Genomic DNA, 144,179 nt, shown 5'->3' with positions numbered 1-144,179 from the left:
ACCAGCGGCTGCTGAAGTACCCAAAGCCAGTGGTGAAATTGTTCGCGCAGAGGATCATATTGCAGATTCAGTGGTGGACGTGCGAAGTTCCGGTATCGTACGCAGAGCTAGTGCGCTCGCAACTGGCAACACAGGAGCAATATGTACAAGGTTGCAGGCACATTCCACTGCCCCTGAATATGGTGGTCATGAAAGCCGCGAGACTGAGATCACGTCGAGCATGAATGTGGATTACCGCGAAAAGGCTGTGGTGCCGAAGTACAGCCATCGCGAAAACAACGATACGAGTGATATCGCGATCACCATCTCGCAGTCTCGGCCAGGTACGGCAGTGTCGAGATCAAGCGGTGAAATAAGGTTTTCGGACGAGAGTAAAACAGAAGCAACCCTGGAATTTCAAGAAACAAGCATCACACGAAAATCATCTGATGTTGGTACCAGCGTAGCTCATAAGTCCCATTCAATTTTGCAATCTTTGGCAGCTGTTGTATCTCTATGTCCCTTAAGTGAATGTGTCAGAACAGAAAATAAGTCAACTACGCTTGTCGCAATGCCGGAAATGAGCGTTGTGAGGCGGCCAAGCTTTCCGGCAAGCATCGTGCAATACACGGCATCAGGAAGCTTGACGCCAACAGAGGATGTTTCGCACGTTGTGGACGCCATCGAAGAAATCAGCACACTGAGACCACCTAGCAATCGTTATAGCGCATCAGTACCACCTGTTATCGAAGCGGCAACAGATACCAACGTTTTGCGCATATTGGAAGCAAAGCCTGTACTTACAGGAGTCCCTTCATCCCAAATATCAATCGTGAAGAGAAAAGAGTCTGAACAAAGGGCACTTGTTCCACTGAGCATTTTATCTAATCATTTGGTCGAACGAAGAAGAGAAACTCTACTAAACGATCCTGTACAGATATTGGAACGTGCTACTATAGCCGGAAGAGAAGCTCAAGGTGCGGTCGAAGCACTGAACAGAAATATTGATAGAACTGGCTCAGAGGCTTCGTTGTCGCTTGTGGCAGCTCCTGCATCAGATTCCCTCGTACACAAAGTGTCTGAAACTGAGACCGCGGCTTCCGACGGCTTGGTGTATGGTGATGCAAAAGAGCGCTCTATTCATGACATATCACAAGAATTGGCTGTTGACGTAGTAAAGAAGAAGCTAAGGTCCGTAGTCGATGTCTCGGCTACACAGGACAAACTATTATCCGAGCATAATTTAAAATCTCATGAGCAGCCCTTTTTAGAAAGAAACGTCCATCCACAACAGGAATATGTTGTGGCAGAAGTTCAAGTTTACGAACTTGAACGTGCAGCCCACACAGTATCGAAAACCAGTTGTGAATTGAGCCACGCTAATGACAGCACATCAACGACAACCGGGAAGTTAATAGAAAATACTGGTGCACGTATAGCCAGTGACGCTGTCGGCACCGCAACTGACAACCAATCCAGCACTACTTTTAATCTTCAAGGAGTCATGCTACCAAGCTCAGGGGACGCAACAAACCTTGCAGCTGAAAAAAGATTAATCGCTACGATAGAGACTCCAGCAGCTGCGCTTACGGCTAATGCTCAGGCAAGCTCCAAAGCTGACGCTGTGGCAACCGGCAGCAAACCTGAGAGCAAAGTGGCACCAGCAAGTGAACGGAGCGTTGTGACCAAATCGGCGTCAAAAGCCCTATCAATTGGTCGTTCTCTCGCTGACGTATCACCTGCATTAGAAAAACAGAAAGTCATTGCTGATCTTTCATTGCCCGCACGACAGCTAGACGTCAACATTGCGAGGCAAACAACTGCAGTCCATGAAAAGGTATCTACGGCGTTTGCACTTCAGCAGACAAACTCTTTCAAAGCTGAAACTATAGCTGACACAACCGAGGCGCTAAGCATACGTAGAACTGACGACATGGCTACAGCACATTCGTCTTCGCTTGTCACCGCCAATGCCTCCCCATCTGTGGATGCTACAGGAGACTTGGTTGAACTTATCAGCCCTGAAGTCACCGAAGCTTTCGAACAGCTGCAGTATGCTTTCGGTGTGCGTCTCGAAGACGCCAGTTATCAGTCGCCGTCGGCTGACGTACACCCAATGCAAGACCCGCCAGAAGTTCCGCTCTCCCTTGAAGTTCTTGGTAGGCCACTCCCCGCAAAGCACATTGATATAAGGCGCCAGGAACCCGCACAAATTGGTACTTCGCCTTCGCCATATTCCGCAGTAGGCTATGCCTCCCCTGACGTTCCATCCGGAGAGATCATTGAAAGAAAGGTCTCGGTTGATGCTGAATCTACACAAACAGGCAGACCTAAAACAATGAAAGACCTAACGGCGTTGTTCGAAGCACCCAGGTCTATAGAGCAACCCTCTTCTAGAATGACTACTGGGGACGAGTCTGAACGACGAAGAATTAATTATAAGCCGCTCAACAGGTTCCAAGAGGAAAGAGCGGGAATGTTTGCGACTTGCAGGCAGGACACTACTTCAATCATGCTGTCACCAGGTACCTTCGGACCACTGGTGCCAGGTCCTCAGAAGCAAGAGACACGCTCTGTTCCAGAAAGCACCTTACCTTCTGCCTGTTCTGCGGATGTGCAGAGTGCCGATGGTAAACACGGAGACGTGACCCACACGGTTAGGGACCGAACCGACGCACTTTTGTCCAGTCCTTTTGCATCGCCCGCGGGCACGATGACAGGTGGTTCATCAATATTCGCGGCCAGCGAGAAGCTCGCAAGCATGTCAGAGACAGAGACTTTCAGGTCATTTAACACAGACCGAGACGAAAACAAAGTTGTCGCTGTTTTTCAGGGGACAGAACCATCGGCCCCGGAAGTGAGAACGCCGGCACAGTTGCGCAATGAAAGGGATCCTCGTGGCTTTATAGAGTGGATGCCAGTGGCGAAAGAGCAAATAATGACCATCACGGATGACGAAGATGTAGTGAGAACAGCTTCTCGGATGTACAGTGCTACTCAGCAACAGCTTCTCACAAAGGGTACTTCTCAGAAACCATCTTCAAATGCTGCGGATCTTACTAGCGAGCCATCTACCAGCAAGGACTCCACGGAATGGTCACCGTCTTCGCTCAAACGCAAAAGCGCGAGTTACAATGCTCCTGACATTGAAGAAAATGTCCTTCACCATTCCTCACACATCCCTCATAGCACTTACATACGGCGAGAAAGCGCAATGTCCGCAGCATCTGAATCGGCGGACAATGAACCACAAATAGCCGATGTCCGTGGTTTCATTCAGTTAGATACGATGTCCGCAGATGAAACTTTCGCTGCCCACAGCGAAAGGAGAAAATCCTCCCTATCGCCCATTGCAGATATTCGTGGCTTTGTTCCAGTCAAAAAGGTATCTGCAGATTATACCACGAGTGAAAGCGAGAAAATAAAAATGTCGTTAGCACCAAAGGCTTCCGAAGACACAGTCGGCGAAAAATCGTCGGAGACAACTGTAGAGCCGGCAGTTGATGATATCTGCTGTTCTTTACCAGTCTCTGACGTAGATTCTGCTGCTGAGGCGCCGTCATCCACAAAACCTCAGAAAAAAGGGACCTCAGAGGAAACACTAAAGGAATGTGATGACGAGCTGCCAGAGCTACCGATTATCGGCGCACATGCAGCCTACGATTTAGGTAGCCGCCCACCTCCGACGACCCGGCGCGAAACGTATTCAGCTCTGGACTCGAGCGAACCAGAGAGAAAAGTGTCTACCTCAGTAGTGCTGAAAGCAGCCCGCGAGAAGGTTGAAGCACTCTCCCAGTTCAGAAACGAGGATTCAGACAAAGTAGAGCAACATGCATTGCCGGCCGATGTCCCGATCAGCGTCCGTGCTTTGATTCGGCAGATGAATTCACAAAATCAGCCGCGCATAATTACTCCTGCTCCGAAGGATTTGTTGATTGCTCGTCAAAGGGAAGAAGTTTCGCAGTTTGTGGCTCCCGAATCTAGCCAAGAGACACTTACGTACGTCGAAGCGCCGCCGGTGCCACCAGATGCGCAAGCGGAAGCATTGCCAGCGGAGACGCCAGTAGAGACCACAACCATACCTGTTCCACCCCCAGAACCTAATTTTCCGACCTACGCAGTACCTCGATTTAAGCCGCTCGTAAAAGTGCCACAAGCTGACGTTGCTGATTTGGAAGGCTTGAAGAGTTCTGAGGACGCAAAGCCAGACGCAGGGCCTGCCATGGCTAGTAAAAGAATAGAACATTTCCCAATGGTCGACGAGAAGTGGAAACTGATCGGCCTTCTCGCGTCTGAGGAGGCGAAAAAGAACGCGGGCGTGCGCAGGGCTTCAGATGGCGCCGGCAGCGTGGCACCCTCCGAGACAGCTGATGCAAAGGACTCCGAAGGAATGCGCTCTCCATGGAAGCTCAAGCCTGCCCCCAAGAAGGGTTCAGAAGACGAGTATTTTGAGAGTCTCAAGACAAACAAAAAAGAGGCCATTCCATGGAGCACAAAGCCTTCCGAGAACAAAGCAAAGCAAAAGAAAGCACGGACAGCGGACCAAGCGTTGGCTCCGCCGGAACACCTCCCCAAACCAGAAGACCACAAACAAGAAGAAATAACATTGAAACCTGCGGTTAGCGAACAGCAAGCACACTATCAGGTGATGGAAGAGCCGAAACAGTCCGATAAAATACAGCTTGCGGCACTAGAAGCAATGCCTAGAGAATCTTTACTAAAAGGAGCTGCGCTTCATGTGCCGTTGCTGCAGGACGCAAGAATACCCGGTTCATCATTACAACAGCAGCCAATGTCGCTTCACACAGAAGTTCGGCACTCAATGTTGAAACAGCCTTTGATGCGATCATTGCTCCAGGAATCAGTTGCAACACCACCTAAAGTACCCTTGATTGCACCGCAACCCTTGCACAAAGAGGAAGTTCCGACCAGGAAGGGCCTCGAAGCGTCCGTGTCCGATGTGAAACCTCCTACAGAAGTAACTAATGTTATGCCACCAAGGAATGCTACAATTGACAGCTCAGTTAGCGCTAAGGAATTTGCAGATGAAGACAGTCTTGAAGGTTCTGTGAAATCTGTAAAGAGATTGATAAAAGCTAAAGACCGTCAGCTTATGATAATGAGGTCCAGCCAGGGACAAAGTGTAGGCCCCGACGACAGCTTCAAGGTTGTTTTAAACATTGATACTCCGAAGTCGGAACGCATTGTTTTCAAACATGAAATACCGCACAATTTCGGGAGTACTTCGACGCAGTCAGGTGCTCACAAGGTAGACTACTTTTGGGAAGCAACACCAAAACCCACTCCAGGTCCTTTTGTAGATTCTGACGATTACGATCTCACAAAAGAAGGAAGCGGTAAGCTATCCAGAGAACCCAGCAATGCCGAGACTGTGGTTGCTCATTGGAGCTACTCGCGAAAGCTGTCAAAATCAAGAAGTGCCTGCGAAGTGGACAAATCGAATACGTCGCTATTTTCTTTCGTAGCACCGAAACAGCAAAAACCCAAGACTGCAGCATCTGCAGAGGCTAACCAACAAATGCACTTTTCTCATTACGAACATTTGCCGTGCGCTTCATTCAACGACAAGGCGATGAAGACAGAAAGTCAGTCGTATAGCGTGGTTTCAAAGGCAAATACCGCTGTAAAGACAATTCCTGGAAGCGGGGTGGGGTGGTCTAATGAAGACGGCACACCGCAAGGACAAGACCAGCCTGGTGGTCAAGAACATGGTAATGTCGGTAACGACAACGCGGACGCCAGTGCGGACTGCAACGCGGACGGCGAAATGGTCACAAAAGAAGAGTTGGAGCGCTATATGAAGATAGCAAGAGACCTCAAGCTCAGACGTGGGTCACTAATGCCACCCTCGGGGACACTGCAGTCGTCGGAACCAGTAGGCGTGGGAACAAAGAAAAAGCCCAGTCTCGTGATGGAAACAAGGATAGAGCTGTACGGCAAAGGCCACGTCACCTTCTCTTTCGACGCGGTGGCAGAAGAGGGAACTGTCACGGGTAGCATGTACCAGGATGACTCGCAAGGCAGTCTCGTCCGGCGCGGTGCACCCTCGATGACTCACACACCGAAAAGGATGAGCATCGACGTGCGTGCTCCACCGGCCACACCAGCACCTTCGATGGAAGCCATCTCGAAGCGCTCTAAGTCGGTCGATTTCGGCTACAACAACGACGACGAGAGCATGCAGTACGAGCCTCAGGAGCCGCCGAACGCCGTCAGCCAGGCTGCCAGAAGGCGACACTCTGAGCACATCAAGGCTCAACCTGGAGAAGAGCTCAAAAAGCGGAGGCACTCGGAACCTGGTACTTTATCCATGTCCAAAGATACGGGAGAGGACACGTCTAAGGCCTTGTCTGCCACCGACTACCAGTCGGAGCCCACTGTGGTTGCTGAGGACTACCAGGCGCCTCATGCACCATGCGCACCATGCGCGCCCTGCGAAGTACTGCAAGAAGCGGAAGATATGGCCACCGCGGCAGTAGCACTGGCGGCTTTCGAATCTCAGATGCGCAAGGCACCGCTTGCCAGCGAAGAAACCATTTCGGTGCACTCTCTTCTCGCCGAAGCGCCTGCGCAAACTGCATCTGAAATGAGTGCAGCGGCAAAAGAGCCAGCGCCGCCTGCCAGTGAAGAAACCATTTCAGCGCTGTCTCTTCCCACCGAAGTACCCGCGAAACCTGAACTGACTGCAGCGCCAAAACAGCCAGTGCCTCTTGAAGAAAAGGTTTCCATGCAGTCTTTTCCCACAGAACCACCCGCAAAAACTGCGGCTATGCCGGAAGCAGTGTCAAGGCAGCAGCCTCTTGAGCTGGTGGAAAAAGCAGAAGAGAGGCCCGGCTCAGCGCTTTCCATGAGAACTACGTCACCAGGAGTGGTGAGCGACGAAGATCTGTCCGGCTACGCAACCTGCGAATCGCGCATGGGCGCAAAGTCTTCCGAGGCGCAGAGCACGGAAGACGTGCTGACGCAGGAGCGCAAGATTGCAGAGTTTCCTGTGAAAGTTCAGATGGCGCCACCACAACCTTTAGCGACAGGGTTCCCCGAGGAAGCTGAGCAAAAATACGAAGTGGAACGGGTACCTGCTGTAGAGGCTCCGATTCCAGTTGCGTTGGACACTCCAGTGGGACGTGAAGAAACTAAACACGAGATGGCAGAACCACCAGCTATGGAAGAAATTAAGCAGGTGTCAGAAGTTCCTGTCTTTGAGGAGCCGAAAGAAGCGGAGCAGGATGTAACTGTAGCCCTGGCTGCAAAAAAACAGGAATCTGATGTACCAGAAAGGTTACCTATTGAAGTAAAACCACCAGTAGAAGCAGCACCGATGACTGAAGCAGCGCAGATATTACAAGCTCCTACTGTAGAGACCTTTGAACATAAAACAACAGATTCGGCTATTCTAGAAGCTAAACCAGCCAGTCAAATAACCGCAGAAGAGGAGACAAAACAGGTACTTGAAGTTCCCCCCAAGGAGGAGCCATTCACAGAGCGAGAAAGAGTTGAAATGTCAAAAGAGACAGCGGAATCAAAGGTGAATTTAGAAATACCGGAATTAGAATTTCAACCAACATCAGAAGCATCGACTGCAGAAGAAAAATCATTGTCGCACGCACTGGTTATGGAAGAAACGGCAGCAATTCCTGAACTGCTAACTGCAGAAGGAGCAAGACAGGCATCGGAAGCAGCAGCAGAAGGCGAACAGAAAATAGTAGGGCCATCGACAGCGGAAGAAAAGAAAACGTTATCAGAGATAGTGGCTCCGGAGGGAACAAAAGCGTTGTTGCAAGCATCACTCTCTGAAGGACTCAATGTGGTATCAGAGGTTCCTTTTGCACCAGTCACGGAAAAAGTTACGCCTAAGATAGAGCCACCTGCTGCAGCTGCAGAGGAACAGATGTCAGATTCACAGATTAGCGTTATCACAGAGTGGAAAGTGAAGCCGGTTGAAGCTCATCACTCTGAACAGCCCCAAGCAATGCCAAAGGCGACTACAGCAGATGAACGAAAACTCGTGGAGACCCCAGCCGTGGAAACTGCCGCGGAGGAAACGCACGTAATAATGGAGGCACCAGTCATGGAACAGCCGGTACACATATTACAAGAGTTGAAACCTGCTCTGGAAAAAACAGAAGAGATAGCAGAGCCACCAGTAGCTGTAGAATTGATGCATATATCAGAAGCAGCGGCACAGGCTGTGCAAGAGACAAAAGAGATAACAGAGGAACCAGTCTCTGAAGAATTGATGCCTGCATCTGAAGCGCTCCAACTGGTTGCGGAAGAAACGAGAGAGTTAGACACAAGACCGGTCACGAGAGACTTGGAACCAGTGTTAGAAGCAGCGGTGACGGCCGCGGAAGAAACAAAAAAGACTACAAAGGAAGCAGTCACGGGTCAATCGAAGCCCACATCTAAAACGCTGAAATTGGCTGCAGAAGAAACAAAGGAGTTCGAGGCAGCACTGGTTGGAAATGACTTTGCACCTGTGTCAGAAGGAGCCGTACCAGCTGTGGAACAAACCAAAGAGATAACGGAGGTACCAATGGAAGAAGAATCGAAATTCACATTAGAAGCGCCCACACAAGCTGCGGAAGAAGCAAAAGAGTTAGAAGCAGCACAGGTCATTAAAAGCTTGGAACCAGGGCTAGAAACAGCGGTGCCGGCTGTGCAAGAAACAAAAGAAATAACAGAGGCACCAGATGCGGGAGAATTAATGCCCACATCAGAAGCACTCGTGTCGGCTCTCGAAGAAACGAAAACGATAGCAGAGGCACCTGCTCCAGATGAGCTGACACATTTGTCTAGCTTACCGGGTGTACAATTGCAAGATGTAAAACCACCAGCTATATTAGAGCCATCAGCCACAGAAGAAACGAAAGCAAAAGTTGCCGTAACATCTCAACTAGAGGGGGAAGGTGTACCAGAAGTACCAGTTATGGGTGAAGCCACGCGCGAACTAACAGAAGCAGCCGCTGCAGAGATTAAGCCTTTGTTGGAGGCACCGACTGCGGAGCTTCAGCATACCGAAGAATCAGTGTCAGAAAAGCCAGTCGTAAAAGAAACACGACTGCTGACAGAGGTGCCAAAGCTAGAAGCAACACAGGTACCAGAGCAACCAATCGCTGAGCCAGAACAGCGAGAAACTGCTAGAAAACTGGTGACGGAAGTGGCCAGAGATGAGCCTGGAGCAGTAGTCGAGCTAATGGAGACACAAGTTGGCATACCTGATACTACTACACTACAGCAATCACCGCCAAATGATATTGTTGACCATAAACCGTGGTCTGAAGAACTGGAAATACCAGAAGAGCAGATACCTGGTATGGATGCTGTCGAGCCTACTGAGAGTATGCAAGATATCAGGGCAAGTCATAAAGCAGACTCTTACACCGAACCAGAAGAACAAGGACCAAGACGTCGTTCGTATTCATACCTTGGCAGGTTCCCTCCACCAACTTGTGTCCTTGAAGACCTTCGCGAGAAAGTACAGAAAAGTGGAGAGCAGGAAGAGCTTCGTCCAATAGTAGACACCACGGTGGCCACCGCAGTAGAATTGGGGCATCCCAACGAAGTTAGCCCGCTTACTACCGCAAGGGAACTACAGGAATCCAAACCTGAAGTTCCTGCCGTAGAGAAGCAACTAGAGCAAGCTGCTCCAAAAGACATGCTTGAGAAGACAGAGGAGGTGCTGAAAAAGCCGTCGGTGTATACATCATTCCCGAATTACACGAAACTTACATCATCAGGCATAACGGAAGCTGTAAAGACGCACGAAGTAGCACACAAAACCACGAAGTCAGAGGAAAAACTGGAAGCTACCGTGCCCTCAACGGCATCCTTACCGATTCTGGAGACAAGACTGTTGCCCGAAATTTCACGAGATACTTTTGTAATGCCAGCAGTTTCACAGCCAACCACAGAACGCCACGTAAGCGAAACGGTACCAAAAGATGATGAGCTTACATCTACTATCGAAGCAACTAAAGCTGATATTGAACCACCATCAGGAAGAGCGGGAATTATCAAAGCAGTAGGAAAGCTAGAAGGGGCGGCTTCAAAAAATGCATTGGAAGAACCTTCAACACCTCCCTCGCCAATTTTGGATACAAGACTTGTCCCTAAAGATTCGCAAGAAGGTTTTGTAATGCCAGAACTGTTACAGCAATACATAAAACTCCAAGTAAGCGAAAAGGCATTGAAAGATGAAGAAAAGGTTGATGAGGTTGTTCCCGAAATTGAAACAACAAAAGCTCAAGTGGAAGAGCTATCAGAAAAAGCAGTAACTACAAAACAAGAAGAAAAGCTGGAAGAGGCCACTCCAACAAAGGGCCTCGAAGAACCAAAAGGCCACGGCTTAAAGTCTACAGAAACGGGATTGCAAGTAGCAGCTGCGGATACTGCACCAACATCTGATTTGGCGCCTACAGAAACATTAAAGGAGCTTGAAGAACCAGCTGCGAAAAAACCGGCAGAGGAACGAATACCCGTACAAGAAGAAAATCTCGCAGAGACAGCACCGACAGAGGCAACTGAAGAGCCAGAAGATCATGCTGTAATTCCTGTGGAAACAAAGCTTACAAAAGAGAAAGAGACTGTGCCTGTTTCAGCTTTGCTTGAATCTGCACCTAAAGAACCGTTAGCAGAGCCGGAAGAATCAGCGGCGAAGATAGAGACACTGTCCGAGGAAGCAATACCCGCACAAGAAGAAAAGCTCGCAGAGACAGCACCGACAAAGGCAACGGAAGAACCAGAAGTTCATGCTGTAATTCCTGTGGAAACAAAGCTTACAGAAGAGAAAGAGACTGTGCCTGTTTCAGCTTTGCTTGAATCTGCACCTAAAGAACCGTTAGTAGAGCCGGAAGAATCAGCGGCGAAGATAGAGACACTGTCCGAGGAAGCAATACCCGCACAAGAAGAAAAGCTCGCAGAGACAGCACCGACAAAGGCAACGGAAGAATCAGAAGTTCATGCTGTAATTCCTGTGGAAACAAAGCTTACAGAAGAGAAAGAGACTGTGCCTGTTTCAGCTTTGCTTGAATCTGCACCTAAAGAACCGTTAGTAGAGCCGGAAGAATCAGCGGCGAAGATAGAGACACTTTCCGAGGAAGCAATACCCGCACAAGAAGAAAAGCTCGCAGAGACAGCACCGACAAAGGCAGCGGAAGAACCAGAACTTCACGCTCTAATTCCTGAGAAAACAAAGCCAACAGAGGAAGAAGAGGCTGGTGCTGTTTCACCTATGCTTAAATCTGCGCCTAAAGAACCATCAATAGAGCTGGAAGCACCAACGGCGAAGGTAGAGACACTGGTTGAAGAAACAGTACCCGTACAAGAAGAAAAGCTAGCAGCGACAGCACCGGCAAAGGCAACGGAAGAGCCGGAAGTTCGTCCTATAATTCCTGTGGAAACAAAGACTACAGAGGAAGTAGAGGTTGGGGCTGTTTCACCTTTGATTCAACCTGCGCCTAAAGAACCATCAATAGAGCCTGAAGAACCAGCGGCGAAGGTAGAGACGCTGGTTCAAGAAGCAATACCCGTACGAGAAGAAAAGCTCGCAGAGACAGCTCCGACAAAAGCAACGGAAGAGCCGGAAGTTCATGCTCTGATTCCTGCGGAACCTACAGCAGAAAAAGAGACTGGGCCTGTTTCATCTTTACTTGAATCGGCGGCTAAAGAACCTTCAATAGAAGCGGAAGAAGAAAAAGCGGTGAAGGTAGAGAAACTGGCTGAGGAAGCAATACCTGTACAAGAAAAAAAGCTCGCAGAGACACCTCCGACAAAAGCAACGGAAGAGCCGGAAGTTCATGCTCTAATTCCTGCGGAACCTACAGCAGAAAAAGAGACTGGGCCTATTTCATCTTTACTTGAATCGGAGGCTAAAGAACCTTCAATAGAAGCGGAAGAAGAATCAGCGGTGAAGGTAGAGAAACTGGCTGAGGAAGCAATACCTGTACAAGAAAAAAAGCTCGCAGAGACACCTCCGACAAAAGCAACGGAAGAGCCGGAAGTTCATGCTCTAATTCCTGCGGAACCTACAGCAGAAAAAGAGACTGGGCCTATTTCATCTTTACTTGAATCGGAGGCTAAAGAACCTTCAATAGAAGCGGAAGAAGAATCAGCGGTGAAGGTAGAGAAACTGGCTGAGGAAGCAATACCTGTACAAGAAAAAAAGCTCGCAGAGACAGCTCCGACAAAAGCAACGGAAGAGCCGGAAGTTCATGCTCTAATTCCTGCGGAACCTACAGCAGAAAAAGAGACTGGGCCTGTTTCATCTTTACTTGAATCGGCGGCTAAAGAACCTTCAATAGAAGCGGAAGAAGAATCAGCGGTGAAGGTAGAGAAACTGGCTGAGGAAGCAATACCTGTACAAGAAAAAAAGCTCGCAGAGGCAGCTCCGACAAAGGCAACGGAAGAGCCGGAAGTTCATGCTCTAATTCCTGCGGAACCTACAGCAGAAAAAGAGACTGGGCCTGTTTCATCTTTACTTGAATCGGCGGCTAAAGAACCTTCAATAGAAGCGGAAGAAGAATCAGCGGTGAAGGTAGAGAAACTGGCTGAGGAAGCAATACCTGTACAAGAAAAAAAGCTCGCAGAGACAGCTCCCACAAAAGCAACGGAAGAGCCGGAAGTTCATGCTCTAATTCCTGCGGAACCTACAGCAGAAAATGAGACTAGGCCTGTTTCATCTTTACTTGAATCGGCGGCTAAAGAACCTTCAATAGAAGCGGAAGAAGAATCAGCGGTGAAAGCAGAGAAACTGGCTGAGGAAGCAATACCTGTACAAGAAGAAAAACTCGCAGAGACAGTAACGACAATGCCAACGGGAGGGCCAGAAGTTCATGTTCCGGAGTCTGTGCAAATAAAAGATTCAGCAGAGACAGAGACAGAGGCTGTTGCGCCAGTTCTGGAACTGGAGCCTAAAGAAACAACAAAGCAAACCGAAAGACAGGTTCCAAGTAAAGAAAAAACAACCGACGAAAAGGAACAACTACCACAAACACTCGAGGTAGTTCCAGAAGTGCCCAAGGAAGAGGTCATCGCTGCATCTGTGCCATCTGAGCCAGTTGCGGGCGAAGAAAAGTCATCGGCTCCACCACCCCCGCAGGAGCCCGTAGCTTCTGTAAGTGGGGAAGGCGTGTCAGCAGAGCCAGACAAGAAATCACCAGATTCCAGCCTGGAAGCCGTTGCAGCTCCCAAGATTAAAGAAACAGAAATTTCTGAAGAGCCTGCTCAAGAAATGCTTCAGCTGAATGTGATGATCGAAATAAGTCCAGCTTCATTGCAGGAGCCTGAAAAGAAAGAAGAGGGTGAGGGTGAAAAGCCAACTGCCGCCGCAGCATCCGAGATCGAAGAGCACGCAACAAAGGAGGGCGAAAGTGCTGAGACAGCGCAAGCGAAAACTGAAGCGCCAGAAACACCCGAAGTTGTTCTCGACGAAGAAAAACGGGTTCGCGAGATACTGGAGTTTGAAATGAACCTCTGCAGAGCACGCAACCTCGGTAGCGCACTGCCGAAAGCCGAAGAGCTCTTGCACGTTGGTACGCCAGTTAGTGAGCCTGCGGAGTCTGCGGAGCTGGCGCTCCTTGAGGAAAAGCTTTCTCAGCCTCCAGGAACGTCGGCGGTCCCCACGGAATCTCCTAAAGCTGACACGCTGGCACCGTCTACACAAGAAGGTGGCCAAGCAGACACAGAACCGGCAGAGCCGATTCTCGACGCTTCAGATTTCAACAAAGGACCTATGTCGGACTGGGAAACGGAGCTGCAGCAACTCAGGGACTCCAGGCTTCATGGTGCGCCGTACAGGGCAGGCGAGCAAGGAAAAGCACTACCGGCTGACGCGGCCGTGGGTGCTCGAAAGTTCATTTTTCCGGAAGGCGAGGGCAAGAAAGGTCCTGAGGAAAAGCAAGTTACCATTCCACCAGAGGCTGAGAGTGGCAGCCCAGGACCTGCCGCGCCATCCCAGAGTGGCTTAACCCAGCGCGAGTCTGTCGTCATTGTCTACGAGAGCGACACGCTCGGAATGATTACGCCCGACTATGAAATTCGGCTGAAGAACGAGCGCGAGATTCGTATTAGACCACCCGAACAGCCTGACACATCTGCGCAGCCACATGAAGGACCACCGAGATCATTCCTTCGACTGGACGCGGATACTGAGGGAGGGTACCCCAAGTCCCCAGTTATCCACCACGTGAGTTTCACGAGAGAAGAGGGCGCTCCTCTTGGTGAAAAACCAGAGCATGTGAAAGAAAAAGAAGTCAAACCTTCTATGCTAAGCCTTCCCGAAGGAACGCTGGATACAGAACAAGTTGCAGAACCTGTGCCGTCAGCTTCATCCTTCGCTTCGGCAGCAGGTGCCGGGCCCGATGAAAAAAGGAAATTTCTTGGTGCAAAAGAACAGTCTGCTGACGAAGCGCACCCCCAAGACGACGGCCTTTCGAAGGTACCCATTAGTGCTGCTGAAAAAGAAAGTGAAGTCATGCCAGAGCATCGTGGTGTCGAAACTCCAGAAGAAAAAGGGAGTGCTGAGCCAAAACCAGAAGCCGATATTTCTTCACGTGTCTTTCTTCCAGCCCACAAGGCCTCGACGGAAGGCGAATCTGGGCCGACAGCAGAAGGCGAGGCTCCGGCACCTGACAAGGTGAAAGGAGAGGAAGCTCCCCGCACTTTCCTGTCAGCCAAGGAGCAATTGCCGCCGGAAGCCGGAATACAGCCGAACGTGGAAGACAATATTGCTCAGGAAGCATGCGAAGCCATGGTTTTATCAGAGCAGCAGCCCGAGGAGAAGGCGGAAACACCCAAAGATCAAGACACACTGCTCTTACCAAAAGATGAGCTCCATCTCATGGTGGAGCGACAACCTGAGAAAGAAATCGAACCTTCGAAGACAGATGAAACAATGATCATTGTACCTAGAGAGGAGCTCCCCAGTGGTGCGCGAGCGACACCGCCAAGCGACGTCGAGGCACCCCAGCGTGTGGCAGCCGAGGTAAAAACCGCAAAAGTAGCTGGAGAGGATGAAGGGAAAGCACCGAGCGGAGACCTCGTTGAGCTTACCGAGGTCAGACAAATAGCACTGCCAACAGACGAGAGCCAAGCGTCCGTTTCGAGGGCTCCTGTCGTAGAGCAAGTCGTGATTCCGGTGCACAAGAGACCCTCGGACACCGAAAAGCCCGACGCCTCGGTCATCTCCGCCATAGAGCGGGACCTGGTATCGGCAGCGGGCCCACCTGTGGAAGAGCCCAAAAGAAGCATCCCTATGTCCAAGGACGACTTGCACCATGCCGTCAGCTCTGACTGGGACGTCATGTCTAGGGAATCGCTGCAGGGAAGGCCCGGCACCAGGACGGCCGACACACAGACTGAGCTGTCCACTGATGTCAGGAGCAAGGACGTGCGCGAGGCCTCGACGTACGCATTCCTTTCTGAAGAGACTGAGGAGGTCAGAAGGGCGCCAGACGACTACCTGCCGCTCTACTTGCACCGGGTGACGCTTAACGACAAGGTGAGCCGGCGCGCTGCGTGTGCCTCCACGTGCATTTAGCCAGCGCCATGTAAATGCGCAAGCTCTGTCCGCCATCAGCCGCGAGGTCACACACCGCAGCGTTTGCGATCGTATGGTAACAGCAGTAAGCGTGAAGCGGTGATTATCGTGTCTGTGTTCTGTCACGCCAGGCTTAGCGATGAGTGAACGTAGCGGCTCCAAGCGCTCAGGCCCCGGGCTGTGCGTGTGGGGTCAGTTTGCTGCGGCTGTGCGCTTGAGTATGCAGTACTGTTGATCCGTCAGAAGCAGGAGAGCGAACATTTGGTAGACACTTTAGCATGCCCTAAATAGGATGAAGGCAAAAGCCTGCGCACTCACGATACATTCATTAAATTAATTTGACATCCTCATTCGAATGCATTGTTACTTCTTATTACTCGTTTTCTCTCTACTTTTTTTCTCTTGTTCTCTTTTTCGGTCACCTAGACATCGCCGCTGGTTCTGCTTGGTTAATGACACAGTATAACGGTCGTGGGCAAGTCTATAAAGACATAGACACATACGCAGGTTCACTAAATGTTTTTTTTATTATTATTGTAGCACTGTATTCAACGAGGGAAGCTACGTGGGATTGTATATACGGTGTCTTCTACTTTCTAGTAGGGCAGGCAAAATGAGAGCGACGCGAGGAGGCAAATTATACAAACACGCAGTGCTAACTTTCAGTAACAGATTTATTTCCAGTTCTGGCAGGCGCACTTATACTCCTCAAAACGTCATGTGTACATTCCTCGGCAAAGAACAAAACCGGAACAAACCACACGCAGACACTTTTTTGGTCGCACTGGTCCACAAAGGTGTCCGTTCAATGCGAACAGAAATAATCGAGCTCTTTTTCATTATTATTGACAAAGAAATACCGGCGCATGCGCTTGAATTTCGGTGCCATGACGCCGGACGGTCAAATTTCCGACCCATGAGCAACTCAAGCCTTTCGCCTTAATAAAGGAAAGGCTGAGACACTAGCCACGCACTTTCCCGCACATGCCCACTTTCCTAAGCTACACAGAGATAAGGTTAAAGGAGAGAAGCAAACGCATAGAAGGAAAAGCAGGTGCGCAGACTGCGTAGATCGAAATGTCACTGAATGGTCACGGAAGCCTATGAAATCCAACAAATTTTATGCTGCCTTGTGTGCCAGTGACACAGTGGCGATGGTCGAAGAGCTTTTACCACTGGAAGTTGTATTGAAATAAGCAAACTTAGCCCGACCGGGCGATGCCGAACCCCCCCCCCCCCCACACACACACCCACACACACACACATACACACACACATACCTAAACTGCCATTACCAGAGATTTGTCGCCCACATCATTTTTTTTACGTTCATCGACCTTGCAGTTTTACTGGCGCTCATAGCTTACTGCATCATTGATGGCGCGGACGTGCACGGCTCTTAATTCATACTTTCGCTTTATTTCTGCAAATCCTGACAATATGAGGACAAGCGCATTAGAAGCACTAGCGGCGGCTGCCTCATCCGTATTTTCTCACTTCAACATTGTTTCAAATTTCCACTGTAAACACCATCTACATACACAATGCGCGTATATTTAAATATACACACACGATAGAGTTCATTACGTTTTTAAAAGAGATGTAGGTAGCCAGGTAAAAATTATTTCGAAAGGTATCAATAGCATATGCCTAGAGAATTAATATGTCGCTGTATGTTCACCTCGCTTCAGATTGCATTGCGTGCTTTTTTGACCATGAAAAATCCTACAGACTTCAGGGACCCTTCGGCAGAGACCTTTATCAATGGCGCATAATATGCACGTGAATGTTCTGGGTCTCAGTATTGCTACTCTTTCCAATAAACAATGCTAACGACTCATGAAAATAATAAACTTCTAATTATTTACAACATTTAGAGAAGATGGAAACATCGTCAGTTGCATGCAAAGGTAATAAATATATACAAGGTCTCCCAATTAACTGCCATGCGCCCAGATTTAAGATAGAGCAGTTGCGTTACTCGAAGAAAACCTAGTGCATATTGTTTACAGTACAGTGGAGTAGCTGCCAGTAAATTTTTCGTTACTGAGATTAAATTAGGTAATTGTAATTATCTAACTCGAGACGTACTATCATAATTATCAAGTTGTCAATGAGCATTTGAAGCCACAGCCAAGAGACATCTAACTGCGGTATTTTTTAGCGATGTGCTAATTGCGAACTAATTTTTTCCCACTGATAAGTAAACCCAGCGAAATATGGAGAATACCACGTGACTGCGCTGCCACACGAATCATAAAGCAGCGCCCTCGAACAGGCTGCGCCTGAGTTATCCAGAACGAAATAAAGGAAATAAAGAAAATCATCGTGATCGAGCAAGTGCCTTGTCTGCCGTGCCACGGCCGAAGTACCCGGCCACGGCGGCCGCATTTCGATGGGGGCGAAATGCGAAAACACCCCTGTGCTTAGATTTAGGAGCAGGTTAAAGAACCCCAGGTGGTCGCGGAGTCCTCCACTACGGCGTGCCTCATAATCAGAAAGTGGTTTTGGCACGTAAAAACCCATAACTTAATAATTTTAACGGCCGAAGTAATGAGTCGCATTTGGTGTTAGAAACAAGCTGTGATAGCTGTTGTCTTAGCGTAGATAAAGTGCACGGATGTCTTTGTTTTTTTTTTCCACAACACCTATCACCACAAAAGCGAATTGACAACGTCAGCGCAAAGGTTTAAATGTGCGTTTTGTTTCGTCCCTGTTGCCATGTGTTTCTCGAATGAGCAGAAGGTACACATGATCCTCGCCTTGGGGTCTCCAAATGGCAACGAAAGGAAGGCCGCAAATATATATATCAGTCATGGATGTGTGGCGCTAGACCAAGCGCATCGACTATAATCAGAAATTACGAAAACCTGAGACAAACCGGCAGCTTCAAGAAACAGCGGCGGAGGACTCCATCTTTGAGTCCTAGCCTACGCGCGGATGTTCGAGCATTTATGGCCTCAAACCCTCATGCTAGCGTGCGGGATGTGGCCGCCCAGGTACGAATTCCCAAGCCATCAGTTTGGAGGATTCCAAATGACGGCCTTTCACCCGTACCGCCTTAACCAACACCAGTGCTTCTCCAATTGGGTCCTCACAGAAGCCGATGAGTCACCGGATTTTTTTTAGCATTATCATGTGCACAGATGAAGTCAATTTTCGCAGAAACGCCTAGGTATAAAGCATAATGCACACTATTGGAGGGACTCCAATCTACACTGGGTAAAGCGTAATCGGCACTAGTACCAGTGGTCGCTCAATGTGCGATTCGGAATTTACGCCGGTGCTATAATCGGTCCCATCTTCGATCACACACTGGCTGGACAGCGTTACGTGGACGAAATCCTTGGAGGAGTGGTGAATGAGTTTCTCAGCGAAGTCCCACTGCCACGTCTTCCACTTCTGTGGTATCAGCAAGATGGGGCACCCGGACACAGCAGTTGTCGAGGACGAAACTGGCTGGATATGAGTTTTCATGCGCAATAGATTGGAAGGCGTGGGCCTGTAAATTGGCCGGCTGGGTCACCTGACCTCTCTCCACTCGGTTTCTTTCTTTGGGGTTATGTGAAAGATCGTGCTTACATTATCGAGACGGACGTCAGATTAGTTCAAGGCAAGGATAACGGATGTCTGCCCTAGAATTCAAGCGTCGGTCACCAAGAAAGCCACTGAAGATGCGACAAAACAGACACAGTACTGCGTAGTTGTTAAAAGGAGACCTATTTCAACATGTTCTCTAGGCTGGCGTTCAATGGAGCTTACAAATTCCTAAATAATAAGGGCGCACTAAAATCTAACGGCGTCTTTTTTATTCTTTTTTTTTTTTTTGCAGACATCGTGATGGCCAATTCGGCACATTTCGAAGTGGTATATTTACTTTCTTGAGGGCATCGCGTTTGCCTTTTCTCTACACGTTGGTCGCTTCCCGGCCTGTTTATTTCGTTTTATTTCTTGACGCGAACCTTTTTTGCAGCACGTGTGCACTTTCATGAAAAATAAAACGGTCACTTTAATTTGGCTTAGGTCCAAAGCAAGCTTCTGGCGCGAAATGCAGCTGCGCGGGCACTCTATCGACGCGGTGGGAGCAAAGCCGGGATTTTGAAACATGCTATGCCTACTACATTGCTTTTCGTGTTTCGTGCGTGGTTGAAGCGGCGCTTAGGCCTCATTATCAAGGGGCTTCTGTTGTCAGTGTGATCAGTTGGCCTTTAAAGACCGATAATGGGTGTGATGTAGAAATGAGAGGAAGGAATAGATGCAAAGCCGCGAACCTGCTGTTGCTGCTCCTTCCACACCATTATTAAGGTGATGCGCTGTCTCTTCGGGCTTGCGACAGGCAACGTAGTAGCTTTCAATCAGCTTATTTGAGGGTGGCGCTTTATGATGCAGGTGGGAGCGCACTCACGGGGTATTTTTCATACTTCGTGAGGTTTCTTTGCCAGTCTGGAAAAAATGTACACAATTAGTACGTCGATGAAAAGACCGCAGTTAGATGTCATCTTGGGATGCTTTCAAATGCCTCAGTCACACTTGGAAAATTGGTACAGTACTTCTCGAGATAGATAATTAATTGCAATTACCGAATTAAACCTCGGTAACGAAAGCATTACTGGCGGCTGCTAAACTGTACTGGAAACAATATGCACTAGGTTTTCTTCGAGTAACGCAACTACTCCTTTTTTAAGTCTTGGTGCATCATAGCTGGGGAACACTGCATAGTTCACTCAGTAACCGAAATGAGGCCGGATTCGCTTGAAATCAGAATCAACGGCTGTCATGCGCAGCAGACTCACAGAAAAAGAAAAGAACGAGAGAGAGAGAGAGAGAGAGAGAGAGAGAGAGAGGCTGCAGCTTCTTCGGAAAGGCGAAGCAGTATTAGTGATAGCCAAATATGCGACAATTACACGAAGGAAGATTACACCACCGAGATGACTCCGGCTGTAAAACTGAACTGTCTCAGACTATGACGTCTTGTATATACTCGTATAACGCCGTCACTTCAGCGCTCAATTTTTCGACGTATATATATATATATATATATATATATATATATATATATTGTTACGCAGGAATCGTTTACTTAAAAATACAAAGCAGATCAAGGGACCACGGTTGGCGTTTCTTCGGGAGCGGTCCAAAGGTAGCCCGCCGAACGTCGTCGTCCTCTTTCTCCACCCTCCGTCTTTGTTGGCATTCGCGCTCCTTCTGCCCTTTTTGACGAGTGCTGGAGACAACACACACACACTATATATATATATATATATATATATATATGTATATATATTGGTCCAGCCCCAGCCTCCCCCCCCCCCCCCCCCGGATAAATCAAACTTTTCCACCTATGGGCATTGCCGTGATCTAACATGGCTAACGAATCTTTTGGCTATGGTCATCCCAGCAGACTGGCATCCACGGATGTCAATCACTGCAGCTAGGCATCGTTACGTCGCTGGCTATCATAAACCTGCTCAGCTCTCCACGTAGAATGCGGGACTCAATTCAAGTTTTCCAGCGCTTAGTGCGGAAAGCAAGAAGCAGGCCAAAGGGATAAAAAGCAACAGGAGAAAATTAAATTATGCGGTGTTGCGGGCCAAAACCACCATCTGATTATGAGGCACGCCGTAGTGGGGTACTCCGGAAATTTGGACCACCTGGAGTTCTTTAACGTGCATCTAAATCTAAGTACACGGGTGTTTTCGCATTCCGCCCCCATCGAAATGCGGCATCCGCGGCCGGGATTCGATCACGCGACCTCGTGTTTCGTAGCCCGATACCATAGCCATAAGCTACCACGGTGGGTCTAGCGCAGAAGTAGCGCCGGCCTTCCTTCTCAATCCAGCGTTCATTCTGTGCGGTTGCTTTCTACCCTTCTGCCTCATTCCCTCTTTTCCTCTAAGCGCTGGAAGTATTTCAATAATGTCACAGTTCCAACAAGCTTCTCTATTTGCTAGAGAGCGCGCGATGCTCTGGAAGAATGCCCACATAAAAAAGTCGGAGGACGCTGCTTTCGAATTGTTGTTCTTTCTTCCGTTGTTGCTTCAGGTTGGGTGATGCGAGGAAATTCTCTATCACATTCTAGTCCAATAACGAGCCTCTACAAGAAACTGAATGTCTGATATTGAAGACCCAGCGAACGCGTCCACACAATGCCCAGAATCGCATGCGCGGCGCACGCGTCGCGTGTTTGCCACGCACCCCTGAGGAAGGTTCTTCTCTGCGCAGCCTTCGATAGCGGAGATGATGCGCAAGCTGACGCCGGCGAGCGAGGAGTGGGAGGAAGCGGTGCCCATGAACTGGAAGGTCAACCCGGCCAAGGATCTCGAGAAGTGGCCGTCGCACTGCATGCAAGACGTGCGCGCTCCCACCATCGTCCTGCTCGGGGGCATCAACCTGTCGGCGCTGGGCGAAGTGCTCACGGGTGAGTCGTCGTGCCGGCGACGCCTTGGGTTGCGCAACGTGCAGTTGTGTACAATGCCGCCAACGAACGTATTTCTTTTAATCACAAACAAAGCACTCACTACGTCATTAACAATCCCTGTTAATTCAAAGCAAGAATATGTTCCCTATATGGGGTATATGAGGAGTGCTTGTTTCGCATTTGCGTCCGCAGCAGAAAGACAAACTGTTGGCAGAAGAGGCGACAAGCATCGCCTGAAACGTGTGCGTCCCTTCTTTCTGTAATCCGTTTCCTTTACGCAGCGGATATGAAGAGTTTCTAGCATTTGGATAGTCGTTGTGCCAAGTTTTATTCCTTCAATCGCTAAACGTTGATAGATTGAAGAAAACAAAATCAGCATTACAACCACGAAAAATATTGGTCTGCAGCGCGCAGCGGTAGTTTACAAAGCATCGCAGGTTTGCATTTCCACTTCCGAGAGGTGAGGGCGTGGCGGCTTGGGCGAGTTGCTATTCCATGGCGTTTTCTCGCTATTCGCGCGAAAATAGAAAAGGTTTACAGGGAGGCGCTGTCCCTTAGCGCACCTCCGTTTTGATGCGTATTGGCTAGGTAAGGTGCCCGGTGTCATTTCCTGCTCCGTTGCGTTCGTCCTCCCGTTTCGCGCCCCAAAAGATCCATAGCGCCCTCTAGGCTTGAATACGTGGATTTCTGTGAGATTCTGTGCGCTTACCGCCGCCTTCTCTTGGACGCACGAGCCTCCGACGCGATATCTTGTCAGAAAACATCCGGGTGCCGACACACGGTACCGAAGGCCCAAATCGGAGAGTTTCGATACGGCAATCACCGGAGGGAACTCTGGCGCCCACGGGGTGGTTCAGCCAGCATGGGATTAATGATGGTTATAGCTTCATGGATTTGCCTAAATATCGTCCTTCTGGCTTCAAACAACTTCGTGGCCTTGGAAACTCATCATTTTAAACGAAGTACTGTTCTATAAATAAAGGCCATCGACATTCTCTGACGGCAGGATTCGAACACACGGCGTCTAGGCGTGGTGTTGCAGCCGTCACGCCACGGACGCGACAAGGACACCCTTGTGGATTTCTCGCGCGCAAGCGAGCGCGTAAGCGCGCAAGCGAGCCTGGGTGCCAAGCGAGGCTTGGCACCCAGGCGAGAGCTTGCGCGGCTGAGGTAGGCGCCGAAAACGCAAGCAACCAGATAATTACGTCTGCAGCAACAGGGTTCTACAAGCTTCGGAAGAGGATGTGTTAGAACGAAGGCGAGCATGTCGGCGGGCAAATTATGCGAGAGAAGAAGCACTACAACAACGTTCTTTCATTTACCGAACACACAACTCGCCGTAAAAAATTCACGAGCCATTCCACTCTGTGAAGGTGGATGACCAGCGAAGCCGGTTAGCGCGTGACACACAGGTGACCCAGGATATTGAACAAAGGTACAAACATATTTATTGTCCTAATCTGTGGTCGTCGTGGCGACATAGCTACGCACACACATTCGCGTATCACCTTTGTTATTAAATGTGTCCGTCACAAAAGACAATGAATGGCTCACGCCATTTTGTGCAGCTCTCACGAAGAACCACATTGATAAAAATGTGTACGCACCTTCTCTGTGCATTGAGACTTTGTTCGATAGTTTCGCCAGCGAATGGTAGACCAACTCTACGGTAGACCAACTTCAAGAAAATTTCATTCACGTCAACTTTCAGTGACGCCTTGACAGAGCAACCTAATTTACGAGCCTACATGCAACACCGCATTATTGTGGTATAGACGTTAGCCAGATACCGGCTTAGCTTTTGCTACAGGCTGTTATGATCGGCGACCGTTGATTCCCATCTGCAGCCTTATAGTGACTAGCTATCACCCTCTCTTACATTTATCCTGCGCATGGTACTCCCGTGTTCAAAGGAACTGTATGGTACGATCGATACGGACGGTAGGAAACGCTCGCGTTAGGGCTGTCATCGTTAACGGGAGCAACCCATTCGCAGGCTGCCTGATGCTGCGTTACAACCTGGAGGAAAACGAGTGGCGTCGTTGCAACATGATGCCGCTGCCTCGCTACGGCCACCGCTGCGTATTCCTCAACAATGAAATTTACGTAATCGGTGAGTGATACTGTTAGTGAGCACGGAAGTCGAATACACGCCGGCCATATGTTGTAATACATCGGCGATGCATGCACGGGTTCCGTTGCTTTGATTTCTATCAACGACGACGATGCGTCGTTTTGAAACTAAATTCGCGGTAAATACCTGAAACTATTCATATGTGCGCTACAGCCAGTCGTGAAGTCAAGCAACTGCTGGGTAATCATCGCTGGTCCGAAGTTTAACGATCGTTGCTTGGAAATGCACGCGTGTGTGCTCTCCTTTGATATTCCGGACAGCTGCAGCGAAATTGTCGCAAGGTATGTACGGGGATGATTGGTGTTTCATGTTGCTTCTATCGCAAACCCCGGGCAAGGACAGTAAACGACGAAGAGCTGACTTCCGACTGTTTATTTTTTTTATTTCTCACGAGTAACATATACAGGGTGTTTTTTTGTCGTTGTATTTTAGGCAATATATATTTTTTTATATATATAAACAAGGTTTATAAGAGCAGTGAACGCGGAGTTTTTGCGGAGGAGTTCCTTGTTGAGGCGGACATATTTTGCCGCTAATAACGTGAGCTTGGGAAGAATAATTAACAAAAAATTATTAACCTCTTTATTTGTGCTTTTGGGGTAGTTTAAATGGTGAACTTGTAGGCGGTCACGTTTTAAAGCACCCTCTTCTTTTTTTTCCACCTCGAAAGTCGCATCTAATTCGAGATATCTATAATCGAATTTCAACGGTAAATCCGGGAAACATCGAAACCGAGCGCCGCGGGAGCGCATGGGAAGCTCGGCCCCGCGATCACCACGTCAGCCCGAAACGCCCCATGAGGACAAGCGCGAGGAAGTTTGTAACCGAACGCCTCGGGAAGTCGCAGCCGCTGCTGACGCGGCACACCTGGCCAGCAGGTGCCGATGTGTGTCGGGTCAGGATTTTCCGCGGCGTTCAAACTTGGCCCGACGCTTTTTTACGGGGCATTGCCGTCCGACGCGCGCCGGGACGCGTTCAGTCTCGATATTGCCTCGATTGTGCTTTGGAATTTGATGGTGAATGTCTCGATTTATTTGCAACTCTCAAGATTATTAAAAGGTGAATGGGCATACAAACTTCACTGCCTCCAAATTTGAACGAGAAGAAATGGAATGGAGGGACCCGATTTTTATTAATCATATCATAAGAAGCCAACGAATAAAGAAACCAGGGACAACCTTGGTGTCATTGGCGTCTTTGTTCGATGGCGTTTCTTTCTTTTTTTTTTTTTTGTCTTTGGTGTCTTGGTTTCTTACGACAGGCCTCCAAATTTGCCATTTAGACAACTGCCCACAAGGCACAAATAAAGTTAATTAATGTTTCTTAATTAGTCTGAAGCTCACGTTATTAGCAGCAAAGTATGTCCACCTTGCCTAGGAACTAGTTCGCAAAAACGCCGCGTTTGCTACTTTCATTACACTTCTATAAAAAAGCTGTATTTTCTAAAAAAAAACACCCTGTATATGCACACGTGACACTCTAAGAAAGAGCTTCCAAAATACAAACGCCTCCAAGAACACAAATTCTTAGCACTGTTCGGATTGCAGATGCGCCCCTCGGTTTCAAAACACCGCAGTAAGGCGCATGGACGACCATACGATAATCATTGTCGAAGTCGCGGCCATTGCTGAGGGTGGTGATGTCAGCAAGCGCTCCATCGCTCTTCTGCAAAAAGAAGTGTCTTATTTAGGCTGCACGGAAAGCGGTGCGCCCACTCAGGGTGTTTCACAGTCGGCACATAGTCACGCTCCTGTTATCAGGATTTGGTTGCATCATTTCTTTCATTACAAAGTTAACGTGTGCACACATGTGTTACTCGCGGGAAGTAGAGAAACAGTCGGAAGCCAGCTCCTCGTCGTTTCCTATTCGTGTCCCGGTGTGTGTTGCAAGTGTTACGATCGGCCTGCAGGGGTACTGCTCTGCAAAGCTATTTCAGCCGGCTGCACGTGCTTCGATCGACCCGCGGTGCTGGCGCCCTTCGGAGAACCAGCGAGGACGACAGCACTAACCGACCATTGGCCTCGTTCGGAGAATCGGTGACGGCAGCAGGGCGGGCCACGTTTGGTGCCCAACGTATTGTTGGTTGATTTGCCGGGTCGTCATGGTCTCTCTCGGCAGCAAGAAGGGCTTCCCTAACAAAAGGGTGCTTTGCGGTACGGGGGCCCCAGGATTCGTCACAGTCTGCTGACACTCGTGGCGACTACAGGAGAAGGGCAGCTCTGGAATTTAGAGGCGCAATACAATGGGCAACCGGCAGCCACGCTGCAGGGGTCAGCTCGGGGAACCGACGCGCCTTTCAAGACTCAAGATAATGGACAACCGGCGGGTCAACTTCGATGACTGGTCGAACGGTTGTCTCACCTAGGGAACTAGGGGCCAATGGAGTGTTTATAAGCGGCTGTTGTCGGCTGCTAGAGTGTGCTCATGCTCGTCTGTGATCGTGCTCGTGAGCTGTGTGCTCGTTTGCTGTATGCTTCGTCTTGCGTGCTCCATTTGGAAGCCACGCTAGACTGTCGATGTATCTCTTATTTAAAATGTAAATACTGTAAATAAACCCTGTACGCCTAGTTCCTCCCAAGTTCCTCTCTACGACCTTCAACCCCTTACAAATGGTGGCAGCGGCGAGATCGTCCGACAACTCCTACAACTGTATGCCAGCGGTGGGATCTTCCGACAACTCTAATACAAGTCAGTCCCAAGGCGAGGTTGGCTGGTTTCCGCCGTAAAAGATTATATCGGTCACATCAATTCACGTGGTGTCAATCTGAGGAATTCTAAGCGTGCAAACGTTGTCCGCTTTTCATTTGTGCGATTTCACAATGTTGGCTACTCTTGCCAGGATCAAAATACCCAATGCCAGCGTACACACAGTTCATGGCCATGATGCTGCCTAAATATAACACCGCGAGGGCACTTCACTCATACACAAGCTTTTCCTAGTTTTATCTTCCTCTGGTTGAAGTAATTTGTGGGAAAAGGATGTGCCGCGAAAATGAAGATTTAAATAACAAAAAAATGTCCGACGATTACGATACTCCGCAATGCGAAATTTTAGCGCAGCTTTGCGTGTGTTTTTCTTTTTTTTTCGCGATGTATTAAGGCAAGGAATTTGACACAGAAATCACCGCACCGATTGGCAGTGGGCCAATGCCGGCAGTGCCTTCGCAGAGGGAGGTGCAGTATGGGAACGCTGGCATGATGAGCGGCATCGTAGCGAGCTGTGGTAGAAGACGACGACGAAGAACGCGCGAGCGGTGGCACGAGCGCGTTCGCGCGGTTACGCCGAGGGACGGTGACGCTTAACCGAGGATGGGGGCCCAAGAGCTGCGCTCCAAATATGATTCCCAAATGGCAACGTAAAGAAGATGCGCTTTTCACATGTGCGTTCATATTTAACCCTTTCAAATCTAAACAGATGCCGAGGGACGGTGACGCTTAACCGAGGATGGGGGCCCAAGAGCTGCGCTCCAAATATGATTCCCAAATGGCAACGTGAAGAAGATGCGCTTTTCACATGTGCGTTCATATTTAACCCTTTCAAATCTAAACAGATGATAGTGATCTAAAGAACAAGATGACGTTTAATTTTGCAGCCCCTGAGGGAGCACGGCGATGCGCCGTCAGGAGAGAGGGAGTGGGAAATGAAAGTGAATAGATGAATAGCGAGAGGACTCCACCATGTGCAAAAGAGGACAGGTGGTGGTCCTCAGCAAAGGGGCCAGTATCGTAGCAGGTGCTCACAAGGTGGCGATCCCAGTTGAATCGGCAAACTACAGGAAGCTTCGCAGCGCAGGGAGCTGGGCACGCAATGGAAATGTCAGGTCAGTTTCTGTGGGCGTTGGAAGTGCGTGGCGTCTCCTGGATGGCGACGACTATGGAGAAGAAGAATCTACTTTATTGAACGAAGGAACTCCGTGTGGTTAATCTCGGGTGGGGCCCTCTTGTAGAGCCCCACTGGGCCTGGTCCAGTATCGCCAGTTGGCTTCCCAGTGCCTGCATGGAACGGAGCGTTCCCGCGCAAAGGATGCCCAGGCACAGAGAAGGATGCTCCAGTGTCTCGGCGTCCCCACGCTTCTTGCAGGCAGGTGACGTGGCGCGGCCCTTGGCGCATTGCTGGTGCACAGCCGGGCCGCATTGCACGCGCAGCAAGTAAATCTAGACAGAAGCATGTCGCTGTACGCGCGAAATGACATGCGAGATAGCACGTGTGATGTGGCATGGTTTGCCTAGCGGATATTCACAGTGGATTTTTTCTGCAGGAGTCGGAAAGCAACGCTGCCTATTGGACATTGGTTGACACTGTTACAATTGGTGTTTGGCACCCAGTGCTGATATAATTATCGAAAAACCCTGCCGTGCCTAATCGGAAAGCGCAAGGCTGATCCCAAATTCATATGAGGATCTCAGGTGGTTCCCGGTCGGACTGGCGCCCCGCACTGATTACGAGCCCCTTTGTGCGTATGTGAGACAAGGGGGGCACGCCTTTCACGAATTGTCGTAACTCAATGTGTCAATCACCCCGGAGAGCTTGATGACCCAGAGGGAGAACTGCACCCACGGGTTACCGCCAGCGGAGGCGAGATAGTGCAACGTCGCCTGAGAGAGAGAGAGCAGCCGCTAATCACCGACCGGACTCAGTACATACCACGTGACGTTGGCGTGAGCAAACGCCCGCCTACGATTTTAGCGGGCCTTTTTAAGCGGCCCCGCAATGCATCTTTCTGCATTCTCTCCTCTCCTACTTCGTCACGATGAAATAAACACTGCAAGCTTCGCTAGTAGAAATCGTCTCGCCCCTGCCTTGTCGCGATAGTCGCCCCGACGCCTGCCGACAACGCCACGCTGCCCAGAGGTAACGCCGGTAGAAGTCAACCGACGTTCTCGTAACCGGTGTCGCAGCAACACTAAGGGACGCCCACTAGGGAATTTAGAAGCGCCGACCTGCTGTGATTCACGCTGCTCACTTTTAAAGCAAATTCGGATTTTACGCCCGCTCTCGTGGTCTGTGATTGGCGGTCAAGCGTTGTTGGATGGAACGAAGGCGCCGACGCAAAGGGCGTGGGGTCGTGGAACGCCAGTGTTCATTGAGACGCACATGGTGTCCAACTACGCTCCTACAAATGTGCAATCGCTCTGCTCTCTGCGGAATTACGCAATGATACAACAGACGCTACCTAAATATTTTTACTGTAACACACATATGTCGTCAAGCGCAACATTCCTTGAATAAAGCGAATAGCCATGTTGAAGCGTTTGGCTATTCGCTTACATGACAATCATCATCGATGGTCTGCACAATTTTTTCAGAAGAGTTGTACTTATCCCAATCAGAGTCAGGCAATGGACTGTGGATAAAAACTACAATAAAGGAGTTACAATAAAGCAGTAGTGTTTAAGAGCGACAAGTATTCTGCAGTCATCATACACAGCTTTACTTGACAACGTACAGGCGGTAATGTGCCGGCTGCACACTAAACAGGAACCAGCTAAATTTGCTAGGTCACAAAAAAAAAATCAAGGGGGTATACTTTATATTAGCAATAAAGTGTAACTTAAAACAAATGATGGTTACTCTAAAAATTTCATTTGCGCCGTGTTTGTTCGACATAGTACACGCAAACTGATGTGTATGCTCAGTTTCTCATAATTAGTCCTCCCGTGCCGGATCACAAATCTGCAGTCCTTCTGGTAAAAACATTTATTATTACATATGAGATATGTGTCTCCATGTATTCAGGGACAGAACACACTGAAAACTAGAGAAAGAAAGTTTATATGTATACGAACAGTAGATGAATACGGAGAACGTTATACACGAGAAAAGGAATACTTGGAGTGTGTCCTGTAACTGACTCTGGCAACAAGTCTATTTGATCGTTTTATTTTTGAAATATTATAAAGGGACATTATTTTAAGAGGTAGTCGCTCGTAAAAAGTGGTTATAATTGAAGAGTGATTGCCATATCATGTTGTAAATTCAGTTTCGCAAGAGAAAATTCGTTGCATCTAGTAAAAGCTCGACTGAGCACGATATTTCCGTCGCAATATATCTTATATCTACCTTCCATCTCATAAATTCACCCAACACAGCGTCAGGTTATTTGAAACTGTTGCGATCTCAATACCGGTCATGGAATCGTAATAATTGATTTACAGCTACTCTGTTAAGCACGCGAAATATTGCTGCTTTTTTTTTTCTTTGTATTAACACGCAAGCCGTTTGGTCAAGACAAGTCCTTAAATGCACCAAGAACGGTAGTGCGGCAACTTACGAGATGAGCCACCGAAGAACCACTGAGAAAAGGACTCGCGTCATACAAGTATAAAGCACTTTTTCTTGTCACACATGCAGTGTTATTGGCGAGCATATTAAAAAGATATCACCTTAACAGACTACGCCGAGAAACCAGTCATTAGGTTAATCATATATCACCTTTATAGTTAACACAAACATTTGTCTTCGATGGCCTAGGTAAAGTCGACGAGGAGGACTGCGAACACTATTTTTGAAGTTTACGAATTGAGATACTAGGATTTAATAGTTCGAACGCCTTAAAGAGCAACATATACTGAGTGATGGTTGCTTATCTTAATTTTTTCTAAGACAAGCTCTTTCTATGGCTGTGCAGCTGATTGAGCTGATCTACTTTTAGTAAATTGGAAATGACATTCCGTTATAAAATTCGTTTTCCAAAGATCTATTCCATCGATTACTTTTACGATTACTTGAAAAACTTATCGAAAATACTTCAGAATATAGGTAGGATCAAAATACAGGGACAGTTGCCGCCTCCTCTAAGTAAAGCCCTCGTTTCTCCTTAATACGCTTCTCGAAAGTCGTACAATAAGAATGTGCCACGAACATTGTACTACATATAAGTGCTAAGACGAGGTACTGCAGCCTGTCAAAGACGAGGATGTCACTAGAGCGTTCCAATGTCACCATAGCTAGACGCGCTGCTTAATCGCGTCACAGGAGGAAGGTCGTCAAACCACTGTGGCGCCCTCAGGCGGCGCGCACGTCTAGGGAGCCGCCTGAGGCAGAACTGATGGCGCTGTATTATGGACATACTTATTAAATAATGATAGCAGGGCTATATGCAAGGGCTGTAGTGAGAGGTCGAGTTTAATTTGTGTTATGCGTTTGTTAGTCACAACAACGTGAAATAAAACGCGCAGCCCTATTCTGAATAGATTCGAGTTTTTCGATCAAGGTATTTCTGATGGGGAGACCAGGCGGCGTATGCATCTTGGTACCCGGGATGGCAATTGTGGGTTCGGCGTTCCGAAATTGCACAGTGTGCTACGAAGGACGCCGTAGCTAGGATCTCGAGAACAGCGTCGATCACCTGTGATTCTCCGGCGTGCGCCTAAGAACGCGAGCATCCCGTGGCCACCGGATTAAGGCCGCCGGTAATCAAGCCCGCCACCTCGTGCACGGATGACGACAGAGCGATTGCCCCGACTAGCACTGTTTGCCTACTTGAGGTACTTTGTGCCTATCTTGCCCCTTACGCCGACACAGTGACCCAATTTGTCTGAGCCAGATCGTAATGCCGCTCCATCGTAACTCGTTCCACCTTTGTCGTCCGACTCTCGTCGTGTAATCGTCGCCGTCACGATGTCGTCGTGCCATCCCCATTTCAGAATCGTCATCTCATCGTCGTCGCACCGCCTTCGTCATACTCTATCATCCCATCGTCGCTACTGCGGCGTCGTCATACAGCCGTCGTTAGGCCGTTATGGTCGTGGCCAACACTGACAAGGGAGTGTCATGTCAAAGTGGGCTGATCCCGGATGCAGTGTATGTCGCATAGAGCCGAAGCAATGAAAACTCAGAATTGCCAGTAGAGATATTAAATACAAGTGTATTCAGCATTACGGTGTGTCGTTACACTGCTTCATTGCTAATCGCATTAACGGCGACAGCCATCACGAGGTTCTGCCGAAATATTTTCTTGCAAACACACTGCTAGTGGCTTAAAACGAGCGTTCGGCGTTGGTCGTCGAAAGTGGCTAGCTGCACACCGTTAACACCCAAAAACTGCCTGTATAAACTTGGCTACGAAATATCTTCCTTCGCAGGAGGCTTCGACAACCGAGACGCGACATACGGCTTGCGTATGTCGACCAGTTTCTGCTTTCGCTACCACACCCAGACCGGCGAATGGAACGTCGTGGCGCCACTGAGGCACGCTCGGGGTTACCACAACGTAGCCGTGCTCAACAACGCCATTTATGCTGTCGGCGGAGTCGACGCCAATGACCTGTGAGCGGGGCTGGCTTCCGCTCGTTGTTCCTCTGAGCTTGTTCGCATGTTACGCACATTGTCTGGTAAAATCACCATCAGCTCCTTTTGCCTAGGGAAATTTGTTATTTATTGTTTTTTTTTTATTTCTCCCGATCTCATGAAGATGGAAAAAAATTCACCGACGATTACGAAACTCTCTAGTGCAAAATTTGAGCGCCGCTCTATACGTGTTTTCATTTCGCGTGTCAATATTGATTATATAGGTGCTCGGTTTATATTAGGAAGAGAACGCTGCGAGTGGCGTAGCTAGCGCGTACAATCTGTCTCTTGTGGCACATTGCAAATGAAGCGAAATCTGGCGCGACTGCCTCGCTAATCGGGAGATCGCGAGAGGCAGCGCGAGGGTGACGCGTGGACGCGATTCACAGCAGCCGCCGCAGACAGACCTCCGCTCATGCAGCACTTTGTTTCCATACAGACGACGCACACTGCTCTGCCGCCATATCGTAGCTATCGTCTCCGCACAACCCGCCTTGCGTGGCACTACGCCTTTCTTCTCACGCTTTCGTTCTAACAACGACGAGAGCGGGCTTTCGCCGCGGGGAAATCGTGCCACCAGTGCCAGCGACGACGACATCTAAGGGAGCGTCACATCGAGGTATTCGTAGCCGCTCGCCATCGCCCCTTGCAGGTGCAGTGAACCCCGTCACGCACACTGGCACCGCGGACTGACCTCAGTAGCTGACGCCGCACCGAGAGTTGCCCGCCCCACCTGACGCCGCCCTAGGCCCCTTCGGAAGCAGAGACCAGATTGCCCACGCGGCTGCGAATGCCGTGGCCGCCGGCAACTCAGCGCATGCGCAGGCCGTCTCCCCTCCGCGCCTCCTCCGCTTTCCGCCTCATGCTTTCACTGTAGCCTCCTCCTCCACTTTCCTCCTCGCGCTTTCCTCTTTATCTCCCGCTGCGCTCTGCGTTCGCTTTCATTTTTCGCTTTGCTCGTTCGCTCGGTTACGAGGTACGACACCGAGGCACACCGACGCTGAAAAATCAGAACCCGACATAGTTTTATTAATTCGACACATCCACATTTTGCTGACCTGTGTTTTTGTTGAATACCAGATTATCTTGTCAGCAGTAAATTTTCAGTCAGAGTTAGTTTCAGCGTTACGTAGCTAGAAAGCGAGAGGGCAACGGTATACAGAAGGCACATACCGTTTATCATGGTGGGCCACCAGGGCTACACGTTGGCGGTGACGCTCATAGAAATCTTGCACCGCAGGCTCTTGTCGAGCGTCGAGCGCTACGACCGCGAGGAAGACGTTTGGGTGGTGCTGGAGAAGGGCCTGTACTGCGGTCGCATGGGCATGGGAGTGGCCGCCTTCCAGGGCTGCCTCTGGGTGGTCGGCGGCATCGTGCAGATCGCCGGTCTGCAGACCTGTTCCACGGCATACGTCGAGATCTACAACCCCGCAACAGACCAGTACGTCTGCACGCGCGATGCTGCATGACACACGCGCACTTATTACCTCGAGTGCCACCTCATCCCCATCTGTGCGAGTTGGCATAATACGTGCATTGACGCGATCAAGTTGTCCGATCATCTGCTGCCGTTTCACACCTTTCAGGCGTTGCGCATTCCACTAAGCTTAATATATTGGCTAGTGCCGTCGACATAACTCATTTGCGCACTTTTGGTGTTGATAGTTTTGTGCGTCGTTCTGCTAAACTTTCGTTTCTGCTGACAGAATAACAGCCAGCTAAATAAGGAGCTAGAGTATCCCGAACACACAGGCGATGCCTGTGTACAGCTGACATGAGGTGTAGCATGCTGTTCTGGGCATGCATGGCACGGTTGCACCGCTGCCTTTATCCGCCGTCGTGGCTCTCTGATTAGCTTTCTCTATAGAGCAACGCTTTTCTTTCTTTTTTAGGTTTTGTGGCGGTAAACGAAAGTTTGTAGAAAGGGTTACCACGATTTCGTCCAAAGGAATAAACGGGACGTGTGGCAGCGCACCCTTTCACCACAAAAATTTCATCTGCTCACGGTGATGTTAGCACTGAAAAAGGAAAAATTTGGAGCACGCTTAAGTTTTGCCTTTAAAAGTGGAACCCGATAGCATTCAAAGATTCCTATCTGCTTCTCACGCTTCCCGGCAACTGGAGCGTATGTAACCGTAATGTTTACTGGAATGCGCTGGCTGCGAACGCTATGCACGAAGGCGGGCTTTGTGGTAGAAACAGGGTTGCCAGATTGGGCTGTTAATAGCCAAATTGGGCTACTTTTTGTCCGAGTTGGCGTCAGAATTTTCTTTTGGCTGTGTGGCTATTTTTGGGCTACGTCTTTTTCTTGTGTAAAAAAAAAAAGTAAGAATAGTTAAGCAGAAATGAAATGCACGCTGGAATCAAAATGCAGAGGACAGCAGGTTAAAGAAATTGAGCGCGTCTGCTACAAAATCAAAATTTGCAAGTTCTATGTGAGAGAACACATATGCCTGTCAATAGGTCAAGGATCGCGTCCTTTTGATAATTTTAATTAGGAAAGCTGGCCTCAGGAAATACGTCTCCATCAGCGAAATAACGGTAACCGCGCGCGCGCGCCAGCGAACATAGACGGTTGCTGTCTCCATACGTGAGCTTTCGGTGTCCTACGTTTCAAGCATGAGATGCTTTTAGCTCCCGTTGACGGTGCGCCGCGGGTGATCTCGGCGCCAGAACGGAGGGAGAACCCCGAGCTGGACCTAACTGAAATTTGCCGAATTTTCTGCCTGCCCCATGGCGCCTGCGTGGCAATTCGCTCGGACCCTTCCTGCCCAAATTGCCCCTGCTCCAACGCCAACGTAGACCATATCCTCTTCCGTTGCACCACAGCCACCACAGCCATCCGTTCCCTACACAACTCCAGACCAGACTCCAGACAACTCCAGACACAACTCCAGACCCTCTTCCTGTATTTTCTATCACTACCCATATCAAATGCCGCCGTCGAATTAAGTGTTCAGCCAGGTCAACTCCAGACACAACTCCAGACACAACTCCAGACCCTCTTCCTGTATTTGCTATCACTACCCATATCAAATGCCGCCGTCGAATGAGTGTTCAGCCAGGTCTCGATCATTAAAACCGTTCTTTGAAATAGAATGTCGAACGAGACATTGGTAGGATGGCCAGGAACGGAGGCTGCTGCAAGGATTTTAAAACGGGTCAATAATTTCTGTCCCGTTTGGACCAAGCAGTTCCACTTCGGGATATTCGCAATAAGCTCGTGATACTTAATCATAGCATACTTTTAATGTCTATATATCGTACTAGATTTTGTAGCAACTGCTATCTATTGTGTTAGATTTTGTCTTCGAATTTTTTGTAGTTTTTCGTTTAGTGCATTGTGTGGTCTTAAGCGAAATTATCATGAGCTGTAAGTAATACTGAACTCCTGAATGCATGCCATTGCTTAGCGTGTTTAGTGCACGGGGCTGTTTGCGTGTTGTTGTTTTCGTGATCTTTTGGTGCGCCGGGAAAAATAAAACACTGCATTTGCAATGAAGACCGCATTTGCCTTATCATGACTTTGCCTGTATGTCAGCGTTTCTGCACTTCTTGCACTTGTGCAGCATCTGTTTTCCGTGACCCATGACCTCAGTGACGATGCGCGCGGAGGTCATGCGTGGTCAAGCGTGGAAAAACTAATGTGTAGGTGTTCTTGCCGAAAATGAATTCAATATGCTTAAAAAATGACTTCACAAAAAACAAAGCTTTTTGGCTACTTTTGGGCTACCCAAAAGTTTCGCTTTTGGCTACATTTGGTCTACTGCGGAGGCCAATTTGGCTACCTGTGGTCGGAGCGATCCGGCAACCCTGGGTAGAAACACGGCCTCTTGCGTGTACGTCGGTGCGGCGCAGGCGGGCGAGCGCCAGCTGCAGGTGTTGTTGCAAGGAACCGGGCGCGCCGCTCCGTGGCCCCCAAGACACCCGCGCGCCGGCGCGTGCAAATGGCGGACCCCGCGGCCGGGCATTGAATTGGAGAAACGCTGGAAAAGTGGTTTCTTTGAGTTTTCGCATAACGTAATTATGTTTTCTCGTATAGTCAAATTACAATCCGAGAGCTATCATGTCTTTAGGTTGTGTGTAAGCAGTAGTTTACGACTCCTCTATGTATTTTAGCTTGAGAAATTCAATTAGTTCAGTAAATTTCTTGCGTCGCATGGAGGGCCTGGCTACGCGTGGTTCGAAAAATTTTTTGCCGGAACGACGTCCAACGCCGACACCAAATTTTCTGCGGCGCGGGCTCCTTAACGCGATCGAGTTAAAACGTGAAAAAGACCATCCCCAATTTTGGCCTGACAAGCACGGCTCTCAATGTGCTCATTGAGCACTTTTCCCCGAAGCTGCCGAAACAATTGGAACCGAACTTGGTCTTGACAAATTTCCTCGATGCCAGAAGTGCATTATTCATGCGACGTTTCGCACGCTGGTGTCTGCCCGTAAGAAAAAGAGCCCTTATATCTGCTTAGGCCGGTCTCGAACAAAAACTGCCCATCTTGTGACGCGAGAGAAACACCTGAGCACATCTTTTATGGGTGCTTAATCCCGGCAGCATTAATTGAGAGAATGAAAAATCTCTTCAAGCTGCCGGGAGTGCCATACCAGGGATACTTATAAACACACCCCAGAAAGAAGGGGTGAACCAGTCCGCTCTACTGATGACTGGGCGTAGCTATCAGGTATGGCTTGCGAGATGCAAAGCGACGATCACGGAAAAACAGCCGGGCCTCCACGAAGTACTGTCTAAAATAAGGAAGGAACTGTGGTTCCACCTGGAAAGGGAGAGACGTCATTTGGGTACACTCCAATTCTCCCATACATGATGCCGACCGATGGCCATTTTCTTTGAGAAACAGGAGAAGATGCTCTGGGGTGCTGAAGGACTTGATCGCCATCTACAAAGGTGCTGGTAGCGCGCTCACATTCACAGTTTGAGCCACCACGGTATGGTGGCTCAAACTCGTTCCGAATATAACCTCCGCCTCGGACCCAAAATCTTTTTCACCCAGTGGTGTTGGAGGCCTTGCTTGAAGTGGTTGTATGGATGATGATGGTCGGCTGAGATCTGAACTCCCATTAGGGGACAGCACTTTTTGAGCTGCCCTCTCTTCCATCTGACAAAGCAAGGTCGAAGACATACGCACATAAAGTATCATTGTAGTTCTGCAAACATAATGTGATATAATATGTGAAAATATTGTGATAATGTGGTAGTCCGAATGGTTATCGCTTAATTTTATTGAAGAAATATCACCCGAGTTACGTTAAAGGAAGGTTCTCCTGGTCAACGTTATTGAAGTAGCGGCTATCTGCCATTTACAGAGATTTGCCGCTATAGTTTGGACAGCGGCGAGCGTTTCATAATATGCTAATGAGCGATCATATGCAGTGACGCCTGACAGGTGAATATTCCGTCACTCTAAGGAGTGAAAGGAGTCATGCGCGTAGCGTTTGCACTGCTGTCAGGAGACGCTGTCATTTGGGTTCTAAGCGAACACACATTGAAGATGACCCATTGACTTGGAAAATGCTCCGCATTACAGACCAGTTATGACTTCTCAAGCATTTCATTGGTGCCTTCGTGTTGTCATCACGATCGTTTTGATTCACAATTATATGTGCGCAAGGCGGTGCCTCCGAACTTTAATCACGCGATCGGACTGAGCGAAAAACGGATGCACGCCGCCTCTCGACGAGTTTCCGTTTCACGAAGCCATCGAGTGCGTCACTCGTGGTCAAGTTCGAGCGCTCGGGCTGCACCAAGACAGACTGCGCGACGGCGACTGTGGCGAACGACAGCTCTTGCATTCAGTACATGACGAAATATATCTGGGATTTACACGGATGACCTTGCCTTTGCTGAGTTGCCTATTTCACTCTATCACGAGCGTAGAGTTCTGTGCTCCCGTGGCACTTTGATAAGCAAAAAGTCAGGCGACATGTAAATAGTACGTCTTGCTTGAAAACTAATGGTGAGTTTGCGTTGCCCAAGACACCATGATGTTCGTGTAGAATATGGCGGTATGTCCCGAAGTATCCCTGCGCCAAATAAGTTACGCCTGTTTCCTTTCAATTCTTATGATAACCTTTGGTCGAGACCTGGCAGCATGAGCACGCCATTGCAACGATGAGCGGGCACTGACCAAACAAATCCAGCCGCGGTAGCGCGTAGAGTGGCTTTGGCGTTAGCGCTGCTGCTAAGCCCGAGGGCGCGGGTTCTAACCTCGGCCTCGGCTGCCGCATTTCGATGGGGGCGTGTATACGGTGCACCGGATGCACGTTAAAGAACCTCGGGTGGCCAAAATTAATCAGAAGTCCCCCACTATGGCGTGCCTCAAAGTCAGATCGTGGTTTTGGCAGGTAAAACAGCAAAATTTAAAAAAAAGAAAGACAGAACGATACGCGCTTCAAATACACGCTACGTTTTGCCCAAATTTAGGAAACCGCAGTCGCATGTGTGCATCACTATCTCAGCCCTCCTTTGAAAAACGACTGTCAGTACATACATATTATATATATATATATATTATTGGATAGCTTGTACATTATTTGTGAATTGAAGTAATTATGGACTTTAATTACGCCGCAGCCTTTCTCATCATAACACGCCAACATAATGCGTGAACAAGCAAGCGCTGTACTTTACGACTATTGTTAGTCATGAAGGATGCACTAAGAAACAATCAACGCGACAAATTCCTCAGCTACTGTTGTAATTAAGGTACTCAGTCAAAACAATAGCGAAAGTGGCTTTGCATAAAGAGGGGGGGGTCATATATTTATTCGCAATATGTCAGAAAAGACCAATTTGTAAGTCTAGAATGCGTTTAGTTCCACTGTAAATTTGAGAATGCTGGAAGCTACTGCTCTGAAAGAAGGTAAAACTCAAGAACAGACTTAAATAAGTTTCCGAACAAATGCGTTCACTAAAACCTCGTCGTGTTTCTCTTGTCTTTTTTTTTTTTGCCAGAATTATAGTTCAGAATAGCTATTGTAGGCTTCCTCTACATACGCGAGACGAACCTGACGAATCTTACCATGGAACATCTGACGCTGGCTCACAGAATCAGAATCAGAATTTCAGAATATATTCTTATTAGAAATTGGGTCACATTACAAGTATTTAGTATACAGAAGGAGGTCCCATAGTCAAAGACTGTATTGGGACCTCCTGTCGAACTTGAGCTAGGTGAAATATTTTGACTAGGTGAAAGTTTTAACGCGACAGCGTTAAAGAGCTGGTGTCGCAGGAAATCCGGTGTCGGCGTCGGACGTCGTTTCGGCTAAAAGATTTTCGAACCGCGCATACCCACGCCCTCCATGTGACGCAAGGAATTTACTTAACTAATTGAATTTCTAAAGCAAACATACATGGAAAAATCGTAAACTACGACTTGCACACAACCTACACGCATGATAGCTCTCGGACTGTAATTTGACTATACGAGAAAACAGAATTCTCTTACGCGAAAGCTCAAAGAAATCCGTTTTCCAGCATTGCTACGATTCACAAACCGGCCGAGGCGTCCACCATTTGCGCGCGCCGACGCACGGGTGTCTTGGGGGCCACGGGGCGGCGCGCCCGGTTCCTTGCAACGCCTGCAGCTGGCGCTCGCCTCCGCCGCATCGCAGTACACGCAAGATGCCGTGTTTCTAACACAAAGCCCGCCTTCCTTCATAGCGTTCAACGCCAGCGTATCCGGGTAAACATTACGGGTACACACGCTCCAGTTGCCGGGAAGCGTCAGAAGCAGTCGGGGATTTTAAAAGCTATCGCCTTCCACTCTTAAGAGGAAGCTTTAGCTCGGGCCCAACTCCGACGCGGCCTATTCAAATACATGTAAAACGCAAAAACCTTTTTCTGAGATAACCCCTGAGCCGATTTTAATGAAATTTGTTGCATTTCAGAGAGAAAGTTAAATCCTAGTGACTGTTGGAAGCGGAATTTCGATTTGAATTTGTTTGAATTTTGTTAAAACAGTTTTCAAATATTCGACAGTTCGAAAAATATAGAAGCACAAAGTTTACAAATTCATAGCTCTACATCAAGAACAGATATCGCGGTTCTGTAAAAGGCAACCATTAGATAATACAGAGTGGACAAATTCGATATGTCATTTTACATCTTACCTTAATTTGTTACTTCGTTTACAAGGGTTCTGCAAACGCTATATTTCCATATTACTAATTTTCTTGATAATCATGTGTAACATATCAATTTTGTCCGCTTTAGATGTACTATTAGATGCAATTCACAGAATTGTATCATCATTTTTCGTTGTTGAGTTACAGAGTTGTAAACTTGATAGAGTCGTTTCTTGGAAATTTTAGATTTTCGCCTTATTTTTATCAAAAATTGACGACCTAACTCAAAAATTCGAAATCAACAGTCACTAGATTTTAAATTTTCTTTTAAATGTAACAAACCTCGTCAAATTTGGTGCAGTGGTTGCAGAGAAAAGCGAATTCTGCTTTTAGATATATTTAGATAAGAGCACCCGAGCTAAAGCTTCCTGTTAAAGGTGAAACTTAAGCGCCCTCCAAATTTTTTAGAGGTTTGAGGCACAAAAATGTCTTGTTCCTTACTTCGCCACACGATAGTGATATATGAATAAATAATTTACCGTATGTACCACTAGCGGAACCCTCCTATAGGGCAAACTTATATGCAAAAATCATAAATTTGGCATTTCTCCTAAGTTTCAGGGGCTAGTTTTCCAAAGCTACAACTTTGCCAAGATTGACGTAATAATTCTGCGCAAACCCGCAAGGCTAAGAGAGGTAATTAATAAAAGGAAAATGAGCCATCCACCCAATAGTAGCAATTGCTAAAAAGAAAACCTATACGGGTTCCTCGAAAGAAAAGCCTCGCAGTTCAAGAAAAATTCGTCCTGGTCCGGGACTCGAACCCGGGACCACCGTATTTCGGGGGCAGCCACTCTGCCATCTGAACTAACCAGGCGGCTAGCAGACGGCAGGGCGAAGTCGAACCCATTCCTTTGTAGTAATTGCTACGATTGGGTGGATGTCTCATTTTCCCTTTATTAATTAATTCTCTCCACATTCCGGGTTTCCGCACATTACGTCAAACTTCTTCAAGTTGTTGATGGGTTCGACTTCGCCCTGTCATCTGTTAGCCGCCTGGTTAGCTCAGATGGTAGAGCGGCTGCCCCGGAAAGGCGGTGGTCCCGGGTTCGTGTCCCGGACCAGGACGAATTTTTCAACTACAAGGCTTTTCTTTCGAGGAACACGTATGGGTTTCCTTTGTAGCAGTTACTATGATTGGGTGAATGTATCATGTTCCCTTTAACTTTACCAAGACAACACATTAATCAAATATGGGGCAGCGACTTAGTAGATTATTTGTTACGAATGACCTAATTTTATTCAAACCAAGCGAGCAGTTTCAAGGTCAACTTTCTTTGTAGTTAACTTTTGGTACTGAAGTTCTATGTCCTGCAGCAAACTGAACGGTTTTTAGGCAAATCAAAGACAACCTACATATCCTACTATGACGTAGTAATACACAGGAGACATCGAAGATGTCTGCAAACGAGGAAGAACAATGCAGATCTCAGCTCCAGTTGACGTCTGCGGAAAGCGAAGCATTCTTGGTGTGAATGGCTTGTGAACTGTGTGTGTGTGTGCGTGCGTGTGCGTGCGTGTGTGTGCGTGCGTGCGTATGAAGTGCGGTTTTCGGGGTATAAATTGCAGTATTGAAGAGCAGCATGTTATACGCAGAAATTATTTCATTTGAAGCGAATTACAGACAGGTTGGTTACTATACACACAAACTTACGGGCACACGTGCCGTGTGTTTCAGCGAGCACTTACAATTTTTTTAGTTGCCTGTGGCAGATAACACACTTTTAATCCATGAGCTTGTCTACTGGAAAAGGCGGACATTGCTTGCACAAGATGTTTGAATGAGTAATCAACTAATTACCAAACATTCTTCAATTAGCTTTTTAGCTAATTACCTTATGGCACATATTGCAATTTACAAATTCCAGCCGAAGAGTTCGCAGGGCGGATCCTACTTGGAACGAATTCTCAGGATGACACCAGTTTCGAGATTTTAATTCCTGAACTTTGCGGAGAAATGCATTGGCGTTCCAATCACTTCTGTGCTTCAATGCATAGAACGACGTTTTGTTAAGAAAGTACGTGGAACGACAGCGCATTTTTACCGCTAGTTTGACGGCGCATATCTCGTAAAGCGTGTCGTCCACACAATTCCTTTCAAGTGAATATGCCTTCCAGTCTCAACGGCTAGAATTTGTAAATTTCCATATGTGCCATAAGGTAATTAGTTAAAGCTTGATTTTTGTTAATTAGCCAATAATACATATCAATTCTTTGTGGAAGTGATGTCCGCCTCTTTGAGTAGGCGAGCTCATGGAACATAATTGTGCTATCTGTCATTGACAGTCGGAAAAAATGAAAGTGTTCGCCAAAATACGCCATTTATTATTAGGTAAAATTTGCACTTCTGATCCACATATTGTCGCGTTGCACTCGTAGTGTTGCTGATGCGTCTGATTCTCTCTTGTCACAGTCCAAGTGCGGATCGAAAAGCGTCTCAACACGCTGGCTTGCTCGCGAGAAAGGTTGTTCTAAGCCACTTGTAAACATCCGTGGCGTTCGGCGTTAGAGGCCAGATACGTATTACAAGATGCCTGGAACACAGCAAGAAAGTTTCGCTTTAAAAGCTATATCTAAACGCTTCATATCGAGAAGTCCAAACAACGAAAACACCTGTCCAAAAAAAGAAAAACCGGCGCATCCCACGCCCTGTGGAATCGATGTTATGCGAAACAGTGTGTGGGGAACCTAGCAAGTTAACGAAACGGCCATGAGAGCACCAAGGCCTAGGCGGCTCTTTCATGGCCTACATGACGCACATATCATGATATTCATGCCATGACCTATCATTTGTGCTCGTCAGACACTCTTGCCATCCTGTGTGTGGTACATACCACGTTAATGAAACGACCACGACAGCACCAAGGCGTAGGCGGCTATTTCATGACCTACACGGCACACATGTCATGATAGTCATGTCGTGACCCATCATTTATGTTCCTCACACACTCCTGTCATACTATGCCAGTTTTGGTACCTACGAAGTCAACGAAACGACCATGAGATCGCCAAGACGTAGGCGGCTGTTGCGTGACCTACATGACACACATGTCATGATAGTTGTGTTAACACGACCGACTAACAGAAACTAGCGGAAGAGCTGTGTACAGAAGCTTAAAAAGTCGGCATTCTTTCCAGCGAAGCTGTCTATGGCTAGGATCTGGAAAAGATTTGGAGGACGCTTAAGAGGAAGCTTTAGCTCGGGCCCAACTCCGACGCGGCCTATCCAAATACATGTAAAACGCAAAAACGTTTTTCTGAGATAACCCCTGGACCGATTTCGATGAAATTTCTTGTATTTGAGAGGGAAAGTTAAATTCTAGCGACTGTTGGAAGCGGAATTTCGATTTATGGCTTGAATTTCGTTAAAAAGATTTTCAAATAATCGACAGTTTGAAAATAATAGAAGCACGAAGTTTACAAATTGATAGCTCTGCATCAAGAACAGATATCGCAGTTCTGTCAACGGCATCCATTAGATCATGCAAAGCGGACAATTTCTATATGTCATTGTACATCTTACGTGAATTTGTTACGTTGTTTACAAGGGTTCTGCAAAAGCTGTATTTCCATATTACTAAATGTTTATATTCATGTGTAACATATCAATTTTGTCCGCTTTAGATGTACTATTAGATTCAATTCACGGAATTGTATTATCATTTTTTGTGGTAGAGTTAGAGCTGTAAACTTGATAGTTTCGTCTTTTGAAAATTTTCGATTACTGCCAATTTTTAATAAAAAAATTCCTAATCAAAAATTCTAAAAACCTAATCAAAAATTCGAAACCAGCAGTCACTAAATTTTAAATCTTTCTTTTAAATGCAACAAACCTCGTCAAATTTGGTGCAGTGGCTGCCGAGAAAAACGAATTCTGCTTTTACATGTATTTAGATAGGAGCACCCGAGCTAAAGCTTCCTCTTAAGCTTCGCCTTTAAAAATATGGAACGCGATAGCATTCAAACGTCCCTGACTGCTTCTCGCGCTTCCTGTCAACCTGAGAGTATGTAACCGCAATGTTTACCGGGAAGCGCTCGCCGCGAACGCTATGCACGAAGGCGGGCTTTGTGGTAGAAACGCGGCCTCTTACGTGGGCCGCCATGCGGCGGAGGCGAGTGCCAGCTGGAGGTATTGCAAGGAACCGGGCGCGCCGCTCCGTGGCTTCCGAGATACCCACGCGCTGGCGCGCGCAAATGGCAGACGCTGAGGCCGGTTTGTGAATTGTAGAAACGCTGGAAAAGGAGATTCTTTGAGTTTTCGCGTAACAGAATTGTGTTTTCTTGTATAGTCAAATTACAGAGCTATCATGTCTGTAGGTTGTGTGTAAATTGTAGTTTACGATTATTTAGCTTGAGAAAATAACTAAGTCAGGAAATTCCTTGCATCACATGGCGGGCCTGGATATGAGTGGTTCAAAAATCTCTTTGCTGAAACGACGTCCTACGCCGGATATTCTGCGACAAGGACTTTTCAACGCTATCGCGTTAACAAATGTGTCCGAGATGTTGACAAAAACAATTCGCCGGTTCGATGAACACTTGCCCAAACGCGAGTCTATGACTATGCGTGTCGAAACGTCAGTGTATATGTACGAAATAAAAAAATGAAAAGTAAGAAAATAAAGAAAAAGAGAAAAGAGGAAATAAAAATGAAAAAGAGAAATAATGTATGGAAAAATAATTAAGAATAGAAATACAAAAAAATTTGAACGACGAAACAAACAAGGAAGTTATGTGTTAGTTCCTTTATTCAACCAATACAGCATAAACACCATGTAGAACCTAATATAGCTATTGAGCAATACAGCTTCGCTGGTCTTCAATCTTCACAAAGTCGATTAGTGGATCGGAGACGATCGAGCGTCATTGCACTCAATAAACTTGAAGGCCCAGCCTCGCGACCCCACTGGCGCTTACCGGCTTGAACCCCACGCAGGTGGACGTACGCGGCCAACTACCTGCCCTCGCCGCGCACATGTGTGTCGCTGCTGAACGTGAACGACACAGAGCTGTACTGCTTCGGCGGCATATTCTACAACTGCGTGGGGCCGACGCGCAAACTGCTCACAATTGACGACATCCTCGTCTACTCGGACAACAAGAAAGTCTGGCGCCAGGTGGCGTGCATGCCGACTCCCCGACACAATGCCCACGTCCTCCAGCACCGTGAGTCACGTGACAGTTGGCGCCCCGCCCCGCAATGAATGCGCCCCGCCGTCGTTTCCGTGATGCCCGAGGCGTACACACTCGATTCTCGCGTCCCTCGCTTGCAACGCACACCCGTTTTCCGTGACCAAACAAAAGTCATGCATGGTACCGCGCACTTCATGCTTTCATACGGAAATACGCACTAAGGTTGCGATGAATGAAAGAAAGTCGCAGTTTTGCCCGATAGGCGAAGCATCGATCGCGATAGCAAATCGGCAGATTGCTATACGAAGCAAGGATAGTAGTTTGTCGGCCGTATGAACTTGTAGACATTCGCTTACTAACTAAATTAACGAGCGTGGTGTCGCACACGCACAAACAAACATGAACACGTCTCACTCGATGACAGCGGAAACTCGCTGTGAAAACGCTGGAGTGAGGAAGTGTGGCAGAACGAGGGAGCGAATTCGCCTTCGTGCTGCGTCTCTCCCAACGCGAACTAAGCGTCGAAAGCACAGCGCATACGAAGCTACCAGCACTCGGCGCACTTTGTGCACATCTCAGATCGCTTTGAAGATGAGGCCCGTGCGACCGCGCACTTCGTCCACATGGCGAACCGCTCTGAGATATGGGCGCCCGCGCGACCGCAGCAGCCGCCGAAGTAGAACGCGCCCCCCGGTGCCCCGCGCGGGCGAGATTCAGCCGCGATCGTCTGCTCACCCTCACACGCATGTTTCGGGAACGCCCGTGATGCGGCCCGATGTCCGTCCGTCTCCGCTCACGTGATCGCTTTAATTTTCAATGCGGCGTCATGATGAACTCGGCGGGTCTTCGCAGTCAGCACTGAGCTAACGCAGAAAACGGGAAGACAGACGGTGGGCTAACGTAAGCACACGTACTGCAGCACATAGAGGAAGCTACGTGGAAGCTACGGACGAGTGGCTCATTTCAGGAATCGCCAGCCGCTTCTGCGCAGGCGCGAGTACAAGCGGGTGCGAACGAGAAAATCTGGGGGCTTTTGCTTCTTGATTGTCTGACTTTGCCTAGGTACTACTGATGAGATATTTTTTTTTTTGCTCGTTTTGTATACGCCCCTAGGAGTGCCGGCATTGCGGCTTGAGGTCGCATGTGTACGGCACGTGTACCCAGCGCTACAATTAGAATTATGTTATCTTCAGCATCCGATTCTTTTTTTTTTTATTCAGAAAAGCTTAAACATTATCACCCCGTACATGTATAGCTAGTGTCGCTTTCCTGGGATGCCTTTCCTAATTTCACCATATCGTGGAATTCACCATTTCGTCAACGCTGATTGGCCCAGAGGGCCGCTACGGCCTCTCCGATTGGCTTGAAATGTCGACAATATGGCGGAATTTGACAATGTCCAGAAGACGTGAGGAAGGGAAAAGCCCTTTTCCTTTCTACATGATGGCACCCTTGATGGATAAAAGGATTTCATGAGAATACTTTTTGAAACAGCGTCGTGGCTGGCGCTCCGAAGCTCATTCCTTTTTTAGCTACTTGTTGCATCTGTTCTCAGTCATTTAATATTCGCATTTCCTTGCAAATAAACATGTAAACGCTCAAAAGTTCAATGTTCCTTTTATTCTATGTTTTCCGTATCCTTACGCCAACAACGTATCGGCGTTTTTTTTTTACTGCTCTCCAACGCGAATTCATTCAATTTTCCCCAACTTTCTTTCTCAAAACCCAAAGCCTTCGTGCTGCCGGGTACGGACCACTCGGTCATTTACTTCTGGCTGGATAATGCGACATGCTGAACCATTCAAGCTCCATGGTTTATGCGCTGTTTTCACACCGTATTCATGAACAGTCACCATATCCCTTTTTGTTAACTCCACTTTCTCGGACAGCTTAATCTGACTTCGAACAAAAGGGCATTGCCCCTTGAATTAGCCAAAAGTGCTTTCTCTGCGACTCTAGCTTTTGCCGAGTTACACACGCAGTTGCGCGCGGCTGGCTTTTATCGCGCCCGTCCAGTGCGCTCTTTCCGGGTCACCGATTTCTCGACGCTGTCCACATCTTCAGTGTGCTGCTTAGTTTCCCTTTCTCCGCTGTGAGTGATCGTTCTTTCACACAGGTATGTCCTCACCATTCGTGTGTCTCGTTTTGATGCTCAATTGTGCTTCGAAGCCAATATTGCTTTCAGCACTTGGAAAGATGCTCAGCCGTGTTTTTATCCCTGTACTAATTAACATTTATTTACTTACATTACTTATTTATTTACTTACATTATTTACTTATTTATTTACTTACTTACATTGCTGACTTATTTACTCACTTACATTACTTATTTACTTACTTACATTACTTACTCAATTACTCACTCACTTTACCTTACTTACTCACTCACTCACTCACTGAGACATTAGAAAGGGAAGAGAGTAAGAGAGTATCAATTATGAACATAGAAAGTCAAATATTGAAGCGAGAAATGAAAAAAATAATATGGCACCATACTTCGATTGGTCTAATTCACACGTTGTTATTGGAAAAATTGGGAACTACGACAGCACAAGGAAAAATGGAAATGAGACAGAATGGAAATGAGACACACAAACACTGACTAACAAGCGTGTTTTACAGTGCACAATATATAACGTATGCGTCCAGGTTTTTTATCTCTTTATTTTTCTTCCTGCAGACTCTTGAAAAAATCGCCTTTGACAGCATTGATCCGTGTTTTCAAGTGCATATGGACGAAGCGCAAACTGCCTCTTTGAGAAGTCTTAAAGGGACACTAAAGGAAAATATTAAGTCACGCTATATTATCAATGTATTCGTACAGAAGTCCGCCATCGTTTTTTGTTTGTCAATATATAAATTTCTTGCATAGGAAATCGCCGTCGACGGGCCTGCAGCTGAGGAGGAGAAAGAGTGAATACGATGTCATTCACAGCAAGGCTTTTCTTCGGGTGTCAATCCGTGGGCGCATGGACTGGCTGCGACAGCTTTTCAAGGCTTAGTTTGTGACGCTCTAATGCTCTAAAGAATGTGTAGCTATGCTTGCCCTACCCACTTTGGCCCCCCTTTGTAGTCATCTAAGTACAGGGGTGTTTTCGCATTTCGCCCCCATCGAAATGCGGGCGTTTAGGTCTTGCGAACACATTGGCATCGCCTTGCGAAGGCTAACAGTGTCAAACTGACGTGACATTTGTTGTCATATTTTTCCTAAAGTGACCGTCACAACTCAACGTCACAATCAGCAGTGCGAAATAGCAGGGCGATAAATCGGACACACCGAACGAGCCTCGGCGATTCCATCCGGCCTTCCGATAGCACCTTGGCAACCTTGAGCATCACAAAAATAGGCAAGCGGGTCGAGCATGCGAGACCCTTGGCGATCGCACTCGCTGGTGCTTGTTGACGTTACAGTATTTGCGTGGCCTTGCGACCGCACAGCCCCTTCCGAGTGTCCCGTCGCCGTGCGAGCCCGCGGTGTCGCCGCCGCCGCGCGTGCATTTCGCGATGCATTTCGCCGTGTATTTTGCCACCGTGCGTCCATCGCCTGCGAAAGCGCTTTCTTTCGCAGAGAACCAGGCGTACATCATCGGGGGCCAAGACGTGGAAAAGCCCGACCACCCGTTGAGCAGCGTCATCAAGGCGGCCGTGCCCACCGAGAAGTTCGCCTGGGGCCCGCTGAAGGACGTCCCGCTGCCCGTCTCGGCCTATGCGGCGGTCGTTCTACCACCCATCGAGGAGGAACCGCAGTCGGGTCACGCGTGAAGCCCCGCCGCCGGCGCAAGCTGCTGCCGACGGCCCAAAGTGGCACTGGGCCGCCACAGCCAGAATGCAGCGGAGAACATGAGCGCATAAATTCTGTTGTTGAAACTCTTACGCGTTTATTAGTGCCTGAATATAAAACTCCCACTACTGGCACCAGAGATGCACCGCCACCGACCGTAAGCACGTACGTGTGGTCATGGAAAAGGAACAGCTACAGGCATAGGCCACCTTGATAGCAAAACTTGCTACGTAAACGAGTATCGGGAATTGGGAAACAACGTGTGTCAGTGAGGGGCTTCCTTTCAACCAAGCTTTTCCCAAGGTTACTACAAAAAATACCAAAGCCGATGTGTTCGTTGGCAAGGGGTAACATCAAAGCGGTATATTATCTCTCGACCGCGACAAGCAGAGAAAGAAGAAACGTCCGGACGCGTCCACCCGCGTGCTCTCGGTGCGCAAATATCTGCCGGCGGTCACTATTGGTCATTTGGCGGGCTTTCGATTTATTTCGCATCCGCACATGCAGACGGCACAGAGCAAAAGTCAAAATCAATTTGGCTTGAAATGTGTCCGCGCCCCTATCGAAGTTTGTGTGCAAAATAAAGGAATAAAATTGGCAACAGCAATCACACCTTGTTAGGTATAGCGTTATAGAATGGCTAAAGAGGAATCTAAATATACGCAAAAAAAAGTAATTCAGGCAGTCCAATACAAGGACAATCATCATTGTTTCAGAGAAGAAAAGAGCGTGTCCGGTATTCCGGCAAGCGCGGGCAGTTAGCCGGTTTAGCGGGGGCGTAAACGTGAGCGGCCAAGTTGGTGGCGCCAGCTGGTGGCGCAAAGATCAACCACCTAAACACAGAGCTAATTACTATATTAGAGACTTTTAGCTTGTACGCTATTCCGGTAAACGGGAGCGGTTTGGGCGGACTACCGGATGGTCGGGGCGTAAACGTGAGCGGTGAAGCCGCCTGGTGTTGTAGAGCTCAACCAGACAAACGCATAGCTAAAACTGCAGTAACTCACCATATCCTGCTTCGCCACTCGTGCAAATTTTTGGCAGCGGCGTAAATGTGAACACGATTACGCCACTGTCGAAAATTTACGCCAGCAGCTAAGCAGAATGTAGTAATTAGCTCTGTGTTTGTGTGGTTGAGCTTTGCGCCACCAGATGGCGCCACCAATCTGGCCGCTCACGTTGACGCCCCCGCTAAACCGGAAAACCGCCCGCGCTTGCCCGAATACCGGACACGCTAAAAGTCTATTCTTAGCTGGGGTGTAAGATTTCGACAGCGGCGTAATTGTGAACACAATTACGCCACTGCCGAAATTTGCACCAGCAGCGAAACAGAATAAAGTAGGTTACTGCAATTTTAGCTCTGTATTTGTCTGGTTGAGCTCTACACCACCAGGCGGCTTCACCGCTCCGGCCGCTCGCGTTTACGCCCCCGACCATCCGGTAATCCGCCCAAACCGCCCCAGTTTGCCGGAATAGCGGACACGCTAAAAGTCTCTATTGTTAGGTAGCACTTATTGACAGCAAAGAAGAAGTCGACCTGAGCTAGTGCACTCTAGTTTGCTACTCTGCACTGGGGAAGAGGGAAGGGGAGTGAAGTACTGGGACGGGTGATGTTTATATGTACACTCCAGACCTTGTTATGTTGTACAATGCTTTTAATACTAGTATAAGATAGGCATATATTTTTTCACTGTCAATTAATAATGAATGTCTATTATGTTTTTTATATGTTCTATATGCTCTGTTAATCATATTGTAACGCCCCCTTACCCAATGCCTCATACGAGGCCTGTAAGGACATTGTTAAATAAATAAATAAATAAATAAGTGTAATTCAAGCAACGTAACACAATTACAATCATCATTGTTGCAGAAGCATCAAGAACGAAGTAAGTAATCAGAAGCAAAGTGACTTAACAAGGACAGTAAAGAGTAGGAAAGTAGTTGCGTTTCATAATTTGCGCGTGTGCGGGGTATGAACCATGTCGCATTATGACGAGTATTGTATTTTTTTTTATGCTTTTCGATAACTTGGATAAGTGACTTCCTCGCTTTTTATTTCTGTAAGGTGCCGTTGGAAGAGTAATTCTGTGAATACGCCGAGTTGATAATAACACGCACAGCGTTATTATTTTTTTTTTTTGTAGTAAAGTTAGTTTAGTAATATTTGACCCTGTAGTGTTGCCCCAGACAAGGTGACAGTATTTTAGGTGTGAAATTTTTAGTAATATTTGACCCTGTAGTGTTGCCCGAGACAAGGTGACAGTATTTTAGGTATGAAATTTTAGGTGTGAATAATTTGACAGAAGTGGGCAGAGACAAGCATACCTTTGCAAGGGCACCCACGACGCCTGCAAATTTACCGCTGAGCATGTCGAAATGTTTATTCCAGGCCAAATGTTCATCAAAAATTACGCCAAAGCATTTCACTGAGGAGGTTATATGCACAGGCGACTTTCCTACAATTATACGGTCAATAATATTAGCCCTGAATATGAATATTAGCCCTGCATATGCATATTAGCCCTGCATATGCATATTAGCCCTGCATATTCATATTAGCCCTGCATATTCATATTAGCCCTGCATATTCATATTAGCCCTGCATATGCATATTAGCCCTGTAATATGCAGCAGACGCCGCGTCCTCGACTGATCCCTTTTGGAGATGCACTCCAGTTATGAAGAGCGTTGTCCACTAACCTATCTTGTCTACGTCCACTGATATTTCTTAAAATATTTCAGCGCACGCAGGCCACTGCGCGCAGTGGCGTTTATTACTCCTGAAACGTCAAGAATGACCGTAGCCTACCACCACAGACTTCTCGTATGAAGATGAAACAGAAACGGCATGTCCTACGAAACAGAAACGGACGCCTATAGCCTGCCTCCTTCAGGCCTTCAGGCGGGCGCCGGTGGTCGGAGCGTAATTGTTTGCAGGGGCGAGGTCACAACACGCATTTCAAAGCTGCCGGTCTGGCGGTGAAGCATCCTTGTCCAGAAGGATCGTCTGGCACAACACCATGCTTCTTGTCACACCAAAGCACAGGCGGCTTCCCAAGTCGCCTTGCATTGGCGTAACTTCAGGCAGCTTACGCTGTCCTGTGCTCACGGAACCTCGAACACATTTCTCTTGGCGGCTTTTTCAAGCGAAGCTTCTATTAGCTCACGAGTGACTCCGTGGCCACGCAAAAAAAAAAAAAAAAAACAATTGTTCCCAGAGCAGATCAGATACGGGAAACGGCGGTTTGATGAGTTGACAGCTGCGCCGGCACCGGCACGTGAGTCATTAGCAAGGGTTCCAGCTGTCGTTCATTGCCACGCGCACAACCAATCAGAGCCGTTTCGCTCCTGGTGGAGAGGGAAAGGGTACGAAAGTGTTTCGCGCGCACTGCGCCGACTTCGTTCTCGTTCAGTTGGCGCTGAGTGGTGCTCCCTCAAGGGCAGCAGGAGATAGCGCCAACCTTTCCTTCCACATCTAACAACTGCTCTCAGTTCAGTCTCGGAAAACGTATGGGACAGCCACGCGTTGTGCGTTCTCCCGAAGAACGGGCAGCGTTCGACGAGCGGCGAGAACTCGCTCGTGAAAGGGCTCGCCGTCGGTGCGCTGATCCAACCGTTGGAGCCGCCCAAGCCCATGCAATCCGACAGTAACGAGAAGATCCCGAGCTGAGAGAGCGGGAGGCCGAAGCAATCCGGCACCGTTCCCTGTGGGTTACTTAACGGTGACAAAGGTCAGGTGCACGCAACACAAGCTTCGCTTACCCCCATTTTCCGGTAGGGGAAAGGGAGGACATTCTTTCTTTCTTTTGCTTTTTAGTTCAGTAAGTAAAGTCGCAGTTTCGCCCGGAAGGCGCAGCGCTGACAGCGATTGCAAAGTATTAGACCATCACACGAAGTAAGGTTCATGGATTTATGTGCGGTACAAATTGCAGTAAACACTCGCTTATCTAACTACGTAAACAAGCCTGGTGTCACGCGCCCAAAGGCGGTGAGGTGATGAGAGCCATCATCGTGACCTCCATCAGATCACGTGTCTAACGCAAGGCGCGCGGGTCGCATGTATAGACCCTTTTCCGTCGATCCCGTGGGTGCCGCCATGTTTGATCCCGTGGTGATGCGTACATTGCTTGCCTCAGCTGCCTCCGTGTTTACAATGGATGAGCATGACGCCCCGGTGGGCCTCAGCGTACCTCTGCTTCGGTGGATATCATGGACGGCGACTGGGTCAACGACACGAAGCTTTGGCTACAGCTTCAGAGGACATGTAAGCGCGCTTTCTGAGCTCAATACGCCTTGTCCAAACGGCACGAGCAGCGTATACGTTGCTTGTACTAAAAGCGGGGCTATAGAAACGTATTCCAAGCTGGGTGCAAACTTTCCGCTTATGAAATAAATCAGAATCAGAGTGTCTTGCTTTTCGTTCTTTATTTGGCAGACAGTTGGAAGGAGTGGCTTGTCATGCTTATGACTAAGTGAAGTTCCTTGGTACGGTCACTATCTGTGCATTTGCAGCCTAATCGCTCGCGGGTGTGCTTAGTTGCCGTAGATTTGTTTTTGCTACGCGCAAGGCTTGGAACGTAGATGTGATGTACTTGTAATGGCTGGTAGCAAAGACGTAGTATCATTAGTCAATCACTTAAACCTGTTTCACATCATGCGATTTCGGTCGCATGAAACGGACATCGCAGTCGCAGGGGTCGACCAGCTGTCACAGTACACTAACAGCGCGGGACACAGGACCAGAAAATAGACGACGCCCATGTCTGTTTGAATGCTGTGATGCTACGTACACAAGTGACTGCAGCTCCTAAAAAAATGTGTGGTGTCGACTTTTGCGCCTTTCAAAATACTTAAAGAGGACTTCTACACATAATTACGGCACACGCGCCGCGATGGACGAAGCAGGTTAGCGTTAAAATTTAATTTCACAACACGAATTCCACTGCACGTTCAGTAATCACACACCGATCACTTGCGACTTCCTTCAGGGGCAGACGTCAGTTTTCTGGTTGGTGCTTGCTGCTAAGTTTGGTGCAAGAATATGGCTAGGAGCAGGAACCACCTACGTGCAATTACGAGCAATATACACACGCCATTTCTTCAGAAGCTGACGCTGAGAACGGGTAGCGCGAGGGTCTCTCCGCTGACACGACTTATTCACTGCAGCCGAAATTCCAAGTAGTGCATATGCGATGAGGGTAGCTATATGGGCTATTTGATAGGTCCTCTTGTAATTTGTTGTATCGCGGGCAGAATGACACGAACATAGAAGGCACACGAGACAACACACAGCGCTGAACAACCAGCTGCGAACAGCTGTCTACGTCTGCCTTGTATCCTCCCACTGAACTTAAGGAACCGCTGTTGCGCACTCCAAGACAAATTTAAACTTCGAAGCGTTCCTAAATTACAAAACACGCGTATTACTTGTGGCGCATGCCACAAAATCTAGCAGCAAGCAACCCTGAACGTCACACGAGCCGTATTGTTAAAATCGCAATCGTGTGAAATGAGCCCTCTAGAAATCGCTTTGCGATGCGTGCGACTGCACCAACTTTTTTTCGCTCCAGTCGCAGCATGTGAAACAGTCTTTACTGCGTGGACCGTCACGAAGCGTACAGCTTCGAACATTCGCGTCTAGTCGGTGCAGTCGCTGTTACCCGTGTTTTGGCGCATTCATTCAAGTGTGCTGCTACTCGCTATTCTTGGTACGTTGGCGATAGAGTGGGCGTAAGTTTGCGTGTGAGTTGAGGTAGATGAATGTAGATAACGTATGAGAAACTTGCTATTCCAGGAAGCGACGCTACTCCCTTCGCGACTGTATAACGAGCGGTATACTCACTCTTGCCGACGTTCCGGGGTTCAAGTCCTTTCTTTGGAGGTGAGCGATACAACGCTGGCGTATGCGTGGATTTTTCCACGCTCCGGGAAAGCCGTGCAACGTGAAGGGTAGCTGGCAACACAGGCAGTCCTTATACAGCAGTGCGTGAACTTCGTCACACGGATTCATTTCACTTCATAATATGCCAGTCACTTATTTTTTTGCAGCCAACTACAGCACGTACACGTCCTCTCTCTATCGCTCCACATTTTGCAGCAAGAACGGAGCACAGTGCGTTAGCGAACCCCCACATGCGTTTGCGACAGCTGATCATACAGTATCGGGGCAGAAGTAATGGTTTCGTATTCGTACGCTTTCGCTGAGACAACGTGTGGCGCGCCACGGAAAGCGCCATCTCATCCCTCTAGAGCAAACTGTTCCGCAAAAAAGGGTCGGTATGCGCTGGGCAGAGCTTGCTGGGCGGGCTGGCCCACGCGGCCCGCGCATGCGCCGTCACACCTATATGAAAGCTGTACTGTGGTGCCGACGCCTATTAACGCGCCTTCATTGTCCGCATAGTGGTGATCGCAATAAAACGTTTGTGGCTGTATAGACCGGTACAGCATCATACCCATGGGCGCTGCCACATTTGCTCACGTGACAGCGCCTACTGATCGGCGCTTGCTTGTCGTATTGTGCGCAAGCTTACCGGCCGAAGACGACGAACGTAGCAGCCTCTTTGCTTTTACACTTCATATTCTTATACTTACAGCAGTAGATTTGCTGGGTTTACGGTCGTGCGCCTGTTGTCGTTAACTGTATAGTGCGACGACTTCGTTCGGGAATAGCTAGGCGTGTGCGCGCGCGCAGAAAAAGCCTGTTTGCGACCTACTCCGACTGCGGTGGTTGGTTCCGACCGCGTAATTTACAGTGTACAAATTTTTACGCATTCGCGTGGAGAAAGAAATATTGCAAGTGGCCGATCGATCAACCGCTCGCCGTTTAACTCCTGGCGCAGGGAGAACGCTCGCGGGGCCCGCTGTTGCGACTGGCGGGTGTCGTGTCACGGCGTTCGCCCGGACGTTCTTCACGTACGCCGAGCCGCGCGCAGCCGCTGAAAAAAAAAAAAAAGAAAACGTAATCTCGCCCGAAAGGCGAAGCATCGATGGCGATAGCAAATTATTACACAGCTATACGGAATAAGGAAACATTCGCTTACTAACAAAATTAAGAAGCATGGCGTCACGCGCGCACAGGCTCACGTGAGCACGTCTCAACCAATGACCACGGACACTCGCTGCCGAAACGCCGGCTTGAGGGAGCGCGGCTGCAGCAGCGAGCGAATCGATGTCTGCTTGGGCTCGCCAGTGATGTCTCCTTTCAGCGAACGTGACGCTTCGTGCATGTGCGCATTCCTTCCTTCTCCTCCACGGCGCTTAAGACGCCGGCGGTGCCTTTCTGTGTGCGCGTTAGTGCCTTTCCCTCTGTGGCGTCAGTGGCAGCAGGAAAATCCGTTGAACTTAGTGCCATGTACCGAGCGGCGGCCGCACGCGTGGAGAGCGTTGAGGGCCGATTTACGCTCGAGCCGCCCATCGCCGCAAGCCGCACCGCACGCTTGCGGTCGCGCGAAAAATTGCACGTATCCAGCACTTGTGCACAAATTACCATTTACACTGTGTGCACAGTGCATACCTTACACATTGTAAACCGAAATTTGTGCACAAGTGTTTGATACGTGCTATGTTTCGCGCGACCGCACGCGTGCGGTGCGGCTTGCGGCGATGGGCGGCTCGAGCGTAAATCGGCCCTGACTCTCTCCATCTGCGTCACGAAGCTTGTAACCACCTTGTAGTTGACCGCTCCGTATATGATGTAGCTCCTTACGCCTTGGCCCCTCTCTGCTGGTCAAGCTCCAGACCTCTAGGCGCACGATGCCTCGGCGGTCTTGGATGCGCGTCCTTAACACCTCCTATTCTTCCACGTTTGACTTCGCTGTCGTGGAAAGTTAAGTTGCTCGAGTATATGAGTCGCGCTTGGGTGGGGAAAACGTAGCGCTGACTTGCATGCTTATTTTGTGCCAGTGGTGGCACAGAATATCACGATAATTTAGGGCGCAAGCTCCTTGCCCAAGCGTATCACCTCTGAAAGAAGCCGAACGCCAGGCCGGGGTACACTTGTGCCCGAACCAGTGGGTGACCGACGTTCTGGCTGCAGGTGGTGTTAGCCTGGCCGTCATTTCCGGCATTTGCCTATCGAGCGCTGACGGTAGAGCTCGTTGTGCTTGCCCTGCGGAAAGGTGTGCTTGACGAACTGTCGCAAATGCGGGCACTCCTTGTACAGCTGATGCGGATAAAGTTCGCCTAGTCTCATCCCATACATGCAAGTCTATTTCGCAGTTCTTTCAGTTAACGACAGAGCACGTCTTTGCACTGCTCTTCCACATTATAAGTAAATATTACTAAGCTACTCTGGGCGGAACGTTGCTGGAGCGGTGAGTGGCGGCTGATGCCTGCTTCCTCACGATTCCGAAGGCGTTCAATGGCGACGGGCGTGAGGCGACCCCTAGGGCACCATGCGCTCGCTGTAATAGGTCTACATGCATCTCGACTCCGCGATCAGACTCAATCAGGTGGGGATAAACTTTAGATTTCGTTTTCCAGTTTCTGTGTTTTTTATACGTTGCAGGTTTATGGTTCAGCCACGCAGTTCATAACGCTGGCCTTGCTTTCTTTGATTCCAACGCTGCAATTACGGTTAAGCACTTCGTTCCGCAGAGTATAACGTAATGAATCCAGGAAATTTCAGTAGCTGCGGGTTGCTGGCACCTTCTGTCCTTTTGAAACGCGTGTCAAATACATCAACAGTGTCGGCACAAGCCGGGTATCACGTAGAGTCGACGGTATGGTTGTATCGCCATGTTCTGCACTTTAACAAAAACAATCTTATTAAAGAAATGAAGCAACCGACGCTACCTAAAAGAAACAACAATGTAACTGTAAAACTGTCCGCCATCTCCTGTCCTCGAAATGAAGAATGCTGGGCGAGTTGGTATTCCATGCCATGCCTAGGAAAACACCCATTCGAATATCCCAAGTTGTGCTTCTAGCTTTGACCGTGGCACACTCTGTTTCTGGTAGGGTTACTGGGGCTCAGAAGGCAAGGTGCGTCGCCAAAACAGCAGGGGCAGGGACCGCTTTCAAAGGTAGGCAAGGCAGCAAAGGCAAGGTGAATTCTTGAGTGGACTTTGTTATGATCGACCTAAGTTTTCCAGGAAGCCATCGACTACCACATCTGGCGACGGGGGGACGTCTCACCAGCAAAACGCAGCTGTCACGGTTGGTGTTCACGCCTCATCATTCACTTCGCTTCAAGACGGCAACGTCGCCCTCCTGACCATCACGAAGTGGCCAATTATCGATGAAAGCGCGCTCGTCGAGAACTCCCGGGGGAAAGCATCGACGACAGGTGGTTGCCGACAGGAGGTGACACATTGGAGCCAGATGCACCACGTACACGAGTAGATCATTGAAGACATGAGCTACCCGAGCAGCACGCTGACGACCGGTGATGGGTGATAGAGGTGGTGAACGGTTTGGCGTTTGTGAATGGCCCGTGGATTCCCTCAACGAAGGAAAGAGGCGTTATTTAAGGCCGTCGTTGCTCCCACTGGAGACTCGGTTGAGAATCGCAACCATGTTCCAATGAAGTGAATACAATCTTTTCAACTTTTTTTCATCATCACGACGCCCGGCTTCGTCGTCGTTTCCTGATTCTTGCGGTGAAGACCCATCACCCGCTCGAGATCGTATCAACTTCTTGATCGCTAGTGAAATTACTCGTTTAGTCGACGATAAAGAGGGAAGCTTCGTCGTTATGCATGAATGTGCGTTTTGCGAGAACGCGTTACAAGCTGTGGAAAAGAACCGAAAGAGAGCGACGGATAGACCACTGATTTCAAGAAAAATTCTGTTGGGGTGAGTTGAAGCTCGATAAGCTATGCCAGTTATGTGCAGCAGTGAGAAAACTTGAAGGAACCCTTGCTTATACTGTTCTTACTGTCAAAACGCACAAGGAAGGCAACCCCTTTCAGGTAATCCTTTCTGATCATAAGCCGAATCCTTTCTTGGTGAGTTATACTCCCCCCCACGTTTCCGTATCAGGTTGTTTGATAAGGTCGACCGAGCACCTGCTGCCGCTACGTGGTGCTGTTGTTCCTGGCGGTCCTTCTGCACAAAGCGTGCCTTTACCGATCCCCGCTTTATCGTCTTTTCGACGCCAAAGAGCTGGCGACGAAACGAAAGCCATCCCACGATAATTGACGAGCGATTACGCGTCGCGTCTTCGTCTGTTCGACGACCCACAGCCGGCGAACGAGACCATTTCTTGGAATCCAAACGGCATTGGGTCATAAACAGCAACGCCACTCTTCAACGAGAAGAAAGGGAGTAAACCGAGGGGCCCTACTTTTATTAGTCATACCACAAGAAGCCAACAAACACTGACACTGAGGACAACATAAGGGAAATTACTTGTCCCTAATAAATGAAATAAAGAAACGATAAATTAATGTAAATGAAAGTGGATGAAAAAACAACTTGCCGCAGGTGGGGAACGATCCCACAACCTTCGCATGTCGCGTGCGATGCTCTACCAATTGAGCTACCGCGGCGCCGTTTCCCAATCCACTTTCTTAGGTATTTACGTTTTCCTAGTAGAACCCTGGGAGTGTTAGCCATCTCCACCACTGCGGCGGCGGACGTGGAAGATCCTTTCTGCCGCAGGAACTGCCGCAGGAACATCCTTTCTGCCTGCAAGGATGTTCCACGTCCGCCGCCAAGGACTGTGAGTGGTGGAGCTGGCTAACACTCCCAGGGTTCTACTAGGAAAACATAAAAAACATAAATACCGAAGAAAGTGGATTGGGAAACGGCGCCGCGGTAGCTCAATTGGTAGAGCATCGGACACAAACGCCAGCCTCTGTGTGCTTCGCTCAAAGCACCGGCGCCCGTCTATACAACGATGGGGCCCGGCGCAGACTACTATCAGGCAGACGAAGAACCTCCCTCCCGGGTGACCACAATCGCCGTATTCTTTGGAAGCGGTGGCGACAGTCAAGCCTACAAAGAGCCTAGAACGACAGAAAGCTGAGCTAGTCGGTAAGGATTCATTATGCAAAAAAAGAGGTGAGGCGTGCAGACAGGACACAGGAGTAGAGAAGTGGACAACACAAGATAGTCGGCGTTCGTGTTGTCCACTTCTCTACTCCTGTGTCCTGTCTGCACGCCTCGCCCCTTTTTTTCACTACAAAGAGCCAACGCTGACAATTTCCGTGAAACGGGGTCGAGCCCTGTTTCACCTGCTTCTCCATTGCATCGAGGGCGGCTCGAAGGATGCGCACCCGAGGCGGAGTCCGGCGAGCTGGTGCGACACCATGGGTGGGATTCTGCGGACTGTGCTGCAATTCCAATTGGCCGCGAAATGGACATTGAATTCCCTCGTCGAGCGAAATAGTGAAAAGGAACTGCACAAAAAAGCGTAGCGCGGAGGTGTAAAAAAGGCAATTCCCGAGACTTTTGAAGCCAGCGCACGTTTTACTGTCGCCTCATGTTTCTTTTCACATTCTTTTTTCTTGGCCTAATGCCGGCAAAAATGCGAAATGAACCAAGCTAATTGCTCCATGGCCAAGTGTCAGCACGGAACATCATCTCTGGCCGGAGAGCGTCAGAGGTTTCCGGATACCAACCTGGCAGAGAGAACTACTGGGCGTCCCGGAAGAAGCTTCCAACCTCGGAAATCCAACAGGGTATATGCATGTTCTTCACCTCCTTTGTGGCCCAATCCCGGAGATGATGCAAAATAAAATTGTGTCCCGATGTCGAAGGTAGATCTGGTACTGATGCTACCGGTGCTCTCAGTGATCTCGGTACTGGTGGTATCACCACGCGGTGCCGGTGGTACCAGTGATTACGGTGGTATTGCCACCGCTGCTCCCGATTGTATCGGTACCAGTGGTACCATCATGCGGTACCGGTGACGATAACAGTAATAGGAGTCGGTGGTATCGGTACCGGTGGTGCCACCGTGCAGGAGCACCCCACAATAGCGGTACTGCCGTGCGGCACGTGCTACCGGTGGTAAAGGGAGCGTTCTCGCATTCCCCCGTGGGAGCTAACTAGCGCTTTTAGGCGCTGTCCTCTGAGACGCTGCAGGCCTCTCAAAACTACATGGCACGCGCACCACATTCTCACCCATAACTCGCTCAAGAAGACTTTCATTGACGTCAACTACAGGTTGAACCACTCTACAACTTTCTTTAGATGCGTGTGTATGCTACGTAATATACGGTATATTTCTGTTTCTGTCAATAGGCACCAGTTTTGCATTCGTGTCGCGATTCCTTCTTGACCTTGTGTGTCTCAGTTTTTTTCGTCCCTTGTCCTCAACGACAAAGGGGGGAGGGGGGGCTTACAATATGCCTTTGCAGCTTATATGCACGACCGCTGCAGTGGGTATGTGCACTTACGCGGAGTAGATCAACGTTGTGCTACAGTCCACCCGTAAACATTTGTTCTTCTATGGCCTTTCTTCCCTTTGGTCCCGTTCCTTGCAGAGTAGCATGCAGCCAAAAAATTGCGGAAGAACCCATCTCAGATGACTGTCAATGGTAATGCACAACAATTTTTTTTTTCAAATTAGCTCATTAATAGCACAGACAGACAGACAGACAGACAGACAGACAGACAGACAGACAGACAGACAGAAAGACAGACAGCGAACTTTACTGACAAGGTCCTTAGAAACCCTGCACTAGGGCAGAGCTGCGGGCCGCTCCCACGTGGGGACTGGTAGGCCGAGATAACCGCCGCATCGTGGGCTCTAGGACAGCCCAAGTTTGCCGTGAGAGTTCTGAGCTCTAGATGGCAGAGCTCCGTCCTTCTTCCGTGATGCGATTGGGTCCCTGTAACGAGGTGCATCGCCAGAGCACGCGTTCTAGATTGCTAACAGCCCTATAATCGGGACAAGTAGAGCGCCTCTGGAGTGATCGTATGAAAAAGGGGCAAGTTGGGATAAGGCTTAGTCTGAAGCATGCGTAAAGTGGACGCCAGAGGTCTAGCCAGTTTGCTATGAGGAGGAGGATAAGCCCTCCTCAGGTGATAGTGCTTAGTGCTTTCGTTGAAAGTAGTGAGAGCCCCGAAACTCGAGAACCACGGACTCGGAGCTCGCCCCTGCTCCCGCGCGGTGGATTAACGCTCGCGCTTGGAAGTGGGCGATGTCATTGAGATTGGGCAAGCAGTCAAGCAGGGGGGTCGAGGTGCGCCAGAAACCACGAGATGGCGCGCGGAGGGATTATTTTGTTCTTGAGAATCTTGTGAGCCTCCTCGGCGATCAAACCTGAAGCGATAGCCGTGACCGCCGATCTCGAATCGGTGAAGATTTGAGCTCTGCTATTATCTAGGAGTGCTATAGCAACTGCGACCTGTTGCACTCTAAATGGTGTTCAGCACTTCAGGGAAGCCGCACTCACTATCTGTCCGTCGTAATCAACGAAGTCAATGGCGAAGTTAGACGACTGTCCATATTGGGCTGCGTCGACAAAACATGTTGAGTAGGGATCGGCTTTGGTACTCTTGAAGAGGACGAGTGCTCTTGCCCTGCGTCTGCCTACGTTGTGTTGAGGATGAAGATTACGAGGAAACGGTGCGACTCGTATGTTGTTCCTTTGATCTTCCGAGATCTGATACTTCCGTTCTTCAATGAGGATAGGGTTGATCCCAAGAACCGCCAGGATCTTCTTTCCAGCCGGGGTACAGGATAGACGGGTCAGTTGGGCCGACCCCTGGGCCTCGATTATCTCGTCCAATCTGTTGTGCACTCCTAGTTGCATAAGGAGGTCCGTGCTCGCCTGTAAGAGAGTGCCTAGTACTCTTTTGATAATCTTTCTGATTTGCGTGTTCAACGTTTCTTCTCGGAGTTATACCAATATGAATATTTGAAATGGCGCGAACCTGTGATTTCAGGAGGCGAGCGTCACCGCCAACATAGACACTCTCCACTTGCCCCGTCTAGTATCCGCCAGGGGCATTTCTTCCCTGCGTTCTCCCATACCAGAGCCGGAGGATCGGTTGAAGAATACGTCATGGGCCCCGCCTTCTTTTTTCTCTCTTTCGCCTTTTTAGTGAGTGGCGCATTTCCGGTGACGGTCTCGATCGCGAGATGTTGCCTTTGTCTAGTTTCGCGCAGGAGACGATTTTGCGCGCCCTGCATGAGAACATCTGATTGGCAGTATAAGTAGGTGCGACAGTTGCAAGCACTGACGCAGACGCGAGATGATAAAAAAGTGTGATGGCGGCGCTAGAACGCGGTATAAAATAGCATAGCTTCGTTCTCTGCACGCGCGCTATTACAAGACGGGAACAAACAGATGAAACTGAAGTAATAATTTTCCAAGTCACGTGTCACTGTGAGTGACATCACAACACTGCCATGTTCGTAGGCGCACTTGTGCGATTGACGTCGTCTCTCCGGCTGGGAGCGCGGCGCCAGCGAGGAGAAGGGCAAACAGCATTTGGTATGAAATTTAGGCTCTGTCCGCGGCGCGTAGGGATGTAATAGTTCGCAGACATGATCGTTAGTGCGCCTTTTATACACTGCGCTTGTCATCTCGAAATGGCCAGACTTAGTGAAGGGCCCTTTAAGAACACTCGGCGACATCTAGCGCCATCGCCGCAAAGCATGCGCATGGCCTCCGAAATGCATGGCGCGCCGGTGCGAGGGAACGCTGAGAAACGCGCCAAGCGGCAACCGGGATCCTCTCGGGCTTCTCTCTGGACACGTTGTGCCATCAGGTGAGAATGCGGAGTAGTCTGCACGTAGCCTCCGAGACGAGAGGCGTGGCACACCAGTGCCTGCAAGCGCTGAGAATTGTTCCCTTGCTGGCCGCACACTCAGTGGTGCATATTCAGTAACCCCAGTTGGCGAGAGGTTCATTGAAGAGAAGCACATACCGAGTGCATTGATGACGCAGCTCGCTAAAGCGTTGGCGTAAAAGGCGTTCATTGAAAAGCGGCACATACCCAGAGTATCCGTGGCGCAGCCTGTGAATGCGTCGGGTTGCTGTCCGAACACTTGCGCGGTGGGTTCGATTCCAGAAATTTAAGGGATATATTTTTCGCCAATGCAGAGTAGCACATTCCCAGTGGCACATACCTAGTTACACAATTTGGCGTCAAATAGCTTAATTGAACAGCGGCACATACCTACCCCCCCTAACCAGCGCATACCCAGTGACCCGCATTGGAGGAGGAGGAATAATCTTTATTTGTGCAGAGCAGATTTGAGACCTAGGCCTCTACCTAAATGACGGCCCCGAGCCCCTGGGCCCTGGCGGCATCTTCGGCCTGCTGGATTGCCTTGAGTTGGTCTTCCGGTGCAGAGCTGAGCAACGCGTTCTCCCACTGCTCTCTGGTCTTATTTTATTCTGTATGGGTGTACGAGGACAAGCCCAAACCATATGTTGTAGGTCCGCCCTTTCTTCACAGAATCTACACCTATCCGTGTAAAGGTCCGGGTAGTAGCGGTGGTAGGCCACCGGGTTCGGATATGTATCTGTTTGTAAGAGGCGCCATGCCGTCGCTTGCCGTCTATTTAACGAGGAGTGTGCCGGGGGAAATGGGCCCTTCCCAATTTATAGTGTTTGGTGATCTCGTTAAAGCTGGTCATCTGGTCTCTCTCCGTTCCCAGTATTTGTTGCGTGTCACCTGCTCGGCCTGTCAGTTCTCGAGCCAGGTTGTGCGCTATTTCGTTCCCGGGAAGGGAGGAGTGTGCGGGTGCCCATATAATGTGAATGTCGCGATCTTCACGAAAGTTGTTTAAAATTCTCAGTGCTTCCGGCGAGATTCTTCCTTTTGCATAGTTCTTGACGGCTGTCTTGCAGTCGCTTACTACGATGTTAGCTTCCGTGGAGGCTATTGCCAGTGCTAAGGCAGCTTCCTCCGCGACCTCTGCCTTCCATGTTTTTACCGTCCCACTAACTCTGCAGTCACCCTCTAGACTCGTAGCAACTATCGACATACTCTGTCCATTTGCGTACTCCGCCGCGCCCACATAGACCACGTCCCTGGCACTACGGAATCTTTTGTGGAGAGCTCTCGCTCGTGCGTTTCTTCGATCTTGGTGAAACTCCGGGTGCATGTTTCTGGGGAGTGGGGGTATTGATAGATGTTCCCTTATTTTCCTTGGGATGTCTCTCCGCACTCCGTGCTGTGCTTCGTAGGTTATTCCGATGTCATGTAAGATGTGTCTCCCCGTCAAACTCTGTGTAAGCCTTTCATACTGCGCTACTCTCTGGGCCTCAATAAGTTCGTCTAATGTGTTGTGCATGCCGAGCGCCAAGAATTTCTCGTTTGACGTATTTGCCGGAAGTCCCAAGGCTTGCTTATACGCCCTTCTAATAATGCAGTCTATCTTGGCTTTCTCCGCAGCGTAGAGCTTGAGGTAAGGAAGCACATATACACATTGCATCAAAGATTTTCATTGAAGACCAGCATAGACTGAGTGGCATACACCCAGTGCTCCAAGTCGGCGTCAAATAGTTTCTTCGAACAGTGGTACCTACCCACTCCCATATCTGCAATGACCCTTGTCGGTGTGAAATATATTCGTTCAAGAGAGGCACGTATCTACACATTGGCACACATTCAGTGAACCAGGTTGGTCCGATGGTTGGCTTCGAATCCAGCAACCTCAGCACAGCAGCCCGATGTGCTAACCATTCGACTACGGACTACCCAGCGGCCCAAGTATAACAGTGAAAACTGTTACAAACATACATATACACAAACATAGATAGATAGGGCCCGGAAAGGGCGCGAAGTACCGAAAGAGAAAGGGCAAATTATAAATGAAAGGCAGGGAGGTTAACCAGGACTGAGCCCGATTGGCTACCCTGTATACACTGGGGAAAGAGAAAAGTGGGGAGATTAAAATAAGAAGAGAAAGTTCACTGCGGATATCGACCGGTCACTTAGTCCGGATCACAGACGGTGACTCAATCTGGTAGCTTTCAGGTATCGCAGCAGCGCTTTTGTGGCCTTTTGTAGCTGCGATATGCGAGGCCATGGCCCCAAGATCTTGTTCAAGGTGAACGGTTTTCGGTCTAACTGATTTAGAGCAGTGCAGAGATCATGTCTTTCATTTTCAAAAGTCGAGCACAGTAGATGTTCTATGGTCTCCTCGACACCGCAGGCACTGCACTCGGCGCTATCAGCCATTCCAATCAAACACGTATATGCATTGGTGAATGCGACGCACAAGCGTAAGCGGCACAGCATTGTTTCCTCATTTCGCTGAAGCCCAGGTAACAGCCGCAGTTGCATAGATAGGTCCCGGCGCAGAATACCGGCGGGTTCAAACGAACAGTTCGCGTTGCTTGCACATCCGCTGCAACGTAAGATCCGCCGGCAGGACGGCACCCACTTGCCGACAGGCGCTGCTCTACAATCGTCGGCAGACGGCCGTTTCATCCGACGCCCGCTCATCACAATCTCCGAGGTCTCCGATCACTCGTCGGTGCCGGATGTGGTTTGTCTCGCAGACGCGACAACTTGGAGTCGCGTAGCGCGAAGGGGTGCATGGACATCCGGTGGTCTTGCGAGCCAGCTGGCTGAGCGTGCAACGAGCCGTCAATGCCAGCTGTTGATGATAATTTTTAATGCGAAGCATTCTTTGCCTCATATCAGGCACTTTGCCTATCACTAGTTCATGCTGGACTGGTTGGCTAGCCCAGCATCATTTATTAAGAAAACGCTGTTTGATGCATTGAAGCACAAAAGTAGCTGGAACAACAATGCCTTTCGTCGGTCGCTTTGAAAATTAATATATCCAAACTGGTGCCGCCCTGAGCATTCGTTAAAGTGGATACGCCTTGCAAACTCAAGAGCTAGCTACGATTCGTAGACTAAAATATGTGCCGTATTATACTTTATTAAAAATTCAGTGTAATTATGTTATTTATTCAATTAACCATCTTGATTTCTCATAGAAGTAATGGCCGCCTCATCAAGTTACTTTGGTCAAGTGTTAGAATTGTCCTGTCTGCCACAGGGAACTTTTTTTTTAATTTGGTGCAACAGAAGAAAGCACCCTCTATACGATACAGCATGCAGTTAGCGGTTATTTCGTGAACGAGATGAGAGATTTGTTTTCTTGCGAGAAAGTAAGTTTGGAGGCGCAATACTACTTTTTACGGGCTATGTTAATTAGCACCATTATTGTGGTGAATATGTCAGAAAATTAAAATGACAGCAGTTTTTACGATAGACGTAGCGTGGGCACAGTGGTCTTCCAGGAGCTAAAGACAAGAGCGGCAGCAGGGAAAGGAGCAGTAAGAAGGTATTATTTCTGCTTGTTTCAAGCTCCTGCAGCCTCCGCAAAGCAATAATTCACATAAAGAGAGGTGCACTAATGCATCCGGTTTGAATATTGAAGCTATACTTTATTCAATCAGTGATTATCTCATCAAATTTTCAAGAAACGTATACTAACTTGAGCTGCAAGAAATGAACTCCATTTTTTAGAGCAAAGTTTAAAGTTTTATCAACGTTTCTGACATTTTTCCAGGTTTTCAGCGATTCAAGTGTCTTTTGGTTGCGAAATATACTCGTAACTGCGTGGTGTATCGTATATGACACGCGACAGTTCTTTGTTCACAACATCACAACCAAGCAGTAGGGGCCCTATTAATAATTCACTTAAGAATACTGTAGGCCTTTCCCGGTTGCCGCTCACTCGCATTAGTTTCATTCGCGTAGAAAACTTCATTTTATTTAAGCTTTAGCATGGTGCATGATGCTTTACAGGGTGTCTGAACTAAAGTGCACTGCCATAGTCGTGGTGCAAATTTCCCCGCAGGAGTCAGAAAGACCAGGCCAGGGTGGCGAGAGAGGACGGATCAGAAAAGTTCACTGCGGGGACGCGCGTCCTCAGATTATTTCTGCGCATGGCTGGCGTCTCCGGCTGTGCAGATGTGGAAGAGCCGGGCGTCCGGCTATCGCACATAGCACACGCGGCGGAGGAAGTCGCTGTCGTAGTGACGCAGTAGTACGAGAGATGGCGTGGTGGTGACGATGATTTATTGGCATCTCCTTTGAAAGGGGCTGGAACAAACATCCACCTAGCCTGCTTGAGTTAACCATGCATGCTATACATATTTTTCATTCTAGTACTTTTGTATGCGTCGCCTAAATCTCAAAAATTCTCCATCTACCTTGCACCGTTGCCTATGTTTGCGACGTATCCGGTCGTATCAATCTGCTCCCTGCTATTTTTCCACCAATACTCTAAACGTCCCTTGCTTATCTCGACTGCTGACCGGTTGATGCTTCCGTCCACTTAAAACCCAAGCGCTTCTGGGAGGTGTACGTTACCTCCGGGTCTCACTGCATGAGTTCCTTCGCGTTCCATGGGTATGTGCCGAGTGGTCTCCGGATTTTTGCTCCAGCATAGACGTGCATCATCTTGTAGAAAATATTCACTCCGGTACGCTTTTGTCCCGTGCCCCGTTTATCATATATTCGCATTGGCTCACTTTCATTTGACTCGCCCTAGTACATTTTGCAAAACTCCTGCTTTTTATACGTGCTCTCTGTTGCGACTATAATTTCGGTGCAATTACTCACGATACATGACCGGTGACAGCTGCTACTGCGTAATACATTGGAACAAATGACAGCATCATTGAGATTTTTTCCTGGCCGTTGCATATGTGCAAGAATGTAAACACGGTTCTTGAATGACAAAGATATATGACAAAAAATGACATTAACATATTTGTCCTCAACTTGTTCATTTCATGGCCTTTACATTTTTCATATCAACGGTATGCACTGCTTTGCTAGTTTCGAACTGATATAGTTCTAAAGTTCGCGTGATGTATTCTTTACTTATTAAATAGACAAAAAATGTGGAAGCATTGATATCAGTTATTTTGGGCAAAATGTTTGGCACATACGAGTATATTCTGTTATGAAAAAATACATATCTTGCTTGTTTTGACAGTGCGTAGCGTTCAAGAATTAGTTTGCAGCATCTTTGGCAATGGCAATGCAATTATTATTCATGTATTTGATCCCTCGACAAATTGTTTAAGACGAAGCTTTAGCTCGGGCCCAACTCCAACGCGGCCTATTCAAACACATGTAAAACGTAAAAACACTTTTCTGAGATAAACACTGGATCGCTTTGAATGAAATTTGTTGCATTTAAGAGAGAAAGTTAAATTCTAATGTCTGTTGGAAGCGGAATTTCGATTGAGGGCCTGAATCCTGTTAAATATTTCGAAAAATTCGAAAGTTCGAAAAAAATAGAAGCACAACGTTTACAGTCTAATAGCTCTGCATCAAGAACAGATATTGCGGTTCTGTAAAGAGAAAAGCGGATAAATTTGGTATGTCAATTTGTACCTCACATGAATTGGTTACTGTGTACAAGGATACTGCAAAAGCCGTATTTCCATAATACAAAATTCTTTTGAGATTCATGTGTAACATATCATTTTTATCCGCTGTAGATGTATTAGCTGAAACTCACAGAAATATGATATCATTTTTCATTGTTGAGTTACAGAGCTCTAAACTTGATAGTTTCGTTTTCTGAAAATGTGCGATTTTGTCCAATTTTTAATAAAGAATTGACAAAGTAAATGAAAAATTCGAAACAGCAGTGAATAGAAGTTAAGCTTTTTTTTTTAAATGCAACAAAGATCTTCAAATTTGGCGCAGCTGTTGCCGAGAAAAACGAATTCTTCTTCTACATGTATTTAGATCGCAGCACCCGAGCTAAAGCTTCCTCTTCAGGAGGAGGCTGAGTTGCAACTTGACCCCCCCTCCGCACGAAATTTCTGGCTACGCCACTGCATACAGGGGCCTTGTTCACAATGTACTCATAGTCGAAGGTAAAACGGACGCCGATCAAAAACATTAAAAGAAAAGAAACCAAGACGGTTCGGCTCCCATACGGGCGCCTTTTTCACATAAGGCCCATGTATGGGAGCCGAAACGTCTTGGTTTCTTTTCTTTTAATGTTTTTTGGTAGGCGTCCGTTTTACCCTTGACTAAGGTTACCTTTTACATAAGTATGCCTACCTATACAATAAAAAACCACAGCCTTTCTTTATTTATCTTTAATTGCCTTTTAGGTGTCGTGCTTAATTTCTCTAAGACGGCATTAGCGTTAAAGGGTCCCTGAAATGGCTCGTACAAATTTTGTAGACGCGTAAGGTACAGATACAGTAAAACATTCACGCCACAATTTAAGTGAAGCATCTCATATTAAAGAGAGCTACGGACGATTACAAGTTACCCTTCTCCATAGCCATGAATTTTCACCTCAACTCGTTCGCCGAGTAATAAATTATAAATGTGACTTCTGATGAAATATTGACTATAACTTATGCTTTAAATATCAAAAGGCTGAGAATACTACCCTGGGATACTCCTAAGATTATCGGCTATATGACCGAGACCATTTCATTAATCGATACAAACTGACATCTTTCTGAAAGATAACTTTCTAGTACCATCAGGGGAAGCTCACGAAAGTCACACGGCGCACTTTTGATCGCAATCTGGATAAAATTTCTCGGTCGTGATTTGCTCCTTTGCGCAAGCTGCGCGAGGGAGTCAATCACAGTCGATAATTTCGATCCGGATAGGGCTTGATCGCGATCAGAAGTGGTCGTGTGACATCGATATTAATTTATCAAATTTTATTATTTATGTAATCAAAGTTTTGTGTGAAATCAACAAAAGTTCCAAGAATAAATAGTTTTTGTTTTGTTTTTTCAAACTTCTCCAATATATACTCTTTCTGGTTGAGGAGAGCAAGTTCTGTTGATCGATTTCTTAGAAAACTGTGCTCACAGCTCGTCACGTTATTGTTACAGAAAGAATATAATCGATTATAGATTCCAATCGACTGATGTGTAATTCGAAACATTTTTTTTTTTTTTGTCCCATTTCTTACGACTACACGAGCTACTTGCATTTTGGATGAAAAAGAACGTTGAAATATACATAGGTTAAATACATAGGTTATACATAGGCCAGCACCGGTGCACTTTTATTGATTACGTATTTGACTGTCTTAGTTGTAGCCATGCTTGTAGCTCATCAGCATATCGCAGCTACGGCGGTTTTGAGCCCCAATAAGAAAACCGCACAAACTTCAGGTTCTACTTCTGCTTCTAAAGAGAACGTGTATCTGTGTCTAAAGTTGTGTAGGATGCGCGTGGTCTAGCGTCAAAATCTCGTTACACAAAATAGTCACCCGCCGTGGTTGCTCAGTGGCTATGGTGTTGGGCTGCTGAGCACGAGGTCGCGGGATCGAATCCCGGCCACGGCGGCCGCATTTCTATGGGGGCGAAGTGCGAAAACACCCGTGTGCTTAGATTTAGGTGCACGTTTAAAGAACCCCAAGTGGTCGAAATTTCCGGAGTCCTCCACTACGGCGTGCCTCATAATCAGAAATTGGTTTTGGCACGTAAAACCCCATAATTAAATTTTTAACAAAATAGTCGTTGATCGTAAAATCACCACCGACTAATTAACCCCAACCATGTAATGTTTCTGTCACCGGTTCCCCTTCCTTGCTATGCGTTCCGTAATATATATGTTCGTTCGAGCAGGAAGAACAGATCTCAAGCAGCATTTCAAATTGAGTTGTATGAGTGATTTACGATGCAGTCCGACTCTGCAGTGCAGGCAAGGTATGATTAATTTGGGGGAAGTTTTGGAATACAGTCAGGCTACTTCTAGCTAGTGTGGCACGTTACTTCTGAGAAGGGATGGTCGCTGGCGTAGCAATGCGATGCAGTGTCTCGCCCCCCTAGCCAGCTCATCAATATGGAGATTCTTGTCGAGCGGCTTGACCAACAGCTTGAAATGTGAAAACGAATGCCATATGGCGATGCACCATAAGGAGCGTCATATGCTACCGTTCCCCATAGCATTTTCGGCACGTCAGTAGTGGTAGTTGACAAATGAAAGGCACAATGGAGCATAAGTGACAACATAATCCGTAAAAACTGGTAAAAACGACGTGATAGCGGCGGCCGCCGTTCGCGTGCTGGTGACGAAAGCATCTATGACGAAAGCACAAGAGCACGATGACGTCAAAAACAGAAAAATAGACGCTGCAGTCGCCGCCGTCGCGCGGGGTGGCGCCACAGGGCCCGAGGCGAAAAAAGAACGGACCACACAACGGACAAACTTGTCGCTGCCGAGAAGCAGCCATGGCGAACGCGAGAGTACGCAGCGGCCCCGCTCCGACGGGTTTCTAACGTAATGTTGCGTGTGACATAGCTACATCGTGCCCATTTCTGTCTCCGCGACACAGCGAAGGTTTGAGAGAAGCTCAGGGCGAGTGAATGAATTTTGCTAGGATATGTCGTGATCGCCCGCGCTGTTGATGGATGTGCGCGGAGACCGTATGCATTCATCGGTCCGCTGGGTACAGGACCGACCAATATGTCTTGGAAAGCCGACTTGGATGGCGACGACGAGGACTTGCAGAGCGACGTCGCTTTTTTCGACCCTGAAGCTGCCTCCACGTCTCAGCCGTGTTACATCCAGGGCGACGGCGTCGAGCCCCCCTGCAGCGCAGCAGCGGTCGATCTTGGGAGCCTAGGTCAGAACATTCGCGATGCCGTTTCTTTCACTGCGCAGGGCGCGCTTTCGTCTAGCAGCAGTTCCATTGGTGGCAACTCAGGCCTGTTGCCATTTGAGTCGTCGTACCGGCTACCGAGCTCGAGTTTCTTTGCTAGAAGAATAAGCCCCCCCGTGGCGCCGCAGAACGTTTCCCTGACCGACCGCGACATGAAAGAGCCGTCGCCTCCACTGCTCCGAAACAGTTGCATGGAGCAGGACGATGAAAATGAGGACGTGGATGGTCAGGACGCAGCCAGCAGCCCACGTTCGAGCGTCACGGACTCGGAGGGACTGTCGTCATTCAGCGAGGGCTCGATGGAGGACCTGTCGGAGTCGGAGTCCATCACGGACGTGACGCCACTTCATTCGCCTTACATGTGTGACAGCCCCGTGCCCGTAATGAAACTACCTGTCAGCAAACTGACGATGTCTGAAGCAGGCATAAACGGCGTTACCCGTTCCGGCGACAGCAGCAGCGGCAGCGATTCTGATAGAAGTTCCTTCAGTGGCGCCAGGCGCAAACGCTCGTCCGCCGTGCCATTGCCTGGCAAGGTGCGCCTGGGAAGCAAGCACCAACAGCGAGAACCCGTTGACCTGCAGCTTCTCGTGGACGCCATCAGGCGCCTCGAGGCGCATCAATGCGAGCAGGGCCAGGCCAACCGGGCACGCAAGGAACCCCGGGCCAAGGGGCGCAAGAATATGTCATTCTCGAATGAAGAAGTCCAGCGTATCGACCGCGAAAACCAGCGACTCTTGAAGCGGATCTTGGCACAGCAGAACCGACCGAGGCCAAAATTTGACTCAAGGACGCCGTCCCGCCTGGCGCCTTCGGCCATCAACCGGCAGCGACAGCAGCGGCAGATTGAAGTGGAAAACCTCGTAAGTTTTAGTGCCAGCTTGCGCCATCCGCTCAATTCGTTTCTCGCCTCGGCTGCTTCCTGAAGACGTGCGGTGGTGTATCAACGAAGAAAATCGCCCTCGATGAGGTGGGGGGTCGGCTACCTGTGGCATTAGCGCAGGCCAAGCTTTGCCAGTGCTAATGTGGTAACTTAAAGCTTGGAATTTACTTTGCAGGCAACATTTCGAAAAGCTCGCCATTTTGTGCTGTGTGCTTTGATTTGGTTCTAAAGACTTATCTACGCAATGATGGGAGAAAAAGTTTGCACAACACTTGCGGTATTTAAGTTTGTTTGCCTCCGAGAGTGGCTCATACCCACTATGGGGGATTGGCCAAGAATCCTTAGTTTGTATACGTCTTTTTCACATGAATGCTTCTGCTTTGACTGCAGTGCTGTAGTCAGCCAAATGTGGATAATTGGCCCTTAATGTTGAATTTACACAGTGATAAAGAATTCAGCTGAAACGTGATTAGTGAACTCAAGGTGAGTATTAAAATTTGGACCACCATGTCTGTCGCCAAATTCAAGGAATAAAGAAGTATACATATCATCGAGTCTGCGTTAAAAAATTATTGCAGAAAAGTTTCTACTAGACGTAGTGTTGCATTTTGGATCAGCTTGTACAACACTGGTGCAAACAATAACAGAGGAAGGAGGAGGAACAGCCTGTCCTGTCATTTTTGTTGTTCTCTCGGCCTTCACTGTTTGTGCTGAATGTAATCGATCAGAAACCACTGCACACAATATGACTGTATTCTCAGGTCCTTATTTTTACAAGACATGATATCCATCATGCCTCGCTTGAGCAATGGGCGTTTTGCCTACTAGCATAGCCAATCAACATGCACTGAAAATGATATCCCCAAAGGCGATTGAGTCAGGGGCTGCATTCTTAGGTGATAACTTTTGCAGATGATTTTGCGTGGTGCAACACACAGCACAGTGCTTCACTGGAACAACGGGCACTCTACCCTGTGCACTGGCTCACCCAAACAACATGCTCTGCCAGTAATAGCTTCAAGAGTGGTGGGTCACGAATGTGTTTCCTTTGCAGGGTGGCTGGACAAAACAAAAAAAATAACTTTAAATCCCGAAGAGTAGCCAAAATGAAGTTAACCTACAGTAAAGATGAGAAAAGTAGCTGAGATACATCTGAATAGTCGCCACAGATACACGCAAACCATGCCAGTGAGGGGCGACTTTAGATCAGTGCTGATGACTGAGATTTGTAGTGTAGCTGAAGACATACTGTTGCCATGGTGTAACACTTCACTATATATATATAAAATATCCAGCATATAGAATTCATTTCGCAATTGTGCAATGCTCACTAAACAGTAGAAAAAGAAGTGCACAGGACTTGTGCTGTCCTGTGCACAGGATTTGGTGACTTGGGATATGGTGTAAGGCATGTGTTGAAACTCCCAGATAATAACGTAGGCATTGTTTTCCCGAATATTGGTATGATGCAGTAATTACACCGCAGACAATGTGTTAATGTTAGACTGAAGGAGCACCAGCATTCACCGTCTGAAGTAAAACTTTATCCCCTTGCTGCTCATTCCAGTAAATGTGGCTGCTCGCCACTTGCAGGTCCTGCACTTGCAAGTGCAGGTCCTGTGCACTTCCTTTTCTGATGTTTTGCGAGTACTGCACAAGCCAGAAGATAACTAGTACCAACTTGCTCAGTTTTTTATCCTAAACTAGTGTAGCGAAGTTCATGTTCGTAAACAAAGTGGCAAAGTGCAGGCAGAAAGAGAAGGCAAATGCACTACTTTGCTGCATGCCACTTTGACCAACAACCCCTTGTAAAGCATTTAAAGAAATATTGTTAAATCTATGTCTTACTTACCGAGAAAATTAGTGCTCGTAAGGTTTGTAAAAAATTTTTTTTTTTTCCGGCACAGAATGTGATGACAGCACTGCCATACGTTTGCTATTACTAAATGTTTTTTAGTAATAGCTTGTCTGTTACTGACGGTTTTACTCCTAGTACCAATGCCTGAAGTAGGAAAAATATAGCAAAGTGATGCAGAAGACAATTCGCAGGGAAAGAAGTGATGCATCAGAGATGGGCGCAGAGTGAAACAAGGCACGAACAAGTACTTTTCTCTATACTTGTCTCTAGTGCACTTACTTCCTTCCCCGGAGTATATTGAGCCAACTAGAACAGCAGCAAATCTTGTTAAGCCCAAATCCTTGCAGCTGAATGTTCCAAATGTAGCCACACTTTGCAGCCTTACTCTACAGGCATAAATTGAAATGCAATTCAGTCGTAACGAATTAGAATTTTTTTCACATAAGTGTTTGCCTGTATGCGTGACTGCAGCTTGTGTAACAAATCTCTGCAAAAATATTGCATTGAATTGCCCTCATTGGCTTTACCAAAGAGGTCTGCCGACTTGTCCTTTCTACATCATTTTCCAATTTGCTTATGGCACAGTAATTCAGTGTCTTTGTGGTGCCGTGCATATGTTGAGGTGCAAGAGTTTCACTGTTACGATCTAGTAGCTAGAGTTTGGTATTAGCACAAAGACAACCTGCAAGAAAAGAACTCTGACACCAACTCAAAATTGAAACATTACCATAGGTTATGTGCAGACTGAACATGCATTTCATTACACCAGTAATGACCAACTGAGGCATATAGCAACATTTCCTTTTACGAATGTAACCTCCACTTCATGAATTTCTGCAGTGATTTGATTAATGACCTGCAATAAAAAGAACCACTTGTTATTGAAGTAATATGACTTAACATTGTGCAGAGATTAAGCATGCATTGCTATTTCTGAAAGAACTGCTCCCTGCAGCAATAACGCTGAAAAAGCTTTCTATATGCACTCGCATTATAGCAAGCCATGCCCAAAAATTGGGATTTCAAGCTATCATTTCTTTCAGTGCAGAGGTTGTGGACTACTCATTGTGCAGAGCAAACAAGTAATGCAGCAACTTGTCCTGTGTGCAGAGTCTCACAGTGCACCATTCTCTTCACGAACCACAGGCACTTCTCAAGAGAATTGAGTCTGCCAAGCCATCTCGAGAAGTGGCACCTTCGCAGGACCTCAGCCATGTGCAGAGAGCACGATCCCACTCCCTCTCTCTGACGCGACATACTCTGCAGACTCCTCCGGTAATGGCGACAGCAGCAACACCACCGCTGGCAGGGGTCAAGCATTTCCCACCACGCCAGAAGCATCACTCCCACTGAGCTTGGCTGTCCTTTCGCCTTTGCAATGAAACAGTGTTGTGAAGAATGCAGCCCACCAAAGTTCCTCTTATGGCATTGCAGTGGACTTATCCTTACATTAGCTGTCTGTGTAGCCACACCCAGTCGCACACATTTGTGCTGAGAGTGCACACCCAGCACTCTCAGCTAGTGGCATGGTGATAAAGGGTTTAAGAAGGCACTGTCTGGTTTTGTTCTTGCCATCTTGTGCTGGGTATCCTGTGTCTTAAGCCAAACTTTATGCTTTGGCTATTTATTTGCCATGTTAATTGATTGTATTGTTTCTACTACAATTAACATATTCATACAAATTTCCCAATAGTCGTCTAGGCATATACAACAGAACTGCATTTCGCCACTGTTGTGGACACTTGGTTGTCAGCTGTGGATGCTTTTGGTTTTTGTACCTCATCTGCCATCCCAAGTTGTGGGTGCATGGCACTCACTGAAATAGTTTCAGCCAAGTGGCAATCATGGTCAGTGAAAAAAGTAGCACTTGCAGTCTGAGCAATGCTTGATATTTCACATACTTTTATGCAATCGCAGCAATGCAGAAGTTTATGGTGCCGGTGAATACTGCACTTTGATCAAGCTTGCTATTGTACTTGGTCAAGAATGTTGCCTGAAAAATGTATTGTACAGTATGCTTCATTTCTTTAATGGAGCATGAATAATTGATTCGACGTTTGCAATGCTCACATGTGGCATTCATTCCCTTCAGCTGTGCTAGTGAAATAAGCCTTTGTAGCTGACAAAGCATGTCTGCTGCGCAACACAACAGCTAATCCACAGTTTGTATGACTGAAATTTTGTATGCCTAAATCCTTAAATATCAATTGTTTTTCTATGTGTCCATGATGCACCAATGTGCAAGTTTTACAAGGTTCATTTATTACCCCCTAAGGTGTCACTGTGTATGGTCTGAGAGCTTTAATGAAACGGTGCAAAAGCTTTATTGTGGAACAGCACTGGCTATTGAAATACGTAGTGTGGGAAAATACCTACATGTTACACTATGATGCTGGCATTGTGTTACTAATTATGTTTACAACACAGGCGTCCCAAACAGACCTTTTTGCTCACAATGCCGGAAACGGTCCCCATTTCACTGAAACAATATGGCGTAGATAAAAAGTAACAGGATACATTGACGCAGTGCCACTCAGTCTTACAATGGAAGGCATGTACAATACTTCTTGTGTCAGGAATGCTGTTACACAGGCAGTGGCACATGCTATATTGACATTGCAATGTGCATGAAATTTTCAGCCTGCCATGGCCAGCATTTGTAAATAATTTTGTCAGAAGTTTTAGCTGTGCCTGTGCATGAGGCAGCTTCTTGGCAACTGCTCAATGGTCTTGCAACCTTGTGGAGAGACGTGTACATAGGCATTTTCTTTCTTTCTTTTTTAGCAACGTACATACTAGAGCTTGGTGCATGGCATTGTGAGGCACACTTTATTTTTGTACATAAATCTACTTTATGCTCGCGTACAGTTGCATCCAAAGGCTCAGTGTAGTTAGTTTTACATTGCGCTTGTGAGCTACATAAAAGTAGGCTCTTAAATTATGTTAAGGGACACTGTGGCAGCTCCTTGACCATTATGAAGAAGCAGTTGTCTTATATTTCTGCAGCTGGATGATGCATAAGACAGATAAAGTTGTATAGAAATGCTGAAATTTAAGCAGAAAACGCTATGTCAACACCAAACCTGAATTGAGCATTTTGGAGAGCCAATTATGACATCAGTTAGTGTGTTGAGTTACAACAAATTCCAAATGTTCTTGTGTGACGCAGCTCTTGTTGGTGCATAAAAAGAGGTTGCTTTGTGAAGGTCATGTTATTGCTGAAATCTCTATGGTGGCAAAAAAAGCTGAATGCAGTCTGCGATTGTAATAAGCATTCTGTACCTCTTGTTTAGAAGCAGCTTTACAGGATGCTGGGGAACTGCTGCTCCAATGCTGGCACTATATGGCTGGCAAGCACGAGGCAGGAATTCACTTTCAAAGGAAAAGATTGCGGGCGCACGGCATACCTTGAAATGAGTTGGCGAAAAAACTATGTGGTCGTACTATTTGGCCAAAGTATCCACGAGAACATACATCACAGGTTTTGTTCAGACATACAAGCCTCAAAAGATCACTGGAGTCTGCACACACCTTGCTGCTAAGTATCTTGACATTGATTTGGAACTGATGGCAAAGCTAGTGTGCCATCAGCCTGCTAGTGTGCAGGCTGATGTGCCTGTTAATACGAGCAGCTTTAGGAATGGCACAGTATGCCAGGTGTCATGGTAGCATATGTACGTTTCTCTGTTTCTGACATAAATGAATCGGTTTTAGTTTCACTGACAAGCTATCACTGATAAGAGGAGTCTTCAGCGCCAACTACATTTTTATGCACCAGCTTAGACTGAGCAAATGTTAGATGCCCTGTCCACATAACTCAAGCAACATTCCTAACTCATTTTCATTGAACGCTAGTGGTATGCAAATATTCAAAATTTCAAATGCAGGTCTAATTGTCTTTGCTATTCAATTTGTATTCGATTCAACAATTTACTATTAGATATTGCCGAATATTTATTGATGTTAAAGTTAAAAGAATAACAATGCTGATTGCAGCTTAAAGGGAGAGAAATCGATAAAAGAGGACTGTTCTGAATAATTTGCTGGAGGAGAAACACAGTTGTTGTGCAGAGTTCATGAGCAAAAGCACGCAGCAGATTAGCTTCTGCCTAATCATTTCCCATCATTGACTTTCGGTCAGCCGAGTACGAATTTGTAGACAACGAAAATTATGATTGGCCGATTTCACCATGTTCGAATTCCTCTAAAACAATGTGCAGAGCTCTGGTATTCTCTGTTTTATCACAATACTCCATGCACATCTGGTAACGTGCTGTTCCCGTTTCACTGTTGTCATAGTCGTGATGCACTATGCAAGTGAAAGCAGTCGTTTCTCATCTAGAAGCTGCTCAATTGACTGAATATCCAATTACAAAGTATTACAGGAATATGTAACAAATAATGGAGTTAAGCCTCTTTATATACCAGATGCACTTCTCACAAAAGTTGCATTTCATTTTCTTTCTTCTTTAAGATTTGATATTCTGAGGTCCCTCGGAAGTGCAGATGTAAACCAATGCGAGCACAAGCTTGCATGCATTTGGGCTAGAGATTTCCAAGGGGAGTTCAAACATAGTATCCAACTGCCTATTTGAGCAGTCTTGGTAGATATAAGACATGCAAAACTTTATGGCAATTTAGGTAGTGTTTTTTGTGCCAATGAAATGCTATATATGTCCAAAGCCACAGGGCACAAGGCCCAGGCTAACCACATTTATTATTGATACAGTTGACTTCCATTAATGCATCTAGGACATGCAAAATAAGTTTGGATTGATAGAATGTAAAATTGGCAGTGAAATGAAATTCTATTCGCTTGCAGTACCTTACAGTGGCGACCAGCCCTTGCATTTTGAAGTCAGCATTGTACAGGAAGCTTGAATTGCCAGTATGGGCAACACATTACCCACCTTGTCACTGTACTAAGGATTTTTGGTCCATCTTTGATGTCACTTCTGAGCCCAGCTCAGACTGCTAAGTCATACGCTGTTGGTGGCTGGGAAGAGGTTGCAGTATACAATTGTGTTGAAAAAAAAAAAAGGTCTGTTGACAAATCAGTATGTACATTTGCATTTGTTGGCTTCATTTCCTCTACACCTCTGCATCTAAAAGCACCATTTTCATCCTCCTGCTCCTCAATTCTCTCGTACTCTATGGATGCAACTTGTTCCACTCATTTTTGGTGCACCTGGCAGGTGGTGTCTGTGCTGCAGCCCCACTACTTGATTATAGAATGTCCATGTTGACACATTAGCATGACTTGCAGAGCTTGTATCCTACTCATAAGGAACTATTTTATTAGATTCACAGTGACATGTCTTTTCCTACATGGAAAAGTAAAAGCTTGAATTGAGACTTTCAGACGCATTCAACTGACAGATTAACCAATGTCAAACTATTGTACTAATGTTTGGCACTATACAAATATTGAGAATTTTAAGAATGGCAGACAGGAGCATCGTTACTTAAATAGCACAGCCAAAAATTATTTCATAATTGTGATAAGTCATGCATTGCATGACGTTGACCCATAGAGAAAAAAAAAATGAAGCCTCAACAATCCCAGAAGCACTGCAGAAACCATGGCAGAAGTTGCATGTCATTTTAGGCTTTGTTGTCCTCACTTACAGCCGAAACAGCAATGGTTGTGCTCTGTGGGTGACATAGCTATGGTTGGCGTGGAGGCAGAGAGGTCAGTTTTGAGATTGGAAGCGGGTAGAGAGGAGGACGAGGGGAGTCCTCGTAAAGTTTCGAGAAGCAATGTTGGGGCCTCTCCAAACATTTAAAGTGAAGCTTTCTTGGCAAACCCTCCTAGACATTCCCCGAAGGTGGCTGCTGGCTTACCAAATAGGTCGCACGCAGAACCGCACTGCTACCTTTACTACCCTCGTAGGTGACCATGCTGATATTTTCTACAGAATTACTTAATAAAACAATGATGCCCAAATCCTCATTGCAACAAATATAAGTCACTGAAACAATTTCTTTAATAAAGCAAACCTTTCTATGTCTACTTTCCTAACCACTGGGCAACAGTTTCGTTTATACTTCTATCGTGCCAACACCAACTACCTCTTTGTGATGATTGCAGTGTGTCGATTCTCGTACTATGGTACATACCCATGACGATGGATTGAACAAGCAGGCAGTACATTTAAAATAAGAAATGAAAAAAATACAAGGCAATCCAAGAGTTGTTGCATTGCATAGCACGAGTGCACAACGTGCCAGTTCCCATAATTTATGCCAAGGATGCAGGAATGAAATGGGCAAATTTATAGTACTCAAGTAACCACTTTACGAAAGCTTCGTTGCACATATTCCAACATGTGCATTGCATCTGTATTACTTTTTCTTACTGCTATGTGGCCACTGCGTTTTTTTTCTTTTTCAAGTGAAGCTTGTATTGGCACACATGTGGTGTTGTCGTGGTCATGAAAAAAAAAACCAGTTGCACCCAGAGCAGAGCAGGTGCGAGAAATGGCGGTTTGATGAGTTGACAGCTCCGTAGGTGCCAAAGTGTCATTAGCATGAATTCCAGCTGCATATGTGCACGCTCACAGTAAACGCACAACCAATCGGAGCCATTTCACTTTCATTTGGGAAGGAAAGGGTTTCGCATGTGCTGCCGCCGGTTTCATTTACGTTCAGTTCAGTCTCGGAAAATGGATGGGACAGTCACGCGCTGTGTGTTCCCCCAAGGAACAGGCAGCCTTCAACGAGTGGCAGCGCGAACTTGCCCTTGAAAAGGCGTGCCGATCCAGCTGTTAGGAGCCGCCCAAGCAAGCCAGGCAATCTGACAGCAACGAGAAGATCCTGAGCTGAGGGAGCAGAAGGCCGAAGCAATCCGGCATCATTACCTGCGGATTACTTAACCGTGACAAAGGTCAGGTGCACGCAGGACAAGCTTCACTTATCCCACTTTCCAATAGGGGAAGGGTTGGTCATTTATCAATTTTTATAATAGATAAATGACCTTTAGCATTTAGTCTGGAGCACTTGGAAAAAATATTAGTGCTAAAAACATTTTGGTGTATCAGACTGACATCGAAAATGTATCACCTTTTCTCAAGTAAAACTGGCTATATTTTTTTATGTCCACTGCAGAATGAACGCCTCTCTCAGTGACCTCCAATTACCCGTCGTGCACTAGCTAATTGCAACTTGCACCTGTGAATTTCCCAATTTCATCACCCCACCCAATTTTCTGCCATCCTAGACTGTGCTTCCCTTCCCTTGGCATCCATTTGCAACTCGCTGTTTATCTGCCCTACGCATCTTCATGTCAACTAGAATATCGGCTATTCCCATTCGCTCACCAATATACACCGCTCTCTTACCTGTTGCAGGAGTACGTTTATTTAAGTCAATTACTCACAGGGATTCTGATCATGAGAAGGACATTTACAGAATAATAAAAATGGGTTGAAGCACATATGGCAGGCATTACCAAATCCATACTGGGAGCTTGCCACTATCATAGAAAGTAAATGTACAATCATTGCATTCTACCAGTGCTAACATATGGGGAAGAAACTTTAAGACTAACGAAGAAGCTCGAAAACAAGTTAAGGACATGCAAAGAGCAATGAAACCAAAAATACTAGGCATAACAACCACAGTACTATACTACTACAGGAACTCTGCCTCGAAAGAACAATACTACTGCCCGAACTAGTCAAGCTGTGTGTTGCAACCTTAGTCAAGTTACGCTGCCATGCTTGTAGAGCGTGTACATAGTGCATTGAAATGTGCAATGGGTTGCGTTTCTGGGTATTGTGCTTGACAAAGACTGCCAGTTCAATCTCTCCCATTGTTCATGCACAATGTCTGGGCAGAGCACTTGCATATCAAAAATTTTGGTGTGTAACTTATGGATGAAGGCCTGCAAAAATTGTAGCTAAACCTGCAAGAGCTTCATGCTAATTGTTTAAATCAAATTTTATGCAAGGCATACCAGATGCTGCTATTCTTTGAGAAAAATATCTGTGTGGGGAGGCATTATGTCACAGCATAGCATTTTTGGTCTCTTGGGCTTGGACTCTCAGGCAAAACAATAGCATACACAAACTATGCGTGATCCCTAGAACGCTTGTGCCTTTGCAGGAATTTGTAAGAAGCATTTATGTAATCTTGGCCAGAAATGTTTTTCACTAAGTGTTACCTAACAAGTACAGCTTGTCATTGAACTATGTTCAACATAAATGGCCACATTTGTTAATCTGTACAATACTGTGTATGCAAAGACTCACGCCATGCAAGCCCAGTAAAGCTGCAGTGCCGGCATATTGTGTAGGCAAGCACATGGCTTGCGGGTTCCACATGTGCAGTTGATTCACAATTGGAGTGTTGGAAAAATGGTCTCATGGTAAAGGACATGTTTGCTATTTGCCGTTTGTTCAAAGTGTTGAATAAAAAGTGCTTCGAACTTGGCTCTCAAAGAGTGATACAGGACTTCACAGAGTAGCTAAAACTCTCATTTAATGCCAAAGACAATATGAAAAGAATGCCCAAGTAGAATGCCTAGCGCCTGCACTTCTTCTGGACTATAATGGAATGCATCACAAATGTACACAGCAATCTGCTTGTCTGGGCAACGACTTTGCAGCAAACAGTCTCTGCATCACTTGGCAGATCCTTCGGTGTTAACAGAGCATAAAGAAATGCCATGGTAGTTCTTCAGTATTGCTTCACTGAAAAGTGCTGAAATATCTGTCAACTGGAAAGTAAGCAAGGGAAACAGCAGAGACATTGCACACAGTGAAAGCAACAAAGTGGGGGCCACCTCTCTACAGCAGCCTCTCGTGATGGTACAGATATGCAATTTAACACGACATGTTAGTCAGCGCACAGCTGACAACAAGAACATGTTTGAAATACGCTCAGCATGAGTGGTAAGAAACAAAGTAACATTTTTGCAAGCAATTCCAGCAGAACCTTCCTTTCTCCATTCTTTGTCAAGCAATAAGGCAAGCTGTGCACAAATACCAACTGTTAGTGATACACTGAACAAAACATCAGATAGCTACCGCATGCTGGGATCGTTGAGTGATATAAAAACTTGCACTATTCCAATAAAAGCAAAAAGACATTTGATAGTCAAACACATTATCTGGTTTACGTAACCTTACCCCATCCCTCTTCCACTGCGTAATGGGGAGAATACCTATTCCCACATGTGCCTCATCTAAAATAAAGAATATGTCAGATAAATTCCACCAGGTTTCTTGTCGTGCATGGCACTCACTTTTGTCAGTACCCTGTTATTTATATTAACACACACCAGCTGCCTGTGCTGACAAAACAAAGCAAGAATAGAAAATGAGAGAGAGCGAGAAGGGCACATTGCAGAGTCTAGCCAACATTACCTGACAAGCAGGCTAATCAGAAAGGCACGGAAAAACCAACACAAGTGCAGACAGTTGGCAATGGCTGTAAGCACAGGCTAGTCTGTTTCAAAGCCACTTGAATGGCAGCCCTTCCAAAGTACCTTACAACGGCTGGTGCCCATTGGGAAAAGAAAATTGCACCATCTGTGGCAATACCAAAGTGAAGAGGACAGCTCTGCAGAAAATCACAATGATTGGAAGGTGGGGAGGGTGGGGGTCATTATCCAGTGTTTAAAAAGAAAAGGACATCATCACCAAAAGCAAGATGTCATTTGGTGAGATGGAGGAAAAAAAGGGGGTAATAAACCTGCAATGGTGTGTGCATTGTCCTTCCATTTACATTGGCACATGACTGAACAGGTATGACACCGACTCTCCGTTGTGCGTTCTGCGAATCGCCTCGGCAAGGATCATGGAGACGTCGATACACTGCAAAGACAGAATAAGAACATCCGATATCACTTGGACTGAGGAGCCAAAGAATTTGAAAGCCAATTATGGGACAAGGGAAACAGAGGCAATCTTCAGAGAAAAAAAAAAAAAATGTGAGCACAAGCAGTAAAAGATGCACAAGTATTCAAGAGCAGGATCATCTGCACTGAACTGCCCTCCATAAATGATAGGCTTTGTTAAATGACAACTAAAGAACAATTCAGTTCACAAATTCTAGGCAAACTGGTGCATGCACTTGGAATCTGCTAGTGCTGTTGCGAATACTTGCATAACCCAAACCAGAGAGAGCAGCATCACATATGCCATGCTCGCAAAAGCCAAGCTTCTGCAGGTGGAGGTGCACGAGCCAAAAAATGTTCAACCTCGACAGGAGATGAACCCTATACGTACTGCCAAATGCTTTCTATGTTACACTATGGAGGTCATAGTACCTCCAACCTACCTAGAGAAGGACCAAAAGCTAGCATGGCTACAACTGTTTCATACGACAAGCTATTGACGAAAGGCGCCTAAATTACGCTCGCACCCAAAGTGCTAGCTGTTTCGGCAGCCTACTTGCCTTAGGTTGACATGAACTCACCTGCAAATAAATGGCAAAGAAATTGCACTGGCTTTGTGGAGTTCCAATGCTGACCTTTGGGGCTTCCATTTGCTACTAGAATGGCCGCTACGTACATTTCCTTCACTACTGCACTGCAATCACTGCCCCTTTCACTCTTCACTCGCATATGAATCGTCTGCATTTTCATTTGTTTTATAAATTGTATGTGGCCCAGTCCTTTAAAAAAAATGTTTTTAGGAGTTGAGCATCTGGGAGACAAGGACAACACTGACAGCTGGAAGAGTTCCTTCAGGCCATGTAGTTTGTCAACCCTTGCACTAAATAGCAAAAACATAGCCCTGCATCCGTTGAACATGGCTAGTGCTGTGCACGTCTTGCTAGTTTGCGTCTCCTTCATCGATATGCACTAAGTGGGCCAGCAACCAGAATCTCCAGGAATAATAACCAACCTGAATCTTAGGGCACTCTTTCATGTGTTGATCCTGCGGTATGGTGTTTGTAACGACCACAGCCTCAAAGCAGGCATTATTGATCCTAGATATGGCAGGCCCCGAAAAGATGCCGTGAGTGAGAATGGCATACACCTTGCTGGCACCTGCTTCCATCAACCTGCAAAGAAACATCTGATTGTGAAGCATTGCAAGCTGTGTACATCACCTCATTTTGGAACACTGAAGCCACCAAATACCTTTGCTAAGTGTACAACCAAACACCAAGAGCTGCTTGACGAAGCTGTCCAACAAAACTGCAAAGTGCCTCCCTACATAGCATGTTCCTCTAATCTTTATTCTAGCTTGTCATGCATTCTGTAACACCACCTCCAGCAAGTGCATGTGACCACTTGATAACCACGCATGGCTGCTCCCAAGATATCGGAATGCCCGTGCATTCACAAAAATATGAGCAGCGATAGAAAGAAAGTTACCATCAATAGGTAAAAACTTCAAAAAGGCAAAATCGAAGAAACTTCCAGCCCGTGATGCACTCTGTAAAAAGTATTTGTTTGTATGACGCATAAAAGATCTTTCCGCAAGTGTTCGTATGATGCATAAAATATTTTCCCACAAACAACTGCTTTTTAGAAGCCAAGAAAGTGAGAGCAAAGAACTGTTTTCTTTCCAACTAAGCTAGACATTTCACTCTTGGACACTTCCTTGCTCTTCAAGCAAGCAAACTTTGAAAAAGTTGGGTGTGGAATCTGGATGCCACTCGCAAAGGTATAAATGTGCTTCACAGTGCTCACTTGATACGGATCAGTACGAAACTAAGAAGAAAACCCAAAAGTGCCATAACAAGGCAATTTGCTACACTCAACTTGAGCTTCCAGCCATTCTTTCATAACGGGATGTTATGTGAGTGAAGGCGTGAAGTGCCCCCTTTTGAGTCAATGTGGACAGAGTAGACACCTACTTGCCGGCTGCATGAACAATGGTGCCGCAGGTGTCAGCCATGTCGTCCACCAATATGGCAACTCGATCCTTGACATCTCCCACAAGCACCATGCTGGCCACCTCGTTCGCCTTTTTGCGCTCCTTGTGGATCAGAGCAAATTCCACATTGAGACGATCCGCTATGGCTGTGACCCTGGTGCAAAAAGCATGGCTGTTAAAGAGGACTCTTGAATGGGGCTATGACACGGCCATACTGCTAATAACGGTTTTTCATTGTAACAGAGTAGAGGGACTAATATCATATACAATGCCTGTTCCAAAAAATTGTGAAGTATGTTTAAAAAAAATTAATTTTACAAGCTCTTACATCAATTTGGTCCATTTCAAAATACTCCCCTTTAGACACTGGCTACCCCTTCTTGCATTGCTGGAAGAACCTTTGGGAGTAGTGTTTTGTTAATGGGACACTAAAGGCAAATACGTGCTAAGTTGACATGGATTGTTGAAACACCATTCCAGAAAGCTAGCAGCACTTGTTTCGTGCCAAGAAAAGACGCAGTTTACGAGAAATGGCGTCTTAAGGGCCCGCATAGCTTTAGCGCAATTCAACTCGCCCACCTCTGAGCGGGGAGCGGTAATTTTGCATACGCGATCACCACCCTTTATTGTCGTTGGCGAGTAAAACGCCACCCAACAGACAGCACTACGGTTATCTGTGCAAAACGCAAAGGCGTGGCCGTGGAGAAACCAAGCCAAGACAGAGCATTGGATTCACTGCTGCAGCTGCTCTTGGTCAAGTGACGTGGACCTTTCAGGAATCCCGCGACATCACGTGAATGTGGCCTTCTCTGTACTCTGCTATTTGCAGTTTGTGCAAGTTAACTGGAGCACCAGGTAAACGAAAAAGTTACGGGGTGCTGAATCTGGCACAATGATGGAATTGCGTGCCAAAAACTAATGTGCACACTACCAATGTAGAGTGCACAGAAGCATATTGCAGAGCAGAATCCAGAGCCCATCTCTCTCAATAAATTTGGTCACACAAGGCACACAATCTTTTAGACGCTTCAGGACCCCCATGTAGAAAAGCTGCATCGATAGGTTGACCTCCAGAAACAAATCTGCAGTGCGTAATTCCAATGCAGTCAAACACAATCAAGATAACTAATAGTTGCTTTGTTCTTTCGCACTTTTATTGGCTTTGACTCATTTTTACTTTTCTTCCTCAGTGCCGTTGAGCTCAATGTCTTATTCGTAAATTCAAGTTTTCTCGCCGGTGATGAACTTTTACAAGAATTCATGGTTGTTGCCAGAGGCTTTCCAATCAGTCCCAACATTCTTTTCATCTCAACTTTTACTCGGGAGTCAGCAGTTTCAGCACCATCTTGGCGCATACCTTTTCATTTCCAAAGTTTTCTGTAAAAGTCCGGTGAACAGAGACTTTACCAAACTGAGTGCATCTGCTATTATTCTTAGTATTCAGCAGTCACTGACCACAAGAGAAAGTGCACAACTGATGACTCATGTGAAGCACAACTTCACATAAGCTAAAGGGGCGCCCTGATCTTGCATAATTGAACTACAAGGGTTGATCCAGGAATGAGGTTCCCAAAGAGCTCCAGCAACACGGGAAAGTGCGAGGCGAAATCTGGCAACACTGCTGCGCGCAGCTGTTCCCCCACTCTCGATTCCCCCCAGCTGCGCTTCACTGCACCACTCATACTTGGCTCAGCAGCTGTCCGATATGAAGGTTCCCATCGTTGATCCCGCCAAGTGCGAGATTCGTTCCGTAATTCGCTTTTTGCATGTCAAAGGGACTCCACCCTTGGATATTCATCGTTAGTTGACAGAGGTGTACGGAAACAAGTGTATGTCCCTTCAACACGTCCGAAAGTGGTGCAGGGAGTTTAGTGCCGGTTGGAAAGAAGCCCACGATGAAGAACAGAGTGGAAGACCGTCAGTTTAGGAGGTGGTTATCGAGATGGTCCAATGCAAAGTGCTTCAAAACAGGAGGAGAAACAGGAGAAACTGTCCATGAATTTGTTGCTCAGATTCCTGGGAGTTCTTACGGTACCTTTGACTGAAAAATTGGGGTACCACAAGTGTTGTGCTCGATGGGTACCACGGCTATTGACATGAGACCACAAGAGGAAACGCCTTGACTGTGCTGGCCAGTTTCTTCGAAGGTGTCAAGGAAGGAAGGATTGGTGGACTCCATTGTTATGGGATACGAAATGTGGGCGTTTTGCTCCCGAAATGAAACAAAAATCCAAACAGTGGCGTCACCGAGACTCACCAGCCGCAAAGAAGTTTAAACAAACTGCTTCTGCTGGCAAAGTCATGGCCAGTGTTTTTTGAGATCGTAAAGGGACACTGCTGGTCGATTTCATGGAACGTGGGACAACAATCAACTCAGACAGTTATTGTGCAACACAAAGAAAACTCAGGCGAGCTATCTAAAACCACCAGCCAGGACGACTCGCAGCCGGTGTAACGCTGCTTCACGACAACGCCCGACCTCGCATCTCCCATCAAACCCAAGAACTTTTGACAAACTTTGGGTAAACTGCCATGCCCCACCCACCGTACAGTCCAGACCTCACACCTAGTGATTATCACCTGTTCCCCAATTTAAAGGAACATTTGAGTGGCCAACGCTTCCGGAGCGACTATGAAGTCAAAGAAGAAGTGAAACACTTCCTCAACGGGTTGGCGGCGGAGTTCTACAACATTGGGATACAGAAATTGGAGCACTGTCTACAAAAATGCGTTGAATAAGATGGCAATTATGTAAAAGAATAGAAAAAGCTTTCCAATGATATCAATTTCTATGAGAATAAACAATGTTGTCTATGTCTAAAATTGATGGGAACCTTATTTCTGGATCAACCCTTGTAGTAACGCAGTGCAATAAAAAACACAAACATGCAAGACCTTTCTTGCCTGCGTTGTTTTTATTGTGCTACGTTACTAGTTCAATCATGGAAAACCAACTAGTCCAACAATCAACTCTTCTGATCTTGCATGATCTTTGGAGTCTCGACAGCCTTCCCAAAAAAACTGGACATTCGCAACACAGCATGTTCCTTTAGGGGAATCCATTCCATAGGCCTCTTGCAACATTTCAAGAATTTCTGTCCCTTTATTACCCAATTTCACAAGAAATCTGATATTGATTCTTGTTACCTCTGTTCATCGATCTCCATTTTGACAAAGATTAAAAATAGATTACTCAAAAGTTTGCGCCTAAAATTCTACCTTTCCACAAAGCAGTTTGGCTCACAGGTCAAATGGGTCTTCTTTAGAGTAGAGAGAGTGGCCCCACCAATCCCACTTTTTACTGACTCACTTTTGGAACGGATCTTGAACACACACACAAATTACTGTCCTTTCACCACAAATTTTTTCTAATTTGAAATCTCTATACTCCATCTCGCAGGATGTTTGCAGCACTGCCAAAGACACAAGGAGCACACAGGCAATATCACAGTGCAGCGGTACGTAATTCTCAGCATATCTGTATGAATAATGGCAGGAAGAGTTATTTTTGCTTGATACACGATACACTATAGCGATATCCAGGGAAAACACGGGGAATGCTGGAGATGGAAATTCAAGACGATTAGCAAAACGAGAACAAGGTGAAAGCAGGAGCCAATGTTTCAACAAGTGGGCTTGTCTTCTTCAGGGCGACGTATGCTTTCCTCACCACAGTATAGATGGGGTTCTTCTAAATTCTCAATTCGACACGCTAACACACCTTCCCTCGTTGCCGCACCCACCCACCTTACACCCTCTCCCCTTTAGAAGAATGCCACCTATATATACTGTGGCGAGGAAAGCATACGTCGCCTTGAAGAAGACAAGCCCACTTGTCGTAACGTTGGCTCCTACTTTCACCTTGTTCTCGTTTTGCACGCTATAGCGATATGTCACATTATAGGACCTTTGTGCATGCACCTCATATACCACGAATTTAGGAGCCACTGAGCAGGCACCGCGGTGCGGGTGAACATATCTCAAGGGGCATTCGGCCTTCCTTATTGGCTAAAGAGTCCTGCAGCTTGCACAGTGCTGCGAACAACTTGAGAGATGGGGTATACATACAAGTTCCTCCGACTGACATTTGCTGCCATTCTCGCATGAAATGACTGATATCAAGAGTCAGGGCTGCTGCTGTGTCATCTGCTGCAAAACTACGAAACCACGACATGCCATGCCAAAGGGGGTGGATGCTAACAGCAACAGAGAGTGTTAGCTTGCCCGTAAATCTATTAACCTTCACTGAATACCAAGCTTTGCCAGAGACATTAATGACAGCAACAACGCTGGTAGCAAAATCTTGCAACACTTTGTCCCAAACACAATGTGATAGGCACATTTTCATGTTACATGTTTCCTTGTTAAAATAAAATAAAGGCTGCATGCTGACGAATATGCCACTGCCCAAGATGCACAGCGTGCATAAGGTATTTGAAGACACGGCTTCGAGTCGCCATAAACATTATCAATCTGTCCTGGCACTTAACTTCGTCATCCACAAACTCGGTCACCAATCTGGCACAATTACAGAATATCAACTTCCAGTTGGCCACAAGAGATGACTCCGTACGATGTTCTGGTCACTTTGCACGCAGACTCCAGCGACTTCGAAATTAGAACCTTCATGAATGTCACCAAAGCCTTTGTTTTTGTGGTAATTAGACAACAGTTCATGGCCAATTATCATCGAAGTCAAAGAATTAAGCACTGCCAAGGATCAGATTCCATTTAGGTGGCTCTGTTTCTTCAGCAGGTGAAGGCCACGATAAGTAAGAACACTGAAAAGCCATTATGGCCCCTTTGTGGTGCAGCTTCAAGTGGTAGATTCAACAGCCAAGCTTTTTGCGCTCGACATCATCAGGTGCCACTGCTAATTTATTTTCTTGCTCCCACAGGACTTGCACCTTGCGCGTTAGTAGTGTCACTGTGGTGACACTATCAGTCACAGGGGTGGAGTGGATGCGAAAGCATGGCTGGCTTTGCTTCGTACCGCTCATGTGACAATATCGTTGACACAGCATGAAATTGTATCTTTTGTCACCAACTCTGAAACTGAACAAATTTGTTATCCTAGTTCTTGTTTTTCTTTTTTTACTGCCCAATAACTTCGAACATTTTGCAAGCCCTTTTGTGTAGGAAAAATTCATCGGCAACAGTACTTATTTGCATAAACGGTTAAATTTCAATATAATGAAATTTCTATATAAGAAAGCAAATTGCCGATTTTACCAGCTGCATTACATCAAGGTTTAACCATATTATATAGTAGTAGTAGTATTCAGATATGCAGGGTTCATCAATTGCACTTCTGAAATGCCAAAGTCAGTCTTACCATGAAAAGAGGCTTAGACGGTGGCAACACCACAGTGGGGGTTTCCATATCAGCTAATCGTAACACCCATGGATTTTAAGAGTCTGATCAGCACTAGCTAACTGTTTAAAGCTAAAGAACGATTTCATTGTACCATTGTATCCTTAAGAAACCAAGGGCAACCTAGCAAGTAAATGCTGAGAACGCTTTCTTGGTAAGCGACCTCTGGAGAGGGAGCTTCACAAAGAATGCAAAGAATTGAATCACTTGATAGACTTCTTCAGCACTCAATTTGACACCATAACCACAAAGTACTCAAAGATAGAAAAAGAAAATGCTGCTCTAAGGAGAGAAAATGCCACTCTCTCTTCAGACTACGGAGTACTAGAGGAGCGATTGAATGGCACCTAAATCCTAAATGCTTATCTTTCTCCCACTTAAATGCACAGTCTGCTCGCGATACGGGCGATGAACTTGACACTTTGCTCTCTTCTTCTGGATTTACCTTTGACGTTATAAGGACCTAACATGGTACCAGAGCAAGGCCAAAGTACCAAATATTCCTGGTTATAACAGTTATTACTTGAATCGTTCTTCTGGAAGAAGAAGCTGTGTGTTGCTATTGGCTAACAATGCCTTTAAGTATAATATAGTTGAGAACGTCTACTAAATCCACTAAACTTCTAAGTGTTAACACTTGTTTCAAAAAGAATGTGTTTGCTGTTGCACATCGTACCCCTTCTAGCTGTATATCGCCATTCTAAAGGTTCTTGGATGGACTGTTAAGATGGGCGAATGAAAATAAATACATTGTCATATTAGATGGTGATCCTAATATGAACACACTCAATGCAAGCAAGTGAACTAAATCAATTATTAGAATCTAATGTCTGCACTAGTACCATATCCATGTTCACGAGCGTTCACCACAGCTCCTGAACCCTTTTGGACACATTCATCACTAATATTGATTCACAAGACTTACATTCCGGTGTAATTAGCAGTGCCACCAGTGACCACATGTCCATATTGCTGATAGCAAGAGAATGTGCGGCATCCGCAAGTACTAAATCTAGTAGCGGCGCCTGGTGGCGGCGAGAAACGTTATCCGGGTAGTACCGGCTTGGGTAGTATTGAGTCCTGGCTGTGGCTAAGCACATTTCTAGCCCCAGCTTTGCGTCGATTCGCATTTTTTTCTGCCCTGTTGCAAGTGCAAAAAGGCTCGTCACTTCCCACAGACCACGCCGACCATGCTGCGAGCTGGCCACAGCGTATAGTTTAACGAGAACGGACTCTCCGTGTGCCGTGGGACGTAATGCTGGAAGCAGAAGGAATCGACGACACCGATCCGGAGAGACCTAGCTCAGCCTCGAAAAAGCGTCACCGTCATTACTGCTGCACCATGGGCTGCTGAACAAGAAGGCCTGAATCCCAACATCAGATTCTACCGTTTTTCTTCAAGGCCTCATGAAGTGGAGCGTCAGGCGCACTGGATAACTGCCAGTTCGTCAAGCTGGGTAAGCGAAACTTTTCGCCATGTTGACTGCTTCGCCTGTCTTGAAGCTTGCTTGATTATCTGCGTTCTAAAATTAGGTCTTTTGCACCTACAGTCCCGACTGCAGACCAACATAGCAGCAGGCATGGCTGGTGATTCACGATTCGAGACCCGGCCACAGCGACAATAATTCGACTGGTGCGAAGTGGTGAAGTGACCAGGTGTGTGCAAATGACCACAAACGGTCAGGCTGATTTCGGTGACAATTCACTACCCTACTACGAGCAGCACAGGTTAGAGAGTTAAATGTGCTCATCCTTCACCTCAAGCCAGCACGCTGAGGCAGCACAGCAAGGCAGTATTAATTGCAGCACATCGATGTTCGAGCGCTGTCATTAAAAGCTACATCAACCGAGCAGCGCACGAGCTCACGCTGCAGCGTGATTCGCACGTTTGTTACTGCGAGCTCATATGCATTGCATCAGTTATTTATCAGTTGTTAAAGGGACAGATGGCCGCTACTACAGCGCAGGCATAACTAGTTTGATTGCAGGAGACCCGCCGTTTCGCGGCATGTCGAAAGACCGCTGCCGTTGCGGCGCGTACGATCGTGCACTCAAGCAGTTCGTACATTGCGGCATGCTGAAAGACCGCTGCCGTTGCGGCACATACCGTCGTGTGCTCGAGCAGTTCCATACACATGTCTGCTTATCTCTGCTGTGATTCATTTATAGCAAACATTTCCTCGCGTTTGTGCGCCTGAATATAACAGCGTGCAAACCTTACCGGAAGTTCAACTTTGTATGTGACTAGCTTCAGTTCGCCCCTTATTTCTTGAACGGCACACACGTATTCGGCGTTGCATAATTTCTTGCCTTTACGCAGCGTGCCACCCCTGCAAAAATCTTCGGCGCTCAATATTCACTGCAAGCCATGGTACAACATAACCGAAAGTGGCGGGTTTATATTGTAAACGTGCTTTCCAAAGCAGACGACCGAGCTTGGTACTACCCAGTTCAGGACAGAGGGCGCTTTTAAGCACCATTTTCGCAGCGTCCCTTGGGCAAAGCAGGAGCCCCATAGGTCCCGTAACATTTCACGACATTAACCCTTACAGTGTTGAACAGTTTTGCAATCATATAGCAAAAATTAACTGAGAAACCTTGTTGCTACTAAGTGACTTTAATGATGCCTATAACGAGCTTCTACCTAGCTTTAAGTCAGCATATTTTGAATATTTCCCCTATAAGGTGCTACATTCAAAACAGGCAAGAAAGCCATGGCTAACAAATAGGTGTTAGGCTTAATAAAGCAGAAAGGTGCCCTTAATAAATGCTTTATTCAAGCTCGCAGTTTCAATGATTTAAGAGAGTTCAAAAATTTTTGCAATAAGGTAACATGCTTCCTCAGGCAATCAAAAAGAATACCTTCGTAATATCTTTAATAGCGAAACCTTAAAACGCAGTGATGCTGATTGGCAGCAGCTGAATCTGATAAGTGATCATAGGCCGGAGTGGTCACAAGGTACTCATGAAATAGATATAGATGGCGTAGCAACCTCCAGAAAATTACTGTGATAGTTTTAACAATTTCTTTGTCTCGTTAGTTAACAGCTCTCCTTATACATGCTGAAGTGACTAGCGCAAGAGTGGACACGGGACACTAAAAAGGCGACAAGGACAAGCGTAAACTTCCAACTGGTGTTCATTACAAGAAGGTATGTATATATACTGTCGCACACTTGATGAGGATCAGTTACAATCGTGCAAGTCAACATGGTCATCACAAATAAACAAGAGCGCAGCATGGCCGCACCAAGGCCTAAGGCAGCCTCCCACAGTGTCCACTCTTGGGCTAGTCAATTCAGCATGGAATACCAACTAGCCCGGTCTCACACCTGCTCCTGATACAGGTTGTTTGGATTATATGCAAGCAAGGTGAAAGTGCTTTCCTAAAACTGACTAATCCAACAGGAGTGTTCCGTGTGTTTTCTAGTTTCCGCAACGCGAGAAGCTGCGACACATTGACGACTTACAAATTTGACCAGTTAGGTATGTATTAGATATCTTTTGCCCTGTCATCAACCTAATCTTTATGCATGGAACATTTCTGGAAAGAATGCAATTAGACAAGGTACGTGTCCTGGACGGAGATGGAAATAATCTAACCAACTACAGGCCCGTGTCGATTCTCTACCATTTTTCTAAAGGCCTCGAAAAATTAATGACAGCATGACATCTTTTTGTGGCAAGCACAGCCTAATAACAAAGTCAGTCTGGCTTTCGGAAAAGGCTGAGCTGGCACTCCTAACTCAAAAAGAATTTCTTATATAAACGTCATTGAGCATAAATTACTAACACTGGGGATAGTCATGGATTTCTCGAAGGCTTCCTCGATCGGATAATCATGAAACCTTGTTAAGGAAATTCGAAATATACCGATTCAGGGGTGTCCTTTTAGATTTAATCAATTGCTTTCTGAAATTTCGCCATCAGAGGGTTATAATATATATTAATGAAGCTTCGGACAATCTCGTAGTCACGTCAGGTATACCTCAGGGAAGTATTCTAGGGACACTTTTATTTAACCTTTACATAAATGACATGGTAAACATTGACCTCAAAAAACTGTTTATAATTTATGCAGACAACGCCAGCTTATTCTTCACCTCGACAGACGCAGAAGATTTAGTGTACAATGCAAACACTAAGTTTAGTAAATTAGACGTATGGAGTAAATCAAACTGTCTATTAATTTATGCTACCAAAACCAAAGTAGTGCTTCTTAAATATAGAAATTGTCAGGTAAACATTGAGAGTGCCTTAAAATTTGGCAATTCTTACCTTAATGTTGCTCCATCAGTCAAAACCCTAGGAGTTGAGTAACACTGAACATGGAATATTCATATCGATAGGCTCGCTACTAAACTTGCTCATGTTGCTGGCATCCTCACCAGATTACGCTTCTTTCTTCCTCAAAATATTGAATCGCCCATATACAACTCCCTTTTTCTTTCACATATTGCATAGTGTCACCTGGTTTGGGCTACTACAACTAAGACCAATATAATGAAACTTTTTTTGTTGCAAAAGAAAGCACTCCGTGCAATAATTAATTCCAAGAATTGACGCTCACACTGAGCCTCTCTTTGCCTTTCTTGGAATCAAAAAGGTGCACAATTTTTAGAATTACTTGCTCCTAAACAGGGTGTGAAAGGGAAACTCTGGCTATCTTGAGAGATTAGCTTGTCTCAGGGAATATCATATCGCATGCAACACACGTAACCAACAAATCTGGCACATTCCCGCCTCACAAATGCGATACGGCGACAAACGATACAGTGATACAGTAACGTGATCGGTTACAGAGTGCCATTTCTCCTAAACAGATAACAAGACCGATGCACTTGCATTTCGCTTTTATTTCAATGTGATGTGCTTGCTGTGTGTGTGTGTGTGTGTTTTACCCTTTTAACATGCATTTCCTTTGCACTATGTAGTCATTGTGTAAATGCTGCTATTGCTCATGTTGCCAATGTGAATTTTTTCTGGGGTACAGACATCGTCAAGCCTATTTTGTGCTTTTTGTCTGTACTCCTGACAACTGTATTTTCCGCACTGTTGTCCAATAAACTGACTTGGAGTGGTGCCTCTTAGGGGCCCAGAAACTGCTGGAGAGGACTACCTCTTGGCTCCTCCAGCGTCGGGAGAGACAATGATGCTGTTGCGCCATTCGGGTATGTTCTCGCGAACCCACTTGAGAACAGCAGGCTCAGCATATAGGTTGTCCACCGGAATGTCAAAGAAACCCTAAAAAGAGAAAAGGTTAAAATTCCACTTTCAGGCCCAACTTTATGTTCAAACACTTGCCCTGTATCAGTCTGTTGTGATCATTTGCTTTGGGCTAAACTCTATGCAGAAGCTACACCCATCACGTGTTGTGGTGTCCTTAGTTTCTCAAGTTTGTTATCCTCCACATTTCTACCCCTTATATTAGCACCAGCAGAATGAACCAATTATGATAAGTTGCAGTTAACCAAACAAGAAGCCTTTATGATCTGTGATGCCGGCATAATTACAGAAAGAACAGCACTAACTGACGGGATGATAAAAGACTGAACACACAGCACTCCTGCTTGCATTGTCCCACCAGGTCATACATCTTTCTGTAATCACGAATCAGCTCACCCGTCAGTCAAGCCAGCAAATTTGTTACCTTAATTTAAGCAGTTTTTTCCTCTGGAGAAATTCACTTTGTATACATAACGGACGTGATGTCTGGTGTTACACTTGTAATTTCTTTATCTTTCTTTAACCAGAACATAACAATAGTAATTTATATTTCAATTTCACTTTGCCTTTTACTCTTCCATCTTTTTTAACGCAATAGCATTAAGGGCCCCGTGTCACAGAAAATGCGGTGTCGGACGTTGTTTCAGCGAAAAGATTTTCGAACCACCCATACCCAGGCACTCCATGTGACGCAAGAAAATTACTGAACTAATTGAATTTCTCAAGCCAAAATACATCGAAAAATTGTAAAGTACGACTTACACATAACCTAAAGACATGCTAGCATAAGATTGTAATTTGACTATACGAGAAAACATAATTGTTTCACAAGAACTCAAGGAAACCCCTTTTCTAGCATTTCTACCATTCATAGACCAGCCACAGTGTCTGTCATTTGCGCGCGCCGGCGCACGAGTATCTCGGGAGCCACGGTGTGGCATACCCGATTCCTTGCAATAACTCCAGATGGCGCTCACCTCCGCCGCATCACGGCCCAAGCAAGAGGTTACATTTCTACCAGAAAGCCCACCTTCGTGCATAGCATTCGCAGCCGGTGTTTCCCGGTAAACATTACGGTTACATACGCTCCAGTTGCCAGAAGCGTGACAAGCAGTCGGGGATTTTTGGATGCTACCGCGTTCCACTCTTAAAGGCGAAGCTTAAGCGTCCTCCAAATTTTCGCTCTATGGAACTGACCAGCAACTGACAGTAATCAATGCAACATTCAAAGCCCCCACTTTTACTATTTAAGCAGCCCAACAGTATATCATAGAGAGCATTTCAATGCACCTGTATTTGCGAGGCATGTAGGTCCATTGTGATGATGTGATCAGCACCAGCGACAGACAGCATGTTGGCAACGAGCTTGGCTGAAATTGGTGCTCTGCTCTGCAAAAGGCAGAATTAAATTGTATTAACGATGGCATGGAATACACCTGGTCAACACATGCGTTAGTGTATGAATTCAAGCATTCAGTCACTTCAGTATGACATGACACATGACAGACATCAACAACATTGAATTCCTATAGTACCATCTCCTATGCGATATGAGAAATACATACAGATAAACCTTGATACAATAAAGTCAGTAAAATCTGAAATTTGCTTCATTATAACAAAATTGTTATATTGAAATCAGTACTTTTATGCAAATAAGTACAGGCGTTGATGGCTTTTCTTAAGCGAAAGGGGGCCACAAAATTTTCTGAATAATCAGGCAAAGCAAATATAAATGACAAAAAAATCATTTTGTAGAATTTGAAAATTGGCAACGAAATATACTGTTTCATGCAGTGTCAAAAATATTTTCACATCGGCGATATGAAGCAAAGTCAGCCATGCTTCCACATGCGCTCTGCTCCCGTGACTGGTAGTATCACGCACAATGGGAGTTGCAACATTATCATGAAAAACGCTGGCAGCAGGGAGCGAATGCATAGTCTGCCTCTAGCTTATGTCCCCATCCCCCACCAACACTGGAACACTGCACTCATCAAGCCATCATCCTTCTCAGCTCACCCTCACAGGCTTTCACTCGCACTCAAAGCATACAGCGCACAGGGCCAAGAACTTCTATGGACAAGAAGCTCTAAGTTAAATACATCATTATATCGAGAATTTCGTTATGTCAAGGTCTGACTGTATTTCCAAGAATTAAGTGACAGTTTTACAAGTTAAAAAAAGACAGTGAAAGATTCGGTGCAACTGACCCAAGGAAACAGTGTCCCCCCTAATAAAAGAATTGCCTTTTAGGTCAACATCTCCTTGCCTTTTACCTAATCAATTCTTCTCCGCTCTCTTATAAGTCAACTGTATGCAGCAATTGTATGCATCAACGTCACATGTGGCCACTGCACATCTGTCTGGCTAGTGGGCATTCACTGGGTGAGCACACAAGAGAGGCTCAAGCCAGCCAGCCATTGTGGACCGAGTGACATTCCAGAAATTTGCAGGGGAAGGGGGTGGGGGGCACCTTGATCACAGGCCAGTGTCTATATATCTTTTTTTTGTAGGGAACGCACAACTTCGTGTGCCTGGCCCACCTCTCAGACACATACACCGATATCTCATATGTAAAGACAAAGACTTGCAGAAATACATGTAACGACAGGTGCGTACCGATTACGGGAGAGCACAAAAAAACTTCATTGAAAATGACGAAGGAGTGAGAAATGTGTGGTCAGTTTCCTGTGTGACCAAACTTTGTGCAGTGGACTTTGCGATAGGCAGCAGTTGTTTTGTCTCATCTTGCTTACTGAAATGTTGACGTGTGTTTGCAGCCCAAATGACAGCACAATGCAACAATACTAAAAGATAAGATAGACATGAGACAAGCAGCATCTCGCAACTATTTGTTATAGAATGAATGAATATTATATATATATATATATATATATATATATATATATATATATATATATATAGCCTACATTATTGTTACAATGCAGACCTATACAAAGGATGATAATGAAAGCAATCAGAGATTGCATAAAAAATGCTCTAGTCATGTGGCGAGTAAGCATGATACAGCCACCCCTTACCTTGTCCTTCTTGTCCTGCCTTGCATATGGGAAGCAAGGTATGACAGCAGTCACTCGGGATGCAGAGGCAATCTTGCAGGCATTGATCATGATCAGCAGCTCCATCAAGTTGTCATTCACCTCCCCACATCCACTCTGGATGATGTACACATCTTCACCACGAACACTCTCCCCTACCTCTACACTGCACATAAAAAAAATTAAGATCTCACTAATTTCATTATTCTTTCAATTACAGGGTTTAATGTCTAATGCAACTACTGGGGGCTATCAGAAACTATAGCGGAAGTGCTTTGTATTAACTTTGACAATATGGGGTTCTGCTCTCAAAGCCATGAGCATTTTCACATTTTACCCCAACCAGAACATGGCCAGCAGCCAGAAATCAAAGCTGCAATCTCGTGCTCAGAAGCAGACCAGGCCTTCCAAAAGCAATGTGAGAGCATGTCATAACTGTTTTCTTGCTCACTGCATCAAGTATGCAGCCAGTTCAGTGCAATAAACCTGTCATGCCAGACATAATCTACAAACTGTATGCTTTGTTTTTCCTTACTCTGTATCTTAACAAGCCACTCAACAGGGAATGTCCACGTTATTAAAGATGTTACATAGAACCAGTGCAATATTGGCAGCTAAACAAAGCAAAGCTTTCGTGATACGCTTAGATGTCTTTGTCAAAGTAACACAAGGTCCCTTTGAAGGCCACACGCAGCATCCATTGATGGTGCAAATGAGTGACCTTGACTGACACACAGAAACAGCAAGCTGAAAGCCCATCATTTATTCATCGTGCAAAGCAGTGTCTTGGAATGTACAAGTGGTGTCATTTTTGCAATTCATGAAAGTGAATTAGTAGTTGCACAAGCATATACATGGGGTTTCCGGGTGGCCAACTCCAGAAGGTACACATTCAAAGAGGTAGACAAAGCAACGAGGGCAATAAAAGGACTCTCAACCACTGCACAAGCTTGCATACTTTCCTCATTTTCCCATTAAGGAGGAGGATGTGGGAATGCTGACATGAGGCGCAAGATGGGCTGGTGCATGACGACGCATACTTGCACACACTACAGTACCCAACCCATGCCCAAAGGGGGCATCAATTGCACCCCCACTGTAAGTCGCAATAGCAAACTGGCTTGGGGTCATATAGAGAGAAGACATCAACTTGAGTCTGTAAGTGTACTTCATGAGATCACAGATGCAAGTTTTTGGATTTATAAAGGTTGACGGTAAAGTCCCTGATGACAATCAGAGGCACCTTCTTGTCCGTGTTATTGTTGCAGACCCGAATCACACCCATGGGGGCAAACTGAACAAAACATGACAATCTCCTTCACGTGCACCCCAGCGAACACCACAACTCCTCGCTTTTCTCCCCAACCCACGTCCCCGTCCCCCCATCACCTGGGAACTTCTTGCTTCTCGTCAACCCTGGAAGTCCCAGTCCCCACATCATCTGGGAACTTCTTGCTTCTCCTCAACCCTAGAACACCGCTGTTAAACTGCTAGCACTATCATCACTTTAGTCGGATACCACTCAAGTCTGCAGTGAAGCCCCACCCATGCCCTCATAACCGCCAGCCACTGTTCCTCCGCGAGGCTGCAAATAGTTTGTACTTGAAAAGTAAAATTATAAGCGCATAATTTTGTACATTTTTACTTGTCTATTATAGCAGGACGGTGAAAGCAGAGTTCTTTATTGAACTGAAATAAAACGCTTTACTGCAACCTTTTATTACGAAGTTTCACTTCAATTGGCAGTGAAGTTTCGCAAGTAAAACGCAGTCAGCAGTGAAATGAACAATACCACGGACTTTTGAACAGTGGAATGCTCAAACTCCCTACACTTTGTCCATGTCTGTTGCACACCTCATCGCTACTGCCGATGAAAAGACTCTTCAAAAACAGCAGATGCTCCGGAGATATCAAGTACAATGCCATTTTGAAAAGGTCACATGACAACAATTTCGTTTGCTTCTGGGACTGGCTGGCGGAGTAACACAACCCTGCGTGGCCCGTGTAGCTTGGTTGCCAACTGCTGTTTTAAGTTGTATCCTACTATAGAACATACAATGAGCAATTATTTTTTTAAGTTCAATTGCTGTAGTCACTAAGTAAAACCAAGAAAATTACCAAGATCTTGTGGAATACGCCCTCAACCTGCTGAAAGATGAATTCAGCCAATAACTAGGCTGTCTGGCAGGCATAGGATCCACATAATTGTTTCCCTACTACTACATACTGGGTGCATAGCAGAATGTCAGTTTAGACAGTGAAAGCCCAATTGTGGATGCACAGCAAGGTCAACTATGGTGTTGTACAATTTAGAGGTGGTCCAAAATGGCTTGTTTGCATGCAAGCTTCATAAGAATGCTGTACTAGGCGAACAGACTACCACAAAAACTGCATCACATATGCAGGGTCTTTGTGCACATTCATTGCAAGGCCACAAGTGCCTTAATCACCATTAATCTCTTCTGGTCAGTCATTTGTTGAATAACAAAATGGAGAGTATGGGGGCACAAGCAAGGAGACTATAAAACATCAATTGTGTGGCAGCTCTAACAGCTTCTCATCAGCAGATGTGAAGGCAGTGCTTGCCAATACTTAGAACTCACTACACACAGACAGTTGCACTAGGCTGGAGCTCATAGACAGTTAAATTCTTGCTGCGAGTGTAAATGCTAAGATAATTGAAAAATAAAAGCTTGTTGTTTCTAGCTAAACTATCTTCGGCTGCGCATAGATCCCATGACCTCCCATAAAATTTGTCAAGACGTTCAATTTTCAGACTAGAACCAGTGACACACAGCTGTATGTTGAGAAGCATCCATAAGGCAAAATTAGCTATATTAAACCAGCAGAAAGTGGGAAAATAGCTTCCCATAATCTCTGCTATAGGCTAACCTTCTTTCGGCGCCTATGGTAAGGCCATGGTGGTCTGACTATACTCTTGGGGCATCCTCATCACTCCAGAAAATTTATTTTAAAGCCCCCTTAGGCAGAAGCAGTCAGTTCATCAGTTTTAAGAACTGTTCACAACATTCTCTACAACTCTCATTACCAATTTTGAATTGCAACAAATTACTTGTTACTGCATCAGTACCCGAAACCAGTGAGTGTAAGCGCAAGTCTAAGTGTGGTGGGCCGTGGTCTGAGCCAATCGGTTTCTTTTCTAGACCGTTCACTAGGCTCTCATGAGACTCTATATGTCGTAGCAAGTGGTCGTAGTAATACGAGTATGCGAGTCCACTGCAAACATACTATTTGCTATGGGGCTGCTTCCGGGCTCACCTTAGGTTGAGTACTAAAAAAATACATCATAATGTGTCATGTGCAATGATGTGAAGCAGTGAAGCGAAAGCTGATACACGAGTATAACAAAAAAATAAAGGAAATCATTCAACACACATGTACGAACTCTCCAGAGCAAATGTGATCCATAGCCACCACTCATATCCCGCTCGCGCAGATGACGGGACGAACGCACGAAGAGTACGCCTGCTATTTATTTCTCTATGCCGCAGACCGCATATGAAGATTTCACGTTTTACAAGCACCTTCGGCACTTAAAAGGCACAACTACGGCCGGTAGAGCGCGCGAATTACGTGCGTCACGTTTACGCGGACGTAGTTTCCTTTAATTTTCGCGACCTTCGAGGCCAGCAACACCACGAAATAGCCATGCAGCGATCCTGTGGTGTCCCCGTTTCAGAAACGTGGTTCAACAACAAGCGATTGCGCAATGCTAGCACATGGAGCGATCGCAGATCGGTTCTGGCGCGCCTTTGGAGAAGTTAAAGACGGCTGTTGAAAGAATGCAACAAGTACATAGTTCAATTTTGCGCAAATGTAAAGGTCGTGACTTTGAGACGCGACAGACTTGTAGGAGATAAAGAATGAGTTCGGCGCCAGACGATAAGGCGCCGGCGAGCGCTATCAGCGCTCGAAGGGTCAGCGGCGAACGGGGGGTTTCTCGGCTGTGACGAAAAGCACGCCGAAGGAACAGCTGATAACGTAAAGCCTTGGCACTTAACCAGCGGGACACGTGTTGTTCTGTTACGTTAAAACACCGGTATAGCATCTAAGCAGCGATACTAAAGTCATGCGCATTACGCATTACAAGCACCCGCTATAGCTATACCCTGCTCGGCCCGACTGCACCCACAAAACCCCTTGGCGACACAACCTCGCACATAACTTCTGGCACAGCTGGAGAAAGTGTAATATGCAAGGCACTTACCACGTCTCTTGGTTGCTGAATTTCTTGAGAACTACCTTTCCGAGTTCTATGCCGAGCCTGTCGACCACTTTCTGGGCGAGATCGCAGTGCGACGACCCGCTGAAAACCTTGATATTGGGCATTTTGCGGCAGAAATTGACTGCTCCGCTGTGGCAAGCAACGCAACAGTCTGGTGCTTCCCAAGTGGTGCCTGAAACTGGCTTAGCGCTGCCGAAGACCTCGCGATGATTGCGCTGCTTGAGTTGGTCTTGCTCCTCGCTCGTCGACGGAGGAGTGGACTGACCACTGTGGGCCATTGCAGAGCCGTTGCCATCTAGCGAGGGCGGGCAGAAGTGACACCTCTCGGTGTGATGGGGTCTAAGTGGGGCCCTCTGGAGCGGCGACGCGTGGGTTGGTCCGTAGTGCAAGAGGCCGTAATCCATCCTATCGGCGCGGGCGCCCCAATCGCATGTCGCATTTTAACTAGCGCTACGGCCGCGATGGCGGCGCCTGCCAGGACTCATGCTCGGAGCACGCCTGCCTGGCGGGGCTCGTGAACTGCTGTTCCGAGCATGCGGGCTTTGCGCGCGCACTTTGGCGCAGATTTACACGAACAATTAAAGCTTCTTTTTCGCAACTTACTACAGAACTGGTATTTCACCTCAAGCTGCCCCGATTACCGAGAACCCGGTTTTCCCTCTCTGCGGCGTAATTAAGTGAAGTACTCAGGAACGGGCATGCATGCCTCAAGGCACACAGCAGCGGGAGGAATCTTAAAAGCTCGCAATGGGGCATTTAGCGGACCGTTTCAACTTGAATTTTCCTTGTTACGCTTTGTACTAACGGTAACTAAAGCTCTGCAGATTCTGACTGAAAGTCAGTGGGAGGCCTTGCCAAGAAAGTTTACAAATTGAATTTCGCCAGCCACGACAAATACGCCTGTATTGCAATTTATACGATACACAAAACAATTAAACTTGCAAAAACTTCTCTTCCCTCTTTCACTTCATCCAAAATTCAATTTTAACTCTCTTTTGCACGGTCAGCTATGAGCTCACACATGCTTTTATAGTCAAAGCTTTAATTTGGTTACAATGTTCACGAAAAAAAAAGAAACTGAGAAACCCCTTGCAGCAGGTAAGCGCCACATTTTAGAAACGAGAAGTGCCTCTCTAGAAAGACAGCTGTGTCAAGCTCATGACAAGCATCACTCTCCACTGCAAATTGATTTCAGTTGCATCAGCAGGCCCACACAGTCAACAATGGTTTAATGGTTACCAACTGTCTAAACACAGAGGGGAATACATGCATGCTTTATGGACACTTCAAGAAAGAAAACAGCGCATGTAATGGTTTAAAAGCACACCTTTAATGCTCATCACAACGACAAAAGAAACAGGGCAAAAAAGGGGCATCTTCAAAGTTGCTCAATAGAAAAATAGAATTTCTGGTGCAGACTCTTAGGTAAACATGCAGTTTCAGAAAAGGGAATGAAAATGCATATCAAGTCCATATAAGAGAGCCTGAGAATAAATGGTCACTACTTTCAATCACATGCAATTTTTACAAGAACATAATCTTTCGCGATGGCATTTACCATCCTAGTGGATCACAAAAGTTCACTCGCTGTTCACAAACCAAATTGGCACATGGAGCCACATTTGCATCCAAGCTGTAAAAACGAAGATCAGATTAAGCAGGCAAAGTCTTGAGGGACAAATTTCTCATTACAGCCTATTCAGCACAAGCAAATTTTTACAGTGCTCCTCAGTAGATATAGTGCAAATGCTACTGGCATCTACGGTTGTACCGCGAAATTTGCCAAAGGCACACCTCTCACACTGTGTACTCCCAAAAGACATAATGTTGAATGAAGTGTACTTTCACAAGCACTGCTGGCTTAATTGAAAGCACCTGAGGAAGAGAAAACATCGGAACGAGCAACAAAGAAACAGTCCAGGTTAGATTTTCTTTCAACCAGCTTTAGCTGAAGATGGCTTCTGTGGCTTTCTCAAGGTCCCACGAGTACGATGACAGTGCGACGCGTGCACGGTGCTGCATGGAAAAGAGAAGCAACATTTCATTGCATCAACAAACATGATCTTTGAAAAATAAAAACATGCGCCACAAAGGCCTGACAAGTGAAAGTAGTTCTAGATCTCGCAACGAGAGCTCCCTGGGTGTCATCATAACATCCTTTGGACTGTTGTAAGCACACATCCCACCCCCTCAAAAGCGTTGCAACATCTCTGTAACAACAGCCCAGAGAGGAGGTGCTCTTTTTTCTTAATGGAAAGTGACCTGTACGTACAAAGCTGTAATTATGAATTTGTATGTATAGGCCAGTGGTTCAAGTGCAATTATCTGTAGATGCTTTAGTGCTCTTGGAGACTTTTTTTAGAGTCCACAAGTTCTGTTTGGCTGGGCTACGGTCCCCGTGAGAAGGAGACGCAGCAGTACTTTGCAGACACGATCGTCAGTGCGTGATATATACGGTGCACTTATTTGCTTAAAATGGCCAAACCTGGTGAAGCGCCCTTCAAGAGCTTTCAAGAACTTGAGAATGGCAGTTTGACCAATCCAGGGTTTCTTTTTTTCTTTCTTTCTATAGCTGAACAGAATTTTTATAAATTGCTTGCAGTATATAGCACCATTATAATCGTTTAAATACCCTGAAAGACGGCAAGCCTCAGAGCATAATGATGTAATGTGTGACACTTGTTCAAGACAGCACACTGAAAATAGAGTTTATAGGTGTTGCCTAAAGTCTATTTTGCATGCACATTATGTTGTTCAAGAAGCCTTTCACAAATTACATGTTCTTTCTAATTAAATTAAGTAACAGTGGAAGGAACAGGACAGTCAGAGTCAAATGAATGAAGTGCTGTCTTCAAAGCAATGACACTTGCTTTTAAACAAAATTACGTGATTATTTTTATTATGCATTTTTTTCATTCGCACAAACTACTTTATTGTTACATGGGTTTGCACATACAAAAACCATCTCCCATCTGTGCCAACTTTCCAGGAAAGAACCCTTCACATAATAGTGTCTAATAATATGTATACGAGAGGTAAGGATTTGTCAAAATACTTCAATGTACTAAGTGTACATAATCTAGCAACTCATACTACTGCTTTCATAACATACCAAATAATTAATGGTAATTGAACTTAATGACAACATCCATTTAATCAGTCACCTCACACTAATAAGTACACTTACCATCATCGCATTTTGCTACCTAAAATGAAAACTGATTACGGTTTCCAAACTTGAGAATTCACGGATGCTGCAATTTCGCTCAAACTTCACTCATTTGTGAAATATATAAAGAATTCAATCCATAAAATAGTAAGCTTTTTTTTCTTAAAACGATGTATAACCCAGAAATCACATTGCTAGTTACCGTTTAATATCTGATGTCTTGCTGTATTAAATAAATATTCATGCATGCCCATAGACTTATTTTCATGAATTGTTAAATAATATCTTTGTTTCACATACTTGCCAATGAATTTTTTTATATGCTTTTAGATCTAACAATTTTGCTGGGTTCTTAAATGTGTCCAAAGTGTGCATGTACTGTTTACAGAAGCCTACGAAAAACATCGAACTATACTGCTCAAAGAAGCATACAGTACTTGCCCAATAAAACAACATGCATAATCAACTAACTTGAAATTCACTAACTAAGAGTTCAACTAATTAATTAATGACACATATTGCAATTTACAAATAGCATCCAGTGAATTCACAAGGCACTTGGAACAAATTATCGGGACGACGTCGGTTTAAAAGTGTGCACCGTCAGACTGCCGTTCCGCTTACTTCTTCAACAAGATGCCTCTTATGGATTGAACCAATGAAATAACTGGAATGCCAATGTATCTATCTGCACACTTTAGGAATGAGTACCTCAAAAATTGTGTCATTCTCAGAATTCATTTCAAGTAGACATGCCTTGGCTACAATTCATAAAGTAATAAGCTAAAGACTTGAATTAGTCAAACATGTATTTTGATTTTTCACATAAGTAATGTCCTCCTCTTCAAGTAATCCAGCTCCAGAAGTAGAATTATGCTTTCTGTCACAGGTGATTTTTAAAGATTCTCATCCATTTTTTAAAAAATACACAAGAGATAAAATTTAAGTAATTTGAAGCAAGGTGTCCTTCAATTATTAAGATAATTCCCCTCCTTGCTTTAAAGGGACTGAACCAATTTTCATGGTACGTACCCACATTTAGTGCAATGGAAAGCTTACCGACCAGAGTGTCTAATCATGAAGCAGTAACGCGGAAAACACCGTGGAACATCTCTTATCAGAATTTTTCTATCTGCAGTGAGGAAGAAGTCGTTCACTGGAAGCATGCTGAAAACTTCTATAGGTGAGCACGATAGGGATTATAGGCGTGCACTAGCGGGAGGTAGACGACAAGTGCGGCCGTAGGTGTGAGAAAGTATTTTGTTTATTGAGTCAATGTTCTTGCGATTCATGTTTTACAAAATATTTCTGCGATATTAGCTACATGTTCTTGTGGTTTCCTGTCCACCTGCTTTGGTATTTTACTAGTCAAAACAACACCGAGTGCAGCAAAAACAAAATGACGCTTTTACACGTGATACACGGTTCGTGTTGCTGTAGCCAAGCATGCGCTTCTGATTTCCAATGTCTCTCGAAGACCTGAGCAAGCTGGAACAAAGGATTTTAGCTTACATGCATGCTCAGAATTTGTATCCTTATGAAGTAGCACCCGAATGTGAATGAACGAAAGCTGCAGCGGAAGCGACGAATCCAACTTGCACTACGAGCCACCATCCCCGCCACAAGCAGCGCGCCTGGAGAATGCCGATTGGTAAAGGCTCACTCACTCTAGGCCGACCCGACACCTATTTCACTCTGCCGACTGTCGGCAACAACATTTTTACCTTTGTGTTGGCGCGCCTCTGTCACACTGTACTGACGCCGACAATCTGCCGACAGTTGGTGGAGTGCTCGGCATCGGTACAGTGTGACACAGGTGGCGACACGAAGGTAAAAAACGTACCCATTTACGACACAACTCGTTGATGGCATCTTGTATCACAGGGAGATCATAAAACTCCGAGTACTTGCAAACTTGTGCTATACTCACATGCATACAACAGCATGTGTGGCACCATGCATGTGGGACTGCAGGCGCCGCTGCATGGACTGTGAGCTCGTTAGCGTGGACTTTCTCTACTTCGTAATACACTTAGAATAAAGCGCAAGTGTCTAATAATCTACTATCTGCAATTTTAAGCAATAATTGTACTGTACCTGATGGCAGTCGACCTACGTACAATAAACTCTTGACTACATTTCGAAGTATCAAGATTTCACCGCCAGGCCTCACCACTTACTGGTTTTTCTGACTTTCTTTGCCAACTTAATATTACATTTCCTACTTAAATCCCGAACAGCGTGCCAGATTCTATCATGGTCATTTCATTTCCATCAACGTCTCACAAAGCATTCTGGCCAATTGTCAGTCCCTTTAAATAGAGTACAGGTAAAAAGAGTTTGCAACATCTGGAACACCAGTGAGTATTAAAAAAAAAAGTTACAAATTAGTAAAGTACTGTATTAGTACTGCCAATATGAAGCTAACACAAACTGAAAACCACCAAAAATCCCACTGTTCATAAATGGGCATTTTTTCCAAATGAACATGAAAAACTAAAAACCTAGCAAGCAGGAACACGTCTAAGTTGGCAACACTGCTCCTGTGAGAATGAAATACTTTCACTGTGAGCCACTATCCCACACAAATAACCACTTCAATAAACACAATCTTTGATTAATGCCAAGGGCTCACTCGTCGCATCTAAAAATCAGTGTTTCAGTTATTTCAATTATTTAGTCTACCCAAGGCTCAAGAAAGAAAACATATAAACAGGCAGAGCTAGAGTTTGTGGAGACCTTTGCATACCAAGGCACCCATTTTGGGTAAGCATTCCAGGCCAGGAGGTCAAGAAGACAAGAGGAAAATCTCTCTAATGGCTTAAGGGGGGACGTGGGTCTTAAAAATGTTTTTCTTATTTTTGGGTGAATCTTTAATAAACTCCACTGTATGGGGTAATTTTTCGTGCTGATTTCAGATCTGTAATTAGATTTTTGATAGCTGTAGCAGTTCAAAAAATATTGAGGTCTGAAGTCAAATTAATTTCAAACACGTTACGGGGCTTTTTGATGATTCCGTCTAGCTAAACCAAAAACTAAATGCATGACACCATTGCTGAAGACCTACTGTAGGGGGTAATGCCATTTTTATTCATTTGGAAGCATTTTGCGGACAAGAAAACAATCTTGCCTTTATTATGAACATTTTTTTTCTAATTAGCAGCGATTACTATACCTGAATGTAATTTTCATGACGGTGCAAGAATAACGACACATCCTTTACTCGTAACTTTCTTGCATTAAATGAAAGTCCAAACCCTTTAATAATTGAAAAAGATACTGGAAAGTGCCAGAGTGCCATAAATAATTTGCTGCTATTATAGTTGTCTGCCTGAACTCGATTCGGTTTTGGTACTGAGGTGGGCAACGTCACGATACACTGGCTCACTCCATTCACGTGACCGCTGCCACATGCAACAAGAAATGCGTGCAGCACTGTTGTTTATTTTTCTATTGCAATAGCAATCATATGGACACTTCAGACGCATTTCTGCTGTCAGCATTGCTGTGATGTTCCATTTAAGTCTAGTGCGACAACAATGTAGTCGTGTGCCATACGCTGAGGGTTTGTGTGAAAGTGTGCAAGGGCGAGCGAAGAAGGATGGTGGCTGGATCTCGTGCACACAAGGCGGGAAGGAAACGCGCTCGCCTTCCACTGCGCACAACGCAGCAGAGGGTTGTTCTACTCCTGCAGTGGCTGCACATGGGCTTTATCTTGAAAGTGATCTACGATGGAGACAGACTCTAGGCATGCCGAGGGCTGATGACTTCGTGCGCGCAGTGTTCTCTCCGTTTAGTTAGCGCTGAAACAAGAAGCAGCACGAAGGGAAATCCGCACATTGCTGCTCTTCATCACGTCAGCTTTTTGACAGCAAGTGTCGTGCGAGATGTGTTCATGCTTGCCTGTGTGTGTGTGACTTGTTAATTTAGTTTGTAAACGAATGTTTAGAAATTTATAGGGCTGATAAAACTACTATCATAACTTCGTACAGCTGTCTAATAATATGCTATTGCAATTATTGCTGTCTTTCGGCCGAAACTGTGACATTTCTTTCAATGAATAACCTCGTAGATAGCCCTACCGTTACATGAAGCTCTGAAGTTCTGCTTTGCGTCAAAAGCATGCCAGTGATGCCAAGCCCAGCATATCGAGACAACTTTAGCAAGAAATTAAGATATCTTGCACTTTCCAAGCATCATACTTGCCAAGCGCCATCTTTTAGAGTTTCTATAACTTCAAAAATATGTATGATTACTCCTTCAACATACTTGCATAGCAACAGGTGCCCATGGCAGGCTGTACTCCTCAATACATAGCACATTCTCTTCGAGGAAACACTCAGCTACAGTTCTACACAGCTAGCTGACCTGATTAGGTGTGTAAGCGAAAATGTAACAAATGTCATAGAAGCGTGCACACTGCTATTGCCATTTGTTTCTGACTCCAAACTAAATATTGGTTGTCGAAGAACCATGTGGCAGCTCCGGTGTGGAAAGTGCCAAGTTGTAGGTAAACGGAAACCTACAAGAGTGTCATTCAGTAAGCATCAATTTGACACACAAATGAAACTTCTAGGACATTAAGGACATTATTATCTCTTCACAGTTCTAACAGTATTCAGTGCATTAACATTTACCACATATGCATGCCCATAGGAAGTGCATTCATAGCATTATTAGAACATGAAGAAACCAGCAACTTAGGAAAAAAAAGAAGATAAAGTAGTGCTATTGTACTCCCTAGTGGACAACCTTGCTTATGAGAAGGTCAGCAAGTATACTGAACAATTCGGCAGCACCAAGTTTCAGGGTGCTTACAGAATTGATGCTGACAAGTTTACATAAGTGCTTCATTTCTTACTTTTATTCTACCTCTGATCATCTTGACACTGTCAGTGTAAATCCAATATTACTGCCAGCCTTCAGCAATCTTTGAATTGCATAATGGAACAGATGATTCACGGACACTGTAAAGTTTTCCATTATGTGGACAATATTGCTACGGAACAATATGTGCGTTCACGAAAAGGCGAGCAGTGTGAAGACGACGACAACGATTAGGAGCTAGCGCGGGCTGTTGCCTCTTGGCCAAACGCAGCGTATTTTCTTGTAAATATACCTGTGCATAGCTTTTCATCTGCGTCTTCCTACGTAACATATCTCGTGGAGGTGGACGTTCCCTGTACTTCGTCACGGAGCTTCGCAGTGGACGGTACGTCGAGCCTTCCTTCATGGCTCCTGGCAACGACAACCAGACTCCGCCGGCTCCAACAGCTGCTGCCACTTCGACGACCTACATCACTCTCCCCGCTCCCCGTGATCCTGGCGTATTCTCAGGCAAAGATGGGGAAGACGTCGATGACTGGATCAGCCTGTATGAACACGTCAGCCGTAATAACCGGTGGGACCCTACTATTATGCTGGCCAACGTAGCCTTTTACCTCGGTGGCACACCTCGAGTTTGGTATCGCACGCACGAAGATGAGCTCACCAGTTGGGATTCACTTAAGACACAGCTTCGAGACTTGTTCGGCAACCCCTACGGTCACCAACTTGTCGCGCAGAAGGCGCTTTCCGGCCGTGTGCAGACGTCAACGGAGACCTATGTCACGTACATTCAGGACGTCTTGGCTCTGTGCCGCAAAGTTGACACCCACATGACTGAGCCCGACAAGGTTGCCCACATCCTCAAAGGCATTGCCGATGACGCCTTCAACTTGCTCGTTTGCAACAACGTAGCAACGGTGGATGCTGTTATAAAAGAGTGCCGCCTGCAACTCGCTAAAAGCCGACGTATTGACCAGCAGTTTGCCCGTCTGCCCCGCACCCCAGCGACATCTTCCTGTGCCGACACTCCTCGCCCCATTAACACTGCCGATGTTACCAGGATCGTCCGGCGTGAGATCGAGGCTGCCTATCCGGCTGCCTTCGACTCCAGTCCCACCAACACATCTGCAGTCGCGGTCTCACTGATCCAGGCAGTTGTCCGCCAAGAGTTCGAAAACATGGGTCTTCACACCATCTGCTCGGCCCATCGTCCTGATACCCGCCCGGCTTCTTCGATTCCGCCCCGTCCCGCATCTTCTTACCCACCATGTTTCCGCAACCCATCTGAATGGCGCACTGCTGACGACAAGCCCATTTGTTTCCACTGCCATCGAATCAATCAGGCACATTTCACGGCACTGTTGCAGTCGCTGGAGTTCCCCGACCCGGTCTACTTATACTGCCCACTCTCGCCCCCCAGGTGGCCCTTCTCGTCCCTATGCCGCACACTCTGATAACGCCGCCGCTGATTCTCCTGCATCGAACCGCTCCTATTCTCGTTCGCCTTCGCCCCAACGACGACAATCTTGCTCTCCCCAGCCCCGTCGCTCCTATTCGCCGACTCCCTTCGGACGCCGCTCCCAGCCGGAAAACTAGACGATGCAGCGCCTCAAGGTGACACTGCATTGCTCCCTACGCCGCCAAATCCTCTACTGACGTTGCCCACTCATCTGAACCTTCTTGACGTGCAAGTCGACGGTGTTTCTGTGTCTGCACTCATAGACACTGGGGCGCATTTGTCCGTAATGAGCGCTGACCTTCGTAACCGGCTCAAGAAAATTATCACGCCCGCCACGACGCCTGTTGTACGTGTCGCCGATGGCGGAACAGCCCCCGTAGTTGGTATGTGTACCGCCCTCGTCTCCTTCGCCGATCGCTCAACAATCGTGCTATTCACAATCATCGCCCACTGTCCCCACGACATCATCCTTGGCTTAGACTTCCTCTCCGCACATTCTGCTCTCATTGATTGTTCCGCCAGTACTCTCCGCCTTGACGTGCCTGTTCTGGATCCTGCTGAACCACACCCCAGTCGCCTCAGTTCCGTCGACTTTGTTCGCTGGCCACCTTCGGCACTGACCTACGTTGACCTAGTGTCATCGCCACCAGTCCCCGACGGTCACTACATCGCGGCTCCTATGCAAGACGTCCTCCTTACACACGGGATCACAGTACCTCCTACAGTTTTATCTATTACGGCGAATTGCATCTGCCTGGCAGTGGTCAACTTTGGCTTGACGACACAAGTGCTGCCACGCGGGATGTCTCTGGCCCAGCTTTGCTCATTCGAGGATCACTCAGTAGCATCCATTGCAGTAGACGACACTTCATCCGATACTCCTCTACCATCGCAGCAGGCAAATTATACCATCGCTGACTTACAGAAAATGATTGCGCCCGACTTGCCGTCCGAGCACGCTCGTGAACTCTACCGCGTTCTGTTTTCCTACCACAATATTTTTTACTTTAACGATTGTCCTTTGGCCCAAACTACAGCTGTCAAACATCACATTAATACCGGCGATGCCCCTCCTATTCATCGCCGCCTGTATCGAGTGTCACCAGCTGAGCGTCAAGTTATTCACGCAGAAGTTCGCAAAATGCTTGCCAAGAACATTATTGAACCATCATATAGTCCATGGGCGTCACCTGTTGTACTGGTCAAAAAGAAGGATGGCTCATGGCGCTTTTGCGTGGACTATCGGCACCTTAACAGGGTTACCAAAAAGGACGTGTATCCCCTACCTCGGATTGACGACGCCCTTGACTGCCTCCACGGTGCTCGCTATTTCTCCTCTATTGACCTTCGCTCCGGCTACTGGCAGATTGCCGTGGACGATCTCGACCGCGAGAAGACTGCTTTTGTAACACCCGACGGTCTTTATCAATTCAAAGTGATGCCGTTCGGTCTATGTAACGCCACTGCCACTTTTGAACGCATGATGGACTCCCTTCTTCACGGTTTCAAATGGTCCACGTGCCTGTGCTACTTGGACGACGTTATCGTATTCTCCTCAACGTTCGCTACGCACCTCGAGCGTCTTTCAGCAGTACTAGACGTTTTTCGTCGAGCCGGTCTGCAACTCAACGCATCGAAGTGTCAATTCGGCCGTCGCCAGATTACCGTCCTTGGACATCTCGTTGACGCGAACGGAGTCCAACCGGACCCAGGCAAGATCCATGCTGTTGCGCAGCTTCATCGGCCTTTGTTCGTACTTCCGCCGTTTCGTGAGAAATTTCGCCGCCATAGCACGACCACTAACTGAGCTTTTGAAAAAAGACGCCCCTTTCCAGTGGGGCGATAACGAGGCCTCTGCATTCTCACATCTAATCGACATTCTCACAACGCCTCCCGTTCTGGCCCATTTCGATCCTTCTGCGCCTACCGAAGTCCGTACTGATGCCAGCGGTCACGGAATTGCCGCAGTACTGGCACAACGCCAGCGTGGCCACGACCGTGTTATCGCTTACGCCAGCAGGCTCCTCTCACCCGCGGAGCGCAACTATTCCATCACTGAGCGTGAGTGTCTGGCCTTAGTTTGGGCGGTTGCGAAATTCCGCCCATACTTATTGGCGGCGAGGAGTTACGGAGTCGCCATCTGTCGGAAGCGCCTCCCTTGCGTAGTAAGAGGGATCACGCGGCGCGCTCCCCGTAGGTTTCGCTTACAGCGCTCAATAAAAACACCACGCGGCAGCCAGCTCCTGGACATTTATGTAGGTATTCTCAAAACAAGGGAAGTTTTTGACTGTCGATATAATAAGCTTGGGCAAACTGAAAGCACAGAATCGTTTACAGACGCTATCTCTTAACCGAATACGTACAGTGAACGCCACTACGCGCGGTCGCCGCGATGGAGTCTCCCGAACCGGCTTCTTGCGTGAAAGGTAGCCAAACACTGAGAGTAAACTATGTGATATATGTTCTTATAGAGAGTGGTCTGTATAACCTAATGGCGCCTAACAGAACAAAGCCTCAATGCGTGCAGCCATCACACGGGTTCACGGCAACAGACTGCCAATCTGCATGCATGTCCGCGCACAATGTTTTGCTTTCGCTGTGAGCGCATTTTCCCACCGTGCCGTGAGCTTTAGGCCGCAGCATATGAGCATTTTCCAGTACACTAGCAACTATTGTTGCATGGACGCTATCAGAACTGTTTAAAAATAATTTCGTTAGACTTCGACGCCTACGGCGACTGTGATGTGCCGTTGCGACTATTCAATCTTTTTTGTCTCCTAAAGTTTTGGACATTTAAATATTATTTCTCAAGTTGCGTCGCACTCAGTCTTCTCAACGTGCGATTTCCCTCTGCTTCTTTTTTGTAATCCAGTGCATTAATTCATAACACAAACATGACCATATGTCATGCCTTTCTTTATTATGCGTCTTACCGCTCCCTTTTCGTTCCAGAGGACTTGCCAGTATCTAGAATCAACAAGTTCATAGTCCAAATCGTCCTGATATTAGCCGGGCAGCGGGCGCGGGCGAGCGTCTCAGTGCGCGTTTTCTTCTACTCACCGAACATCGCGCAGACCCGGTGCCATAGCAGAAATCTTCCTCGCGTGTGTGCTTGGAGCATACGCGAGCTGTAGCCGATGGCTGTCTGCCGGTTCAAAGTTTCGCCAGCCAAGCTTCACGCAGCTCCTTAATTGCCGTGCGGCTGCGTGTGAATAAGGCTGACAGTGGGCTCTGTTGTGTACGTTCGGCACTGCGGCCCCAAGCAGTAACCTACCATGCTGCACGCCTCCAAAGGCAGCCACTACCTATTATAGTAGTTTCAGATGTTGTCAAGCAGACACCCAAGGCGGTAAAGCCGCACCACTTAATCAGAACCGCGGCGCAGGTGCGACTTTAAACATTCGTTTTCGGCTTGCTTCGGCGCTTCCGAAGCAGCCGAAGCGGCCGCTGTGTCCACGTGATCCCTCATGCCACGTCACGCCGACGGTGGCGCCAGCTTTTCCAGTGGTGGAGCTCGAGGCCAATATGGCCGACCCTTTTCCGTTGTCACAGACCATCACGTGCTTTGCTGGTTATGCTCACTGAAAGATCCTACAGGAAGACTTGGTCGCTGGGCCTTACGCCTCCAAGAATATTCGTATACTGTCACCTATAAATCTGGCCGACTACACAAGGACACTGACTGCCTGCCTCGCTACCCGGTCGACGAGCCTGACGACGCCGACAGTAGTAGCGCCAACGGCATTTTCTCTGTGTCTGCCTTCGCTAACATCGCCGATGAGCAGTACCGAGACCTATCGCTGCGAGCACTTATCGAGCGTCTGCGCTCTACACCTACCGACGCATCCGTTCGCCGATATGTCCTCCAGGGCAGCATTCTGTATCGAAGGAACTTCCTCCCTGACGGCTCTGATCTTCTTCTTGTCGTGCCAAAACAGCTACGACAGACTGTGCTCTTTGAGATGCATGACGCACCCACTGTAGGACATCTTGGGGTAACCCGCACGTACAACTGCGTCCACCGCCGCTTCTACTGGCCTGGTCTCGCTCGCTCCGTTCGACGCTATGTTGCTGCCTGTGATCCCTGCCACCGTCAGAAAACAGCTCAGGTGCTACCTGCCGGTCATCTCCAGCCGATCACCGTTCCTGTGGAACCGTTCTTTCGTGTTGGATTAGACCTGCTCGGTCCCTTTCCCACGTCATCCTCTGGGAACAAATGGGTAGCCGTCGCGACTGGTTACGCCACCCGATACGCTATCACTCGGGCTCTCCCTACCAGTTGCGCCACTGACGTCGCGGACTTTCTCTTGCGTGACATTATCTTGCTTCATGGCGCCCCGCAACAGCTGCTTACTGACCGTGGTCGAAACTTCCTCTCGAAAGTTATCGCTGACATTGTGCGTTCCTGCTCCATTCAACACAAACTGACTACCTCATACCATCCTCAAACCAATGGCCTGACAGAGCGGTTAAACCGTACTCTTACCGATATGCTGTCCAAGTACGTTTCCAAAGACCACCACGACTGGGACATTGCCCTTCCTTACGTAACATTTGTGTACAATTCTTCCCGGCACGACACCGCCGGATTTTCTCCATTTCATCTACTGTACGATCGCGAACCTACCTTGCCCCTAGACACGGCACTTCCTCCTGCTGCGATCTCAACAAGCAAGTATGCGCACGACGCCATCGCCCTCGCCGACCATGCATGCCAGCTTGCCCGTGCTCGACTGACGGCCTCACAAACCACTCAGCAGTGTCAGTACAATGCCCGCCATCGTGACGTACAGTTTTCGCCTGGTGCGCTCATGCTCCTGTGGTCGCCCTCTCGTCACGTCGGACTTTCCGAGAAGCTCCTTTCGCAATACACAGGGCCCTACCGCGTGCTGGGCCAGGCGACGCCTGTGACTTACGAAATTGCTCCTGTGGGTTCAACCTCGTCTTCTCCTCTGGCATCTAGTGATGTCGTGCATGTCAGTAGGCTCAAGGCCTACTACACTGCTTCCGAGTCCGATCTTTAGTCACCCCGGGACGACGCTTTTGCAGCCGAGGGTAGTGCTACGGAACAATATGTGCGATCACAAAAAGGCGAGCAATGTGAAGACGACGACGACGATTAGAAGCTAGCGCGGGCTGTTGCCTCTTGGCCAAGCGCAGCGTATTTTCTTGTAAATATACTTGTACATAGCTTTTCATCTGCGTCTTCCTACGTAACAATATTTTGGATTTTAAATGCACCTATGCACCAGACAAACGGTGACCAAGAAACAAGATCTTTGATGCAATTTACTACGAAATTAAGCAGCTCATCCCAATGTCACAGCTTCCAAATGGCAATCGATGTACAACATTTAGACTTGCAGATAGGTTTTAGCAGTAACCCAGCGTGCTGACTGAATCAACCTTCAGAGCTAAAGCTGAGCCTTCACAGCTGCATACTTATGAGGCATGCTTGATTACAGTGAAGTGCAACGCACAGGACCAAAGAAAGACGAGACAGACTGAACAAGACAGGAAATGCTTGTCCCACCTTTCTCATCTTTCTTTGGTCCCATGCACTGCACTTCACCGTACTAAAACATGCTCCACCAACTCACCCAAAATTCTACTCTTCTAACACTCATATCTCAATGAAACGTCATAGCTTCAGAGCATTGAGCGTCTGTCCAATTGTCTCTCTTGTCTCGTTTTGTTTCATGCATGGTCTTCAGCAATGAGTATGTACCAACCAGACCAGGGAGCGTATTCTGAAAATGTCCACCTAATGGGCATGTCCATTTTGGCTGCTGCTGCTGAAGTGCTGATTGGTTGGGCTGAAATACCAGCAAGAAGGGAACAGGCACCAACAACCAGTCTCCTTGCTATTTCAGCTCCAGCCACTATCAGCAGCGGCCAAAACGTACAGTGCACCAGGTGGACACTTACGGAATAGCCCCCGGCAGTACGCTTTACTAAACTCTATGAACATTTAATTTCATTTTTTCACAGCCCTTTCACGGTCTTGCCATCATCGGCAAGTGTTACCAGCATCCAGTGTGGAGGCCACATTAAGTTGGGTTTCTGCAGAAACTGCTGTCCACTGTCAGTATTTCCTGACAACTATTGAACAACTAAAGAATGATAGAAAGGCAAAGCGTTTCCTTTCAGGCACAACACAGTCATTCCTTGCATCCACAAGGCCCCGCACAATCCAAAGAAAGTCGCAGAAAGAGCCAAGGTAGAAGTAGGCTGTGCTACACAAGTTAACAAAGATGTCCTTACAAAAGGATGTAGTCCAAGAAAAGAAAATGAATGTGCGACAATTTGTTGATTGTTGGGGCAGGATGATTTACAAGATATCGGTTTCTTGTGGGCATTGTTGCAGGGGCCAAACAGGCTGCTGCTCTAATGACTGACTAGCAGGACAATACTTGCTAAGGGATTTTATTGGATGCTATTTGGCTGAATCCTGCAAGAAGTGTTACCATGACCACCTGCTTATACAATGTGCGATATAGCAACAAGCACAACAATGTTTCTGAACAATTCATTAAAGTGGCGACATTTGTGCCAGTTAGTTTTACAACTGCTGTGCTGCAACAAAGTCAGCTACTAATATAGCGCATATAGCGCATAACACCATGTATTGTGGGGATGCGCGACTCGCGCGCGTCCCCTGATATGTTTGTTTTCCCGCACGGCTCGCGTGGCCTGGCGCCCGCGGCGGTCGGAGTGGTTGAGGCGCAGTACGAGAGATGGCGCGAGTGTTGCGCTGCTAACGCCGCCGACAGGCGGGGTTACTGGGGCGCCGAAAGACAAGGCGCTTGCTTTTGCATCGGGACAGCAAGCAGTACAGACGTGCCGTGCCGCGCGTGCGCCGATCCATGCTTCTGCGAGACCGTCTCGCGTGGCCGCCTTCGAACGCACCACCGTTCGCGTGACCGTACGCGCGAACGACTAGGCGTTGGGATCCAGCATGGGGTGAACACATTCGCTCGCTATCCGGTCGCGGTGAGTCGGACTTCTAGATTTGACGCGCGCCCATCGGCATGTTTTGTGGATAGCAACTCGGCTAGCAGGCATTGATCTATGAGGTGTTGCAATAAATGCCCTTGTGATTGTTTGCACTACTGTGTTGTCGTTCCTTTGTCCCAAAAGCACGGAGGAGAACCCCACAGTATATAGTAGTGGCGGTACTGTTTGTTCTTAGCTTTCTTTTTTTTTTTTAATTGTTTTGCAGTGCTTGTTCTTTTTTACTATACAGAATTTTTAAAAATTGCCTGTGACAAATAAAGCAGTTCTAGCCCTTGAGATGGATTACTCAGAGAGAAAGCTTGATTGAGAGATTGAGAGAGATTGCTTGATTGAGAAATATAAATGCATAAACTAGGATACATAGCGCAAGAACGACGCAAGGACGAAGCAGGAATACGGTGCATGTTGCTGCTTCGTCGTTGTGTTGTTCTTGCGCTATGTATCCCAGTTTACGATTGAGCTACCAACACGCCCAAACTTCTTCCCTGATAAATGCATAATCGACTTACATAATGCATAATCACTAATTCAATTCCAAACTACTGATTACTTCATGGCACATATTGCAGTTTACGAATTGTAGCAGGTGAGTTTTCAAAGTGTATCCATTAGAATTCTCAGGATGACAACAGGCTTGAGATATGTGCAGTCAAACATGCAGTAAAAATGTGCTGCTGTTCCATGCAACTTTTTCGACAAGACCACATTTCCTGCTTTGAAGGACAAAAATAACTGGGACATGATTAAAGAACGTAAAAGAACAGACACAGCACGAAAGAAAAGGGTAGACACTGCACAAGCACTTGTCCCATTGTGCCCTTCAGTCATGTCACACAGTGCACCAACTAGGCCCCCTGAAATCCCTGTTAAACAACTGGGATGCCAATGCATTTCGTCGCACACTTCAAAAATTATATTAAAACTGGTGCCCCCCTGAGAATCATTATAAGTGAATATATACATTGTGTACTCGCCAACTACAATTAGTAAATTACAATACGTGCCATAAAGTAATTAGTTTAAAAATTACTCAGTGAATATTTGTTGATTAGTCCTTTCGATTTCTCATGCAAGTAATGCTCGTCTATTCAAGTAATCCAGCTAAAAACTTGAATTGTGCTATCTAGCTTTGGTGATCTTTTTTTTTTAACTCTGCACAGTCACAGAAAAAAACTGCAATTGAAGTCGAGGCAAAATAAAATAGCAAGTTGGTCAGCACTGTCTTCGTCTATTGTTAAATTTTGTGTGGTTTCCTTTAAGTTCCAATAATGCAGCAACTAGCCCAATTAAAGATGCTTCACTGCATTAAATTAGTGGCTAAAGAGGAAAACACCACAAAAAGCTATCGAGGCTGTCATATTACCACACTGTCTGGTCTATGAGGAAAACCTTTAGTTTGATTATGATTAGGTACTCTGCTTGCATTTGTGCTCTTGGTTTATTACTTTGCCAAGTTGTAACACTGTTAACACTATGGTTCCTATACTGCAAAATTTTACCTTTTCTGTAACCTTGACATGGTGGTGAATAAGAAACAGAAGACATGACACCCTTGACTTTGTACTTGCTTAACACAGCCATTTGAACAACAAACAGAGACATTTTGCTGTGTAATATAGAGGCATCCTTGGCACAAAGCAGCTCTAGTGGATGCTAAATATGCCACACAGTTCTTAAAATGCACATTTTTGTTGCAATAATTGTGTCATGCCAGAGCAACATCTCTTCCCCTAGTTGCAGAATATCTTGCTCATTTCCTGGATTGCTGCACCAATCTAGATTAAAAATCTAGACTTAGTTGCCATTAAAGGCTAACTGCAACAAAATTTCACTTTGGCTAATTTTGTTTTATATCAATCAATCACTCAATGAAAGGAAGGTTTATATGTATACTACTCAAGCAATCTTGGAAAAGCTACAGGGCTGATAATTGCCCAATTTTCTTATTAGCAGCCTTTAGATAGCACTTAAGCAGACAGCACGTATGCACGGCAGTTAGCGGATATGATGTAAATGTGCCAGTATGCCACTGCCGAGATTTTTCAAAATGCCACAGGCATCCGAGGAGCTGGAGGTCATGCTGAGGAGCCATGCTTGATCCCTATTGTCCTGGGTGATGCGCCCCGTCTGGTGAGTGGTAATGGTGGCTTTTTTCTTTAGTTTTTGTATGAAAAAGTGTCTATTTTCGCTAACATCTTGTGAAGCATCAACTCGCATTTCAAAAGTAAAATTTTCAATGGAGGCTGCTACATGTCTACACTATATGAAATTGTGCTTTCTACGTGGTCCAGAATTTCACTGAAGTTGCCCTTTAAAGCAGATGGCTCACATCCACGCTGTTTGGACTGCACAGTGAGGCTAGAGTAAAATCTGCTTGGAATAAGGAGTGTAACTGGCTTTCCAAGTATTTCTTTAGAGACATGACACACCTCTTCAACTCCCATGTCCAGGAGCCTCTTGATCTTTGCGTCAAAATCAGGGAAGTGCTTTGGACCTGCAAAATTCAAGTTAGCATCAAAGGAGAGCTAGAACAAATCCCAGGTACTAAACAGAGTTCTTGCAAGCACTTTACATTAGGCAACTCTCATGGGAAATGCTTCTCTGCTTTTTGTTGCTGCTGTTTTTACAAATGATAAAAAGACAAACATATTGGTGGCTTGAAGGTACCGCCAGTTTGCAGTTATTTCCAAGTCCTGATAATTCCCAATTGTCGTTACTTCAAAGAAGGCACCAAATGTACATCGGCCCAACACATTTTCATTTTTTCCATGCTTTTCAGAAGCAGCCAATTCCAATCAACATTTCAGTTGACTTCCCATAGCAATCAACTGCTTCACTTCAACAGTCAGAGGCAGCTAAACAAAAGGCAGTCCAACAAGGCAATGAACAGGTCTAACTGGACCCTCATTTTTCTTTTTGCACTAAGTACAACAGGCACAACATGAGGGGAAAAAAAACTGAAAAAAGAAGGGAACAGAGCTATCTGTTGTTTCACACATTTCTTGTGGGGTCTCAGGCTCCTCCTTATCAGGCCAGCTGGTGTTGTGGCTGCCACAGTTTGACGGTATTTTGTTGGTTAAATGTTCAGTTTTCTCAATTTCTGAACTATGCTGGAGTGTCATAGAAGAAGGGAACTTGATACCACGAGCATGCACAGACGCCATTTGTCACAGCAGTGGCACCGTTTATTTGGCCAGATTTCTCGCTTTATAATTCCAAAACGAAAGAAATGATGGAACACATTTTTTCAGATTACATTAGTTCAAATCAATAGACTTAGTTCGGGAAAATTTTTAAGCCGTTGACGGTCAATGACGTAAATATACGGCGCCGCGAACAAGTCTGAAAATGGTCGATGGCGTATATTTATGGCACCGTCTGTACGTTTAAAAAGCACCCCAATATCCTAACTTTTTCTTTTCTGTCATGTGCTGCCACTATGTGGGGATACAGGTAATTTTTTTCGCACGCCTCCCTCTCTCAGTTTTCATTACATGGTTTGTTTTAGAGCTAGTTTGCTCCGGCGCACTTATATACTACCACTCGCACATTGGCGCGCGGGCTGGCAGGCGGCGGTTTGGGTTTTCTTCCGCATGAGGTTTCGGCTTCTTGCACTTGCAAAACTGATGGCTATCTTGTTACTAATCGCTCAAAGGGCGACCACTTGTTTCTCGCTCGTTGATCGCTCACAGGGGTGAGCATAGGAAGGATGCCGCCGTGCATGCGTTTCCGTTTCTTTTCTTTTTGGAGACTCACGAAAACTAATTGCCTGTGGTTGGCGATAAGATGGAGGTTAGCGGAAGTTTGTCACACGTTTTGCTTTTTGACGGGCACACAACCACACAGTTTTCTTGACTGCGCTCACCTACGCAGTTTGATTATGCTATGGACGTACATATTGCTGTAAGAGCAGGAACATTTGAGACTTGCAAAATATTCTTGTGTGTGCATTTTCAAAGCCTCGAACTATTGCATAACAACGAATCGAATTTTCAAATTCTTTTAAGTTTATTTCCTTTTTTTATTGTTGTTATTCTTGAATGAACAGTACATATATACCAATGCAAAATATTTGTTTCTAACTTTACGGTCACCCAAGAAAAATTGCGGTAAATTTTTTTCAATGTAGGTCTGTGAGAAGAATTGGAATCTGAAATAAAGAAATCAACCCTGGGTGGTCGCATATGGGGAAAAAAATTGACCCTGAAAGGGATAAGTAGCACCTTTCTTATTATTACTAGGGAAATATTAAAAAAATACTGACTTTCCAACAAGTGAAGGGGCATGCCGACAAGAGACAATGGTACGCAGCTTATGGCAGTAAGTAGTATGTAGTTACCTCCAGCATAGACTTGTGCCCAGTGCTGGGCTGTCAGCTTGAACATCTCGGGGTTCTCTTTGAATTGGCGAGCCACCACAGCATCCTGGGGGTCGTCCGGCTCAGCTGCAGCAAGCAGAGCTTGCAGAGACAGCAGTACCGTCCGCAGGGTCATTGCCGCAGCCCTAGAGCAGCAAAACAAGTCCAAGCAACAAAATGGCCATAATATTACACTCAATGACATACTCAAAACACAATGGCACATATTGCTACAGCGACGGTTCTAAACAGTATGAATGGAGTGCTGACTGGTAAACAAGACACAGAAGCGTGTGATGTGCTGGTATGCAGAGCAAGGCAGTTGACCACATCTACGGGAACAATAATGCATTCAACTGGTCGGCACTTACTCATGCCATCCAGCTATGGAATTAACTCCTTAGTGTTGCCAAAACGAAGCTAGGAAAATTCCACAAGCACATAAGCTTGTATTATTTCCCTGCAGAATGACATCTAGTGGCATGATGATTCCTGCTTTTGCTTTCTTGCTTGTGTATCCCTTAATTTGCCGAGTTCCAGGCACTCTTTAATAGATATCTGGCCTCTGCACGCCGAACGCGCTTAATGGGATGGTGCCATCTAGGAATAGTGCAGCGATGAATTAGCTTACGAGTTCACCGTTTCAAGCATACAGTTTCATACAATTACTAACCAGAGCTGTGGTGCTAGTGTATATGGGAGTTGCAAGCAAGGGCAATTCAACCATTGACGGTTAGTACATGGACTTGCCTAGACTCCGTCCTTCTGGCTTCAAACAGCTTTGCGAATTTGCAAATTCATCATTTTCAACAAAGCATGGTGTTATAAATAATTAAATAAACATTAATAAAATTGTCCGATGACAGCATTCGAACACAAGGATCTATAGCACACAAGCCTGACACTAAAACCATTTGCGCCACGGATGCACGTTTCGACAAGTGGCATAGGGCACCCTTTCTCGCGGCAAGCCAGCGCACTGAGATGCTTGGCACGGTTCAATCCGCAGTTGCACTAAAAGAAACGGATGCATCAGAAACACCACTAGTGCAACAGAACACTATGGACACCACTGAAAATTTAAGTAAATAATCTATACATGATGTATTGCATGTATAGTCAGATACAACTTAAGAAAAAAGGGGAGGCCCCGCCCAGATGACCAAAGCGCGACAGCTGATTGCCTCCACGACTAAAATAGTTCCACACGAAAAATTGTGCTCCTGAAATGCGTAATTCTCAGTATAAATAAAGACTTTTGTATTTTGATGACTGGTTTAGTAGAGCTCTCATGTGCTACAGCACATGCCGGATAGCGACAGAAAAATAACCCCGTGCCTTCTACAACGCTGCCCGTCGTCTGCTCTTTAGCTTCATTGCAAGTGACAAAAGTAGCAAGAGCAGCTCTGCATGGCTTCTGCGCTTGTTTACATGTACACGGCGTATCTACTACTCGTTTTCCAAGCTTAAAATGAATCAGTTGCTATTGAAAAAGTACTTATATAAAACAATGCATTTATCGCAACCATTACAAACCTGGGGCGAGAATGCAGTCGAGGCAGGAAGGTACAAAAATGCTTCATTCATCGTTTTAAATAAGTACTCTTGATGTTAAATAGCATAAAATTTATATTTTTTGGTTTTGTGTTTTCACAATTTCATAGCACGCATTCTACAGCTTGCGCGTGCAGTGAGCACTGGTGGACAGCAATCAATCGACGGTGCTACACAACGCTCGAACACCGTCGCTAGACGCTTGGCTATCTCACTGCTGACAATGATCGTTCACGCCAAGTTCACGGCGACAAATCTTTGCGTTGAAGGCTTCTTCTGCAAATATTTTCGGTTGAGACACTCGTAGGTTTGTTTCATGCGCGAACACTGTTCTCATTTCTCCTGAGAATAGTTTTGCTCCATCACTTGACCCCGTCCGACGAAAAACGCAGCGACACAGTACACGAACACACCTGCCGCTAACAGTAGGCACCAGGCTTTGGAAAACTTTTCTCGTCGTAACGTCACTTGGGAGTGAAATAAAACAATATGGAACAAACATGCAGGATGTGTGTTCGTAGCAGTCGCCTCGGGATCCTGTTTTCAGGCAAAGCGTAGCACAACACCAGCGATGCTCACTGCAATGTTCCTTCGCCAGATCACGGCTCAGAATAAACGCACGCGGCACAAATGCTGCATCGTAAGCTCGTAGTAATATTCCCGGCATGATAGACCATCACAAACAGTTCTGGAATCCCCTCTGACGAGGGGCTGAAGCACACAGCTGACGCGACCTCGCCCAGTTTGAAGTGTGGGTGGCCATCTTCTCCGTCGGCGTGCAGGCTCACCGGTCGTCCAGCTGATGACGTTAGTCCAGAGTGCGAGCCCACTGGTGGGCGCTCGTGTGCCTCTGCCTCGGAGGAGTAAACGCCCCCTTTTTTCTAAAGTTGTATCCGACTATAGGTATGTGCATGTTATAATATCCAGCCTGTCTAAGTCACTGCAAACAAAATCATTTCTTCGCATAACACGCTGCTATTTAATACTCATATTTATAGTACCTCTAAAACCACACTTCGTATACACAGACACGCTTCACAAGAAGAATGCTTCAGTTTAACGTAGATGTCAACTGGAGTTGAGTTTGCCCGTTTTTTTGTTTGGCATTGGAGTGAACACTTTCTTTCACTTTTTCGTTGATTTCACAAAGGTTATGTTTTCTTTATTTTGTTTATTTTGTCTACTAGCATTTATTTATTGCCCAATGCTATAGTAAGCTTTCCCAATTAATGCTCTGCTTTTACGCACATTTTACTGTGACCCCCTCACCACCCTTACCCAAATCCTCTTAATGGGGGCTTACATGCCAAAACCACAACCTGATTATGAGGCATGTCGTAGTGGGTGACTACGGAATAATTTGGACCACCTGGAGTTCTTTAATGTGCACCTAAACCTAAATAAACGGGTGTTTTCACATTTCCCCTCCATCGAAATGTGGCCGCCATGGCCGCGATTCGATCCCGCGACCTTGTGCTCAGCAGCCCAACACCATGGCCACTGAGCAACCACGGCAGGTACCCAAATCCTCATACTTGTAAGAGGCCTGTAAGAAATTTTGATACAAGATAATAATAATAATAATAATAATAATAATAATAATAAATAAAAGCTTCAATACCTCAAAGTGATGGTACTTCCTTTAATCTAAAAGACTTTTGAAACTTAGCCGCTATCCAATTCTCATGACGGAAGGCTTCCAAACATAAACGGGAGCAGCAGAGTATGGCTGAGTGACTGCGGAGGTGTGTGGTAGCAACAAGCAGTAATTTACATAACCAACTAAAATTTAGACGTACAATGCACAGGACTCGAGAATGCGCAAATTTTTAATTGTTTCTTGCTTACACTTTGTAGCTAGGTAGCTCCCACTTTACTGACTAGGTAACTATGTAACCTGTTTCAGCTCTTTCGTATCTAAATGCTTCTCCTGGCTTTCCTTATCATAGGTACAAAATAAAAGGAGATGCTTATACCACATGTACTCGAACCTAAGCACTTTGTTGTTGTTGTTCATGTCCACTATAAGCACAGTTGGTGAGCATCATCTGATTTGAGTCAAATATTAAATTGACACGCATATTTTCGATCTCATTCATTCTGTCTTATATCCCAGGTGTGCCTAAATTTCGGGGAAATACAGCACCTCAGTACTCTATGGTATAAAGGTTATAAACAGGGATAAGGTGAATCAGAAAGGCTGGCCAATGTTTCGATAGGAGGACATATCTTTGTCAAAGGTGGCCTCATCATTCTCAGCATGGTAGTTTTAGCGGGTTAGTAGCATGACGTCACATCCAGTTGTCGCCAGTGACGGTTGGTTGTAAAGGGAGAGACTGCAAAGAAAATGAGCACTGTTGCCTGACGGCCGTACGTGTGGTTTCTAAGACGAGGGGGCAAGTGCGGGAGAGTGAGAAAGTGGGGAAAAAGAAAAAAAGAGCAAGCAGGAAAAAATTAAGAAAACAAGAAAAGAAAAGGAAGGGCATAGGAGGGTGTTTGGGGAGCGAGAGGTTAGGGAGCATTCAGGGGTGTCGTATGCTTTTGTGGCTTTAGAAGAGTCGGTCAGTCGGTCAGTGGGCGAGTAACAAAAAAGATCAAAAATGACATCACATGAAAGAATGGCTCGAGTAGTGTAGCAGCAACGCGTCGGGTAATTTTGAAGGAGTTAAGATGCCGACAAGGAGTCCGGGGGGCAATGCACGAGGTAGCTGGAAGGCAGTGGCTTCCATCCGCTGAATATACACTGCTAATATCCCAGGGCGCCCAATAGTATCAAACAAAAACACCCCGACAGAGAGCATTTCCACATTCCTTAACCACTTCCATCATTTGAACAAGATACGCCCCACCTACTGAGAATTATGGAGGGCATTAATACTAACGGCACACTACCCCAAAACATAATTCTCGCAACTCTAGACGTCACGGTCCTGTGCACCAACATTCCAATCCACGATAATTTATCTTCGATAAAATAAACGCTGTCTAAACACAATGCACAACACTCTATTGAAGACTACTTGTCTCTCCTTGAATTAGTTCCAACACATAACTACTTTGAATTTGAGGAGAGTTACTACCTACAAATACGTAAGGCAAGTATGGGTACGCCTTTTACACCAACCTATGCGAACATATTTATGGGGACTGTAGAAACAGATTTCCTATCACGCTGCACAGACAAGCCACACACCTACCTATGATACATAGATGACATATTCATAATATGGGGACATGGTCTAGACAGTCTAGATAAATATGCAGCATCTCCAAATTATTTTCACCCAACAATAATATTCAAATCAGAATCATCAACGCAGCACATAAATTTTCTGGACACAACAATATACATTAACAATGGGACACTAAAGACAACACTTATAGGAAACCTTTTGACAAACAACAGTACCTAGAATATACGAGCCACCATCCCAGACGTAAACAGAGCATCTTTAAAAGCCAAACCACACAACTACATCGCATTTGCGTTGAAAACCAAGACTACATAGATAGACTCCATCATCTTAAAGAAACCCATTAAAGAAATCATTAAAGAAACCGCATTATCAATCCCTCTTGGACTTCATTAAGTCAGCAAATCTTTTTTCATTCATTTAATCATCCTTATTCACCCCCATCACATACCCTTGTATGCCCTGAGGCATTTATCCTCGCATTAAAAAAAAAAAGGAAACCCTATCAAACAGGAACCACCCAAACAGTGCCCTTCAAAAAGCCTACACCGATGCAACCAAACTTGATCGAGTCAAGGTCCTTAAGCCCCGCCCTAGGATCACAAGAACAACAACGCCTCTTACTGCTAAATTCTCAAACACACTCCCAAACGTGAACAACATCTTCAGTAAATACTACCAAATGCCCACCCGCGACGAGAAACTTAAGATTTTTCCCGATCCGCCCAGAGTAGCATACAGATGCAGCACTAATTTTAAGGATATTCTTGTGCAAGCCAAACTAAGGACAAACACAAAGCATCCAGTCTCTGTGGCCACCTCAGGTGCTACATATGCAAAAATATTTAATTTACTACTACAGTAAAAAAGTACAGCGTTGAATTACACAAGGTAACTTTGGGTTCCACCTCCACATCAAGCAACGTAGTCTACTGTCTGAAATGTGCCGCTTGTAGCAAACAATGCTGTATTTACTCGCATAATGATCGCATTTCTTTCGTAAAAAAAATTGACGCAAATTCAGGGGTGCGATGATTACATGGGTTAAATTTCCCGCCGCGAAAAGAAAACGTTTTTTTTTTTTTTTTCATCTTCCCACGTAAAGAAAACTTTTTTTTTTTCATCGCGCGTTTGCTGCGGGATGACAACAGGTCAACAAATAGGCAGCTGCCGTTGTAACAGTGTCAGACACCAAAACAAACATTGTAGCCGGAGCAGCAAGCCGAACGCGCCGAATGAGATTTTTTTTTCTTCTTGTGAGTACACTATGCGCACTGAAATAGTTTTTTCCGTATCAGTAATGAACAATATATAGTTAATATCGGTAAGTATGCGGCCATAACGTAGCCATGTCTACCTTGAGAGGACAGAAACAGACAGGCGTGCTTAGCTGCCAGTGACATAGAAACACATGGCGGGCTTTCTGTGGAAACTGCGGCATTTGTCTTCACTACTATCCTGACACGGCACGTTTCCGCTAAGGGTGGGCAAATATCTTAGCTGTGTTACAAGCGTCAGCGTATGAATAGGGTACACTTCTAACGTATCAGTGTAAACGTGGCTACTATCGTTGCCGCTCGCAATTTCTTGCGTGCCCACGAGCGCAGACGAGAAGAATCGAAAGGCGGCTTTTTTGTTGTTGTTGTTGACCACAACCATTATAAAGCCTACACATAATAAAGGCAAGTTTGGTTGTAGCTTTTTTTTTTGTCATGGAAGTGTGGAAAGTGATGAAAGGAATAAAATCTGCTTAATCTGCTTACCATCTGCTTAAGAATGTGGTGCGTGCAGACCGCTTGGTTTGTCTTGAAGAGTCGTTCACGTAGCATGCGACAGATGGTAAGTGCGATCATTATTAGCTAGACTAGGCACACAACATATCGCTGCGGCAAGTTCGGGCGCGATCATTACACGGGAAATAAAAACAATCGAATTTCGACGGCAAAATTCAGGGATGCGATCATTACGCGAGTGCAATCATTATGCAAGTAAATAAGGTACATAGGGGAGACTGGACAACAAATTCATACAAGACTCAACGGACACCGCACAGATACAATACACCATTTACCTAAAGCAGTAGCCAGTGACTTCAATGAACTTGTTCATATATTCGACAAAGCAAGGCTCTATTACTACAAACCAATTTCCACTCACCTCGCGAGAGGAAGTATACGAAACCATACCTCATACACACACAAGTTTAAATGCCTACACCTGATAGGAGTTAATCTGGCACGTGGACACTTAGAATCGCTTAAAGCTGTAACTTAAATCTGAAATTTTCATATCACCAACCAAGGCACAAAACACATTATGCCACTAGCTAACCTTAATTCTTAACTTACCTACTCCTCCATTTCCATACACACCTGCCCCCTCCCATTTTTACTCATGTCACCCTCCTATTTGTTAATCCGGTTTTGGTCCACCCCCCCTTTCTTTTGGCTGGTATTTTTTTGTGTGTTCTTTTTTTCTTTTGAACACCCTCACCAATGCATTCCAAAGTCCCAGATGCCAGGATACCTTTTTAGGTGCCTCAGTCACACACGGTGTTGCCATTTCCGTATACCGCCGTGACGGCGCCTACGTTGGGCTACTGGGGCTAATGTCGCTTGAAAGACTAAGCCACTGCCTTCCAGCTACCTCATGCATTGCCCCCCAGACTCTTTGTCGCCATCTTAATTCCTTCAAGATTACCTGACGCATTGCTGCTACGCTACTCAAGTCATTTTTTCAAGTGATGGTTTTATTTTTTTGTCTTTCTTGTTACTCGTGCAATGACTGGCTCTTCTAAAGCCACAAAAGCATGCCTCCAACAACAACCCCGAATGCTCCCTAACCTCTAGCTCCCCAACACCCTCCTATGCCTTTCTCACGTCTTTTCCTGTTTTTTTGTTTTTCCCCGCTTGGTCCTTTTTTTTTCTTTCCTCCCCCTTTTTTCCCCTCCGCCTTCCCACTCTCCCGCTCATGCCCCCTTGTCTTAGAAACCACACTTACAAACATCAGGTGACAGCACTCATTTTCTTTGCAGTCCCTCCCTTTACGAGCCGCCACCGACAACAACCGCACGTGATGTCACTCTACCAACCCGTTGAAACTAACATACCGAGGATGACGAGGCCGCCTTTAACAAAGATAGGTCCTCCTATCGAAACATTGGCCATTCTTTCTGAGGCACTTTATCCCTGTTTATAACCTTTATGCCATAGTGTGCTACTCCATCTGTCAATGCCATTCTTGATATTGGAGCACCTCAGCACTGTATTTCTATACAGACTATTAAGGCCTTCAGAGGTGCTTGAAAGAGAGCTCTAGATTATGTTCGACTATGCAAGGTCTGTCAGTGGCTGTAAAAATATCAGTAGACAAGCATTTTTTATTCATCCATTGCACACAAGAAACCAACGAAAGCCCACCTCATGCTGCTACAGTTCGTTACAGGTTTCAACAGACCTCAAACAGAATTGCATCACAAGCAAAGCCATGAAATGATGCTAAGCCTGCCAAAAATTTATACTACATCCACAATGTGGTAGTGGCAACAGTGCCGAGGAGATAAGACATGGGCCTCACCACTGGTCCTTGAGAATGTCCAGGCATATAGCACCTGTCACTGAGCTGATGTTTGGATGCCAAATTTTTGTAATGAAGCGAACCTGCATCAAGAAGAGGTCAATAAAAGCAAGCAAGAGGTCAAGAACACCGCGTGTATAACAAACTGACACAACCCCGTATTCTAGAATGCTCTTCCACTGAACACTCTGCCTCAACTCAAGAAAGTCGATGGCAGCGCCACTCCTAAACAAAAACGGTCACTGCACTTCACCGATACTCCTCGGCGATTCTCAAGAAGTGTAGTGTCGTTTACGATCAAGGGGCAGCACTGTGCTCAACTCGGTCAAGTGGAGGAAGAGCTTCAAGTTGAGGATCATTTGAGAATACGAGGGACAGTCTCTTTATTACCATCTTTATTCTACTTTAAGATTGCAGTTAGATGCAAAAAAAGCATTTTGATCTTTTGCAAAGGCAACTTAAGAAAAACAAAGTAAAGCTGCTAAGAGAGAGCATTTCTTTCTTTTTACATGCAAAGACTTTGGCTAGCCTTAAAGGGCCCCTCATCAGGTCTGACCATTTTGAGCTAACAAGCGCAGTGCACACAATGCGTGCTAACGATTGTGTCTGCCAATTATTACACCGCTATGTGCCACAAAACAAGCTGAAATTTCAAGCCAAATGCCATGCGCCCTTCTCCTACGGGAGCCGTGCTCCTAGACAGAAAGTCAACGTCAGTCGCGCAAGTGCACCTACGTAAATGGCAGCGCTGTGACGTCACTCACAGTGACACATGACTTAAGGATTATTCAACGCAACATCAGTGTTTTGTTTGGTCTGTTGCTTCAATAGGTGAATTAATGTTTAGAGAAATAATAAAACATACAAACCGAATGACTGTGTCTCTGTTTTACTTCGTACCATAGCAAGGGGGATGTACTCAAGCTTCACCTGCTTGTTCCTATGTCATGCAGTTGTGCGTGCAAAGAATGAAACTATGTCATTTTGTACCGTGTTTCAGTGCACAATTGTGCTCTTTCATCCACTCGTGTCTACCTCAGTGTTCATGTGGTACTGACTTATCATATTGCTGGCTAGTGTGGTGCCCGTAAAGATGTCGCAATATCCTCCATGCGATAAGGAATCCATGAGCCAGGCGAGCCTCTCCAAACGTGCATGCACTGAAGGAGCCATTTCGCAGAAGCAGCCAGACAACAATGCAGGTGTTCTCATGTAGAGCGCCCGTGATCGTGCACAGAGAGAAATGAAACAAATGCAGCGCAAGATTGTCACCGAAAGTGTGCTGTGCAGCAAGAATGCAAGAAAAAAAAAAAAAAAGACTGGGGCCGTGATGTGTACATGACTCGATCCTCCGGCTCTGGTACGGGAGAACGCAAAGAAGGAATTTTGTTTGCAGAGTGTAGGTGGGGCAAGTGGCGAGAGTGGCAATGTTGGCAGTGACGCTCACTTCCTGAAATCATGAGTTTGCAACACTACAAATAATTATATCTCAGCCAATAATTAACTAATTTGAAAATTTCTTGTGGTAGAACTCTCTCTAGAGGACATGTGACAACTTCCAGCATATAACCAAAATTTGCTATGTGGCCTGATAGGGGCCCTTCAATGAAGACCTCACCACGCACCATTGAAAATTTTGGTAACACAACGGGAGTTGTGAAACGCCATCTAAGCAGCATTTTACCAACAAATTTTTTTTCATATTGGTTCATCATTGGAGGAGCTAGAAGAAATTGAACCTAAATGTAAATTAAGTTCTGAGGTCTTACATGCCAAAACAATACAATTATGAGGCACGCTGTAGTGGGGGACTCCACATTAATTCTGACTACCTACGGTTCTATAACATGCACCCAATGCACAGAACATGGGCTTTTTTGCATTTTGCCCTGATTAAAATGTGGCCACCATGGTCAGGATTTCATCCCATGCCGTGGGACTTAGCAGCGCAACACCAAAGCCACTACGTCACCACAGCGGGTAAAATTGAACTTCCTGTTATGCTACCACCAGGAGGCAAACGTCACTGTAAGCACAGACACTCTTTCCCTTTGCCCTGACTAACATTCACAAGCGGCGTTCTCTCCCTGCTTTCTCCCATGTCGGAGCCTAGGGACGATGTCAGGTTCACGTGATGAGCCCCACCTGCATTAATTTTTTTCTTCTCTTCCTTTCCTGCTACGCAGCGCATTTACAGTGCGAGCATTGCACCTTCCATATTGGATGATTAAGAAAAGTGACATGTCATGGAGAGTGACGTCGATAGCAGTGCGTTACACGATAAGGCAGGCATTTGTGCATTGTTTGACCTTGATGCTCTGGCTAGGAGAAGCTCCATTGTGAGGGAGAGTGCATGGCATTTGGTGCAACATTTCAGCTGTTCTCACGGCGCACAGCGCTGTAATACTTAGCAGAGATAATCATCAGCAGGTGAAGTATGCGCTGCACTTATTTGTCTAAAATTGCCAAACCTGGTGAGGGGCCCTTTATCACCAGCACAAACCGTTATTGAGGCATTAAGCAGTGCCTCATCTGAACCTTGGGTGGTATTCTGCAAGTGTACACCTATTGGACATGTCCAATTTGTCTGTTGTTAAGTTCTGATTGGCTGGGCTGCGGTACGTGTCAGAAGGAGACAAGTGCCCCCAGCCGAACAGCACTTTAGCAGCAGTCGAAATGCGCATGTCCACTAGGTAAGCACAGAATACCCGCCTACTGAATACACACATTGGTGCCCCACTCAACCGTCAATATTTCAAAAAATATTTCCAAAAAATCCACAGATTTGTTGACAAATTAATTTCAAGCAAATGCTCAATTTATTATTGTTTGTGGTACAAGACGAAACATGGTGCACATGTTTAACCACTACCATTTTGTTCCTACATATATTTTTCCAATTTATTAGCAGCGTGTTCATTTGGGCTAGTTGGTACATCTTGTCACACAGTGGATTTCTTCATAAGCGTGACACTTTTTGTTCTTGCCTCTCTGTGCATCTGCTGGATATGTGTAATGCCAGTTTCCTTCTTCAGAGATAAATTAGTTGGAAGTGTGCATCTGTCCACGTCATTTCTGTAGTCTGTGTCCTTATTGCTGCACCACAATTGTGGTCAGAAACATGCATCAACTAGCACAGTTAAGTAGTTTTATTATAACCTCTCAAAATTTGACAACAAGCACTGCTAAGTGGAGATGGAATGATTACAGTAACGAGTGCGCTTAAATGTTGCATCAGACATTTACAAAATGCAATGTTAGGGTAGGCGTTCACAACGGCTGACATGCGAGAATAAACCAATAATTTCACACCTTGACTACAACCAATATGCAAATGCAATGTGCAGTGACCTACTTCTTAGCCTTACTCATATAAATTGAGCTATTCTGAGTCAAATCTACAGTCAGCTTCTACAATACTGTAAGATTACAAAATTCTAAAGTAATTCTCTACACCCTTTTTTCTTCTACACATCTTCCTGAAATATTGAACCATAATCTGTTAATACCAAACTTCCCGCAGACTATGGTGCACTGTTTTCAGGCTTTCTGGTTTGAGCCAAACACTCGAAGCCCATATTTATCTCTACACTTAATACTCCTACGACACCTTGATTAACAGTATGCATAGTGTCTGGTGTTAGCAATCATGTCCTAATCAACCTTTTCCACCAAAACATTTGTTAACGTGCCTTGCATGAATGGAGCGGTCGGCTATGAAATGTGCCAGAGCCTCGAAGACTTCCCTTTCTTTTCTTCATTCCTACTGCACTCAAAGCAGTACCTCTGCACAACAATGTCCAACTCTGATATCACTTCATTCTGCCACTAAATCTATGAGGCCACAACATCAGCACAATGCTGCCCTCCCGCCTCACACCCCCTCCCCTTTAGAATAACCCCACCTATATATACTGTGGCGAGGAAAGCATATGTCGCCTTGAAGAAGACAAGTCCACTTGTCGAAACGTTGGCTCCTGCATTCACCTTGTTCACGTTTTGCTCATTACAGTAACAGAAGTTGGTTTTCAGAAGTTGGTTCAGCCAAAAGTGCAGCAAGTCGCAACGTCCAAAGAAATCTAGCCCATGGCACCACATTTATCCAGCATGAATAAACGGCAGGGAGTTTTGACATAATAGTTCTGCGAAAATCCGCAAGGTGGAGAGAAGTAATTAAATAAAGAGAAAATCGGACATCCACCCGTTCGTAGCAATTGCTACAAAGGAAACCCATACGGGTTCCTCGTAAGAAAAGCCTCGCAGTTGAAGAAAAATTCATTCCGGTCCGGGACTCGAACCCTGGACCACCGCCTTTCCAGGGCAGCCACTCTACTATCTGAGCTAACCAGGCAGCCAGCAGATGGTAGGGCGAAGTCGAATTTGTCGACAACTCGAAGCACAGGCAAGAGTTTTGACATAATAGTTCTGCAGAAACTTGTGTGGAAAATTGCTACGAACAGGTGGATGTCTAATTTTCTCTTTAATGGCAGGAATTTCAAAAGCCTTGTACAACAGAGCAGGTGGTGATCATGGGCTTCCTTCTCACTGCGTGCAGTCGAACGTGATATGAAAATTTGGAGGATGCTTAAGCTTCGCATTTAAGAGTTTCAGCCTTCAAAGATCCCTGACAGCTTCTCATGCTTCCCGGCAATCGGAGTGTATGTAACCGTAATGTTTACCTGGAAACGCTTGCCGCGAATGCTATACACAAAGGCAAGCTTTGTGGTGGAACCAAGGCATCTTGCGTGGGCTGCGATGCAGCAGAGTCGAGCGCCAGGTGGAATTATTGCAAGGAATTGGGCGCGCCGCTCCGTGGCCCTCAAGACACCCACCGCGCCGGCGCGCGCAGAATGACAGAGGTCGCGGCCAGTTTGTGTATGTGAAGGGGTTTCTTTGAGTTTTCGCCTAACAGAATTACGTTTTCTCATATAGTCAAATTACAAACCAAGAGCTATCATGTCTGTAGGTTGTGTGCAAGTCGTAGTTTACGATTTTTCTACGTATTTTAGCTTGAGAAATTCAATTAGTTCAGTCAATTCCTTGCATAATATGGAAGGCCTGAGCATACGTGGTTCAAAAAATCTTTTTGCTGAAACGTCTGATGCCGGATTTTTTTGCGACACGGGCTCCTTAATGCTATCGTGTTAATAAACATCGACACAGTGAAGCAATTCTAAAATGTTTCTCGCCAATATCAGTGTGTAATGAATATATGTTTACAATGAATACCAGATATGGTGAAGGTATTTTTGTGCTGGATGTGACTTTGTTATGGAGTCAGAGGTCTTTACGGCAGCATTGTCTAGCAACTACACCAGTTTATTTGAAATGCTCAGGGCCCCTTTTATAAAGTCTCTGAGTTGTTACTGCTACCACGAAGTTTACCACCTTTATTTTCCCACAATTATGCCACCTCCTTGCAATTAGCGTTGTGTAAAACGCAGCAACAACAAGATTTTATCTTCCTGAGCAAGGCAGAAATCTTCCTTGTTTGTTTTTTAACACAGGGCTTGGGTTCTGAAGTGCAAGTCCCACAATCACTGATAACAAAACAAATATGCAGGGTGTTTCTCTCTTCATGCCAAAAGATAGTATCCATGCTTTAATGTAGTTGGCAAAAATGAACTGTGAATGCGAAAACATCATGTTATCACACTTACCTGAAGTTCCATACAATGAATAATTTTATTTTTATGCATCTTAAATATGGAGAAATTCTACGCCATGCATATAAAGCTAAGATGGACTCCTAAGCTACGCTTCAAAAATATTCAGAAAGATCAGTTTTACTGTCAGGGGAGTCTTTGTAAGCCAGACAAAATGTAAAAACAAATGATGTGCTTGAAGCTTTCACACTATGTCCTCACGATGGCATGAGATTTCAACACTGTCTATTAAGGACTAGTTAATAGTTTTTTTTGATAAATGGGATTGCAACAAATTCTAAAGCAACCACGAACTCAAAGTGGTTTTTCAGAGCATCTTTTTTCTCACAAGAACGGCCAAATTTTAAAGAGACATTGAAATCCATGTCAACACACTTATGCACTGACACTGCAGTCTAGGCGCAAAAATTGAACAGGTGGAAGCTCTGGCCATCATTGTATTAGCTAGTACCTACTAACTACCTTCCCACCAAATAACTGCAAATAGTCTTCAAAAATTGCATTATCCATCATTAACTGGTTTAGTGTTGTTCTTTAGTAACCATGTAACAAAGTTTGGTATGTGTGCCTGCAGCTATACTGAATTAATGTCCAGCCTGCAGTCTTATGATACAGCAAGGTACTGCTGCAGCAGACATACCTTAGGTGGGTTGAACGGGTACGTCTCGGGGACATGGATTTCCAGGACAAAGGTGCCTCCTTCATAGGGTGTGTCTGGCGGGCCTGCTATCTCACCACGAAGCTCTGTATAGTTGTCATTCACCAGCTCTACTTTGATGGCACACTTGGCAACCTGCACAACAAGAAATTAAGGGCCTGCATCAACACACAAAATGCCAGGGGAAGCGCAGAAATGCTAAATGCAAAAATAAACACTATCAAATGAATGACAGAAAAGAGAAACCCTCAGTAAGCACAAAGCAAAAATGACATGTGAGAATTTATTTATTCCAACTACAGCCAACCCCCTCCAGTGTGTACTATGTCAAGGTGTTGCGATAAAAAAATTACAAAGAACTGTGACATAAAGGGCCTAACTTTGTCTAAAAGTATTTGAGCAAGCATTGCATATATCAAGTGAAAACATGCACATTGTAAATGTGCACGTGCGAAAGTCAACATGAAAGCAAAAACATGCGAGAACACTTATGTGCACGCAAGGACACCAAGGCAACCTCAAGAGACCAACAACTGGCCAGAACTACTTAGAACACTATGATGGAAGTTTGAAGCTGTCCTTTTATGGCGACCAAATCTGGACAGAGAAAGCTGCACAATACCCAAAAGGAGCGATGCTCTGCGACAGTACTTTTCTAGCAAGCAGGTACACACGACCCCAAATTGCTTCAGAATGAAGCTGCAACCAAGGTATATGTACTTTTTATAATCACTCATAATTATTTATGCGTATTTTTTAATTTTGTTCGAAATTATTAGACTCGGTAGCACAGATTTCGGGTGCAGTGTTTGTGGCACAGTAGTCATTCACTGAGCAGCGAACACTCAGAAGCGCCACAGTTTGCAGCAAACTTGAACTTTAAAAAAAAAATTATGCGTAAATATTTTCTGAGAGTTTTCACTTATCCTTCAGGCATGAGCCTTTGATTGCTCTGGAAAACTATAGACGTCGAGAAGTGAACCCTCTTCGTTTACTGGTGAAGCTGCGCGCGCTTACGACGGGAAAGTAGGCCCGAAAGACATGGACAGAAGGACACACACAGGCCCTTGTGTGTCTCACTTCTTCCTTCTGCCCACTTTAACATTCCAAATGTCGAAGCAACTAGCCCAGGCTTTCATCCTGGGGGGGGGGGGGGGGGCGCATTGCGTGGTTCTTCGTGCGTCTAATCCACGTGCAGTAACATCCGGTCCACTGACACCTTCGAACGGAATAGAAGTCAAGAAGTAAGCGCAGGAAAAAACGTGCGGCGTTCGCGCGCATACAGGACACTGCCAGTGACTCGCACGACGACCTTGGAGCACGACGCTGGCTTCTCTCGCGGCTCTGCAAGACAAACTCACGTGCTCGAGCCCGCAGACGCCTTCACAGCGCACCACGCTGCCACCCTCGCAAGTCATGATCAAGCCAGTTCTTACACTCCTTCGGCTGAAATTAAGCGAGGCGTGTCAGAGGGGCAGCAACGGCTACGTAATTAGCTCCCGACGTCTGCAACGAAGTAATACAAAGGATAGGTTCCTCAAGATGCGACAAATAGCTATTTCGCCGCCCTCAGTACTTACATAGTGCCAATCGATAGGCTTTCTGGGGCATACTGAGAATGACACCACAAAAATACACGCCTACCGCGACTGCGCGTCGTCGATTTCCAGGTTAATTTGCGCACAGGTAGAGAGATCGAAGCTTTCTCAATGCGACACAGCATCAGACACTGAACAGGTTCTGGGTTCTTTAAGCGCTTTGAATACAAACCTGCAACGCGGTGCTATATGTAACTTGCGCATAACTCTCTTCGCGATAACCGCCCGGTGAATGCGGTGAATAGCAGAGTACCGTATTCAGATAAAAATGCCAAGAGCTTCGAAAATGCAACGACAACGCTCGTCATCGGCGCTCACCAAGGCTGCTCACCTCTTCACTTTTGACGACTTCCTTAAATTCCCTTTTTATTCTCTGCACGGCGATGTTAGCCATCGTATCGTAGAATCCATATATGTTTTAGGTTAGAGCTAAAATCTTCTAAGGTGTGAAGCAACTCAGCTGGATCGGCTGGGTTGACGGCCTTCGCCGACGGCCATTAACAAAACCCGAAAGAGACGGCAATCCTAGCAATGCAGTGCGCGGAAAGCTCAAGATTTTATCGTACAAATAACTACTTATTTATTTAATAAATTTTAACTTTCGCTCTCCAGTTTGCTTTTTTTTATTTATTGTAAGGATTTCTTCTCGCCTTTTTTTTCTACGTGCATAAGTTTCAGTTTTGATATTCAGGCACCTGCTTGATGCTTCGACAGTGTACTTTACTGTTTTTTATTCCTTTTCCTCATTTATGAAGTGCTTTGATTATTTCTACATATTTATTGTCCTAATCAGTGGTCATCGTAGCGATATAGGTACGCGCACATACATTCGCGTGTCACCTCTGTTATTAAATGTGTCCATCATATTATATATAGATGTGTGTGTGTGTGTGTGTTATTTTAATAATACGTCTTGTGCTAAATTACTCTGAGACGGACATCACTTGCACGAGAAATCATAATTGTTATTGAATTAACAGAGTTTCGTTAATTACCTTCTAAATAATTACTTCAACGCATATGTTCCGATCCACGAATTGTAGCCGGTGGTTTCGAAATTCATATCCACTTGGAACGAATTCTCAGAGTAACACGTTTCGAGATTATTATAATAGCTTTTCTATAGACCGTTTTTTCGTAGGCGCCGCCATATTGTGAACGCAGTGGCGCCGCCTATGAGCAGCGCCATACTGGCTTGGGTGAAAGCGGTCTTTTGCATGGCAGGTATACGCTCTCCGGAAGGTTCTGGCGTTTGTTTTCGCGGTCGTGCGAAAATATGGCTGTATACAGGCCAAAAAGGCAATGCCCTAGCACACAGCTTATGTATGTATCGCGCTGGCTCACCAACCGCAGTGATTGCTGTGTTGAGCAGCGCCATGGGCCCCATGCAGCAAGGCTAGCGTAGATATATGGTAATTTCAAGCATACTAGACTTGAAATGCGCGAGAACGATGCCAGTGTATCACAAATATTTTATAGCGCCTGCCGCTCAGATGTTCCGTGGTTGCCTTAGGTTGGCCGTGCACGAGCATGCGCTCTTATGTTTTGTGTTTTACTCCCTACGCCAATCGATCAGACAGTGAGCTGATTTACTATTTAATGCTGGTAATACAGAGACGCCGGTTTTTATTGTTGAATTAAAA

At 46.3% G+C, this 144,179-nt stretch overlaps 4 protein-coding genes across 10 annotated transcripts in view; 2 read left to right on the top strand and 2 right to left on the bottom strand.

Annotated features, from left to right (window-relative positions):
* LOC126536041 (uncharacterized) overlaps window positions 1-49,526 on the top strand; it is a 62,454-nt gene extending 12,928 nt beyond the window's left edge. The window contains exons 1-7 of one of the 6 annotated variants that reach the window (XM_050182934.3): window positions 1-15,496; window positions 21,758-21,953; window positions 23,950-24,066; window positions 32,173-32,356; window positions 33,618-33,818; window positions 45,459-45,688; window positions 49,224-49,526. The exon at window positions 1-15,496 is cut by the window's left edge and continues 12,928 nt beyond it. In XM_050182934.3, the coding sequence (XP_050038891.2) occupies window positions 1-15,496; window positions 21,758-21,953; window positions 23,950-24,066; window positions 32,173-32,356; window positions 33,618-33,818; window positions 45,459-45,688; window positions 49,224-49,417 (16,618 nt within the window). In that variant the 3' untranslated portion in view covers window positions 49,418-49,526. Of the gene's footprint in view, window positions 15,497-21,757; window positions 21,954-23,949; window positions 24,067-32,172; window positions 32,357-33,617; window positions 33,819-45,458; window positions 45,689-49,223 lie in introns of those variants that run through there. The other 5 variants (XM_055073366.2, XM_055073367.2, XM_055073368.2 and 2 more) reach the window with 5 other exon arrangements.
* Window positions 49,527-72,499: 22,973 nt separating this feature from the next.
* Window positions 72,500-84,153, top strand: LOC126535943 (uncharacterized). The gene is made up of 2 exons (XM_050182806.3): window positions 72,500-73,841; window positions 76,866-84,153. The coding sequence occupies exons 1-2, from the start codon at window positions 72,783-72,785 to the stop codon at window positions 77,070-77,072; spliced, it is 1,266 nt and encodes a 421-aa protein (XP_050038763.1). The 5' UTR covers window positions 72,500-72,782; the 3' UTR covers window positions 77,073-84,153.
* A 29-nt stretch (window positions 84,154-84,182) lies between these two features.
* Window positions 84,183-105,933, bottom strand: Prps (phosphoribosyl pyrophosphate synthetase). Of its 2 annotated transcripts, XM_050182808.3 has the most exons (8): window positions 105,444-105,933; window positions 101,198-101,381; window positions 99,444-99,542; window positions 98,047-98,171; window positions 87,534-87,707; window positions 86,573-86,732; window positions 85,416-85,537; window positions 84,183-84,438 (listed from the first exon to the last, which is right to left on the bottom strand). In XM_050182808.3, exons 1-7 carry the CDS (start codon window positions 105,863-105,865, stop codon window positions 85,445-85,447), a joined length of 1,257 nt encoding a protein of 418 aa, XP_050038765.1. In that variant the 5' UTR covers window positions 105,866-105,933; the 3' UTR covers window positions 84,183-84,438; window positions 85,416-85,444. The 2 variants fall into 2 exon arrangements, with proteins under 2 accessions (XP_050038765.1, XP_072143839.1); XM_072287738.1 differs by having other exon boundaries at window positions 84,183-85,537; window positions 105,444-105,932.
* An 836-nt stretch (window positions 105,934-106,769) lies between these two features.
* Ubc4 (ubiquitin conjugating enzyme 4) lies at window positions 106,770-143,050 on the bottom strand. Its single transcript, XM_050182817.3, has 6 exons — window positions 142,868-143,050; window positions 140,921-141,073; window positions 134,615-134,697; window positions 126,273-126,436; window positions 124,363-124,427; window positions 106,770-107,477 (listed from the first exon to the last, which is right to left on the bottom strand). Exons 1-6 carry the CDS (start codon window positions 142,928-142,930, stop codon window positions 107,406-107,408), a joined length of 600 nt encoding a protein of 199 aa, XP_050038774.1. The 5' UTR covers window positions 142,931-143,050; the 3' UTR covers window positions 106,770-107,405.
* Between the last annotated feature and the right edge of the window lie 1,129 nt (window positions 143,051-144,179).

The sequence above is a fragment of the Dermacentor andersoni genome, chromosome 4 (genome assembly GCF_023375885.2).
Source record: "Dermacentor andersoni chromosome 4, qqDerAnde1_hic_scaffold, whole genome shotgun sequence".
Classification (NCBI taxonomy): Eukaryota; Metazoa; Arthropoda; class Arachnida; order Ixodida; family Ixodidae; genus Dermacentor; species Dermacentor andersoni.
Note: the sequence above shows the minus strand (reverse complement) of the source record. Positions and strands in the feature narration are given on the sequence as shown.

Excerpts from the sequence above, each read along its gene's own strand:
- LOC126535943 (XM_050182806.3), top strand. The coding sequence starts at position 72,783 with ATGTCTTGGAAAGCCGACTTGGATGGCGACGACGAGGACTTGCAGAGC. Across the intron at positions 73,842-76,865 it reads AGATTGAAGTGGAAAACCTC|GCACTTCTCAAGAGAATTGA; the intron begins GTAAGTTTTAGT and ends CACGAACCACAG.
- Ubc4 (XM_050182817.3), bottom strand. The coding sequence starts at position 142,930 with ATGGCTAACATCGCCGTGCAGAGAATAAAAAGGGAATTTAAGGAAGTC. Across the intron at positions 141,074-142,867 it reads AAGTCGTCAAAAGTGAAGAG|GTTGCCAAGTGTGCCATCAA; the intron begins GTGAGCAGCCTT and ends CTTGTTGTGCAG. Across the intron at positions 126,437-134,614 it reads GACATTCTCAAGGACCAGTG|GGCTGCGGCAATGACCCTGC; the intron begins GTGAGGCCCATG and ends TTGCTGCTCTAG.
- Prps (XM_050182808.3), bottom strand. The coding sequence starts at position 105,865 with ATGGATTACGGCCTCTTGCACTACGGACCAACCCACGCGTCGCCGCTC. Across the intron at positions 99,543-101,197 it reads GGCAGGACAAGAAGGACAAG|AGCAGAGCACCAATTTCAGC; the intron begins GTAAGGGGTGGC and ends TGCCTTTTGCAG. Across the intron at positions 86,733-87,533 it reads ATTGTTCATGCAGCCGGCAA|GTTGATGGAAGCAGGTGCCA; the intron begins GTAGGTGTCTAC and ends GTTTCTTTGCAG.